Raw genomic sequence first — 144,179 nt, 5'->3', positions numbered from 1 at the left:
TACTATTGCTTCTTCTTTCCTTTTCTCCTATCCTCTCTATTCTATTTTTGGCATTAAAAAGTGTGGAAATTTTCACGTTCATCAAAATTCTCATCTGTGACCTCGAGTAAGTTGCAACAGGAAGGACATGGGTGTGCCCGTGGGCTATTGGCCTGGCCAATTGTGGAGGTCACGGTGGTTCGGCACTACCCCAGTATGTGGACCTTTGCAGGGACAGATCTCTGCAGAGGCGGAACTGCCGCCAAGCAGCAGCTTTCGGTTCCGGGGGTGCTGTTGCTTGGCTGTGGGACTCTCGGCCAATAGCCGGTGGCCCAGCATTGTGCTGGAAGACTTGGTCCTCCCGCACAGTGTTGCTATCCCTTGTACGGTAGGGTAGGGAGTGCATACTAGGAGACTGACCTCTACTTGGGTCGTTGGCTGGACCTGTGGACTCCACGTTCCGCCCAAATAGTCCTTTCTTTTTCAACAGTCACGATGAGTTTTCCTGTCTCCTTAGAAAATTATGGATAGTGTTATAGATTCCCCCTCCCCCGGTTCTGCCGATTGTTTGACCCCAACGACGACCCCGGCCTCTCTTCCTGGACTGGGTACTGTTACCTTTTCTCACCCCATTATGGTGACGACTCAGAGCTCCCTTTTGACTGTGGCCTCGACTTCTTCCCCTTCTCCTACACGTTCAAGCATACTAAATACTTCGTCCTCTTCGCCTACTGTGTCTTCCACTCCTCCAGCTCCTGCTTCTTGTACGTCAGTCAGCCCTTCTACTATCGTCACACTTCACCCTTACCTCCCTTCTTTATCTCCTGCTTCTAATCCTTCAGTATCCTCTGTTTCCCTCTCCCGACCTCGTCCTTCTTCCTATGTTGCTGCTCCTTCCCTCACCTCCTCAATTTTCGGTGCACAGACGTGGTCAAAATTTTTTAACATACAGGACACAACCGACGACCTCTCACTCCACCTCAGCCTCCTTCGACAAGTAGGCAGGGATGTCACCTTCTCGGCCCGTCCGAATGGTTCCTGCCTCCTTGTTGTTAACAGTGCTGCCCAAGCCGAGAAGGTTACATCCCTAGTTAGTAATACAGGACAACCCATCTCCGTGTCCCCAGACACCCAACTCAATTCTACCACTGGTACTGTACGTCTACTGTACCATCCTCGATGTCCTTCGGCCAGAGGGCTTTCCCAGACTGCGCCAATGATATTAAACTAATTCTGTCAGAACAACATCACCCAATACATTCAGTTCAATGTTACACGGTTCCTCCTCGTGGACGACGCCAAGAACCTGCAAATATTGTAAAAATTATTTTTGCCTCTCGCGATCTGCCCCCCACAGTCATCATTGGAGGCACTATTCTCCAAGTGCGAGAATACATTCCATCTCCTCACCAGTGCACATCTTGCTGGCGCTTTGGCCATCCAGCCAAGTACTGCAGATCATCTGCAGTCTGTGCCAACTGTGCACTGGCCAGTCATGCCACCTCAGACTGCACTTCCACCATCCGATATTGCCCTAACTGTCAGGGCGGCCATTCTGCCACCTACCGACAATGCCCAGTTTACCTCTTCGAGGCAGAAGTGTCCTCCGCCCACTAGAAAACTGGCCTCTCCCTTCATGAGGCTCGTCGTAAAGTTCGCGGTCTCGGTCATCACCCGAACGACACTTATGTACGTGTAGCTCGTCCTCCTCCCATAGTAACTTTGAATAACACAACTATTTCTTCATCCCCTTCTGTACCTGTCTGTGTATCAGCTGTCCCCTCTTCATTGCCTCTCTCCTCCTGTCTTCCCCCCACTTACTCTATCCCTACTCCTGTACCTGATGTCTCCTCTTCCCTTTCCCCTAGTACTTCCACCCCTCCCTCTTCTCTACCAAACCCTCCCTCTACCTCAACCCCCCCGTTACAGTCTCCTCTTGTTCCTGTCTCTAATTCTTTCTCTGTTTTAGATTCCTCTACCCCTACCTCCTCATCATCCTCTTCCTTACCTATTCCCTCTCCTCGTCCTTCCCCCCATTCCCAACCTCGTCCCTCCTCTCACCCCAGTTCTGTCTCTTCTACCAGCCGTTTGGCGCCTCTGGCCCAACGTACCATCCGACCCCCAGCCTCCTCTAATAGTAAACGCAGACTACCCACTGTGTCAGACTCTAAGTCCTCTCCCGCCCATCATCCTACTTCTCCAGCTCGTAAAGTTCGAGCGACGAATGCTCGTCCCTCTCAATCGATACACTCTGCCACATCTCAGTAGTCTTCTCAGTCACATCCCCGGACTACTCCACAGCCGGCTAATTGTAACAAAAAACCCTCCGGTGATGACGACAGTGAAACAATTCCTAAGATAATGGACTACATTTTAACTTCTTCGCCAGATCCAGTAAACAATGCTGCACCCTCTCTTTCCACCCACTCTGTTGAAGTTCACTCTGTGCCACTTGATCTCCCTCCTACTCCTCTCCCTCCTTCATCCCCCCCTCCACCTTCCATCTCCTCCTCCTCTTTACCCCCCTCCTCTTCCATCTCTTCCAGTACTCTATCCCCTCTATCACTCCCCATGCCTCCAGGCTATGGTGACCATCCTGCACGTCCACCAGTTTAACCTTCTACCCCTATTCCTACCATCGTAACCATTCGATAATGCATGTTATTATTTTGTAATATTTCCAGTTTAACATATTTTACTTCCTTTGTATATTTTATCATTAATGTCTTTTTATCTTTCCTAGACTCTGTTTTTCTGTTAGGTCTTATTTTTTATTTTTGGTTTTTTAAAGTTTTAATGTCTATTTTACAATGGAACATATGCAGTTTTACGGCCCATTGCAACGACCTTCGCTATCTTCTTTCAGTTTACTCTCCATCCTTAGTTTGTCTACAAGAACCCCGTTTGCCTTCCCCTCCGGTACCTATACCTGGCTATGGTTTCTTGTTCTCCCCTGCTTCTCTTTCTGCATCAGCTATCCTAGTCCATCATACTGTTCCTTTCGAACATCTGTCCATTAATACCACCATTCCATGCCATTTTATTCTGGTTTTTCTCAAACATTGGATTACAGTGGTTTCTGTTTATTTCTCTCCATCCCAGCCTATCGATTTCTCTGCCTTATCTCTTTTACTATCCCAATTACCCACTCCAGTTTTATTGTTGGGAGATTTTAACTGTCGTCATGCCTTATGGGGCGACACCATTACTAATTCGCGTGGCCGCCAACTTGAATCTTTTATTTTTAATAATAATTTATCCTTATTTAATACAGGAATGTCAACGCACATTGACGATAAAACTCATACTTTCTCCTGTCTGGATCTCTCCCTGTGCTCCTCTTCTGTTTCTCTAGATTTCCATTGGTCTGTCCTTTCGGACGCCGTATATAGTGATCACGTTCCTATAAGGCTTACTTTCACTACATATTGTCCCATACTCAGGTCCCCTCGATGGAGTTTTCCAAAAGCTGACTGGCCAACATTTACTTCTTTAACCGTTCCTTCTATACACTCTTCTTCCTTCGCTACTGTTTTAGATATGCTTACATATTTTAATGTATTAGTTCTGAGTGCAGCTTTGACAGCGATTCCTAGGTCGTCCCGTCCTTTTACTTCGAAGTGCGTACCTTGGTGGGATTCGGACTGTACTGTGGCACTCCGGGTTAAACGTGCACGTTGGAAGAGTTTCCTGCGCAAACGCAGCACCCCGGATGAACAGAGTGCATTCCTACTGTTTAAAAAGGCTCGAGCTGTTCTTCGTAAGACTGTTAAATGGGCTAAACGCCGTAGCTGGAGATTGTACGTTTCCACCATTACTACCAATACACCCATTGCATCCGCCTGGAAACGTATACGCAAAATAGTGGGTAAACATCTTCCCATGCCCTCCCCTGTCCTACATTTGGATGGGGAGTCAGTTGCAGATGCTCATCTAGTTGCTAATGGCTTAGGTCTTCATTTTAGTAATGTTAGTAGCGGCTCTCATCTCTCACCAGACTTCCATACCCTTAAAGCTGGTACTGAATGTACGCCAGTTGTCTTCAAGCTGTCGTCTAGTCAGTCATATAATGCGCCATTCACGCTCCATGAATTGTCGTCTGCCCTTCGCCTTTGTAAGAACACTTGCCAGGGCCCTGATGGCATACACTATAATATGCTCCGTCACCTTTCCCCCCAGGCCATGGCCTTATTATTAACTATTTATAATCGTATCTGGACAAAGGGTATTTTTCCTCCCTCTTTTCGTAGTGCCATCATTCTCCCATTTCTTAAACCAGGAAAGCAAGGCCATGACCCTCAAGATTATCGCCCCATTGCTCTTACTAGCTGTCTTTGCAAATTGCTCGAGCGTATGATAAATCATCGTCTTATGTGGCACCTAGAATCCAAGCAACTTTTGTCCTCTTCACAGTTTGGTTTTCGAAAAGCTCGCGGCACCTTAACTCCCCTCCTAAATCTAGAGACTTATATCCGTTCATCCTTTGCCATTCGACAATCTGTTATCGCGGTGTTTTTTGACCTTGAGAAAGCTTATGACACAACCTGGCGCTATCATATTTACGCACAGTTCGTTCTTGTTGTATTGATGGTAACCTTGGTGTTTTCTTAAAGAATTTTCTATCAGCTCGCTTCTTTAGAGTCTGTGTCCAGCATACTTATTCAGATCCATTTCCACAATACGAAGGTGTTCCCCAAGGCAGTGTTCTTAGCACTTCTCTGTTTTTATTGGCAATTAATGGGATTGTTTCTTGTCTCCCAGTTGGTGTCCGCTCTTCTTTATATGTAGATGATTTTGCAATATATGCCTCAAATTCTGACATCTCTGCCCTTAGTGCTCTTATTCAACGTGCAGTTTCCGCTGCCTCAGAATGGGCCACTTCTCATGGCTTTCGGTTCTCTCTTCTTAAGTCTCATGCTATTACTTTTACTCGTCTCATCATATTTCTCAACCACCTCTTTTTCTTTATGGTACTCCTCTCCCATACAAAACCTCTGCTGCCTTTCTTGGCCTTCTTTTTGACTCTCGTCTTACTTGGAAAGATCATATTACCTCCTTGAAAACCTCAGCCTTGCAACGCCTCCATCTCTTACAAACTTTGTCTCATGTGTCGTGGGGTGCTGATCGGACTACTCTTCTTCACCTCCATATTGTTCTCTTTCTCTCCAAACTTGATTATGGTTGCCAAGTTTATTCTTCTGCTTCAGACACCGTCCTCCAACAGCTCGATTCTGTACATCATCACAGTTTACGTCTGGCTCTTGGTGCCTTTAAGTCCTCCCCAGTTGAGAGTCTGTATGCTGAATCAGGAGTTCCATCACTCTTCCGCCGTCGCGCTCTACTTTCTCTTCGTGCCTATGCTAAGTTGCACTGTTTTCCTTGTACCCCTTCTCTCCTTCCCCCCGGTCTTCACTTAGACAAGTTTTCTTCTCCTAGGACCAAGCCACCTTTTGCAGTTCGAGCTCGTACTCTCCTCTCACACTCCTCCCTTACAATTTGTAATGTTTTCTCTTTCCGCACATGTCTTTTTCCTCCGTGGCTACTTCCGCGACCCCATGTTTGCCCTTCCATTTTCCCTTATTCCAAGTCCAATTCTCCTTCCTTCATTCTCCGTTCCCGGTTTTCTGATCATCTCTCCCACCATTCCTCTGCAATACCTATATACACTGATGGTTCAAAAACCCCTGCAGGTGTTGGATTTGCGATTCTCTTTCCTAACACTTCTTATCATTTTAGCCTTCCTGCTTATACAAGTGTTCTAACAGCAGAGTTATATGCCCTTTTGTTTGCATTACGGTATATTTACCGTGCATCCTCTTCCTCATTTGTGATATTCTCTGATTCATATAGTGCTCTATCCCTTCTCCAGTCACCTTCTGCCTCTCATCCATTAGTCCTTCGTATCTTGGAATGGTTGTTCCGTATCTCCTCTCGTCGTAAAACAGTCCAGTTCTGTTGGGTCCCAGGACATGTGGGTATCGCGGGCAATGAACATGCTGATCAGTTGGCTCGCATGGCAGTTAGCAGGGATGTCTCTCCTTCCTTCCTCATTCCAGTTTCTGATCTTCTTCCTGCTCTATCTTCCTTCCTTCAACACCGGTGGCAGTCTTGTTGGGACTCTATCACTAATAATAAACTGCGTGTTGTTAAACCTTCTGTCTACCCCTGGTCGACCCCCTGCCACCGTAACAAGAGGTGGGAGACCGCTTTAGCTCGTCTCAGAATCGGCCATACTAGACTTACCCACTCTTACTTGATGTCTGGTGGTCGCTCTCCCCTTTGTACTCGGTGCAATACCATTCTCTCCATACGGCATATTTTCCTTGATTGTCCTCTTTACACAATACAGTGACGTGTTGTATTTCCTTTTTTGTCTCGCATCCAATGTACCCCTCTTCTTACAGACTTTCTCCGAGAATCTCCATATTATTCCTTCCGTAATATCATGTCCTTCCTTACCTCTATTGGTCTTCTTTCTGACATCTAATTCTATTCCTTACCTCAGTAGTCCCATGTGTGATATGGTATACTTCTTCCATTGACCCATTTCCTACATGACACCGTGTCTGTGTTCCTGACCCACCCAATGTACACAACTTGTAGCCAATGATCCGGCTTTGTGATGGATTTTGGCACTAGGTTCCTATTGTTCTTCTTCTCCGCATCACACAGGCACTGTTCCTGGTTCATGCGTGGTCAAATGCACACTCGTCAGCCATAGTTTCTCTGTACTCTTATTATCATCCCAGATGTAGTAGGAAATCGTAGCTACTGCTTTATGTTAAAGAAAAACCTGTTGTTGGCACCGTGAAGCTTTTCTAGGGTGGACGAGTAGTGTCATTGCAAACGATTCTTCTTGCATGCTAACAAAGGTTCATAGTAAACACTGGAAAACAAGCCATCGTTCGGTGTGAACTATTGATTGTCTCCTTCCAGTCAGAGTACGATAGATGGTGGGCAAAAACTGTAACTCCTTAGTGTACCAGTCACTGTACTCGAGGACGTATTCTAGATGGCATTGGAGACTTCGTAGTACCTCGTCCTGAGCGATATATACTGCTTATGCTCTACCTTAACAAATTTTTGTATGTAGTTTGCATCTCTTTAATACTGACCCAGTCTGCATCAGTAACATACAGGAGGATACCGGGGTGCTGCGTGAAGGATACATCGTCAAAAGAAGGTATTTGACAGCCTCTACAAGTCGGTAAGGACACAACCCTCAGAACTACATCAAGAACACTCATTCACAGTTAGGAAAAGTACAGCGTGGAATTCCGGCCGGGAAATAAAGGGTTAGGATCACTGTACATTATTGTGATCCCGGTGTGAGCGCCAGGCCTGTAGTCTCGTAGGCTTAGGAGATCCCCTGGTACATTTTTCTTACCGGTTTATTTCTAGGTGTAACGCGGTAATATTCTCTTGTATGTTGTGTGCAAACTATATCGGATGTTATGTATGTGCTGTGGCGGTGGGCTTGCACACGCCTGACACGCTCTGCTGTGCACATATGAACGGTATTTTATGGGTCCTGAAGGGCAAATGATCGGTAGGGCTGATATGTGACCCGCCCTCACCCAATGTACCACACATGAGCACAAGGTACAAGGGTGGAACAATTTTGGAGTGAGGGGTGCATGTGGAAATTATGTTGGAGAGGTGGTGTGCAAGTCGAAAGAGTGTTGTAATGGTGATGTGCTTGTGGATAATATGCTGGAATAGTGATGTGCATGTAAAAATTATGCTGGAGTAGTGATGTGCATGTGGAAAGTATGCTGGAGGGGTTGTGCATGTGGAAATTATGTTGGAGGGGTGGTGTGCATGTGGAAATTATGTTGGAGTGAAGGTATGCATGTGGAAATTATGTTGGAGTGGTGGTATGTATGTGGAAATTATGTTGGAGTGGTGGTATGCATGTGGAAATTGTTGGTGTTGTGGTATGCATGTGGAAATTGTTGGAGTGGTGGTATGCATGTGGAAATTGTTGGAGTGGTGGTATGCATGTGGAAATTGTTGGAGTGGTGGTATGCATGTGGAAATTGTTGGAGTGGTGGTATGCATGTGGAAATTGTTGGAGTGGTGGTATGCATGTGGAAATTATGTTGGAGTGGTTGTGCTTGTGATGAGAGAACCTAATGTAAATAACATACAGGAGAAAGTTAACGTGTAGGATGGCAAATAAATCGCCAAGGAAGAGGTGCTACGAAACTTCATAAAAGGAGGAGAACACGATCCTCAAACGCCAGATGGCAGGGCAGGGCGAGGCGGAAGGACACGTCTTGGTAGGGCATCAGGGGTCACGGTGGAGAAGACACTTTGCACTATATACATCCTCAGACTCTATACACTAACGGCCCTATTAGCAAAACATCTGAGTCATCCGAGGTGAAAGGGGCAACCCCCTTATTTTTAACGGTGGTTGGAACACCTGTGATGGTTTGGACGGACTTTCATGCATGGTTGTGGGGAGTGCAGATGTGTTTTCCTGGCTCTCCTCTAGCTTTGTAGGGCTGCCCCACCAGCAATAGTTTTTTTGACAGCGACAATAAAGTTAGGTTGGCTAGTTCTACTCTCCTCCCAGGCCCATTAGAAATATAGTAGGTGTCTATATCTACTTACTGAGATTGCCTTTGCTTACTCGCCTCTGGAGAGTACTCCCCACTGATCGCTCTAGGGTGTGAGATACACACAGGCGCGTCCTCCCGAGAGTGGTTTGAGAGGATAATCTCAGACTAGGTGTGTTTTCCCAGGGTACTTTGTCCCTTGCTGGTTTTTCTCTTTCTTCCCACTTCCCCCTCACGGGGGAAGTGGTTACTATGGCGCACGCCCCTGCTGCCTCCTCTCCCTTCAGGAGGGGAGGTAGTTCTGACCGACCCCCAACTGATCAACGGACGGACTGTCCCCCGACTGAACAACCCCAGTCACGATCTCTAGAGATCAATGTAAATAATGCATCATTTGTTTTGATCCATGGGGTTGGTTCTACTCCCCTGTCCAGCCTCAATCCCTTCACCATCAAGAAGGTGATTGGTGGGTGTGCAGATGAGGTAGAACAAGTGAAAAAACTTGCAAGTGGAAATCTCTTGGTAAAGACGATAAATTCTGCCCAGGTAAAGGATTTGCTAAAACTGAGCATGTTCCACTGTTATGATGTCCAGACCACGATCCTGCACGCCAAGAATTCCTGCAGGGGTGTTATCACCTGCAGGGATCTTGTGCTGATGAAGGAGGAAGAAATTGTACAGGAACTTGCTCAGCAAGATGTCATAGAGGCGAGATTTATTACTAGATTTTAGAAAGGCAGGAGAACGATGACTGAAACCGTTCTCTTGACTTTTGGTAAAGTATCTCTTCCAGCTAACGTGAAAGTTGGATACAAAATTGTCAATGTCAAACCATACATCCTAAATCCCCTTCGTTATGCAAAATGTCAGATCTATGGACATCATGAAAAGACTTGTCAAGCTTAGAACGTAGTATGTGGTAAGTGCAAGGCTGTAGGACATTCTGTTGACCACTGTACATCAGAGACTGAATGTTGCTTTCACTGCCAGGGTGCTCACTCCGCTTCCTCTCGGCTTTGTCTCAAGTAGAAGGAGGAGAAGGAGGTCTGCACAGTGACAGCGACTGAGAGCATATCCTTTTACGATGCTAGGAAGAAGGTGAAGGAGTTGCATGCAACTCCCAAACCTAACGTCACCTATGCATCGGCGGTTGTGTCCCGTCCCGTGATGTGCACCGTGGAGAAACAGACTGACCTTACCTTTGCTCCCCATGCCACTCGCCCTACCTCTCAGTCTTGCCCCTCTGCACGTTCCAACTCTCTTACAGACATCCCTGTCGCTGCTCCCTACTCTCAGGCTACCGCTGCTCCTTCGCAGTCAGTGCGGCCAAAACCGAAGTCCGACAAGTCTGATAAGATAAATTTGACCACCCTCACAAAACCGTCAAGTCCTCATGACCATCCTGCTCCTGGTCCAGCAAGGGAGAGAAAGAATAGCTCTTCCTCGGTGGAATCTGGGAGCCCAGTTATTGACGAAAATATGAAGGTTTCCGTCAGCAAGCACCGGGAAAGGTCCCACAGTAGCCACTCACCTGGTCAGGGGGGGGCATAAAAAAAATAAGCATATTGGCCACCCTCGTAGATCTTAAACCGCCGCATTCACAATATTACAGTGGAATTGTAGAGGTATTGGGAATAAATTACAAAATATAGCAATCTTGCTTTCCCTACGCAGGCCAGACATTGTTTGTTTACAAGAGATGCACCTGGAGGATCATCCTGATCCTCCACAGTTCAAACACTACCACTCGTATAGAAGATATGAAGGTCACGGAGTTGCCAAATACACAAAATCACACCCGGAAAAGGAAGTGATTCTAAATTCTACTCTGGAAGCTGTCTCATGCAGAGTAAAATTTAATAACACGTATCTGCCTATTTGCTCACTGTACTGTCCTCCACATGGCCTCATTGATAGTGGTGCTTTAAATTCACTAGCTGAACATCTTCCTGGGAAAAAGTTAGTGCCGGGCGACTTCAACGTCCATCACTATCAGTGGGGTAGCTTGAGGATTGATGGTCTTGGGGAGCAAATAGCCGACCTAATACTAGAGTCTAACCTATGTCTTCTGAACAATGGTAGAGTGACTCGTGTAAATGATCGTAGTGGTAACTTTTCGACCATTGACTTATCTTTGGCCTCCACTGGTTTACATCAAGATTTCTCGTGTGACCCATATGACTACTCCTTGGGAAGTGATCATTTACCCATCTGTCTTTCTTATACACACGACATTGTTTTGGACCCTCCGCCTCCAAAATTTAACTATAAGAAAGCAGATTGGGGATCCTTCTCAAGGATCGCCACTTTAGATATATCTGGGGAGACCATGGATGTTAAGGTAAAAAATTTAACCAAATCCATATTACACGCAGCTGAGGCTGCTATTCCCAAGACTTCTACAGTTCATGTGAAGCATAAAGCACATTGGTGGACGCCGGATTGCCGACAAGCATTAAGGAAACAGAATAGGAGATACAGGATTTTTGATAGTCAGCCCATTGAGGAAAATTTTATTGCATATAAACAGGCACGGGCTGAGGCAAGGAGAATCGTAAGAAGGGCCAAACGTGACTCCTGGCGGTCCTTTGTGTCCACAGTGACTCGTACTACACCATTAAGTAAAGTCTGGTCCACTATAAGAATATTGAATACTAAAGGTCCATACTTCCCTGTCACCACCCTGCAGGTGAACAACACCATCTATGACGAGCCTGTGGACGTTGCTAACATCCTCGCCAGGAGTTTCTGTCATGTAAGTAGCTCAGCCAATTATGACCAGCGTTTCCAACATCATAAATGCATGGCTAAGCTACAGTTAATTGACTTTGCCACAGAAGACGTAGACTCTCCGTACAACCAATAGTTTAAGCTAGATGAACTGCTCTTTGTCCTTAACCCGCCCCGTCCCGTCGACATATGGGTACGTTGCAACGATTTGCATTTGCCAGTCCCAGCTACGTACCAGTACGTCGTGCAATTGCAATTTGCATAATTTCGACAATTTTCAAATTTCGCACTTGATTTGCGGTACGTACTCTCGCATGACCTTCCCCTACCTGCCACCAGGCGGGGACACTCGGTGACCCCATGCGACCCGCGCTAGCCCACCACTCGTCCACTCACCTGGTAGCCACGGTCCTGCTCAGACATGGCTAAGAGAGGTCTCTCAGACAGCAAAATTCAAGTCGCCCTGTACACCTTTACAGGCGACAGTGATTCCCCACTGGACGACGAGGATATGGACAAGGATTATGTGCAGCCAGAGGAGGAAGAAACCACCAGCAGTGACGAGGAAGTTCCGTCTCCCAGGAAGCGGCAGTACATGACTTACCGTGCTGCTAGAGAGGGGCAGGAGGCAAAGAAGGCACATGCTATATCCTATCCCTATCCCCAGCGTGATTTGGAACCAGAATTCGAGGACGAGGACGAGGACGAGGACGGAGCCGTGGGACGTGCTGCCACGTGGTATGGACGGGAGGTGATTACACATCCTGGCCCAGAGCGCACACCACGTCGTATGAGCAGGTATGGGCCTAGCGTTCTGTTTGGGGAGCTAGGAAGTGAAGTGGAGGGAGTGGGAAGTGAAAGGGAAAGTCCAGGGGGGATTAGGGAAAGTGAGAGTGACGTGAGTGAGTCATTGCTCTCCCTACGTAATGTGAGGCGGCGGAGTGGATCACGTGGGCCAGTGCGGGTGCGTTCCTTATCACGTGGGGTTGTGAGGGAGGGGGAAGGTGGGGAGGAACCACTCCAAAGCACGTCTTATGCTCCCCAATATCCCCTAACACGTGGTCGAGCTAGGTTGTGTGAGAGAGCACGTGGTGTTGTAATGGAGGGGGAAGGTGGGGAGGAACCACTCCCCAGCACGTCTTATGCTCCCCAATATCCCCTAACACGTGGTCGAGCTAGGGTGCGTGAGAAAGCACGTGGTGTTGTAATGGAGGGGGAAGGTGGGGAGGAACCACTCCCCAGCACGTCTTCTGCTCCCCAATATTCCCCTATTTCATCCCCACAGCCCCCTAATGTTCCTCAAGGCCGTAAGGGTAAGGGAAAGGGAAAGGGTAAAGGCAGAGGGAAGAGGAGTGACAGTGGGGAAGCCCTCCGCACTCCTTCTCCCCCACCTCCCCAACCAGGATCTCCTCCCCACCCAGACGAAGGCGGTGATGGGGCTGATGGGGACGAGGGATTTGTGTCGTGGGATTGGGAGGATGGGAGTGATTTTTCTCCCCTCATTCACCCCTTCACTGAGCAGGGGCGATCTGGCTGCATTGCACCAGGAATTCAACGTAATTCCACCAGGTTGGATTTTTTCCACCTGTTTTTCAGTGAGGCATTTGTTGATCAGATTGTATACCAAACAAACCTGTTTGCAAGCGCCCAGCGCCTAGAGAGTGAAAGATTGGGAACAAGGAGTAGGCATTCTATGATCTATGATTACCCTGTCTCCCTTCCAGAAATGTTCTTATTTTTTGCCCTGGTCCTTTTGATGGGTATTATAAAAAAGAATAGAATTCCTGCTTACTGGACTAGGGACCCTGTTATGTTTACCCCCATATTTGGTCAAGTGATGAGCCGTAATCGGTTTCAACAAATTCTAAGTCGCCTCCATTTCTATGATGCTCATGACCCTGCAAATGCAAACAACACTGATAAAATGAGGCGAATTCGGTTGGTCTTTGATCACCTCAGGCAAACCTTTCGTTCCTCATTCTATCCCTATAGAGACCTCGTCATAGACGAGAGTCTCGTGTTGTGGAGAGGCAATATTTCATTCAGACAGTATATACCCAGCAAAAGGCACCGTTTTGGGTTCAAGATCTTTGTTATGTGTTACTGTAGGACTGGATACGTGCAAGACATAGTCTTGTACACCGGTGCACAGACAGACATAATAGAAGATTGAAGTATTGGACTGTCGGGAGCAGTGGTAAAGACGATGATAGAAGACTACCTTCATCGTGGACATGTTCTCTACCTCGACAATTGGTACACTAGCCCTCTTCTCGCTCGTTATCTTCACACACATGAAACGGGAGTCTGTGGAACCGTAAAGGTGAACCGGCGTCACATGGCCAAGGTAGGGCGGAAACTTGGAAGGAATGAGGTTGTCTTCTTCAAAGCCAACAACATCCTTGCAACAATGTGGAACCACAACAGAGAAGTAAGCCTCTTGTCCACGGTTCAACGCCCCTTGATGCACCGTACTGATTCAGTAGATTACCGTAGCGAGAGCAGGCGTCGTGTTTGGAAACCTGAGTGTGTTATGGATTACAATATAAACAGACTCCATGATATCGACGGTAGAGTGTGCCAGGACCACGATGAAGTGGTATAAAAAACTGTTCTTTCACTTGCTAGATATCACTGCTCTGAATTGCCACCACCTTCACGCCATGAAAACAGGAGTTCAGGAAACATTTGAAGGGTTTGTGAGAGAGCTCACAAGAGAAATCTTTGCAAAGTATGCTGTTGAAAGGCCCCAACATCGCACCCGCACTGCCCATATTGCCCAAACTCCCCAGAGAATATCCGGCCGCCATTTCCCCACTCCTATCCCTCCCCAGCCAAACAGACCTAGGCCCCAACGCAGGTGTCACGTGTGCAGTACTTCCCAGGTGAGACTCACGACACAGAGGAAGGACACCCGCTATGAGTGCGTGCAATGTGACGTGGGTCTCTGTATTCACCCATGTTTTAGTGAATATCACACGTTGATGCAATTTTAGTATGGTGTGAATGCGAAAGGACGCTGAAATTATGAGGTAAATGCGACAGACAGACGCTCAGTGAAATTATCAGTCATGTTGATCTCCAAATATTAGTATAAAGTGCATACGGGTAGAACATAAGTGAAAACATTGTATATAAGTATATAAATCTGCCCTAAGTTGAAACTTACATAGCGAGGGTTTTATGATGCGATATTCTGTCGCTCAGTGCAATAAATACAGCCCGTAATTATATAATTATTATTATGGGAAATTCTTACGGGTATAATATAAGTTCAAATTATTGTATGTGATGATATATACTCTAAGTCAAATATTCATAGCGTGTGTATAGAGATGCGATTTCCTGACGCTCAGTTGAATGAATAAGGCACGTATTAGTCAAAATAAAAGTCAGCAAGTGATAAAGTGAATAATTAGTATATAAATGTGTGAGTGAATTAGTATATAAGTGTGTGAGTATTATGTTTGTCGAAACATTCCTTGCGAGGGTATTTTCAGGCGATATTCTCACGCTCACTTGAATAAATAATGGCAGTAAGTATGTACAGTGCATTATAGGGGTGTAAACGTGTGTAATGTAAGTGGGAAATTATTAGTGGAGTGAATAAATAAAGTAGATGATGAAACACGAGTGTTTGAGATCGTGGTTGCTACGTGAATATGCGCTAGCATATCGCTAAATGCTCTCATAATGAATGAAAATAATTGAAAACCTTTACAGTGGTGGAGGAAAGGTTCTATGTAAAGGGGAAAATAATTGGAAAGTGATAAAACAATTTGGTATGTTGAAATACGAGTCATAGCGAGTGCTCTTACTAAGCTGATGTGCGCTATACTTATGCTGCATGTCATCATAATGAATGAAAACATCTGAAAACACTTACAAACAGTTGTAATTGGTAAAATGTCATTGAAACAGAAGTATACAAGTAGAAAAAATGATAGGTTGACTCATACCAGACACTTAGCATATAGCATGTTACGACTCGGACCAAACTCGCTATGCTCGCGCGATGGTACAATGCTTATTTTTCATATATATATGTCTGAAATCCATTATATTGTTACTGTTATTGTTTATTAGTTCAAATTCAATAAATATAGAGGTGTTGTGTGTTGTTTCTCCCATTATTCCTTACCATAGAAAACGTAAACGCATATCCAGCCCATTAGAGAACACCATACCTGCGGGGGGGAACCGCACCTGTACGGACCACTTATAGACCGCAAGAACCACTCTCTTTGTGATTTTCCTTCGTTTCTCGACCTAAGCGGAAGTTTTAGCAAAAAAAAAATTTTTTCCAAAAAGGCTCGGGACTGGGGGATGTCATAGGTGCGGAAAACCTCGGGACGTGACGGGTTAAATCCTATAAAGACACCAGCCCTGGACTAGAAACCATCACGTACAGTATGATCCAGCATCTTAATCAGGACAACGTGATTAAGATGTTAGCACTGTACAATGAGATTTGGGTGTCTTGAACGTTCCCAAACTCATGGCACTTTGCGCACATCATTCATACCGATACCCAAAGAGGCTGGTCGTCTTATGAATCCCACTTCATTTCGACCTATTGTGTTGACTTCTTGTCTATGTAAAGTTATGAAACGAATGGTTAATAATAGACTTATTTTTGTTTTAGAGTCGAAGAATTTGTTAAATGATCAACAATGTGGCTTCCATAAATACAGAAGTTCACTAGATCATTTAATGAATTTGGAGCATTGTATTGCAGAGGTGTTTGCAATAAGGAATTCATGATTGGGGTGTTCTTGGACATCCATAAAGCCTATGAGATGACATGGCAACACAGTATACTGATGAAGCTCTATGCTTATGGTTTAAGAGGACATTTGCCTATTTTTATTTCAAATTTCTTAAGGGACAGGACTTTCTCTGTCAAATTGCCCCATAACGTAACATCGGATATATTTATCCAGGAAAACGGGGTGCAGCAGGGAAGTGTGCTTAGTCCCAGTTTATTTAGTATTATGATCAATGATAGTCTGTCATCAGCTCCCATCCCAAGGAATCTTAAATACTCACTCTATGCTGACGATTGTGCAATATGGCACTCTTCCCATTAAGCACAATTTTTGGCTGGGCGGATTCAAGCAGCCCTTGACTCCATCCACAAATGGGCCTTGCAGTGAGGATTTAAGTTTTCCGTCCCTAAGTGTGCCTCTGTAGTCTTCACTAATCGTAACGTACTTAATTTGTGCTTAACTTTGGATAATCAGGCAATACCTTTTCAAAATTCTTTAAAGTTTTGGGGAATACATTTTGATCGTCGTCTGAACTTCAAAATTCATGTTAATAATTTGCTTGCTCGTTGTGATAAACCAGTAAATGTCCTCGAGTACCTAGTGGGTACTACATGGGATGCCGACATAAAATCTTTACTAATGGTGTATAAGTCCCTTATTCGATCGAAGCTAGACTATGGCGCACAGGTGTATGGCTCGGGATCCGATGCCACGCTGAAAGGATTGGATGTGTTGCAGAATAAATGTTTGCGAATGTGTCTTGGAGCCGTCCGCTGTACCCGTGTACCTCATATGGAAGTGGAGGCGAATGTGCCTCTCCTCTGTATTCGCCATGACCACCTGGGAATATCTTATGGGTTCAGGACATCAAGGAAAATTAATATCGGCAATGTGGCCTGTACCCCCTTGCGTCAATACCACCATCTTATGCAGAGGATGCGTCGGCCACTTGCCGTTCACTTACTAACTCAGGAGCTTGGTGTGGTCCTCAGTGACTGTGACAAGTTGGTGTTTAAAAATATAGTGCCTTGGGAGCCAACCGGCTTTACTGTTGATGTATCATGGCTCCCAGCACCAAAGACCAAGGCGCCGGAGGTGGAGGTCCACCCAGTTCCGAAGAAAGAAAGTTCGTCTGACCCCTCCAATTACAGACCAACAGCTGTCACATCTTCTCTTGGTAAGGTATTTGAAACTTTAATTAATAAGCATATTGTTAAACATCTTGAATCCAACAACTTAATTAGTGATAGACAATACGGTTTTCGCCACGAAAGATCCACCATTGACATACTCTATCTCTTAACTCATACCATCCATCAATCAATTGATCTTTTTGGAGAAACTCATGCAGTAGCTCTTGATATCTCTAAAGCTTTCGACAGAGTATGGCACCGTTCCCTGCTGTCCAAACTCCCTTGCTATGGACTAACGTCTTTTGTTCCTTTGATTTCTTCTTATCTTAGTGACAGGAAAATAAGAGTAAAAGTAGATGATGTATATTCGAATTTCCACTCAATTAACGCCGGCGTGCCGCAGGGATCAGTTCTGGCGCCAACCCTATTTCTGGTTCATATTAATGATCTCTTATCTATCACTCACAATCCCATTCACTCATATGCAGATGACTCAACACTACATAGTTCATTCACACTCAGACATCCATTTACAAAGTCTAATATCTCTACCTCTCAACTCAGTACAGCCATCTCCATAAATCAAGATCTATCTACAATCAGTGAATGGGGACAAAACAACCTTGTCTCTTTTAATGCTAGTAAAACTAAATATATACAGTTTACTAATAGACAGATATTACCAGATTCGTACATTACCTTCAGTGCTACTAATATTCCCATCTCCAAAAATATTGAAATTCTTGGTGTCTCACTTAACAGTGCCCTCAGCTGGACCTCTCATGTCAGATCACTTGCTAAAACCGCCTCAAAGAAACTTGGATTATTGTACAGAGTCCGTAACTTCTTCACCGATGAGCAGTTAGCTATAATTTATAAGAGTCATGTGCACTCTCAGCTTGAATATTGCTCACCCTTGTGGAATGGTTGTGGAGAGGTTGCATTAAGACAACTAGACAAAATTCAGAATAAAGCTGTTAGAATCATTAACAACCCTGCCATTACATATAAACTACCTCCCCTGCAAGTAAGAAGGAATGTTGCCTCCCTTGCATTATTTTACAGATATTTTTTTGGCAAATGCTCAGACGAAGTTGCGTCCATGGTGTCACATCTCCATGCCTTCCCTCGTGCTACACGGGCATCTGGTAGCGCTCATGACTGGAATGTCACTCAACCATATTGCAGAACTTCTGCCTATCAGAATTCTTTCATTCCCCGAACTGCATCTCTCTGGAACTCGCTTCCCCAGAGTTGTTTTCCTCCTAATTTCAGCTCACAACTGTTCAAGTCTAACTGTTACAGATATTTTATGAACAGAGGACACCAGTAATCTGGTGTATGGATTATTTTTTTTTCCCCATTTGTTTTTCCTTCCTCCGTTCTGTTATTTAAAAAAAAAAAAATTGTTTTGTAATATCATCGTTCGTCACTTGGGGTCCCACCAACTGTACACCGACGGCTCCAAGTCGAGTGATTGTGTGGGTGCTAGTGTGTGGTCGACTGAATGTGCCCTCAGGTATCGGTTGCCGACTCATACATCTGTGTTTACCTCCGAACTTTTTGCTATTGACAAAGCCATAGACTATGCTCTCACTTCTTGGCATGAATCATTTGTCATATTTTCGGATTCAAAATCAGCCCTTCAGGCAATTGCGTCTTGTACTACTGACTCTAATGAGATCCAGGGCCACATTATTAATAAACTGCATTCGTGCGAGAGGTCCTTCACACTGATGTGGGTGCCTGGCCGTTGCCATATTTACGGCAATGAGCAGGCTGACTTACTTCTAAAGTCGGCTGTAGAGCTCGAGGAGACTTGGGACTGTCCTGGTGATCTACGGTCGAGTCTCTCTCTTGTAAAAAAATCAATAAATCTTCTGTGGAGAGGTCAGTGGACCAGACGTAATACTCCAACGTGTAAGCCGTACCTGGGCGACTGGGACACTGCCAACTGTCCCAGTCGCCTGGAAGAAAAAGTGTTGGCTCGCTTACGGCTTAATGCCACCATATTAACATATGTGAAACCTTATATGGAAAAACGATTCCCACCGCACTGTGACATCTTTGACGCGGTGTTATCTATCAGTCATATCATCCTGCGCTGTCGGCGATTTATTCGTGAACGTGCTCCACTTATAAATTACTGCGGCGCAGCAGACGTCCCCCTCACCCTTTCCACCATCCTGGGTGATGGGGACATTGTTATGACTGATAAATTGATGGTTTTCTTGGGAGAAACCGGACTGATCAGATTGATGTGACTTTTTTACTGTATGGTTATGGTTTCTATCAACTGTAAATATGTATATATTGTACCATTAATTAGGGTTGACAGTTGACGTATTTGAAATAGTTCCTCCTCCCACTGATCTATTTCTAATATTGATGTCCCCTACATTAAACCCCGTTCCTTGACTGACAGTCACCAGCTGATGAGTGCAAGTGTGCGATATAGAAAGGTATTGGGCACTTGCAGTCGATGGTGGTCTGTTGGGCGAGTTTCTTCACTTTTTGTACAAATTATGTAAATATATTACATCTTGATTAAGTTATTCTAATTAGGGCCGACAGCTGACGTATATGGAAATGTTCCTGACTCGTCTAGCTCTTTCATATATATTGATGTCCCCTATATTAGGTTGTGCCTTGACTGAGTCACCAGGTGATGAGTATGTTATGTAGAAAGGCATTACTTATCTGCAGTCGATGGTGTTCTTTTGGTCGAGGTATTTTCATTTTTTCTCATTACTGTAGGTTTAGCTATTTGTCCTTTTAGGATTTAGTATAGGTTAGCGATTTGTCTGTTAGGTTATTAGTTTTAGGGACATTAGGTTGTAGACAATTTTTTTTCGTATTAGATAACGTAAGGTTTAAAAAACTTAAAAAATAAAAAAAATAAAAATACAAAAATTACAAAAAAATAAATACAATAAAAAATATCATATATATATGTACGTGTGTGAGTGTATGAACGTGTGTATGTATATATGCATTGATGCGTGTGTATGAATGTATGTATGTATATATATATGTTTGTATATATATGTCTATATTTGCCAAGGTATGTACAGCCGACAGCAGAAGTTCGTCCCTCTCAGCGTGCGTGATACGAGCCTGTTGATCTGGTAACACTATATGAGATAGAGTTGACAGGTACGCTTTAAATGGCTAATATTAAAGAAATGTGTTCGGAGATAAGAACACATTCCCTAACGATAATATTAATTTGTAGCAGGTGGGATAATGTTATTGTGAAATGTTTGACACTGGTGTATGAAGATTCTTCGTTACGGACACAGACGCCTAGGATTACTTGGACTGGACTGATGTTGCCAGCAAGTATTATATGAAATATTATAGAACGATTGCAGTCCTAAAGGTGAGGTTGCAAGAAAACACTAATTACGATGTCAGTTACACACTAAACAAACACAGAAACTGACAGTTCGTGTTTCGCCAGTATGCGGTTTAGTTTTACAAGTTAAATCACTTCCTTTTCCGACCTCTTTCCCCACCCGTCTCTTCTCTTCCTAGTCATGCTCTGCCATCATCCACGTTTTATCGTTAATGCTGAGTACCGTATGTCTGTAGATAAACTGTGGGAAACAATATAAAAGTGTCAAATGAGCTTCATTTCCTCCTCCATCGCTTGAAATGTTATCCATGACTTGAATATAAATGTTAGTAACATGAATAAATCGTCACTGTGGTGGTTAGGAGACATTACTCGTCACATTATATAACATTTATATAACCATCGTTAATACAGTGCTCCAAATACACTCCCTCTCCACGCCCTCGCCGTCTCCTCCCCTCCCCCTTCCACTGTCTCCATCACTTCTCCCCCCTCCCTTCTCCCCCCCTCTACCAGTACCCCTTGGTTCTCTCCCTCAACACCCCCAACCCTTCCCAACGATTTCATTTAACTGACTCTGCTTCTGTTTACCTCCCTAACTAGATCGGTTCTTCATAATTTGAATACAGTTATTACCATTTACAGGACTTTGAGTCTTAATTGTAATGACATTATAAACACAATACTCGTGCATGTTATATTGCCAGCTGTATTACACACAAGTAACCAAATTACTTACATAACAATATGTCCATCGTAACTATCAGTGTTCAATACCATCCCCCCCTTGTGGATTCCTTCCCTCCTCGCCTCCTTCCCGCTTTCTGTATCCCTCACTCCTCCCTTCACGTTATAACATATTTATCTGTGTCCCAGCTTGTAATATATGTAATCCCTTCCCTCACCCAAAGTATTCCTGCTTCCATAATCCCCTCCCCCCCCCACACATTGTGTTCCGCACTAAAGTGAGACCTATGAGATACGTCTACTTATATATAATTTAAAACAATATGCCATCGACATACTTTGATCTGAACTCCCTCAACGCATGATCTTACAAGGTCAGAGAATGCAGTCAGCAAGATTACCCCTATCATTCCATTCCTATAGCTGCATTGCATGGTAGAACAAAAGGTAACGGCATGGCTGTCCGTCAGCGCCCTGAACATCTGTTCTGCAACTGCCGATATTATCGATACAGGAGTGACAAGGACTCGGATGGATAGGAAGCGAACCTTTACCATAATTAACCCTTACACCGCGACAATCTCATACTTCCACTTACATCTGCCTGCTGTCCGGGCTCGTGACAAGCATATTCCGATAAGGGCTTAATCTACTCATCCAGAGGGGTATAATCCCCCTTCATCGTATATTACGATGATTATGGTAGCCAAATGTATGAGGATACAGCATTTGTGACTATCATCTATTTTGCTATATTTAATCGTAACTGAAGATCTACAAATTATCACCAAGAATATTGACAGTACTTTTAAGAAAATATTTTCTGGATGCGTGTAGATCATACAACATCTATCTATCTATATATATATATAGCCCGACGCCCTAATCCCGAAAGGGTTGTCGCAGACAAAACGCCTCCAAGTCGCTCTGTCACCCACCATTTGACTCCCCTCCCCCCAACTCAACTCCCCCTCCCCCATATATTCCTCTCAACTCTATCCCTCCACCTCATCCTCGGTCTACCCCTCCCTCTCCCTCCCTCCACCTCACCTACATACACCCTCTTAGTCAGTCTTTCATTCTCCATTCTCTCCACATGTCCAAACCACCTCAGTCATACAACATACGCAATGATTATTTTTCATTTTATACTTTCTTTGGTGAAAAGAAGGACGTTTGTGCTTCATATTTTCTGTATGTTGGGATTTATAAAATAAGTGTAAGCAAGATATTAATGGCTAGAGGAGGAGAAATAAAATGATCATTAAACTGAGGCACTGAATGCCGTCCTTTGAACAGTTAATGCCTCTTGACCGCCATTGTCACGGTCATTATAATATTACACATTATTAAAGGATACTATACAAAAACATGACCCAAACATCGTTATGTTGTTCGATTCCCGAGACAAAAATGAAAAAGGGAGAGAACTTGGGCAGGGTCAATACAATACAATAATACGGTGGGGAGGGATTCGGAGTGTTGCAGGCTAGAAACAAAGGTTACTGGAAATGGGGGCGGAGGGAGGGGGGAGAAGTGATGGAAACAGTGGAAGGGGGAGGGGAGGAGACGGCGAGGGGGTGGAGAGGGAGTGTATTTTGGGCACTGTAAGAACGATAGTTAGGTAAGTGTTACATAAATGATGACGAGAAATGTCTCCTAACCACCACAGTGACTATTTATTCATGTTACTAACATTTATATTCAAGTCATTGATAACACTTCAAGCGATGGAGGAAAAGAAGCTCATTGACACTTTTATATTATTTCCCACAGTTTACCTACAGAGATACGATTTTCAACATTAACGATAAAACGTGGATGATGGCAGAGCATGACTTGGAAGAGGAGAGACGGGTGGGGAGAGAGGTCGGAAAGGGAAGTGACTTAACTTATAAAACAAAATCGCATACTGGCGAAACACGAACTGGCAGTTTCTGTGTTTGTTTAGTGTGTAACTGACATCGTAATTAGTGTTTTCTTGCAACCTCACCTTTAAGACTGCAATCGTTCTATAATATTTCATATAATACTTGCTGGCAACATCAGTCCAGTCCAAGTAATCCTAGGCGTCTGTGTCCGTAACGAAGAATCTTCATACACCAATGTCAAACATTTCACAATAACTTTATTATCCCACCTGCTGCAAATTAATATTATCATTAGAGAATGTGTTCTTATCTCCGAACACATTTCTTTAATATTAGCCATTTAAAGCGTACCTGTCAACTCTATCTCATACAGTGTTACCAGATCAACAGGCTCGTATCACGCACGCTAAGAGGGACGAACTTCTGCTGTCGGCTGTACATATATATATCATTGCCTTAATGACCAGGGGGCCTCGGCCTCAATGGTCGATAGGAAAAAAAAAAAAAAAAAAAACTGTAATGGTTAGGTGTGACCAAACACTATCCCACATAACATTAGTCAGAGGCGATGCATAAAGTCAGGCATGCTCTATCATCATCACGTTTCAAAAAATGTCGTTAAAAATTGTCAGTCTGTCCAAACTTTCGCGCTCTCAGTTTTAACATATCAGTCCGATGACGTACATCCTGCTACCTTTAAACAATTCAAGTCAGCTTACGGCAAGAAATCAGCTTGTGGAAAGGTTAATCAAGACCGTTTCTAATCTCGTCACTAAAAATGTAATGATCTCGGAGCTTAACAGTATCGTCCGGAGGTAACAAGAAATAAAGATTAAGTCCTCGGGCTGAATGGGTCAGTAATACGGCCCTAAACCCTTAACCTGTCACGTCCCGTGGTTTTCTGCACCTCCGACATCCCCCAGTCCCGAGGTATTTTCGAAAAATATTTTTTTGGCTAAAACCTTCGCTTTTGGTGAGAAACATCAAAAATTCATAGAGAAATAGCTCACCTGAGGTTTAAAACACTCAATCCAGGTAGGAGTTCCTCCTTACCTGACTGGGTTTTCTAACATGCTGGCACCAAAGAAAACGAGTTCTATGGGAGGGTAACTATTTTATCCACTCATAAACGGTATTTATTTATTTACTTGGTACGAATTTATATGTAGTATGAGAGCATATTGGTTTTCAAGTATTGGTTTTCAAGTAGGAATATAGGCATTATAAGCATGGTTTCACTCACTAACTAATCACCATTCATGACCTTTTTTTTCCCACATTACCTGATCATCATTTCTGACTGTTTCTTCCTCTAATGCTATGTAAACCTTGTCCTCCACATTGTCATCGACTGGGGAATCACTCTGGCCCTGAATGTCTTTATTGACCAGGTCACTGGTAACAGGTGAATTGCAGAGACAATGGCGTGAGGGGAGGAGGGAGGAGGTTATGCGGTGTAAGGCATTGTCCCTGCTTGGCATTTTGTAGACGAATAGAGGAAGGTGTCCCGTGTATACATACAAAAAATCACACGCGAAAATTGAAAATTGTGCAAATTAGGGACCTTGCAATTGCACGACGTACCGGTACGTCGCCGGGACTGGCAAATGCAAATCGTTGCAACGTACCCATACGTCGACGGGACAGGGCGGGTTAAACCAAATGACTAGACATTGCACTCATCCGACCCTGTCACCGCCGCCCTCACACCCTGCCAACACCCTGCCAAGACAAGGTTCGGACAGAGACACCAGGAAGGGGCGAGTGGCATTGTCATAAAACCCTGGGCGATCCACGGGGACGGCTGGGGGCCAACGAAACGATAATAAAGTTCACTGTATATATAAAAACTGAGGTTCCTTGAACGTTATTTAAGAGACTTCGCGACTCACCATCAGTTGCGACACATTTCACTTACACTTCACTTCATTTTACTTCACTTCACACACACGGCTAGAGCCAGTAACTTCCACATCATAAGTTCACCGTTGCTGCTTCCTTAACCTCGCGTCGTCACCTCGAAGAATTTCCTCTCAAAATTTTATACATTGCATGAAGAAATATCTCTATGGGAAGCAAGAGACCAGAAAACGACAAAACACTCACTCCCGACATACCAGATGCGACCACCGACCACCAGACACAGGGTAGCCTACGATACAAACACATGCGTGGGGTTATGATGGTCACTACAATCGCACACACGCTTGCTTAAAAGACAACTTGGATTTCAATATACAGCAAGAACACTGCTTCCTTTGCATAACCTATTTACGTCGCCGCGCATGACCACGAAGTTTCCAAGCATCGCCTCCGTCAGGTAGGTAAAGTTGGCCAAATAAGCTGTTTGACTTTTATCTTTGCCTACCGAGGAGTCCTAGAGTTAGACAGTGGCGAAACTCACAAGCATGTATCTCCTACATCTTTCGTATGTTGCTGTGATGCGTAACTGCGGCTTAATCCAACACCGCCACCAGTATTGTTTATCGTCAAACAAATTAACAAAAACACACAATTATAATAATAATCTATAGAGCTAGAAATTAGTTTTTTACACCATCAGCGGCAAAATATTATGATGTGAGCACGTGCACACTGTTGATTTGTTGCGGATTTCAGAGTCTGTGTGGCGTTGAGGGGTGCGTGATGTGATGTGGCTCGCACTGGGACACCGTAACTCTTGGCTCGTTAGCCTGGGACAACTTTATTTATTCATTTACTTGTCTTGCTAATCCAGACGAAGAAAATTTTGGCCGTATTATCTCTGGTTAGGGAGGGGTCCCTAGCATCTTTTTCCCAGCGATCTTATTTGCTCACTAAACTTTGCTATCATCTAGTATGTCATTTGCAACTTATGAAAATAGGTGAAATAAATATCAACAGAATATTAACATGCCATATACAGAAACGGCCTGGTAAGGAAGAGATATTAAGTAGCCTCCATAAAGAAGGTTCGTAGTACTTTTCCCTTCCCTGTTTATCCCTTACATACGTCGCTAATATTCTCTTGTGTGCATTCATGCAGTCTATATTGATGTCCAAGAAATGACACAAGAAGTTTCCAAGGCGTACTAAGCAAAATAAATCGCCTTGGAAAATGTGTTTGTGAGTCATCTTAACTTACGAGACCTAGGCCATTTATAACAAGCCCCTGTGAGGCCTGTGTTCGGTGCTCGAGCTCAATCGCCGAGCTCCAAATTGGCCCCGTTTTAATAGTGTTCTGCCACACACGACCGTCGCGTCTGTGGGTGGCCTTAGGAAGAGGCAGAAAGTTATCTTCTAACATTTCACCATGATGACGGCGAGATAACAGAAGAGTAAGGGTATGATAGACTAATTTTCTAACATTTCACCATGATGCCAGCGAGTTAGAAGAGGAATACATCATGATAGGTTAATTTTCTAACATTTCACCATGATGATAGCGAGTTAGGGAACGAGCAGGGTATAATGGACTCATTTTCTAATATCTCACAATGATGAAAGCGAGTTAGAAGACGAGTATAGTATCAGTGTAGGAAATACGGCGAGAGTATGTCAAATAACAACCCATTAATGATTACATGTTTCCAGGTTACAAGTGGTAAGAGAGATAAAAGGGAATGATGCAGCATTTCCGACAATGATGAGATTCTGGTCTTCAGAGCAATAAAGAGGAGACGATGGCATAAGGAATGGGATCGCACACTGGAACATGAAAAACCCAACTTCATACTGTCTTACAGCGTAAATGAGAGATGATAAGGAGAATGGAGAAGAGAGGATGTGGAAGAATTGGGGTATGCGACAATTGAGAAGTTAGCTCTTTGACGGTAATGTTGAGAACACCAAGAAAAATTAAGAAATGCATAACAGGGAGTATGTGATGGAACTGGGCTATGAACAATACACAGAAGAATAAAATAAGAGAGTAAGATGGGTGGAGACAAGAACTGGTAGGGGATGGAGTGTGGTGGTCTGAACCAATCACGTTACATTGAGACGTATTTTAGGTGGTTTAGAAGACGTCGTAGCACATCTTCCTTGACGATTAATTTTGCATATTATACCTTAACATTTTCTTGTATGTTACGGTATTTATGTCATTTTAATATAGACATAGTTTGTAACAATAACACACGGGATGATGCTGAGGGGTAATGTGTGGAATAAATCACTACAGAAGAGGTATTTCGAAATCCGCGAAGCCACTGAAAATATAATTCCTTGACTACTGGACAGAGCCGCAATACTTTAACTTGTCATGAGCAACTTTTGAACATCTAGCCATTTTCGTTATTGAATACTTTTATAAAGTTATACATGCTACATCAGTATTCGGTACCGGCTAATTACCAATGAATGAGCCATAACAGACTTGTTTACACTGGGTGGTTATACAGGAGGGAAGCATCCACTGGTTAAGAGAAGAAATGAGCAAGGAATGTTTTATGCACGCGTTTCAATCTACTTTTAAACAACTACAACATTACATCTTTATCGTACTATGGGTCACGCATTTAATAAAGTTTCCCTGCAGTGAGTCACGGGCCTGAAAATGTCTGAAATTCTTTCCCTGCCCCATTTCGTGTAGGTGAGTCAGGTTACTTATCATGGTAAGGGACCCATGAATCAGGTTGCCCTGCACGATGACGAACTCAGGATTCTTCTGCAGGTGGCAGAATTTCCATCGGTGTGGATGCCTCCTTAGTTTCTAGACTTTTCATCATGGCCCATGTTCTGCACAATTTGGCGAGACAGCAGCTACAAGGAACTGTTCCACTGTGGTATGAGGTGACGCGGTAGAGGCTCGAGCAGCTGCAGGCGCCGCTCAGCACACCGACACACGACACTACAAGGAAGTTTGCCGCACCTTATACTTCGACACCAGAGCCGGAGGGACGCGGTCCTGTGCTTTTAAGTGTCTTCAAATGACTTGGCCTTTGGTACGACATAACAATACGGAGTTAGGCACTACAATAAATCGTGTACTTGTCCACATTAATCTTATTATTATGTAATATTTCAGTCATTATTACACTGTTCTTTTTAATTATCGTATGCACCGATAATCGTAACTTTTAACTACCAGTGAATATCATACACTGGTTGAATATGGCTAACTCAGCTGACCATGACTCATAAGACATCGTCGCTGTAGCAGCAGTAGTATACCAAACAGACACTATGCAAAGGCAGAATCATTCGCTAGCTACGACACTGGGACCCTGTATATCAGTGAGGGGGTGACATGTTGGGTGAGTGGAGGAAACATGGCCTTGGTTACGACGAATCATCACTGCTAGACTCGTTGTTTTGTTGCTGTTGGTGCTCCTGTTGCTTGCGCGCTGCCTCCTCCATCGCCAGCGTCTTGGAATCCCTCATGGTGGCAGCCACGTAGTCAGCTGGACCAGTATCTGACGAAAAACTCCATCTCCATACGGTACTCATGACGGGCTAGATATCTGACGTATTTCTCAGGCGGATCCTCATTTGTTACTGATACAGATCGCATGGCACAGTGGCTGACGGTCGTGGCCGGCATTGTGAACTCCAGGTGGCGACTCTGGCATCTGATCGTACGCCGTCAGGTTCATCCAGCAGCTGAAGGTGTGGTTCGTGTAGGCGCCCTGGCCCTCCATCGGTAGTCATGACATCCTGCACACAATGGAACGGTGTTGGTGGTCGTACTTGATCTGGCCCTATGTCACTTCTGTAAGAGCTGCTTGGGCCGTCTCCATTGTCCCCATAAGCCGCTCGATGCCTTTCACTTTGCTGGTTCTGTCAAGGGAGATTGGTTGTGTCATAGGGATCTAGGCCAAACAACTATAAATTATGCTAAAAATAATGACATGAGTAGCATACACAATCCTGAATTATGTGCTTATATCTTTCTTTTCAGCCACAGAAATCCTACCTAAACAGGTTTTAGATATATACAATGCAAATTTGGGAAAGATATAATGCTTACACATACCTGTATGTATTCTTATGAAATACATGTTTAAATTTTACTTTGACAAAGTTGCATCATGTCAAAATGTAAAAAAAAAAAGTATTTTTCTCTTCTTTAATTTTTCAAATCTTAGAATGATATTATGAGAAGCAGAACATACAGGAGGGGGGGGGGAGATCATGGATGAGGTGAATGTACGAGGTGGAAAGGCATATAAATAAGGGTGGTGTGAGTTGGAGGGAGGGTAGATTGATGACCGAGGGTAGAGTGACAAGGAGGCGATTTGCTCGTGGCCACCCTCTCTAGAATTAAAGCGTCTGGCAATAAATGGATAAGCAGATAGAACTTTCAGGGAGTAATGGTGAATAAGAATCAGCACGCACCTCCTGTGAGCAGACTTGACGGATCCATATCTGAAGTGCTTCTCGACTCTGAACATGTAGATCCAACACTCAGGCAGGGGGAACCTCACCACCACGTCCTCACACGGGACCTGACAAAGCGAGGCCATCACCAGTTTAAGGTACTATTCTCGTTCGCACAGAAGCTTTCCGGTCAACTCCTCCCCAGTGATTTATTTCGCTTGGTTCACTTTAATATTCTCTTGCCTTTGATTAATGCATAATATATCAATGTTAGTCAAATATTATCACACAAGATCATATTATGGTGTAACATGCACTTTATTATTCTCTTGCCTTTGATTAATGCATAATATATCAGTGTTAGTCAAATATTATCACACAAAGATCATATTATGGTGTAACAAGCAAATTAATTCGCTAGGGAGAAGTGTTACGAGTTTCCCATGGAAACAAAAATACGGGTTATAATCTCTGCACTCGCGTTATCACACTGAAGGATTCTCTCTCTCTCTCTCTCTCTCTCTGCTTACCTGCCCAAGTTTCCTGCCAGAGAAGCCAGGTACGAGGATGTCACAGAAGATACCGACCCTCCTTCCCTGTATGGTCACCTTCGTCTTCACCTGCAAGGGCAATTCACGGTTCTTGGGGGGCCGGACCCTAAACCTCATGAGTTCGATGTAGCATGCGTCAGGAGGCTTGAACCTGTGGGGAAATTAATGGAGTACTAAATTGGGGAAATTAATGGAGTACTAAATTACTAGATTCAGGACGGTACTGGGTTCAAAATTAAGCTCAAAATAGTAGCAAGGATCGTTTAATTACTGAGTGAGAGATAAACCCCTCCAATCCAACGGCGTATTTTTTATTTTACTCTGCCCACAGTAAGACGATTTTGTTCAAATCAGGATGGAATTTGTTGGCAAAGATGTTGATGAAGGCAATATTTACGCCGCCTCTTCAAAGGTGAATGGAACCGTCTAGAGACCGCCATTATAAATGAGAAGACGTCAGGAGATTGAAAGGGTTAGACTCACAATATTCCCAAGGATCATTAGCTATAGAGTGTATTATGATATAGAGTGTATTAAAATATTCACAAGGATAAACGCTAAAATTGTGGTAGATGGGAGCGCTCACTATCCACTCACTCAATGTAGTGCTGCTCTCGGGTGTCTGCCCTGTCCTCTCCTCCATCCTTCTTTCCCTCCATCTTCTTCTTTCTTTCCTCGTCCTTCTGCCTACGGGTGACTTTACACTCCCTCTTCTGTCTTTCATTCCCTCATTCTTTCCTCTTTCTTCTGCCTATGGGTGACTCTACACTGAGTGAGAAGACAAATGGTTTCCTGTACACCAGGAAACTATTTACTACGCTGGGTGGTAACCATATAACCAAATTTTGGCGCCTGGTGGTTTAGTGGGTAATTACTGTGCTCCAATCGGATTGAGCTGGTGAAGGTTTATATCCAAGGGATGGTTGGGGTTTATTGCTCACGTAATGCCACTCAGGGATAAGTGAGGCTGGTCACTCTCATCTTAAATGTCAGGACTAACTGCCTAGCCCCGGGCTCCTATGCTCCTCATGGGGCAACGTAGGATTGGATCATGGATAAACTCTAAATACAATACGAAATACAAAATAATATTAAGGACCAATTCCGAGTACAGTTCGAAGTTCACTATATTCTCAAGGATCCGTTTTATATACAATACGAAATGCTATAATGTCCTAAAGATCAAGTCTATGTATAATATTTATATAAAATATCACAAACTTAAAGAGTATATATGTGGAGTTGTGAATGCAATCATAGCCTCCAAATATTGCCAAGGATCTGTTCTGAATACTGTACAACATAAGAGTCAGCATTTTTCCAGGGAGTACAATATCAAGCTAAAATACATCCAAGAAATGTTTTTCACAGGGAGCTGAAAATTTCTCAAGGATAATGCTGGAAATATACCAAAGTTCAGTTCTGAATACAAATATACCTAAAAAGGAGTTCTGAATGAAGATATTCCCAAAGATGAATTCTCACTTCAATTTGAGAGCTAAAATATACCTTAAGATCAGTTCTGAATATATTGTAAAGGTCCAGATATCCTCTAGAGATCGTTTTGAGTCTTTTTATTCCCTCAAATTAGCCTGAGTTAGTCGTATCATTCTCACTTTATATGCTGTGTCTTCTCAAACTCCTCGCCGTCGACGCAGCGATGGAACTCGACCGCCTCCAGCCTGATCCACTCCTCTGTGATGACGGGGATGATGTCGTGGCGGCCCACCACCTCGCGACCCTGCTTCCTCATGTCGCTGATGCCAAGGTCCACGTCCGGCATGCCTGACGGTGTAGTTGTCACATATGTCACGCAGCCACACCTTTGCATTACATTATTATTTCTTATTGCTGAGCAACTAGACGCATTTATTTCTAGGAAGCATTTAAAACACTGCTGCATTCATATAATATGACCTGTGGAATCTCTACTCACACACACACACACACACACACACACACACACACACACACACACACACACACACACACACACACACACACACACACACACACAGTGTGTGTGTGTGTGTGTGTGTGTGTGTGTGTGTGTGTGTGTGTGTGTGTGTGTGTGTGTGTGTGTATGTGTTTGTGTTTTAATCTGTACCGCTCATCTGACACCTGGAAAGTAGGCAGGCAGCAAACATCCTAGATAGTCTACTGTGCATTGCTTAAAACTTTTTTTTTTTTAAGTAATTCATCCAAGTGAGAATCCCAACCCACCAGAGCGGAAGCCAAGGAAGAAGATCCTGACTCTGGCTATCATGCAGTGGACGACGCCCTTCATGTCCTGCTTCACGTAGATCTCACCCACCGCCGTCAGCTGCACCTCCTCGAACTTGTAGTTGAGGCCGCGGTCTCGGTGCACCGTCAGGGAAAACAGCTGCTCCTCTATTAGCGACGAGAACAGCTGCCAGAACACGAGTTAATTAATTTCTTAACATGGGAATAGATATGGATTTTGATACATAATTAGTCTGGATTGTTTGGCAATGTTTATCCTTTTATTTTCTTCAGGACATTGCTGATTGATCCACTCTCTACGATGTTAAAAATTTTAGGCACTTCTTTGTATCTCCAGACAAATAAATTCAGATCAAGAAAGACTTATCGAACTAGAGTGGTTAAATACAATCCTCATTACTCCCTTCACTATTAAGGCACCCTTCTGTGTTGAATAAAGAATCCGGTACTGTAGTAAGATGAATGAAATACAAACCTCTGTTATGTTTCCAGGTTAATATGCTTTCTTATCTTCATCACCTATGTTATAGAAATTTAACTGTACACTTCTATTAATTTGTCTTACTGCCCAGATTATTGAAAAGCTAGTGGGAAAAATGTGATGAAAATATGTGAGGCAACTGCTACAGGGTAACGAACGAGGTATTTAAAGTCTGGTACGATTTCGTAAGAATAAACAACACAGTAGTGTTTCCAATAATGAGTTCAGGATCCAAGAATTCGACGTGAGGAATATCAAGATTGGTCATCGAAGAGGACAAAGTAGATCTGAGATACGAGCTGCCCCTGTAACCAGCTGGCTGCCATTTTTGTTGTCACTGTTTGCCTGTGGTACTTAAAAGGTTTTCTTATGTACTGCATTTGAAATAAAAAGTCATCATTATTTATCAATCTGCCTTTTTATTGCCTGATCTATCTTCGCTGATTTTTTTTTTTTTTTTTTTTTTTTTATATTGACTTTAGGTAAAGATTAGATTCGTTGCTCCCTGAGGTCCAGCCGTCCTTCTACACCCACCAATTTGCGCTACACACAATCACATGTCTTGCTTGGGCGCTAGTAACCGCACTGTCCATACTGTACACACGATGCAGCTGTCATATTCAGGACTGGCGTGATGACATACGTATTTTTATGACGTAGGTGGATCATGTGGAGGATCAGTTAAGACTCCAGACTGAATACAATATAATGACCCCTGCCCCATACAGGATCGAGGTCTCCGTTAGAAGTCCACTCCTGTACGATTTAACCATAACCTCCCTGTCATTTCCTGCCAATCCCTGCTCTCCCTCTTCTTCCCTTTGTCTTCCCTGCGTTCATTGTCCTTCCCTGTCTCTCTTTGCCCTTCCCAGCCTATTCCTGCTCCTCTCCCTACTTCTTTCTCTTCCTGCTTTTCCATTCCTCTACCTCGTTCCACCTACCTCACCCTGACATTCCCTTCCTTTACTGTCTCTCCTTGCCGTTCCTTGCCTCCCTCTGTCCCCTCCTGCCTTTCCTTCCCATCCCTTTTCTGCCTCACTCAACCTCTTCCTGCCTCTCCCCTCCTCTCGCAAGCCCACACCCACCTTCAGATCCTCATAGTTCTGCGTGCCAAGCTTAAGCAACTGCGATATCTTCGGGGCTTGCTCGACCGGCATACCCAGCTTCCGCACGTCGCTGGCACACTCCTTCACGTGCTCGTAGTCCCCGGCCATGCCATGCTGGGCGAACTTGGAGATCTTGGTAGTGAGTCGTTCTACCTTGGACACCTGGCCTGGTCGTACTCCCGGTCGTTCCTTGTAGAATATGTACTGGACTTTGACCGTGAAGACCTTGCCGAACTGGTCGAACTGTTGCGCTCCTGCGACGGGGAGAAAGAAAAATGTTCAAAGGAAAGCAAATATATTACAGAAGTTTAGTTTGTTGTAAAGGCTGAGTACAAAAAATCTGAACTTCATATACAAGCTGAAAAATCGAGAAGAAACAGAGAGAGAGAGAGAGAGAGAGAGAGAGAGAGAGAGAGAGAGAGAGAGAGAGAGAGAGAGAGAGAGAGAGAGAGAGAGAGAGAGAGAGAGAGAGAGAGAGAGAGAGAGAGAGAGAGAGAGAGAGAGAGAGAGAGAGATACCAATCGTCTTTGGTCGATCGTCAGTGAATTATTATTTCTGTCAACCAGAGTGGCTTGTCAAAGAGTTAATGAAAGGTGAGTCTCCTTGGTTACTAGCAAAATCGACCGTCCAAACTAACCGAGCTCATAGGGGTAAGGAATTTTTGTCAGGGCAACGGAGTAGTATCAGTGGTTGCAACCCCTGGCTCATCTGACTGTGAATGCAGTGGACCGCTGCTGAAGTTACCCTTGTCCTGCGGTCCACCGTCCTCCTTTTGGGGGATAGAGAGGGAAATGAAAGGTGTTTGTATTACCAGGTAGTGGAACCACACTGTCATACGGGTGCCACCACGAGAAGGCTTTCCTCTCCAGGTCAGAGTGAATGCGGACTATACAACTAACATCCAGACCCATTTTACTCCTATCAGCTGTAGGTGCCGAGGCAAGATAATCTTTTTTTGTTTATCTCTAGTGGCATCATATTATCAGGGAAGAAAAACCTCGGAAATAACAGAAGTGAAGGCAAGCAGTAGGTGGGGAAATCTGGGACAGCATTAAAAGTAAAGTACGCGATCGAGGCCTAACACCCTCAGCCCGAGGACGTATTCTGTATTTTTATTCTTGCCACCTCCAGACGATGTTGTTAAGTTGTGAGAGACCATTAGTAGTGACGGGGTATGAGACAGCTCCATTAATTTCTCCAGAACATTATTTCTCTTCCTCGTCTAAACAGAGTCGTCTCAAAGTAGTAAGAACAAAACAGAAAGTACGTCATTAGGTTTAAACGACTATTCATGATGCTGAATCATGGTAACGGAAGATAGCTAAAATAAATAAATAAATAAATAAATAACCACATCTCCAGATGTTTAGGACGTCATTTTTTTCGTATTTTATCTCTTTAGCATTCATTAATTTAATTGAAAAATTGTTCGGTAGCAATAAGAATGAGGAAAAACGCATACTCAAACAGTCTTACACACAACTTAAGCTCAAGAGAGTTTATAAATATAGTCCCAGATCGTGTGGAGAGGCAAACCAAACCGCCATCTCAGCTCGAACAACGATCGAGCAAAGAGGCAACCCGAATCACCGCCTTTGTTCGACCCGGAGAGAAGAATGTTAGTATTTGCTGCTGTTATTTGCCCAAGGGACGCTCTTCATCACCGTCTTGGGAAGTAATCGTGTGCATCAGCCTCAGTGAAATTAAGGGCAAGTTTGTGCTGGTAGAGTGGCTGCAGAGGTGGTGTTTGTAGTGGAAAATATAAGTAGTTAAGAAGAACAGAAGCAATATTGTAAGAGACGTGCTGCAGGTGAAATTCAGGGATTTATTTTGAGTGTGTGTCATTGTAACACATCTTTCTTAGCGAATTATGTTTTATTCCACCCAAACATTCTCTTGTATGTTATGTACTGTATATCGTAGTAACACCAATATAGTTTACGTTAATTGCATGCAACAGGATGTGGAGGAGCAATAGTCTTATTAATCGGTAAGGAAGAAGTGCTACGATATCTCCTATGCCACTTAGACGATCCGTGTGAAAGAACTCCCGTGGACATACAGGGAAACTGATGCTGTTGGATGTGGATGATCTTAGAGCAAGTTAAGTGTGGAGTGTAATAAAGGATTCTGTAACAGTGCATTTCTGTTTTCGAGACATGATAATTAAGAAGGAAATATTTTTGCACATTCATGGAAAGTAAACTAAATAAGGAGGGAAGTGGTGATAAGCAGTGAACCAGAAAGCAAAAAAAGTGACAGCCAACCAATAGTGAATGAGTTAACAGCCAGTATGTCAGGATAACTGTGGAGTTCTAAGGGGAGGACAGTGTTAGTAATATTTTATCTTGTCACGACGAGGACAAAGATGAAATGTAGAAAGTGAGTACGAAAGGTTAAAGATGTGTGAAAATGTAAGTCTTGTGAGATATTTCGAGAAGTGGATTGAGAAAGAATAGTGATATCTGAAGGGGGATAAGCGAAAGAACAAAGATATATGAAGAAAGATATCTGGAAAACACGAAGAAAAAAAAAAAGGTAAACATTATGGACGATGAATGAAAATTTAAAAATGATAAAAGATTACTGGAATTTAAAAAAAAAGGAACAGAAAAAGATTGAGATGGAAATAAATATCGAAAGAAGGCAGCGCTATTGGAGACAGAGTTTGATGGATCAATATTTAACAACTAATGAAAAAAAATTACAGAAAAAAAAAAAAAAGCTTAGAAACGAGCCAATGCCCGCGACAATAAAAATATAATAACTTAAGAAAGATAGGTGGGGGGGGGGAATTTGCAAAATGGACAGCAAAACACAGAACTAGTAAAAAAAAGTCTGAAGCAAAAAAAAAAAAAAAATGATTGGCAGGTAAGTGAAAAACAAAATAAAACTCGCAAAATGAGTAAGAAAAAATGGCTAGAAGAAATGACTAGAAAATATACTCATCGGAGACAGAGTAGCAAGCCTGAAGTGGAAGCCCCTGGAACGTATCCTTGTCGTCATTGTTGTTGAACAGTTGAAGTGCAGACCGTCAGGCGCACGAACACCTTCTTCCAGAAGGTCTGGGCGAGACGGGACAGTGCGTGAAGGTAGGTGCATGTCTTTGAGGACCTATGCGTTAAAAGGCTTCCTTGCACCTCTTCCTTAGCGATTTATTTTGCATACTACACCTTTCCTTTCCACTCTCATGTATGTAGCTTGTTTCCTTGATACCAGCACAGACTGCGTAAATAAAACAGAAGTGAATATGAACGTGCTGTATACAGCAAAAAACTGTGTAGAAAGAGGTGACAGGAATCGAGATTACACTCTCAGTCAGTGTAAGCAGTGTGTGTACAGAGGTAGGTGAGTGTGGGTGGTGTGGGGGCATGGGGTCGTGGGTGTGTCTGGTATGTGTAGGGGTACCTAGGTAGCGTAGTTGGTGCGTGGCCAGTGGATGCTGATGGTATTTGTACAAGGGTAGGTGGGTGAATGTGGTACGCAGGCACTGAGTCGTGAGCGTGATTGCTGGATATTTTTTCAGAGTTTCCTTATAATCACAAACCATCTTTCTTAATCATCAGATCGAACTGGGAAGGTGTCCTGTATATTGTATAATTTTCTTCACAAATACTTCGTTTCTTCTTTAGAGTATTGCACCCTGGCATGGGAGGTGGATTTGTTTGCCGGTCGGTCAGTATTAACTACAGCCATGCTGGGGATCCTGGTGGTAATGTGTGGACACAAACTGGTGTAATCTGAGACCATCTGGCTTGTCCATTTGTCCCAGATGCTACCTTACCCAGCACGCCACCAGCATAATGCGACACGTGAACACACACCAGTGGGGCTAGATACTCGCGTCTTACCAGCTCAGGCACATAATGGAAGGGGTGTGACAGGGTGGAGTTGGCTAGTGAGTGCAGACGAGGAGGCAACAACGGGTGAAGTGAGGGAGGGAGGTGGGAGTAACTTGTGAGATGGTGTGGGTGAGACGGGGTCCAGTTGGTGCCTTGTTACATCGGCATTATGCAGTCTGAGTGCTTCACTTCCACTCCAATTTACGATGGTCGGCTTTGCTTTCAAGAGATGGTTGGTGACCGAGAAAATACAGCGAGTGGACTACATGCAAAAATGATCATGATTTCATACGTGGGTCATTGCAAAGAATTATAAAAAAGTCTTCCATAAATCCCACTTATACGTCATAAGAACACCACCACCAGTACCTTCACACCAGTTCTATATCAGATAGTCCAAAACAGTGAAAGTTAATATGCAACAGCAGCGTCCAAGTGGTGACGCGAGGCCTATAAGGAGCCGAGTTTTGTGTGTGAAGGAACATCGACTCCGAGTACAACACACTGCTTATAGCCCTACAGTCTATGTCTACAACCGAAATGATGAAACACACACACACACACACACGCACACACACACACACACACACACACACACACACACACACACACACACTGTTATAGAGAAACACACTAAGAATGCACTAAACCCCCAACCCCCTCCCCCTCCAACCACCACACTTCTGAACACACACCCTCGCACTCTCCCAAACCAAGCAACAACATACACCACCGATATAGTTAGACAAGACCTCTCCACTTATACCAGGGTTCTGACATCACCACCACCACCAGCATCAACCACTGAGAAAACCACCAGACTCTATCAGCGCTAGGCGATAGACGAGGAAAAATAAATGCACAATCTATCTGGACGAAGAGGTCTGATATGTAATTAGCTTTTGCATGATATGAAGATGGGAGGAACAGATAGAAGTGACAGGGTTGGAGGTGTTTGTTGGTTATGGTTGTTTCGTTCTCTTGTGGATCTGCCCCGGTATTTATCCATCCGCAGACACTGGCTTGGTGGAGGGTTCCTGAGGGTCACTGATCCACCCAGACGCCAACGCAGGACACCAAACTGCCTTATCCGTCGCCACTGGCACTACTACCTGCCGTCTGTTTGTAAAGAATGAAGACTAGATTGATGATGTTCATATCAACTGTTCCTTAAATTATCGTGGGCTTCAAGTTCCCAAGCTTGCGATCTGCTGTCAGTACTTAAGCCAAAGCTGAGACTTCTGTGTTTGTTTTCTCGGTGCTTGTCTATTTTCTGATAGTCCGCTTAATTTTATTCGCACTGTCATTTACGATCAGTTTTAATCATGTGTCTGGTTCACACATCTCGGTGCTGATATTCAGTATATAATATTTTTTGTCCGTCTGCAGCTTCTGGAACTTAATCTGGGTCTGTAATTTTGTTGTTTGCATTGGCTGGACTGTTTAATTTTATGGTGTTCTTTACGTTCCTCTCCTATAACACTTATTAAAGGACCAAAACCAAAGAAGCCTTTAACTATTATGAAAACATCAGAAACCATGCCAAAATTATAATCAATCTTTCTAAATCAAACTTTCTACATAGACAAACTAACAAACTACTAAACAATCCAAATGATAACAAAATATTCTGGTCAACCCTTAATTCATTCAAAACTAACATCACTACCACCTCTTCCATTCCACCGTTACAATCCCCGAATGGAAATCTAGTAAGTGACTCACGTGGAAAAGCCAACCTTCTTGTTGACATTTTTTCAACAAACTCAACCCTACATACAGAAAATCACAATATTCCTGTACTTTATTTTGATTTCCCTCAAATATCTCCTTCCATGATTCACACCGGATACGTACAAGCTGTATTACAGAATCTCTCAGCAGACAAAGCCACTGGTCCAAATGAAAATCCTTCAGTAGTAGTTGATAATTGCTCCTCAGTGTTGGTTCCTGTATTAGCAAAATTTTTCCTCTGATGAGTTCGTACCAGCCTCTTGGAAAGATGCAAATATCCATCCTGTTCCTAAAAAGGGGGCAACTTCTGATCCATCAGACTATAGGCCAATTGCAATAACTTGTGTTCTCGGTAAAGTTTTTGAGACACTAATTAACAAACACATAGTCAAGCATCTAGAAATCATTAATTTAATCAATGATCAGAAGTATGGATTTGGACAAGAACGTTCGACTGTAGATATTCTTTGCCTACTTACCCATCAACTTAACAAAACAATATACCAACATGGTGAGACACACACAGTAGCACTTGATATTTCAAAAGCATTTGACAGAGTATGGCACCGGGCCTTAATGTCTAAGATGTCACACTATGGCCTTGCATCACTGGTTCCTCTAATTTCTTCTTACCTTCATAATAGAAAAATACGGGTCATGGTAGATGGAATCTATTCTCAGTTTCATTCCATAAATGCTGGCGTACCTCAGGGATCAGTTTTGGCGCCAAACCTCTTTCTCATTCATATTAATGACCTCCTATCTGTCACGCACAACCCAATACACTCTTATGCTGATGACTCGACCCTTCATAGTTCTTTCACATCTATACCCGTCACGTTGGCCAGCTTCTCTCATGCCCCGCCCCCTTGGCCACGCCCACTCACCCATCGGCCCGAGTAGGAGTTCTGAGACAGTCTTTGTCGTGCCAATGTTGGGTGAACATGTCAGGCGCTCTCGCTAATCGAAGCAACAAAACTTTTACGTAACCTTTTAACTGGAATGATATCACTTTTCCATTTAACTAGGAAACGTTTTGTAGTAAAGGATGTTGGAAAAAAGTACCAAGGAACGTCATCGGCCTGAAAAGTTTGTAAAGTAATGAAAGTTCCCTCTATGAAAATAAAAAGGTACACATTCTACAAAGAACTTAGTGTTTTGACATTTTTCCTTAAAAATGGTATTCACACACACACACACAAAACCCTTTTCCCTCTATAAGATTTCACTGACTTCACGTAAATAGAATGAGATTTCTCATTTCAAAGCGAAGCCAGTGACATTTCGTTTTCCTACTTCTATATTCAAACCTCTGATATTACGGAAATAAATAGGGAAACTTACAATATGGTTATGATACTGTGGTAACTTACCAGCCATGACAAATAGATGACTTAATAATTATGTTTAACAGTAATAGCGGCACAGCTGCGATGTGTTCTTGCCAAGCTCCGAACTTTCTTGGCGGCAAAACTCAGCTGCAGTCGCGGTAGGAGGCAGAGTGGTTCTTTTCAAACTGATTTTGATTCAGTTAGCAAATTTTAGTGCTTCCTTTGTCATAAAGAAATGAATTCAAAGTAAAAGTAAATAATACGATACTATTTCGTGGTAAGGCTCATTATTCTGTCAGTAAGAAGAATAATTATCTCAGCCAATCAGCAACGAGTAGAGCTGGAAGAGGGCGGGGCATCAGTAGGGGGAGGGACACAAGAGAAACTGGCCAACGCGACCAGTATAGTACCTCCTTTACGTTATTTGATATTATAAATTCCCAAATAAACACAGCAATTTCTCTGAACCAGGACCTTTATAAAATTAATCAATGGGGACAAAAAAATATGGTCTCATTTAATGCTCAGAAAACTAAATACATTAATTTCTTCAACAGAAAGGCTCCCTCAGACTCTCATATAATTTTAAATGATGTCAGTATCCCCATATCCACTACAATTGACATCCTAGGTGTTACTCTAAACCCCAACCTAAGCTGGACAGCTTCTGTTAAATCCCTTGTTAAAAATGCTTCTATAAAACTGGGACTTATGTAGAGAGTTCGTGAGTTCTTCATTGACAAGCAGATGACCACAATATACAAAAGTCATGTGCGTTCTCAGATCGAATCCTGTTCACCACTGTGGAGTGGATGTGGAGCGGTTGCATTGAGGCAGTTGGACAAAATTCAAAATAAAACCATTAGATTAATCAATAATCCTGCCATAACGCAGGACCTTCCTCCATTATCAGTACAGTACATAGAGATGTTGCTTGTTTAGCAGTATTTTATCGATATTTTTACCGTAAGTGCTCTGACGAACTGGCTTCACTTGTGCCTCCCCTTCACATTTTCTTCCGAAATACACGGGCAGCTGGGAGCGCCCATGAACTCACACTCTCTCCCACATACATTTAATCCTCCTTAATTTAAATCCAATTGTTATAAGTATTTTATGAATGGAGGATGTCTTTAGGCACATGGACTTATTTTTTTTCCTTTGTTTTTCCTTCCTCCATTCATTATAAAAAAAAAAAAAGAAAAAAAAACTTCTGCCCGTTACTCTTCATTTCCAAAGTTCACTTTACTTTTGCGCATTCGGTTCTCTGCCGGTACTCTCACACATTCACCTAATTTTTACAAGAAACTTATTGCAAAAGTCTTTTTCCTGTTACTCACCCAGTCACCTCCATTCTATTACTCACACCAACCACTGCCCACCTGTTATTCATTCCCAGATACCATGTCACACATTCAAGTCATCCTCTTTTACACTTTCACTCACTTCTACCCGACTCTCCTCTATGTGGCTCTTTCTTGTTATTTACACAGTCGCTTCCATTCTGTTATCTCACTCCGACCACTGCTCACCTGTTACTCATTCCCAGACACCCTGGTATACATTCATCTTATCTACTTTGTCACTCACGCCATTCACCCTGTTACTTACTCCTACCTGATTTACAGGTGTGTTGTTCTTTCATTCACCCAGTCACTTCCTTTCTGTTACTCATTCCAACCGCTGCCCACATGTTGTTCATTCCCAGATACCCCGTTACACATTCCAATCATCTACCGTCTTTTTACACAATCCAGTCACCCTGCTCTTCACTGCCAGTCACTTTCATCCATTCTCACTCTCCCTGCCACTATCTAATGTACACAACTTTATGCTTCCTCTTCCTAAACTACTAAATCAATACTGATCACCGTGCAGCTGACAGTTACGTACCTGATAGAAACTTAACTCCTTCAGTCCGATGACTTTTTTTCATTTAATGCTTGCCAGCAACAGACGATATCAAGCAATTTTAGCAGGACCTCGTGCTGTGCAGAGGTTAATGAAAGTTGCATATAAGTCCTTCAGAACTAAAAGTAAGCTGAAAAACATCGTCTTAATGATAATAAAATAAAAAAGTACGTTATTGCTGTGTAATGATTAATCTCTTTAGTATGATTAACCCATTCTTATGATTTTGTTCTTTCCAAACTATGTTATTCCGGATAGAAGAAATTTTTCGAGCTGGAGGGGTGAGGTATAACTTAAACTCTCCAAAGCTGAAAAGCAAAGTCTGAATGTTCCAGGAATGAAAAATGTCATCACAATGAAGTGGCTAACCCCTTTCTTATACTTCTGTTCTCAAATCTAATTCAGACTTGGAGAGATTTTTCAAACTGGTGGGGTCAGATATGGCCTTCACTTCTTCGCTAGTAAAGGTGATTCCCGAGTACCATAAAATCGTCTGGTGACATTAAAACACAGCATAAGGAAAAGGCATAACTGGACTGAAGTGGGTAACCAAAAACTAAAACATGCCAACTTCTTCCCAACAGTTCCTACACACAACAACAACAACAACAACAACAACAACAACAACAACAACAACAAATGTGCAATAAGCCTTGCATATTGCACCTTATCTCAATTTAGACATGTAAAAAAGACTTTGCTTCTTGTCGGAGTTCTCTGCCCAATTTAAGACTGTGGACATAGCCAGCAAATTTGTCGTTAACCTACTAATAATTCTAATGGTAGTATCTGCCAGGGTTGATGGCAGTCACCCACTTATATATATACAAGATTCTCACACACACTTTCCTTCTCACTCTGTCCAATCTGACGGAACTAACCATCATCTCAGTTCATAACCTGCCAGTTATGGAATTTATATTACATGAAGTAACCCTGGTAGTGGATATTTATGGTCATATCGAATCCTAAATAATTAAAGGAGCTAGAGAATCTAATACATCCGAGCAACAAGGCAATTTCCACCTCATTTATTCCAGTTTTAGAAGTGAAATTCCTATACAACTTCAACATCACATCAGCCGCCATCACTACCAGATACGAGAGGAACTGTGGGAGTCAGGTTGGGATAATAATGGATTCTGCATCAATTAGGCTACTGTGCTGGTGTGGGATGGAGTGAAGGACTGCAGTTAGAGGAGATGATGAGAGGAAGGATGAATGGATGGATGGATGAAGAATGAAAGAGAGAGAGAGAGAGAGAGAGAGAGAGAGAGAGAGAGAGAGAGAGAGAGAGAGAGAGAGAGAGAGAGAGAGAGAGAGAGAGAGAGAGAGAGAGAGAGAGAGAGAGAATCCAAGCGCCTCCATCTCTCAGCCTCACCAACACATCCCCTTCTAACTACCATCACAATCTGGTGTAAGTGTTCCCTAACTGAATAACTATACCGAGTTAACACTGTCACGGTATCTATGCATATTTCACTGCACTATCACGATGGGAGATAAGCGAGGGAGAGGAATATGGAGAAAGTTTTAAAGAAGAGAAAAGAGGGAGAAAATGAGAGGAAGGAGGGAGATAGGGAGAGAATAGAAGCGGAGTTAGAAAGGTAGAGTGGAAAGGAGAAGGGGAAGAGAGAACGGAAGAAGGGGAAGAGAGAACGGAAGAAGGAAACAGTGGGAAGGAAAGTTGAGGGGGTGGGATATGGATACGAAGGAAGAGTTAATGTGATAGGGAAGGAGGAAGGGAAAGTGGTGAGGTAAAATGTATGGACAGTGAAAAAGTTAGGAAGGAAGAGCTAAACAGGTGTGGCAGGAAGAGGGGAGAGTGACTGACCAAGGAAAGAGGCACAGTGGAAAGATGAGAAGGAGTCAAGAAAGGTAAGTGGGGTGTGGAAAGAGGAAGGGAAGAATGAGTGGAATGTAGAAGGAGGAAGAGTGAGTAGGAGAGACAGAGGGAGAGAGGGTGTGTAAAGGAGGAAGAAAGGGAGAGTGGGTGGGGTGCTGGAGGAAGTAAGAGTGGGAGGGGAGGGAGGGAGGGAGAGTGAATGGGGAAGGAGGGAGAATGGAGAGTGACTGGGGAAGAAGGAGGAAATGGAGAGTAGGTGGGGAAGCAGGATGAAAGAGACAGTGGGTGGGGAAGGAGGGAGAGATGGAGAGTGGGTGGGGAAAGAGAAAGAAAGGAAGAGTGGGTGGGGACTGAGGAAGAAATGAAAAGTAGGTAGAGAAGGAGAGAGAAAGAGAGAGTGGGTGAGTGTAGAGGGAGTAGGAAAATAGGAAGAACATGAGTGGGGTGTGTTGGGAGGTTGAGTTAGTGAGATGGAGGATGGAAGGAAGACAGAGTGGGGTTTGGAGAAAGGGAGTGTGGAAGCCTGAGGTGGAGGAGGGTGGAAGCTTACAGGAAGTGAGAAATGGAGGGGCAGGACATTGCTGGATGATGACAGATTCTTATCTTAATCTTGATCTCGTCTCCAGTCTGTCATGGAGGTGAGACGGGAACTCCCAGATTATACTTTTGCTATCACTCTCTCTCTCTCTCTCTCTCTCTCTCTCTCTCTCTCTCTCTCCATGGTGGAATTAATCCTTTCCCATGTTGGCCAAGTATGAATTGTGGGGGGTGTATGCAATGAAAGAACAGGGTAAAAATTGAAACGGTTCAGTGTGTGTGTGTGTGTGTGTGTGTGTGTGTGTGTGTGTGTGTGTGTGTGTGTGTGTGTGTGTGTGTGTGTGTGTGTGTGTGTGTGTGTGTGTGTGTGTGTGTGTGTGTGTGTGTGTGTGTGTGTGTGTGGGTGGGTGGGTGGGTGGGTGGGTGGGTGGGTGGGTGGGTGGGTGGGTGGGTGGGTGGGTGGGTGGGTGGGTGGGTGGGTGGGTGGGTGGGTGGGTGGGTGAGTGGGTGGGTGGGTGGGTGGGTGGGTGGGTGGGTGGGTGGGTGGGGGGGTGGGTGGGTGGGTGGGTGGGGGGGGGGTTTGTTGGTTGGGGGGGGGGGTGGGTGTTGGGGTGGGTGGGTGGGTGAGTTGGTGGGTGGGTGGGTGGGTGGGTGGGTGGGTGGGTGGGTGGGTGGGTGGGTGGGTGGGTGGGTGGGTGGGTGGGTGGGTGGGTGGGTGGGTGGGTGGGTGGGTGGGTGGGTGGGTGGGTGGGTGGGTGGGTGGGTGGGTGGGTGGGTGGGTGTGGGTGTGGGTGTGGGTGTGGGTGTGGGTGTGGGTGTGGGTGTGGGTGTGGGTGTGGGTGTGGGTGTGTAGTTAATATTCACATGAACACATCCTACCCATCTATCACAATATCTTCTTTCTGTGTATAGAAATTGCAAAGAGTCAGTCCGTTGAATATTAAAAGAAAATGAGGTGCCTTGTCAAGTGCTCTTCCATAGGTAATCCATTCAGTCAACTCTGTTCTCTTTCAGTTCCTTGTTCTTATCATCTTCAATACCTCGTTTTCATGCACACTCATTTATTCTATCCATCCATCTTTTTGGCCTACCGCGTCCCTTCCCAGCCTTGTCACCACCCCATTTACACCCATTCTCCATATGTTCACAGTATCTAAGCACTCTACGTTCTCATCTCACATTCACTCGTTAAGGGCACAAATACATTTACGCAGTTATCCTGAAGTCTCCAAACTTAGACTTGTTTAGTTTAAGGCCTTTATCCTATTTACGGCGTAGCTTTCGTACGTGATATCTACTTTCTTGTTCATGTTAAGAATTTCTAGACTGCAAAATTTTTCAGCCCAAAAAATTAACAAAATTTGTCAGCAATGCTTAACGACAAAAAGAACATCACTGAACACTGTGACCCGCGTAGGAAGTCTGCGTATTTCAAGCAGCTCCGAGACCAGTAGGGAAGCATCAGTGCCTCGGAGGCCCGACACCGTCCCAAGAAAGTAGTCCAACCAGATGATGAAGCCATTGACCAGCTCGCCCAGGGGCTGGCGCAGCTAGCCCCCTGTATACGGGAGGCGGTGAGGGTGACGATCACGGGCAGAGGGCAGCACAAAGCCATGTGCGTTAACTTTAAACCAAATTATTAATATTAATTTGGTTAACACCACCTCGCTCTGCACCTCTACCCACCTCCCTACTCCAACCCCCTCCCTCTCATCCCATATATATATATATATATATATATATATATATATATATATATATATATATATATATATATATATATATATATATATATATATATATATATATATATAATCATAATTTAAAGGAATGTTTTAAGATTAGGTAAGATTGTATTTTTGCCACAACTACGTATTGTAGTACCTAAGCAACATATGAGTAGCAGTTCTATCTATCTATTGCCAGACGCCTCAATCCCGTTCGGGGTGGCCACAAACAAGTCGCCTCCACGTTGCCCTGTCCCCCGCCATTTCACTGGCCCGCTCCCAACTCACACCCCCCTCTCTCATATACAGTACCTCTCCACTCCATCCCTCCATCTCATCCTCGGCCTCCCCCTCCCTCTTCCCCCCTCCACCTCACTCACATACACTCTCTTCGTCAGTCTTTCGCCCTCCATTAATAATAATAATAATAATAATAATAATAATAATAATAATAATAATAATAAACTAGCAATAATGATAAAAGAAAAAAAAAGTCATGTTAGTAATGAGGTTGCAAGACAGTTTAGCAGACATAATACTGCACATTGTTTATGAAGGAAGAAATAAACAAAGCTATTCTCCACGTGACCATAAATACATCCACATGCTTACCCATCCCACAGTAGCTCGTCCGCTTGCTTCATTTCCGTTGTGGTCACGTCCACCCATTTGTTTACTTAAACTACAACATTAGGGAACAAGGACGAATTTTACATCTAAATCCCTGCCATTTTCCGCATCATACATTTAATTCACCACCTTATATCTTAATGCCACGATAACCCAAAACTCATTGACGTATAAGAAAGACAGATGGGTAAATTATCACTTCCCAGGGAGTCGCCACATGGGTCCCACGAGAAATCTTGATGTATACCAGTGGAGGCCAAAGATAAGTCAATGGCCGAAAAGTTACCACTACGATCATCTACACCAGTCGCTCTACCATCGTTCACAAGACAGAGGTTGGACTGTAGCATTAAGTCGGCTATTTGCTCCCCACGACCATCAATCCTCAAGCTACCCCACTGATAGTGATGGGCGTTGAAGTCGTCCGGCACTAACTTTTTCCCAGGAAGATGTTCAACTAGTGAATTTGAAGCACCACGATCAATGAGGCCATATGGAGGACAGTAGAGAGAGCAAATAGACAGATACGTGTTATTAGATTTTGCTCTGCACGTGACAGCTTCCAGAGTAGAATTTAGAATCACTTCAGTTTGCGGGTGTGATTTGTGTGTGTATATGGCAACTCCGTGACCTTCATATCTTCTATACGAGTGGTAGTGTTTGAACTGTGGAGGATCAGGATGATCCTCCAGGTGCGTCTCCTGTAAACAAACAACATCTGGCCTGTGTAGGGAAAGCAAGATTGCTATATTTTGTAATTTATTCCCAATACCTCTACAATTCCATTGTAATATTGTGAATGTGGAGGTTTAAGATTTACCAGGGTGGCCAGTATGCTTAGTTTTTTTATGCCCCCCCTGACCAGGCGAGTGGCTACTGGGGGATCTTTCCCGGTGCTTGCTAACGGAAACCTCGATATTTTCGTCAATAACTGGGCTCCCAGATTCCACCGAGGAAGAGCTATTCTTTCTCTCCCTTGCTGGACCAGGAGCAGCAAGGTCATGAGGACGTGATGGTTTTGTGAGGGTGGTCAAATCTATCTTATCAGACTTGTCGGACTTCGGTTTTGGACGCACTGACTGCGAAGGAGCAGCGGTAGCCTGAGAGTAGGAAGCAGCGACAGGGATGTCTGTAAGAGAGTTGGAACGTGCAGGGGGGCGAGACTGAGAGGTAGGGCGAGTGGCATGGGGAGCGAAGGTAAGGTCAGTCTGTTTCTCCACGGTGCACATCATGGGACGGGACACAACCGCCGATGCATGGGAGACATTAGGTTTGGGAGTTGCATGCAACTCCTTCACCTTCTTCCTAGCATCGTAAAAGGATATACCCTCAGTCGCATTCACTGTGCAGACCTCTTTCTCCTCCTTCCACTTGGGACAAAGCCAAGAGGAAGTGGAGTGATCACCCTGGCAGTGGAAACAACATTCAGTCTCTGATGTACAGTGGTCAGCAGAATGTCCTACAGCCTCGCACTTGCCACATACTACGTTCTAAGCTTGACAAGTCTTTTCATGATGTCCATAGATCTGACATTTTGCATAACGAAGGGGATTTAGGATGTATGGTCTGACATTGACAATTTTGTATCCAACTTTCACGTTAGCTGGAAGAGATACTTTACCAAAAGTCAAGAGAACGGTTGCAGCCTTCGTCCTCCTGCCTTCCTAAAATCTAGTAATAAATCTCGCCTCTATGACATCTTGCTGAGCAAGTTCCTGTACAATTTCTTCCTCCTCCATCAGCACAAGATCCCTTCAGGTGATAACACCCCTGCAGGAATTCTTGGCGTGCGGGATCGTGGTCTGGACATCGTAACAGTGGAACTTGCTCAGTTTTAGCAAATCCTTTACCTGGGCAGAATTTATCGTCTTTACCAAGAGATTTCCACTTGCAAGTTTTTGCACTTGTTCTAATTCATCTGCACACCCATCAATCACCTTCTTGATGGTGAAGGGATTGAGGCTGGACAGGGGAGTAGAAACAACCGCATGGATCAAAACAAACGATGCATTATTTACATTGATCTCTAGAGATCGTGTCTGGGACTGTTCAGTCGGGGATCAGTCCGTCCGTTGATCAGCTGGGGGTCGGTCAGAACTTCCTCTCCTCCTTAAGAGAGAGGAGGCAGCAGGGGCGTCCGCCATAGTAACCACTTCCCCCGTGAGGGGGAAGTGGGAAGAAAGAGAAAAACGAGCAAGGGACAAAGTACCCTGGGAAAACACACCTAGTATGAGATTATCCTCTCAAACCACTCTCGGGAGGACGCGCCTGTGTGTATCTCACACCCCAGAGCGATCAGTGGGGGGTACTCTCCAGAGGCGAGTAAGCAAAGGCAATCTCAGTAAGTAGATATAGACACCTACTATATCTCTAATGGGCCTGGGAGGAAGATTAGAACTAGCCAACCTAACTTTATTGTCGCTGTCAAAAAAACTATTGCCAGTGGGGCAGCCCTACAAAGCTAGAGGAGAGCCAGGAAAACACATCTGCACTCCCCACAACCATGCATGAAAGTTCGTCCAAACCATCAAAGGTGTTCCAACCACCGTTAAAAATAAGGGGGTTGCCCCTTTCACCTCGGCTGACTCAGTTGTTTTGCGAATAGGGCCGTTAGTGTATAGAGTCTGTGGATGTATATAGTGCAAAGTGTCTTCTCCACCATAACCCCTGATGCCCTACCAAGACGTGTCCTTCCGCCTCGCCCTGCCCTGCCATCTGGCGTTTGAAGATCGTGTTCTCCTCAGTTTATGAAGTTTCGTAGCACCTCTTCCTTGGCGATTTATTTGCCATCCTACACGTTAATTTTCTCCTGTATGTTATTTACATTAGGTTCTCGCATCACAAGCACAACCACTCCAACATAATTTCCACATGCATACCACCACTCCAACATAATTTCCACATGCATACCACCACTCCAACAATTTCCACATGCATACCACCACACCAATATAATTTCCACATGCATACCACCACACCAATATAATTTCCACATGCATACCACCACTCCAACATAATTTCCACATGCATACCACCACTCCAACATAATTTCCACATGCATACCACCACTCCAACAATTTCCACATGCATACCACCACTCCAACAATTTCCACATGCATACCACCACTCCAACAATTTCCACATGCATACCACCACACCAATATAATTTCCACATGCATACCACCACTCCAACATAATTTCCACATACATACCACCACTCCAACAATTTCCACATGCATACCTTCACTCCAACATACAGTAAATTCCACATGCACGCCACCCCTCCAACATAATTTCCACATGCACAACCCCTCCAGCATACTTTCCACATGCACACCACCACTCCAGCATACTTTTTACATGCACATCATCATTCCAGCATATTATCCACATGCACATCACCACTACAACACTTTCGACATGCACACCACCTCTCCAAAATAATTTTCACATGCACCCCTCACTCCAAAATTGTTCCACCCTTGTACCTTGTGCCCATGTGTGGTACATTGGGTGAGGGTGGGTCACATCTCAGCCCTACCGATCATTTGCCCTTCAGGACCCATAAAATACCGTTCATATGTGCACAGCAGAGCGTGTCAGGCGTATGCAAGCCCACCGCCACAGCACATACATAACATCCGATATAATTTCCACACAACATACAAGAGAATATTACCGCGTTACACCAAGGAATAAACCGGTAAGAAAAATGTACCAGGGGATCTCCTAAGCCTACGAGACTACAGGCCTGGCTCTCACACCGGGATCACAATAATGTACAGTGATCCTAACCCTTTATTTCCCGACCTGAATTCCACGCTGTACTTTTCCTAACTGTGAATGAGTGTTCTTGATGTAGTTCTGAGGGTTGTGTCCTTACCGACTTGTAGAGGCTGTCAAATACCTTCTTTTGACGATGTATCCTTCACGCAGCACCCCAATATCCTCCTGTATGTTACTGATGCAGACTGAGTCAGTATTAAAGAGATGCAAACTACAGTACATACAAAAATTTGTTAAGGTAGAGCATAAGCAGTATAAATCGCTCAGGACGAGGGACTTCGAAGTCTCCAGTGCCATCTAGAATACGTCCTCGAGTACAGTGACTGGTACGGTGTAGTGTACACTAAGGAGTTATAGTTTTTGCCCACCATCCATTGTACTCTGACTGGAAAGAGACAATCAATAGTTCACACCGAACGATGGCATGTTTTCCAGTGTTTACTATGAACCTTTGTTAGCATGCAAGGAGAATCGTTTGCAGTGACACTACTCGTCCAGCCTAGAAAAGCTTCACGGTGCCAACAACAGGTTTTTCTTTAACATTATGCCCTAGCTACAATTTCTACTACATCTGGGATGAGAATAAGAGTGCAGAGAAACTATGGCTGACGAGTGTGCTTTTGACCACGCATGAACCAGGAACAGTGCCTGTGTGATGCGGAGTCTAGCTGCAGCTTCCGACGTTGATGCATCATAGTTACGAGGTCACTTAATGTAATGGCTAACAGTCCTATTCATTCATGTCAATGTACAAGCAAGAGAATACAAGGTTATAAAGTAGAGCAAATAGTAGACCTCTGCCACACACTGATGCTGTCTCAGGTTCTTATACAGCCAGCAGAACTTGGATATAATAGATACCTGATACTGTGATATGAATCTTTTATAAAGAACAAACACTTACTCGTGACTAGGAAAAGTACAGCATCAAATCTGGTCAAGAAATAGTGAGTTTAGATCACTGTCGCAGCATCAGGAGTCACGTAAAAAAAAAAAAAAAACTCTTGAACGTTACCAGTCTTTTGTCAAAATGATATTGCGAGTGACTGTCACACAGATTCTCATGGAGTACACTACATAAGGATTCATGTACTTTTAAAGGTCATATAATAATTACCGATGAATATATGTATAAAAAATAATTATCTTCCATTGTTATCTGTATCTCTGACAAAAATAGACATTAATCATTATGAACAAGTTAAGAATTTCACATAGTTTACCTAATCCAGGGCACACACTTGTACCCTGCCAACCTACCCTACCCCTCTTCCCTCCTTCCCGCTCCCTATTTTCTCCCCCCTCTCCCCTACCCTCTCCCTTGACCCCACACCAAGGACATAAGGAGGGAAGGGGTAAGGGGTGAGGTGGGGTAGAGGGGCCAGCGGGGGGGTGAAGGAGTAGTGGGGGTGGCGTAGTGCAGACTGACTCCCTCTGTGTGTTGTAGTCTTGTCCTGAGCGTGTGTGTACTGTATGTAGAAAAAATAAACAAGGCAAAAAAAAAAAAAAAAATGAAATGTTGAACAATCTTTATTTCTCTACATACCTTTGCCAATAAAGTAATATGCATTTCTAGGCTACTACTGTACTAGCATCCCCAAACATGACTATAATTTGTTTGTGGACACCTCTTCAGGGATTAGGGCGCATGCCTGTAGGTACAAAGAAATTAAGATAGAGAGATCGACAGTGAGAGAGAGAGAGAGAGAGAGAGAGAGAGAGAGAGAGAGAGAGAGAGAGAGAGAGAGAGAGAGAGAGGGAGATTGTAGACAGATAAACAGATAGATAAAAAGATAGACAATAGAAGTTGCAGCTGCCACCCCAGGCTTATCTGAACGTGAGACAAGTGGAGTGCAGGCTGAAGTTGTCCTCCACTCACAGCTCACGATCCTCCTTACAGGGGATTGGGAGGGGAATGAAAGACTTTTGTACAACTGGACTGCACCACCTGGCCATATTGGTGTCACCACGTGAATGAAGTCTTCCCCCTCCAACACAAGCCTGATAGATAGATAGATGGATAGATAGACTGTAGAGAGATAGATAAGAGGACTTCGACACGGTAAGACTCATCGATGCGTTTTTCTTCTTCTTAATCCTCAATGCACAGGAGCTGATGAGTTGACAGGAGTGATCTCAGAAAGTCTCGCACCTGTATAGAGAAGAAAATGAATCATGACATCAATAGCAATAATCATAATAATAATAATCATCATCATCATATTAATAATAATAATAATAATAATAATAATAATGATAACCTGGAGCGGTGGCGTCTTCGTCGTAGGTCTACCCCCCAGAGGCTGTCGAAGAGAAGAGGAGGACAGCATGGGGGCCAAACCACCACAAACCCCCCGGCCCCTCACGGGGATCGAGAACCTGGGAGTGGCTTCGGTCGCCCGGGCAAGTACCACATCTCCCAACACAACACACACAACAACACCGTTTTTTCTACACCAAGAAATGACTCCCCGGCTGTCATTTCTCGACGACTTCTTCTGGCCGGGGATATTGAGAGCAATCCAGGACCCACGAACAAATACATATGTCCAACATGCTCAAAACCTATCACGTCGAGCCGACAAACAAAGGGTTCTGTTCATTGCAATTCCTGCAAGAACTGGACCCATTACACCTGCACAACACTTGCATCCAGAAAACATTACACAAACACCTGGACCTGCTCCCTATGCTCCTTCCCCTCACTCATCAACCCCCCTTCCAATCCTACTCCTACTTCCTTCACACCTCCACAGCCAAACCCACCGACCCTTCCCGCACCATCCATTCCCCCAACTCCTCCCATTCCAACCCATCCTAATCCACCTCAACCCATACCTCCATCATAACCTCCTCCTACCCCTTCCCCTCCACCCACACCACCTCCCCCCGTGCTGCAGCAGCCAACACACATCGCACACACAACATAAACATCCTTCAATTAAACATAGATGGCATAAACACCAAAATACATGAACTCATACAATTCATCAAACAACAGAACATACACATTGCCATCTTACAAGAAACAAAACTACACAGAGCACAGAAAACACCGACATTTCATAACTTCACCACCATTCGACAAGACCGGGCCAACGGCGGTGGCGGAGGACTCATCACCCTGGTACACAAATCCATCAACTTTGCAGATACCAGTGCACACACAAAGTCACTTCTCCCCCCACATGACACCACAACAGAAATACAATCAATTAAAATACGCACTGGTAACAAATCACGCAACAATCGCTAACACATACATTCCCTCCCAATCGTCCCCCACAGTAACACACAATTACTCTCCACAGATACACCACGTCACTAACTTACCCAACATCATCCTGGGTGGTGATTTCAACGCCAAGTCGTCGGCCTGGCAAGTGAACAACCCTGACACAGACAGAGGGCTGGTACTACAATCCCAGACAGATCATCTCTTCATACTAAACAGTCTAGACCAACATACCCATATCCCACACCAAGCCCTCTTCCTCCCATCATCTCCAGACATCACCTTCTGCTCCCCAAACCTCGCCCCCACTACATCATGGAGAGTGGTCAAAATCCTAGGTTCTGATCACCTCCCAATCATCATCACTACCAAAACCACAATCACCCCAGCTGGCCACAAACACACATACACTAATTATAAGAGAGCCAACTGGAAGGCCTTTGTAACTGAAAAAGAACAACATTTCGAAACACTGAACAGTACACCCATCACAAACATCAACACCGCTGTGCACACTTTCAATACAATCATACAAAACGCAGACAAAAGACACATCCCAAGAGGCAACAGAAAGAAAAACAACCCCAACTTCACACCAGAAATTCAAGGCCTCATCAGACAACGCGACACACTGCGACACTCCCCAACACCCCATACACAAGACACCATACAACAAATACAAGAACTCAACACTCAGAAAAACAATAAAATATCAGAACAGCAAACACTAAACTGGAAAAATTACCTCCAAATACTTGACCACAAAACAAACATCAGTAAACTCTACAAAACACTAAACAGCATCACACTTTCCAACAGCAACACCACACAATCACACGCTGCCATCACAACAACAGACACCATACCCTCAAACAAACAACAAGCAAACACTCTCATCAATCACTTTTCACAAGTCAGCCATCTAAACCCCCATCACGAAGACCGACGTATCATCCGACGTAAGAGACAGTTCCCCACAGACCCAGACTACGCACCTTTCACTTACAACCAGACGAAGCACGTCATTAACAACCTCAAGCACTCATCTGCCTGTGGACCAGATAACATAAGCAACATTCACCTTAAACACCTTGGACCACAAGGCATACAAGCACTCACCAACATATCAAACTACAGCTACTCACACAACATAATACCCAACATCTGGAAGCATGGCAATATCATCATTATCCCTAAACACAACAAAGACCCCACGTTACCCTCCTCACATCGCCCCATCACACTCTTCTGCACCCCCTCTAAAGTCGCTGAATGATTGGTACTACAACTAGTCACACCTCACATTCCGTTAGCCCAGTCACAACATGGCTTTAGGCCACTACACTCCACAAACACCCTTCTTACAGACCTTACACAGAGAGTTTTTGATGGCATGAATTCAGCTAGGCCACCACACAGAACGCTCCTAGTCACACTAGACATTAGCAGAGCTTTTGATGCCATCCCCCGCCACAACCTCACAAACAAAATACTCAACACAAACATGCACAATAACACAAAAAGATGGCTGGCAAACTACTTAGCAGGTAGATGTGCACATGTAACATTTGCTGGTCAGTCTTCTAACATCAGAAACTTCACAAACGGCGTCCCCCAAGGATCTGTTTTGTCCCCTACACTCTTTAACCTATACATGCACGACATACCCACACCCCACACACCACAGATACACATAGCTTCCTATGCAAATGATATAACACTTACATGTACGCACCAAAACGCAAAAACAGCTGCACACATCATTCAAACTTACCTCAACACACCACACGAATGGTTCACGCAAACAGGCTCAAAATAGCCCCAGCCAAATCTACAATGACTCTTCTCACAAACTGAACAGCAGAACTCAGTCACATCCCACACCTCACCATAAACAACACCCCCCTACCACACACACACACACACGCACACGCACACGCGCACGCGCACACGCGCACGCGCACACGCGCACACGCACACGCGCACACGCACACGCACACGCACACGCACACACACACACATACACACACACACAAAATCCTTGGTGTAACATACAATACATCAATGTCATTTAAACAACACATCAGAAACATTAAAAATAAAATAACACCAAGACTCAACGCTCTGAGGTCACTTGCCCATACAACATTCGGACACAACAATGAAACCACCACCACAGTATACAAACAATAGATACGTTCACTGATGAATTATGCAAGCCCTGCCTGGGCTTCTAACCTCACCAAAACACACTACAACACCCTACAGACCATACAGAACAAGGCCTTAAAAATAATCACAGGCTGCACAGCTACTACACCCACAGACCACCTACATCAAGAAACAAAAGTCCTCAAAGTCAAGGACCACCTAGACATGAGAGGCACCCAGTTTCTTGCTGCAGCCTCCACAAACCCACAACATCCACTACAGTACATGTCAGCACATCCACCCACACCAAGGAACATCAAAACAACACCCAGCACACGATACCATACACAAATACTGTCATCTCTCCCCCCTCGCCCATCTCAGACCAGCTTCCAGAAGCATATCCACACTCAGATCACTCGCTGCTCCATTCAGTCACTTAAAGACAACACACAGCTGCATGCACGGCCTCCTGACATCCACCCTTCTGGATCCTATCTTCCTGGTGAGGACAGGGTCCACCTGGCCAGGCTGAGATGTGGGCACCATCTAGCCCTCTTGAGCTACCAGAAGAGGCTGGATGACTCCGTTGCTGATGCCTGTCCAGGATGCAACACAGCACCCCATACTATTAAGCACATTATGGAAGACTGCATTGCACACAACCACCTACGCCAACAACACAACATACACGCTTTGAGAGCTCTGTGGGAAAGCCCGGTCTCGGCCATGGCCATCCTAAGGGACTCGGGGCTGTTCGGCCAGACAGCCTAAGGAACAACTACTACTATTACTACAATATTAAAATAACAGTATCAGTAATAATAATAATAATAATAATAATAAATAATAATAATAATAATAATAATAATAAATAATAATAATAATAATAATAATATCAAAACAATAACAGTAACAATAATAATAACAATAACAATAATAACGATAATACTAATTCTAATAATAATATTATTATTAATAAATAATAATAATAATAATAATAATAATAATAATTAGTAATAATAATAATAATAATAATTAGTAATAATAATAATAATAATAGTAATAATAATAATAATAATAATAATAGTATATTAAAATAATAATAATAATAGTAATAATAATAATAATAATAGTAATAATAATAATAATAATAATAATAGTATAATAATAATAATAATATCATTATTTATTATTATTATTATTATTGTCAGGCAGTAACAATAATAATCAATAATAACTCTATCATCAGCAATGCTCTGTTTTCTCACATCATATTTCTCTGTAGGTCTGTAGGTCTCTGTCTCTGTCTGTCTGTCTCTCTCTCTCTCTCTCTCCCTCTCTCTCTCACCTGTCTTCGCGTGTCATTTCTCATAACCGGCTGCAGCTGAATGTCTAGGTGGGGAAGGCCCGTCCCCTCACCCACCGCCTCCCACTCGAAGCCAAAGGAACCATTGGGGGTCGGGTTTCTGGGGGCAGGGAAGGCATGTTTGAGATTAAGTATGAGAGAAACAGGGGCAGAAGAGAGTAATAAAACGATTAAGTTAATAATAATAATAATAATAATAATAATAATAATTGTAATGCTGGGTTGAATTAGGCTCGACTTCTCGTACCTATTTTACCCAACGTGGAGCGGGGTCCTCTTTCGAGACCGGAGCTAGTGCAATAAAGAGAGGTAGGACATAAAAACCTTCGGCAACACCATACACGTATATTACCACAGTCAGACACAGGACACTTCAGCAGACATTACAACACAATATAGAGCAATACAAAAACCTTATCTAAAATATTGTGTATCTCGCAGGATACTAGCTTTCTAGATACTAATGACAATACAACAAATCTTAGTACTAGGAGTGCAGTAAATACAGGTGCGCGCGGAGCGAGTGAGGAGGGGGGGGGGAGTTTGTGATCCGCCAGGAGGAGGTAGGGGAGACACGGAGAGTGACTTAAAACGGCGAGGAGACAGTTATGGTAATATTGAAGGATGCCCGATATTAGCAAGGGAGTTTAGGTGTTTTCTGTTGGCGAAGATTCTTTGACAAATAACTCTGATTCTTACTTTGGCTTTAAGAGCGGGAGCGAGGAATGGAGAGAGTTTTTAGGAATAGCGTGCGGAGGAGGGGAATATCGTTAATACTCGCCTTCCTTGATATTTTGGTGGAAATAGGTTTCTGTAGGCACAACTTATTCATTACACATTTTCTAGGTATGATATGTAGTCTCTCGCTTCACAACGCGTAACAAAATCGGAATACCCGTAAATACTATTCCACCATATTACTTAGAGACTAGCCAATAGAACTCCAATAATATTCTAGTCTTTCTTCGGGTTCTAGAGATATGTCTTTAGAAAGATTCGGGGTGACACTCGCACGTATTTTCACTTTAGGTCTCAACCCACATTCTCGTCCTTCAACTGGATATTGTGTTCTGATTTACCCCAGTGGAGATTACATAAAGTCACTGCACAATACTTATTCTAAGAGAAAGGGAGTCACACTTAACCTACTTCACGATTGTTACAGGGTCACTCGTATTTCCTCATGGAGAGAAACAAGGACACGTCATCGGCGATCCGGTCGGACTGAGGGCGTCGTCAGGGCGGGGCGAGCCGGGAGGGCATGGGGCGGCTCGCGAGGGCGTCCTCTCGCGTCTGGGGGTTTCCGGACTGGGCTCCGGCGTAAGGCCTGTAGGACTGGGGCCGAAGAGGTCTAGGAACCGCTGGGTCAGGTCCCGGCGTCGCAGGGGCGTGGTGAGGTCTCGCCCGGGTGTCCTAGGGCGGGCTGGAAGAGGCGACAGACTGCGGTCTCCCATGACCAGGGGCACCATCAGGGGAGGGCTGCGGCAGCGGCTGTCACGGAGGCCCGACAGGTGTGTCTGCTCGAAGGCCACGCGTAGGGAACAGAGGCCGGGGGAAACAGGGAGGTCTCTCCGGGATATTCTGGAGCGAGACCCTTGAAGTTCAGCCTCCGGTTGTGGAGACGTCCCTCTCCTCACTACACCCTGGGAGCGACCATCGATCGTCTCTACCTGGACACTGGGGGAGCGACCATTGATCGTCTCTACCCGAATATTGTGGGAGCGACCATTGATCGTCTCGACCGGAGTGCTGAGGGAGCGACCGTTGATCGTCTCTACCTGAGCTTTGGGGGAGCGACCATTGATCGTCTCTACCCGAGCACTGTGGGAGCGACCATTGATCGTCTCAACCGGAGGGCCAAGGGAGTGACCATTGATCGTCTCTACCTGGGTTTTGGGGGAGCGACCATTGATCGTCTCTACCTGAGCTTTGGGGGAGCGACCATTGATCGTCTCGACCGGAGGGCTAAGGGAGCGACCATTGATCGTCTCTACCTGAGCTTTGGGGGAGCGACCATTGATTGTCTCTACCTGGATTTTGGGGGAGCGACCATTGATCATCTCTACCCGAGCACTGTGGGAGCGACCGTTGATCGTCTCAACCGGAGGGCCAAGGGAGCGACCATTGATCGTCTCTACCTGGATGTTGTGGGAGCGACCATTGATCGTCTCTACCGGGGTTTTAAGGGAGCGACCATTGATCGTCTCTACCTGGATGTTGTGGGAGCGACCATAGATCGTCTCTACCAATTCACTTTGGGAGCGACCATAGATCGTCTCTACCAATTCACTGTGGGAGCGACCATAGATCGTCTCTACCAGAGGGGCGCTGCCTGAAGTGTTGTTTCTGACTCCACCCCTAGCTAACTCAGTGATTCCGCCACGCGAAGGTAGTGTCTTTCGCTTACGGTGGCGGCGGCGTGGTGGTTGAATGTCACAGGGGCGCATGGCCCGGGCTGACATGCATCGTTGTTGCCCGGAGTGGTGGCTACCCCGTGGGGTCCGAGTGGGGGTGTCGGCATTCTCGTGGGCGAACTCCGTTGTTTCTGGTTCGCCCTGTTGTCGGGGATACTATGGTATTCTCCGGGAGTTTCTTCGGGAGTACCGTATATGCGTCTATTAAAGCCACGCATTTCAATAATAATAATAATAATAATAATAATTGCAATAATATTAATAATAACAATAATAATAATAATAATAATAATAATAACAACAATAATAATAGTAGTACTAATACTAATAAAAATTAAAATAATATAAATAATAATAATAATAAAAATAATAATAATAATAATAATAATAATAATAATAATGACAAATTATGATGATAAAAGCAAGAGAATACTAGAATTGCCTTAAGACTGAGAGGAGGGACTAATTGAAAACGAGAAGTGAAAAATAAATGATAAGAGGTGAAAAGGAGTGAAAAGACGAGTAACTGAGGAAGAGGAGGAGGAGGAGGAGGAGGAGGAGGAGGAGGAGGAGGAGAAGGAGGAGAAGAAGAAGAAGAAGACGAAGAAGAAGAAAAAGAAGAAGAAAAAGAAGAAGAAGAAGAGGAAGAAGGGGGGGGAGGAGGAGGAGGATTACACAGAATTACACAGGAAAGCAAACAGCAACAGACCTTATGGTCCTTTCGAGGCTGCTTATTAGAGAAAGCTATGACTACAAGATCTAACTCTACATGCTGAAGGATAAGGATAGTAAAGCAAGAAGGGAGGAGGAGGAGGAGGAGGAGGAGGAGGAGGAGGAGGAGGAGGAAGAGGAGGAGGAGGAGAAGAAGAAGAAGAAGAGGAGGAGGAGACGAAGACGAAGAATCTAGCTTGCCTCTTAGGATGGTATTCCAACTGGCTATAGAGACTTCTTAACACCTCTTCCTTAGTGATTTGTTCTACACACTTCATCTCAGTATCCTCGTGCATGTTACTGAAATAAATATGCAGATACTGAAATAGTATGAATAACAGGCAAGACAATATAAGCTAAACTACAAAAATAAATCACTTAGTAAGAGTTGTACAGAGCCGTGTATAACAAATAAAATGATAGAGACGCAGCAAGAGTATACAATACGCAAAATAAATCGGTAAGAAAGATGTGTTAAGAAGCCTTCTATGCCACCTAGACTCAGGCCCTTATCCTTACCCTGTGGCGGCGAAGTTGACCCAGAGCTGCGTCATGATGGCCCTAACCTTGAGGTCGTCGGGGCGGGTGAGGTTGAAGAGGGAATAGAAAGGCCCACCGGAGAACAGGTACAGAAATTCGTCACCGTCAGTCACCCCTGCAAGGAAATTACACGAACTGAACGCAGAGCAAACAATAGCAAACTATGCAAACAAAATGTGGAACATACTACAAACTAAAGCAAAGCACGAAGAAATGCAACTACGTATTGGGCAAACAAACAGTAATGATTATGTATTGGGTAAAGCAAACTACAGTATCTGGGAATAGGGAAAATAAACTATTGTGACAGTATAAGAAAAAAAAAATAGTAACAGAGTAAAGAGCAAACACTACCAAACCACAGTAACTGAGTATAGGGTAAATTAACTATAACTAGGTACAGGCCAAACAACCTAACCATGCAGCAGTAACCAAGTATACTACACAGTGAGTATTCTGAGTGAAATAAATTATACTTATTAAAAGGAAAGCAAAATAGAGTAAACGAGGACAGGCAAACAAACTGAAGCAAGTATGTAGGGCAAAAAAATCTGTTGCCACATTTAACCCTTTCAGTTCAAAAAGTTTCCCCTAATCCGAGAGAGAGAGAGAGAGAGAGAGAGAGAGAGAGAGAGAGAGAGAGAGAGAGAGAGAGAGAAAACGTCTGAGGATATCATGAATGAAATCTGAAATACGTCATCGGATTGAAATGGTTAAGTAGAAGGAAAACAGACTCACAGTGCTTGCCAACTGTGGGATTCATCAGGTCTGCCACGGAATGCTGACCCCTGTACGTGAACTCAAAAGCGTACACCTTCCTATTCGTGTTTCGTGTGTGGAGCTGGGCTATGAGGTCGTTTGGAACACCTAAGTTGTAGTCAGTGAACAGCTGTGGGAGTAGACGCGATGGCAGTGAGAGGACCTACTGTAACAGCTGAGAGAATCTGAGACACGGGTAGTAGTATGCAATGAAAGAGCTGGAGAAGATTATATAATGTAACAAACATAACAGGAAAGGAAAAGGTGCGTAGATTGTGAGAAATACGAAAGCCAGGAAGGTAGTAAAAAAGTGCGTAGATTGTCAGAAATGCAAAAGCTTGGAAGGTAAACTGAGATTATGGACAGCGTGACATCTAGGACGAGTGTACAGTCCAACTTAATGTTTCCTTTGTAATACTGTGATGCCAAACTAACACCACATTTCATTACTGTTATCTAGCTTTGAGACTGCTTAAAGGCTTTACTAATCTCAGGCGCTAAAGAGGAGCCCACAAGTTCTGGCGCAGTGTCCTTGAATAACGAAGCTGCGGAGTCCACTCGAAAGCCAAACTTCCCTATATTTTCTTGGTGATGTGCTGTCTACCACAAAGAGGCGCCGGACCCAACACAGTGTATGTATTGTGCTGTACCTGTGGGACGGCCCCGCGGAAGCAGTTGCTTGTCTGTGGTCGAGGGGTCTGCTTGGTCAGGCAGACCGAGGTTAAGCACAACCACAAGAACAACAACAACTGACAACAGCAGTGTATAATACAGCTAAATATTATAAGATATTAGAATGCGAGATAAAGAGAGTGAGAAGTGCAAAGATTTACTAGTAGATTATTAACCCCTTAACCGCGGGGCGTCACTTTCGTGACGCTTGGGCGCAATGGATCATACCACGGGGCGTCACTTTTGTGATTCTGTGTTATTTTGAATTATCCCGGGCTTTCAAGTGGTGGCTTGTATCATCTATCAGTACTGCCAATGTCCAACACTAGTCAGCACTCCAAATCTCATCTGTACTCCCATCCATTGTTGACATTTTAGTGATTTTCCACCCTTCCTGACTCCCCTCCCTACCTGCCCTCCATTACCCTGTCCTCTCACTTCCCAGGCTGCGCAGCACTAAGCAAATCTCCCCCGGATTTTTCCACAGATTTCATTCATTGAAATAAGCCCTATGCCCTATACTTATACAAAATAATATATACCAAAAAAAAAAATAAAGTAAGTGATAGTGTTATACACCAGGAATTGGCTAATTATCACCTGACAACACCTCACGTGCATTCATTCAAATTTCCCCTTTGAATTATGCCTTGTAATCTATGTCTGTAATAAAAATATATATCAGAAAGGAAGGGAGAAGCCTAAGTGACATTTACATTCTCCTGGAACTACCTATTTCTTTATGTATTGCCGAGATTTTCTACCAATAATTTATTAGCATGTAAGTTAACAGATGTCAGCCTCAGTGTCATTGTCAGCCCTTGCCTTCTCAGAGAAGCCGCGGCATTTAGTTCCTTGTCCTCCGCTGTGGTCAAACCATGTCGCACTCACGCCCCGCCATCTCTGCCGCTTCTGCGCCCATTGCAAAGGGCCCCGTGACCTCAACACCCATAAAAAGTCGTGAGGGAAGCAGGAAAGGACTTAGTGACTCTGCAGTGGCACGTGAACTAGTAGAATTGTCAATGGTGATGATGGATAGCTATTTTGACGATTCGGGTGAATCGTGTGATGAGCCGGGTGAGGTAATCGTGCCAGAAAGTGCTAGTACGAGTGCTTCAGTGTCGGAAGTTATCCCTAGTTCCAAGGGAAAGGAGACATTAGTGAAGCAAGGAAAGGAATTTGGGAAGGGAGTGAAAAGGCGGTGTGTTAGCCCCAGAACAATGGCCCTGCGTGACCCAGCCCGCCATGAGTCCCGAGTTGATTCACCTCTCTGTTCCCCAAGCCCTACTTCACTCATTTCTTCCTCTTCATCTGCTGAGTTATCTCCGGAGTCTTCGTCGTCGGAGTCACCACCAGCATCAACAGTGAAGGCAGGCCGTAGAGGAAGAGGTAAATCCCGGACACGTAAAAGTAGAGTTGGTAGTAGAGTAAGGGCTGCTAGTGCTGTATGGCAACCCAGGGTCAGTGCGAGTGACCCCGAACGGGGTAAATCTGCCTCACAGCCACCCACTACCACCACTCACCCTACACCGCCACGACAGGGAATCCTGGACGCCTTCACGTGGACGGAAGGGTCCAATTTTGTGCCAGAATATTTAGTTTTTGATGAGAGCTCCTCAGGAGTACAGCCTGCCTTCACTCTTGACGATAATGCTGAGTGTGTGGACTACCTTTTGGCCTTCCTAGATGATGAAGTCATGCAGCACATACGCGATGAGACCAACAGGTATGAATCACAACGTGCTGCAAGTGGTACAGGTGCAGCCAAGATGCAACAGTGGTCCATGCTGGGAGTGCAGGAGCTGTATGTGTTCTTTGCCCTCATGCTTCTCATGCCACACTCCAAGAAGCATGAGTTGGAAGAATACTGGTCCATGGACCCCTTACTACCCTCACCCACCTTCAATAAGTACATGGCCAGAGATCACTTCCGGAACATCATGGGAAACCTGCACTTTGCCGACAACGATGTACCTTCCCAAACCGACCCACTCTGGAAGATCCGGGAGATTCTGTGCAGAATGAAGGATAAGTTTATGTCATTCTTCCACCCCTTTCAGAAGGTTGTCATTGACGAATCCTTGGTTTTGTTCAGAGGACGTCTTCGGTTTGTACAGTACATTCCAAGCAAACGCCATCGCTTTGGAATTATGTTCTTTGTACTGTGCAACTGTAAGACAGGGTACATCCTTGACTTCGTCATTTATTCAGCCAGCACTGTCGATCTGGATAAAACACACCCCCTTGGCTTCTCAGGCTGTGTAGTGAAAGTGCTCCTTGAAAAGTATTTTGGTGGGAATCATGTGCTGTATACAGACAACTATTATACAGCACCGAAACTTGCCAAATACCTTTCACAGCACGGCATTGGCTCCTGCGGCACTGTCAAAAGTAATCGTGCCCACTTCCCTAAATTCACAGAGGCAGGAACCTCGCAGCGAGGAGATGTGCACCTGCGCAAGTCTGAGATGCTGGCAATACGGTGGCATGACAAGAGGGTCGTGCACATGCTCACCACCATACATAAGGGGGAATTGACAGACAGTGGGAAGGTCGACCGTAGGACAGGCGAACCTGTGATGAAACCTGATGCTGTGTTAGACTACAATATCAACATGCGGCTGGTGGACAAGTCCGACATGATGATTGGTGAGATCGACTGCCTCAGGAAGAATACTAGGTGGTACAGGAAAGTTTTTCTGCATCTCATAGATATGACGATGCTGAACGCCTTCATCCTGTACAAGATGAAGGTCAAGCCACCCAAGTCCTTCTCCCTGAGGTTGTTCGCCAGGACTTGTGTCCAGCAGCTGCTGGAAAGATATGGTAGGGTGACAGCAGCAACTCCAAGGCGCCATCCAGTAACACTTCCCGACCGACTTGAGCAGAGGGCGTACATGGCTCGGCACAGACTGGAGCTAATGCCTGCCACAGGTAAAAGGAAGGCTGCGATCCGCAGGTGTCAGGTGTGTGCACATACCACCCGCCGCACACCTGAGCACAAACGCACCTCTTGGCAGTGCGCTGAGTGCCAGGTTCCCCTCTGTGTTACCTGCTTCTTTGATTACCACAGCCAGAAGCAGTTCTAAAAGTACAAGTGGGAACGGAGAGTAATGTGGAAATAATGTGTAAATAATGTGTAAATTATGTGTGAATAGCAAGTGATAGCAATGGATGTTCAGTACATATGATTGAACAGTGTATTATAGTTTTATCTTACTGAAAGTGACAGTGAGTAACATAGTGTAAGTGAAATAGAAGGGTAAATATTGAAAATACAATAGAAAATGTAAATAGTAATGTAAGTAATTAGTAATATAAGAATATGAGTACAAATACTTTATGTTATAACAGTGAAAGTGAATCCGTGGCTCTCTACGTATTTTACTGAATGAAAAATTGAATGACTTCAGTGACAATAAACTAATACTACTGAAGGAAACTTATGGAGAAAAACTCCAGATATATATAATGTGATATAGTAATAGAAATATAAAGTGTGAGAGGTTTTATGAATAATAAATGACGGAGTACCAAGAGCGAACTAGTGCAAGTGCGACGGTCAGACGCGTTTGTAATTTTCATTGCTTTCACAGTGTTTTTTTTTTTTGGAGTATGGATCCCAAACTACTTGAAAATCATAGAGTAGTGTTTATAGTGTTAATATCTGGCTGTGGTAATCATATTACGGGTTGTCGGGAAGTGTAAAGTGCAGACTTCGTTATCCAACTTCAGAGGTCTCCACAAGTCCTATGGTAACGGACGAAGGCTCAACAAACATTCCAGGAGAAAGCTGAAGGTATGTGCCATAAGCATATGTAATTTTAATATTCTAGGACTAATAACTGATTTTTGGGAAATATTTTTTGAGAGTCTGTTGGAGCCCGAATAACCCCGCGGGACACGCAAAACATTGGTAAACATGCCCGCGGTGTAGGGGTTAAATATAACAAGTATGTAAGGCGAGACATATAAATGAGTGGATTGGAATGAGATTGTAGCGAAAAGCATATGAAATGCCCTTTATATAGACGGGATCATGGGTGGAACACTGGCAAAAAAATTCCCTTCCTAAGAGACTCAAAATCATAATTAAGAGGAAGAAATGTAGAGTGAAGAGTCATATTACAGAAAGCGTTTTATAAGTTAAAAGTGAAATATATTTGGCCTTTCCTGAGTTACAAACCATTAGGCATGATTTTTTTCTTTGTCATATCTTACTAGTCATAAACGAGAACGTGACGAAAATTAATGTCAAATTCTGCTTTATTTTACTACCTGCGTTACTTTTTCGCTGTTCGTCTCGTCCACATTCACACCATCAAGATAGTAGTTGAAGATCGCTGTGGCAATGGCAAGGTTGGTGGAGGCGTTGATGGCAGAGTTGGTGGTGGTAGAGTTGGTTGTGGTGGCACAGTCGGTGGTGGTAGAATTGGTTGTGGTAGGAGGATTAGTATTATGCAGCAGGAGGATGAGGGGGCCGATCTCCTCGAAATTATTAACCAGTTCTGCTCTCAGCTCCTCATTCGTGTACAGCACTGTTAGATGAGGATAAGGAGACTAAACACTTATAAACCCTTTAAATCCAACGACATGTTTTTCATCCTTTTCTCGCTATTTCAAGACAGTTTTGTTCTGCTTTGGAAAGACTTCAAACAGGGGAGACTAAATATTTCATCTATTTTCCTCTTTAAAACAAAAAGTCTCTAGAAAGATGAAAGTAATCGACTGAAGGTAGCAAGAATACAGCAATAAAACACGTCACCGTACTGAAGGAGATAAACAAACAGCACAGCTTCTCTCATTACTTTGCGTCTGTCACCCGCCAAGCGAGCCAGACCCAGAGCCACAGAGAGAGAGAGAGAGAGAATGTTATATTATGCTATATTATTACAGTTATTGTCTGACGAGTTAATTCAGCTTATGGGAGAATTTTGATAGTGAAGTAGTAGAATTACATTCAACTTAAATTCTCTCTAAGAATCATCCTCATCATCATATTGATAATCATCATCTTTATCATCTTTATCATCATCATCATCATCATCATCATCATGCTGGTAGTCCTATGCCCCGTCCCCTTAGGTTAACATGATAATAAGCAAATAAGTATATGGGTGAAGACCAATAAATGAAGTTTGCTGTAACAAATGTGATACAGTAAGCGACAGACCAACAATGATTACGAGACCAGACATGGAAAAACGAGGCACCAGTCATGAGTAAATGAGGAATCAGTTATAAGTGAGGGACTAACCCCGAGTAAATGAGGCAGCAATCATCAGTGAGGCAGGAACCAGTTATCAGTAAGAAAGGGTCCGACTACTGGTAAATAAGGAAACAACAAATGAGGGAGAGTAAGTGAGAGACCAACCATGAGTAAGTGAGACCAACCATGAGTAAGTGAGACCAACCATGAGTAAGTGAGAGACCAACCATGAGTAAGTGAAAGACCAACCATGAGTAAGTGAGAGACCAACCATGAGTAAGTGAGAGACCAACCATGAGTAAGTGAAAGACCAACCATGAGTAAGTGAAAGACCAACCATGAGTAAGTGAGAGACCAACCATGAGTAAGTGAGAGACCAACCATGAGTGAGACCAACCATGAGTAAGTGAAAGACCAACCATGAGTGAGAGACCAACCATGAGTGAGACCAACCATGAGTGAGAGACCAACCATGAGTACGTGAGAGACCAACCATGAGTAAGTGAGAGACCAACCATGAGTAAGTGAGAGACCAACCATGAGTAAGTGAGAGCAACCATGAGTAAGTGAGAGACCAACCATGAGTAAGTGAGACCAACCATGAGTAAGTGAGACCAACCATGAGTAAGTGAGAGACCAACCATGAGTAAGTAAGACCAACCATGAGTAAGTGAGACCAACCATGAGTAAGTGAGAGACCAACCATGAATAAGTGAGAGACCAACCATGAATAAGTGAGAGACCAACGATGAGGAAGTGAGAAACCAACCATCTGTGAGGAACCAACCATGAGTATGTGAGGGTCCAACCATGAGCAACTGAAGAAACATCCATGAGTAAATGAGAACCAAACATGAGTAAGTGAGAACCAACCATGAGTAAGTGAGAAACCAACCATGAGTAAGTGAGAACCAACCATGAGTGAGAAACCAACCATGAGTAAGTGAGAAACCAACCATGAGTAAGTGAAAGAACCAACCATGAGTAAGTGAAGAACTAACCATATGTGAGGAACCAACCATGAGTATGTGGGAGACCAACCATGAGTAAGTGAAGAACTATCCATGATTAAATGAGGAACCAACTATTGGTAAGTGAAGAACCAACCATGAGTGAGGAACTAACCACGTGTAAGTGAAGAACCATCCATGATTAAGTGATGATTCAGCCATGAGTTAGTGAAGAGCCAATCATGAGTAGGTGAAGAACCAATCATGTGAGAATGAGGATCCATCATGAGTAAGTGAAGAGGCAAGCATGAGTAAGTGAAGAACCAACCATGAATAAGTGAATAATGAACAATGATTAAGTGCAGAAACAAGCATGAATAAGTTAAGAACCAACCATGACTAATGAAGGCCCCGTCATGAGTGGTGATCCCTGTCATGAGGTCCACGCTGTTGTGTCTGGCATCACGCAGCATCAAGTGAGGGGCGGCGGGAAGAAAGTCTCCATCGACGAGGGGCGCCAGAAAAGTTGGATGTATGAGCCATCTCTGCCAGTAAAGTCAACCGTAACCATTCCTCTCGATACGTTGCTTTTTTCCCGAAATTAATTTAGTAAACAAGCCCAAAATAATCAGTGAAAAGAATTTCAAAGTAACAAGTAAAAAGCTGAATTCATCTTAATCATCATCATCATCATACTTCTGTTCTCCGCCTAAAGCTGGGAAGAGGTAGGATCCAGAAACAAGGGATGAGAAAGTACAAAGTTGGAGAACTATCAACAGCATGCCCGAGGAAACGGGTGGCACAATCATTTGTACATAGTTAAACTCGAATTCAAAGCAGCCAATAAAATCTTAATAATGACTACTAAAAAGCCCAGAATAATCAGTATCAACACAAATTTCAGCAAGGACGAGAGCTACGACATTCTACAGACAATCTATGACCTGGGTAGAGTGGGAGGTATCAAAGTACTGTACCATTAAGAAGTTTAAAATAGCAGTAACAAGTTTAGAATAAATAGTAAAAAGCTCAACATATCGAATACTATAACCTAACGATAACCATTATAAAGATGTTAAAAAATAGGACCAGCATAACTAGCGATGACGAGGGCCAGGATGTGAGTTGGGGAGTTATGCTGATGCACTTAAAGCCGGGGTTTCAATATCATAGCAAAGAGGAAAAAAGTTTGAAATAACTAATAAAAAGCTTAGCCTAATTATTACTCGAGACGATACCCTTAGAGTGAACCTGTTCCCTATGCACCATGACCCAGGTGTTGAACTACTGCACTAATAAGCTCATAGTACTCAGTTAGATAGAATAAATAAAGAAGAAATTTTTACAATAATTAGCATGAAACCTAAATTATTCTGTTAAAACCCAAAAACAGTTACGAGAAATCGGAACGCAATTATCAGAGGCTAAGATAAAGAGTACCAACGTAATATTTAGCAGGGATGACAGCCAATTCGTGAACCGGGGCCTTCTGCAGACATTCTATAATTCTTGCTGAGTCTGAGGTGTTGGGGCAGGCCAGGGCAAGGGCAGTCTCCAGCGCCACCTCCCTGTGTCTCGCACCCATGGCAAAGGGACTCAGGGCCGAGCCGGAATGTAGAATGGCTCGCGAGAAGAGGCCTGAAACGGAATTATCACCATAGTTCGAACACGCAGTTTTTGCTTCGTGGTTAGCACCTTCAATAACCCCTTCACAACCTGATTTCTCTAAGCTGATTAAAATCACCTGGAATAGCAAGAACAATAGTATATCAATCTATCTATAGCCAGATGGCTCAATCCCGGAAAGGGTGGCCACAAACGAATGGCCTCCATATCACCCTGCCCTCCGCCATCCACCTGACCTCTATCCAACTCACAATCTCCTCTTGCATATGCCTCTCCACCCCGTTAAAAATCCGTAATCGAACTGAAAATCCTAATAATATTCCCATAAATCTGCAAACCTGCGGATTTGGGCGAGAGCATGTGAAAGTGTGTGGATACAGCCCCAGTACCGTGGCTGAACAGCGTGACGCGGGTGGGGTCACCGCCAAAGCGCCGTATGTTGTTCTGCACCCACTTCAGTGCTTGGGTCTGGTCCTTTAGCCCCACGTTACCTGGAGCGGCTGCGTCTTCAGTGGATAGGAAACCTGGGAGTGAAAATAATGTTAACAGACAAAATCCAGTTTACTCCCTTCGAGATGTTTGACTCCAATGTTAGGCGACAGTTGACTTATCCCTTTATAGGTACTGTCTCTCTATAACCAGACGCTTAAATCCCTAAAAGGGTGGTCACAAACAAATCACCTCAATGTTACCCAGTTCTCCTCTATCAAGCTGCCCTCTCTCTCTAGGTAACTTCCCCATCCTTCATACACCTCTCCTCTCCATTCCTCCATCTCATTTCGGTGTTTTGCACTCCATACCGCCAAACAGTTCTGTACAGTGGAAGGGAAACCTCTCCCTATCTATGTTTTAAGAAAGAAGGATTCTGCTTTTAAACTTATATACAACATGGTCTCATTTCATCCTCATCATCATCATCCTAATCCCATTTCATCATTATTATATTCATTATCATTATCATGGCTTCTTGTTCGTATTTTTAGATTGTTGTTTTCCGGGGAGGGGCACCAACCCTCCGCCAACCCTCTTGTTGTCACGCAGGGAACATGTGTTGGTTGGTTATAAGGTTACCACCCAGCGTTGTAAATGCTTTCCTGGTTTACAGGAACTCATTTGGCTTGCCGCTCATGGTAGAGCTACCTTAAAAACAGAGATCAGATATTCATTCTTAGATCTTTAGTGGAAAAGTTTCTAGAGAAGGAAAAGAAGTTGTATGCGGTCTTCGTGGATTTGGAGAAAGCATATGACAAGGTGGATAGACAAGGACTGTGGAAAGTATTAAGAGTATGTGGAACAGATGGAAAGTTGTTGAATGCCGTATGAAGAGTATGTATGAGGATGCTAAGGCTGCTGTTCGTGTAGATAGTGAACTGAGTGAATTTTTCTATTTGAAGGTTGGATTGAAACAGGGATGTGTCATGTCTCCATGGTTGTTCAATCCGTATATGGATGGGGTTATAAAAGAGATACAAGGTAGGGCAGTGGATGTTGGCGCGGACCTAATGAGAGGGGGCAATGTTTGGAAACTCCATATACTGTCGTTTGCAGATGATACTGTGTTGTTAAGTGAAGACAAAGGGGAGCTGCTAGGCTTGGTGGATAAGTTTGAGAGAGTGTTTAAGAAACAGAATCTAAAAGTGAATGTAGAGAAGAGGAAAGTTATGGCTTTCGAGAGAAGTGAAGTCAGTGAATGTACAAAGAGGTTGGATGAGGAGGAAATGGAAAATGTGAGTGCGTTTAAGTACTTGGGTAGTGTGATGAGTAAAGATGGAAGTTTAGAGGGTGAAGTGCTTGAAAGGGTACGACATGGAAGAAAGTTGCTGGTTCCTTGAAAGCAGTAATCGGAAACAGGGAAGTGAGCTTGAAAGTGAAAAAGTTACTACTTGACAGTATTGTGATACCATCTCTGACGTATAGAAATGAAGCTTGGACCTTGTTGGAGGGACAGAAGTCATGAGTGAGAGCAGTGGAAATGAGTAATTTGAAAGGAGGTGTGGAGTCACATGGAGAGAGAGATTGACAAATGAGGAAGTGAACGAGCGTTGTGGTGCGGATATGGATGTGATAGAAAGCGTTAGGAAAAACACATTGAGGTGGTTTGGCCATGTGGAGAGGATGGAGAGTGAGAAACTGACGAGGAGAGTGTATATGAGTGAGGTGGAGGGTGGGAGAGGGAGAGGGAGGCCAAGGATGAGATGGAGGCATGGCGCGGAGAGGTATATGAGAAAAGGGGGGTGTGAACTGGGAGCAGGGCAGTGAAATGGCGGGGGACAGGGTGGCATGGAGGCGATTTGTTTGTGGCCACCCCTTACGGAATTAAGGCGTTTGGCAATAGATAGATAGATTATCAAGCTAAGCTTACTATATCATCGTAATTCTGTTTCATCACCATACTCATCGTTATCCGTTTTGTTTCATTATTGTTACAAACGGCGGTAGGTGGGGGCATCGGCCATCCGCTTACTTCATGTAGTGCTGTCTTCAGGTGACTCTCAAATGAATGACAAACCAAATGGTTTTCTGCAACCTATGTTCCATTTAATATGGTGGGTGGTAACCACAGAATCAAATGACGCCTAATGGTCTAATGTAGTGGTTCTTAACCTTTTTTGAGTTATGGACCCCTTCGCGAATCTAGTGAAAGCCATGAACCCCTTCCGTACAAAAATGCACATAAGCACAAACACAGCATTTTGCATGCAATGAAGGTACTTTATTTTATTGAAAACTACCTCAGGCTGTGTATGACATACGGAAAGTATAAAACTATCTTTACAAAGAATTGTTTCCCACTCTTTCATGGAAAAGCTAATGGCCACTCTATCAAAACATGAAATACATCCAACTTGTGCAAATTAAACAAAAGAAAACTTTAATTCTGCTCAAACGTTCATTTCAGTGACAGGGTTGTTGTTTGGCTTGAATAAGAAGATGAATTTGTGGAGTGGTCTTTGACAAGGAAACACGCATGTCATCGTTGACATCCAGTTGATTTCGACTTTTTGTTTTGATAGAAACAAGCGCTGAAAACCCTGACTCACAAAGGTATGTAGTAGCAAACGGAATCAGAGCACCCATAGTTTGCTTTGCCAGATGGGGAAAGAGTTGTGTCAATGCAAACCAGAATTCTTCAAGACTTCTCGATTTTTTTTTTTTTTTTTTTTTTTTTTGTCAGTTAATGATGCTAAACGGCAACAAGAAATTGTTCTCAATTATTCTGACCTTCACGGACCCCAGGTTAAGAACCCCTGGTCTAATGAAATAAGGCATTCCAAACGGACGATACCCGCAAGTGTTTACACACGAAGGGTGGTAGCGATTTGTTGCTTATGTAATACCACTTAGAGGCCAGTGTGGCTGGTCATCCTCGTCTTCTGTGTCAAGACTGGTTTGGACTGGCCAGAATCCCTACGCACCTGATGGGGCAGGAAAGGACTGGATGATGGATGGGTAGTTACAAACCGGCGATTTCACTCAACTTACGAAGAGTCTCTCGTGAAGAAAGGGTTAATTACCTATCATCTTTAATCCTTCACTACACGTGGTCTCTCCTAAGATGAATAAAATCGTCAGGTATAACAATAATAGAATTTAAAAGACGCCATCTTAATATGATGGTTACCCTTAACAGTATTGTCAGCAAAGTATATTATAAGTTACTGCTGCATCGCTTATCTCGGTATGATCAGTCTCTCAGTTCAGTTGCCAAGATAACTTTTTTATTATTAACTTCCTCCTTTTTAGTAATCAATTTCCTTGTTCGATTTTATCTTCCACTGTAAAAACAAGTGGTTCCAGGCACAACAAACCTCGCCCGACAGCAGTTATTTTATTATTGTTAAATACTAAACCGGTACTGATATTTAGTGTCAGTAAACAATTTAAGTCAAAGGTAACGGCGCAAAAGAAACGGAACTTGTTATCTGTCATTACTAATTATTTGTAAAATATGCCATAAAGAGTTCCAGTGTTGATGATAGTAAATACCTTCCTAACTTCAACTTCTTCTAGCCCTGTGAAACTCCTTGACCTTGAGATTCACCTTTTAGTCTGGACGACATTTAGATATAATAAAGGCGTTCAATTATATTATGCGTAGAGTTATAGCCTACTTATAGCCCATATGTGACTTCCTATATCTCGATAATAGTAAACATAGCTGTCTTCAACCAGTTTCGAGTTATAGCCTCCTGAATATCCGTGACCTTCATTTTGACCTTTCACGGTCACTCACAGTCAAAGGTCTTGGTGTCAGATGAAAGCCCATATGGGAGTTCCTGTATGTCGATAATAGGAAATATCTCTATCTTCAAGCGGTTTCAAGTTAAAGCCCTCTGAAAGTCCGTGACCTTGATTTTGACCTCTCAAGGTCACTCAGTTACCTCCAAAATTTAATCACTTCCTTTTCACCAGTGCCTATACTTCTTGAAAGTTCCATGTAATTTCATTCAGCCGTTTTTCCGCGATGTTGCTAACAAACAAAGACACAAAGATAGTAGACCAAAAATATTACCTCGCCGGACTCCGTCCTGGGTGAGGGAATTAGACAGACAGACAGACAGACAGACAAAGAAAATTAGCTGCTGCTGGAGGACACTATACCTGTCAAGTGAACAAAAATATAAAAATCTCTCTGAGTTAAGCTTTCTGAAATGCATAAGTGCACAAACGACAGCAAGTCTCTAGTAACTGACCGAAAGTGCCAATTCTGAACTGCGGAACTACAAAGACGACGGGGTGATTCAGAAAAACGTATGGAGGGAATTTCTTTGAGGAACCACTCACGTACGCGCCCCCATGGAGGAACACAAGCACAGGCAGCCTTCCTCTGCACACCTGTTTGGATGATTAGATGGGATTAGACAAGAGTTAGATGGTGTTAAATGGTACTAAATGAAATGGTTGAGGAGGACATGTGAGGGGAACATGCTAGTGGAATCTCACACATACCTACCACCATGAAGGAACACCAGCACAAGCATATCTCCTTTGTATTTTTGCTGGGATGGGGGCATGGTTAGATGAGGCTAGACAAGGTGTAAATGGAATTACATGGTGTTACATGAGATAGTTGACGAGGATATGTGGGGGGAACATGTTAGCGGAACCTTCCACATACCCATTGCCATGTCGGAATATTAGTACAGTCGTATCTCTGTGTACCTGTTGGTGGTGCCGGAGAGTGGCAGGTTCATGTGGTAGCAATGATATAACCGGGTGGTCGCACTGCCCGATTATACTGGTCTCTCATTCTCTCCTGTTCCCCACAAGGAGATTGGTGTGCTGCAGAAGGGTAACTTCACCTTGCAGTCTACTGAATTCACATTCCAGATTAACCTGGGACTACAACTACTACTATTAGGACCCCTGTTGGGATGAGGGCATGGTTAGAGGGGTAGATTTAACTCCTTGGCTTTATCTGCCTACTTCTCTCGTTATTCCAATGATACCATTCTACCTAACAGTGTCCACCACTGTCTTTATTACTGTCATTTTACCTAGACATGTACCCGTATGATGCGCAGTTAACCCCATCAGTCCCATGACGTATCTTCTTTTATTTTTTTCAGACAATTTTATTAAACGTACAATGGTTGTAGAGTAGCAAAGAAGGTAAATAATGGCTATATGTAACCCATCCAGTTCGAAAACTCTCTCCAAGGTTTCTCTGAAAACAGCAAGAATGCAAATAGTAACACGTCATCGGACTGAAGACTGAACTGTGTGGTCCATTTCACTAGCTATACCGTCTGATAATTCACGTGCTATTGTGCCTTATCTTCTTTTGTTTCTACATCCTGCTTCACTTCTTGTTTTAATTATTTCGCTCAGACGTCGAATTGTTTAGGAAAATTCTTGCTAACCGAGGCCTACTTCCAGATTATTATCATTTTTTTTTTTTTTACCGAAAGGAAAATTGTCAAACTTTTCAAAATTCTATAGCCCCTTTACAAACAGAAATAATTAAAAATCACCAAAAGTTGCGACGTATCGTGGTACTGTGGCAAGAGTAAACTACTGTACTCTCTCCACCTTAACTTGGCCCAGATTTTCGTCCTTTTGGAGCTTATATTAACCCAGTGGCAGAAGAAAACAAAACTATGGGCTCTTTCCTTAGCATTTCCTCGTGACTAGCACCATATTTTAGTGTTGAGTTACTGATACCTTCCTACATTCAAAATGGAGATATGGCAATTTTAGGCCAAGTTAAAGCGATAGAATATACTGTAATATTCCGGCCTGAAGGGGTTAAGTGGGAATCGAGTTGGGCTGATGGTAAACATCATAACTCATGTCCCTTCATATCAGCTTCGACTAAATTGACACCTCTCCAGCTTGAATGCTTGTTCTGTTGCCAATATTGTTTCCCATGACGAGTTGTAGTTTCACACTGTTGTTACATATTACATATAAAGTTGTTTATTCATAATTAACAATGTGCAATATAGTGTGAATGATAAGCAATCAAACACCATTTCACTGTAAAGTGTGGCATGGGAAGGATGAGCGATCAGGACTTGCAGAGCCCAGCATTTTCTATCATAAACACTAGAGTAAAGGGAAGGCGATAGAGAAATGTAAATTGTATATATGTTTAAAGTCTTGGGGGAAATATTTACCATGTTGGTATACTTTAATGTAATCAGTGCTACTTTACTGAGGTGTATAATGTACGTGGTAAAGTTGTGATGCTTCTATTCATGTATAAATCCCAGTTGTCTGTGGGGTTTGGCACCTCTGAATATGCTGACCTCAGCGCCACACCCAGAGGGGACGCCGGCCTGCTAACAGCAGAACACGCTTATCATTCAAAAGAGAGGGACGTATAAACTCTGAGCTCTCTCAGTGTCGCAGTCGTATCTTTCAGTGGCCAATAAAGAGAGATTTGATCTGCTGAGTTTCAGTTCACCTGCACACGCTACTTCTAATTTCCTTCAACAAGATTCTACACCGATTCCAACCATCTCCAGTGTGTGAGAAGACGTTTTGGTGGAGTGTGTCAGCCGGAAGTGACTTCGACCAGGCTCAACGTTATAACCTTGCTTGGAATTGAGAGGTCACGTCTAAGCTGATGTATAAATTGGTGATCAGCTGTGGGGTTCCAAGCTGATATAGCAGTGACCAGTTGAGAAATCCACACAGGTGAAATATTTTGGTGGCAGTGGTGGGATGACACACATAACATTGGTGTTCAGTGCTGGGATACGACAAGGTACTAAAGGGATTGTGCAGTGAAAACCCTTGCAACCGCTCGTGATCCTGCAGGTGAAACAGAAAATCCTACTCTCCTGTTGCAAAGGGACTAATTGCAGAACGAGTAAGTGGACCAGATATCAGGGTAATCTCGTTCTCTCCATCTCTGCCTGGCGAGATATCTCTACCTTCAAGCACGAACTGGCAGTTATCTTGTTCTTGTGGCAAGGCCAGTGTGGTGAAGGGTGGCATCGTCTAGACACATCTGGCAACTCTGGATGTGGAGGCTGGAGTGAGGCAGGGTGAGCGTGCGCTGTGTGTGGCTGTGCGCGATACGGTATCTCGTCTCGCAAGACTGACAGTCACCTGAGGACCAGCGTGGGGAGAGGATCGTCGTGTGGTTGGAGGAGAAACCTGGCGAAATGTGTGGACTTGCAGTACGAATCAACCGGGATCTTCAGCATCATATGACACCTAGGTAGTGTACATGCACAGTGAACCTTCAAACACACTTTTTAAGTGTGTACATGCACAGTGAATCTTTAAACACATTTTTTAAGCAGCACATGTTAGTTAGATAATGTGTTTAAAAAAATATAGGTTTCTTAGTTTATTCTAAATAGATACATTTGCTGTACGTCTTGTCTGTGTCCAATTCTCTATTGCTAAGAGCCATAACTAATCTATTTGTGTCAGTTTAATTTTTCCTGTGACTGGGAAGGGAATAATTTCTGACAAGGTTAGATGGATACAGTGAAGAAGTGGGGACAAAAATTAAGGGGAGATTCAGACAAACCAACCATGACGGAAAGTGAATCAGACTAAGAATTGTGTGAGTGGTTAGAAACTCTGGATAAAGGCACCCAGACTCTATAGAGTGAAGGACATCTTGGGGTTGAAAGTAGTCAGGACACTTCTGAGGAACTGGATAGTGGGAACTTGAACACTTTACACTTGCATTCTGGCCTTTCTTATTAAAGTTCCTGAAAGTTCAGTTAGGTCCAAAATGGCCACTACTCTTGCTAATAAGGGTACTCCTAGTGAAGAGACTGGATTTTGAACAGGCTACAACAGCACCCTTGGTCACTCAGGATAACCAAGGTCCAACAATCTCTGCTAGCTGTGCAACCACTCACACAGCCACTTGCACCTTAGGCATGTTCAGTACACCATTAACCTTTGGACAGCAAGGACAAGACCATTTATTTGCTAATGTTTCTTATCCTAATCTATGGGGCATGAATACTAACAGTATTGGCATGCAAACCCAGGATCCTTCTGTTAATCCATGGAACATGAATACTAACAGTATTGGCATGCAAACTCAGATGAATCTTCCTCCCTTATGGCAACTACCAAACATGGCAACCACTAATCTGGCTACTGCTAGCGTTCCTTCAACTTTACCTCCTGTAGCGCCTGTTAGACAGTCCCAAGGACAGTTTGTTACTCAGGCACCTTCGAACCCAGATTGTATGAAGGTGCTACCTACAGCCCAACCGAGTTTACAGTTTACTGGGGAAGATGACTACAACATCCACCAATTTTTACGAGACTGTGAGGCCCAGATAAATAGGCTGCAGCTTGCTAGTGACGGGGAAAAGATTTGGCATATTAAAGTAAATATTAAGCCAAATTCCCCAGTAGTGGAAATGCTAGAGGCCTCATTATTCCAAGCTGGGCCTACTGCTCGTGAATATGAAAAGTTTAAGGCAGCGCTAATTAACACTTTTGCAAGCGTACTGCTACATGTTAGATACTTGGGTGTTTAGGTTCATAGATAGAGCACAGCAGCAACAACTGTACTGAAAGTCAGGCTTTGGCGAAGGCAGGCATATGCTATGCAGAAGCTAGCAAAGCCTTGCAAGCTTCGGGCTGGGGAGACACAGCTTGGGGATTGACTTTTGAAAGGGTTGCAAGGTTACCTGAATACTTACAATTCCTGTCCTGTTTAACCCCTGCTACGCGACTTCAGGTACTTAGGCAGACCAAAAGACCTCCTGAAATAGCCTTTCCTGACATGAACTTTAAGCTAAAAACAAAGGCAGAAGGAGAGGGCGGTAGTGTCTTAGCTGTGCACACAAAGAAAAGCCCTGCTGGCAGATTCTGTACTGTGTGCAATAAAGCTGGTCACACAGATAAGAAGTGTTGGCATGTTAAAAAGGCAGCTCGTCAGGCAGCCAAGCCCAACCTTCCCACCACTTCTGGACCTAGTACTGAAAAGCACGTAGACAACAAACAACCCAGTACTAGCTCTCCCCAAAAAAAGACCAAAGCTGTAAAGCCAAAAGTGCAAAGATGGTGTGTCATCCATGGGCAGTGTCCTCATTCGTCGAACTATTGCCCAACTGTTCTTGGCAATCGGGAAAAACTAGGTAACCAAGCTAGTTCGGGGGAAGTTCAGGGTTGCACGCAGAAGTAAATAAAATCGTACAGTCCACCGATGCGTGTGTGGCAGCTATTAAAAAGGTGGATTTGCTCTCGATACCTTGGATCATAGGGAAAGGCCAGGTGTCTTTGATAGTGGACACTAGAGGATGTGCAAATCTTATTTTTAGTAAGGTGCTAGAGAGGCTGAAGTATGAAATGCCTCAAGCTAATTGGACGTTGTCAGCACCTGACATAATTTTGACAGGTGTGACAGGGAGTAAAATGAAGATCGTAAGCCAGGTACCATTGACATTGAGGGCAGATAAACGATCTCCTGTATTATGTGCTACATTTTATGTGGCTGAGGAGTTTCCTCTGCCAGCTGATGGGTTATTGGGCTTTGAATCCATGGAGGAGTATAACGTGATTATACACCCTCAGAGACATTCCATTTCCTTTAATGGAAAAGAGTTTGTAGGCCTTAGTCCCTCAGCAACACAAGCTGGAACTGGCATCCAAGCAGGAGCCGTTCAACCAGTTGTGACCCCGACAAGTGAAACGTCAAGGGTGTCACCGGATGCACACGAAACAGACGATATGGATTGGAAGCAGGTCAGGGCTATAGTGAGTGGGAATCACCACTTACCCAGTCGAACTGTCTGCAAAATTCCTGTCCGTGTACCTCATGTGTCGGAGGGAATTGATATCATATGTTTAACAGAGACCGTAAAACATAAGGCATTGTCACTAGAGTCCACCCTGAGTAGTGTCGGACCAGACCAGAAGACGCCCCTCTTCATCGCAAATATGAGTGGTGGCGCAGTTAAGCTCAGAGATGGTTGTTATATAGGCGACTTGTCCTATGGTGCCCCTGTAAAGAAAGTCAACAACGTACCAGTGATCTCTCCCGTTGTCACATCACATACAACGACTCAGTCGGAACCTACACGTCTTGGGAGAGGAAAGCTGCTAGAACAATACGTGAAGGTAACAGATAACATTGCCCATAAAACGCGGTTGCTAGCATTTCTTAAAGAATTCTCCGACGTAGTGGCACTTCCAGGAGAACTGCTGGGTAGGACAGACAAGGTGAAGCATCATATTGGGTTGTAACCCGGTACAAATCCGATATATGTGCCTGCATACTGCCTACCACACAGCCAAAGGAAAGCAGTGGAAGAGGAAGTTGAAAAGATGCTTCATGATGAAGTCATTCAGTCTTCTTCCTCACCTTGGAATGCACCACTCTTTCTAGTGCCTAAAAAGGAAGGTGGTGTGAGACCTGTTGTAGATTTTCGGCAAGTGAACAAGGTAACCATACCGGAACGTTACCCGATTCCACATCTCAGAGACTTACTGCAGTCCTTGGGTAAAGGAAATACCATGTTCACCTGCCTGGATCTAGCATCAGGGTATTGGCAGGTGGAGCTGACTGAAGAGTCGTGTCCCATCACTGCCTTTAGCACTCACCGTGGGCACTTTGAATTTCTCTGGATGCCTTTTAGACTGAGTAATGCCCCTTTGACGTTTCAGAGGATGATAAATCAGTTGTTTGGTGACATGACTGGGCAGGACGTCCTGGCATATCTAGATGACTTAATAATTGTGAGCAAGGATATACACACTCATTTTAGTAAGTTAAAAAGAGTGATGGAAATCTTAAGATTCGCGGGTCTGAAAATCAAGCTATCGAAGTGCGATTTCCTAAAGGCAAATGTTAGATTTTTGGGGCACTTAGTTGATGGTGATGGCATCAAGTCTCTACCGGATAAGGTTACGGCCATGGTAAATTTCCCTAAGCCCAAGTCCAAGGACGATGTTCGCTCATTCCTAGGGCTCACTGGTTTTTAGAGGAGCTTTGTCCACAATTATGCTGCTATTGCATCACCATTGACGACGCTACTTAAGAAGTATGCTGCATGGCAATGCGGACCATCAGAAGAGAAAAACTTCAATGACCTCAAGAAAGCCATGACAGAGATACCCGTGTTAGCGTTTCCTAATTATACTCAACCTTTTTACCTGTGCACGGACGCCTCAAATTTAGGACTGGGAGTGGTGTTACAGCAAAAGGATGAGGAAGGCAAAACACACACCATTGCGTATGCCAGTAGGGCACTAAGACCCCCGGAGAAGAATTACTTGGTAACGCATTTGGAGACATTAGCAGTCATATGGGCATTAGGACATTTTCGGGATATCATCTTCGGGTACCAGATAATTGTTTTAACGGATCATGCACCCATATGCAACTTGTTTCAGGGGATGAACTTGCACGGTAAGGTCGCACGTTGGTTCAGCAACGTAATGGAGTTTGACCCAGAGGTCAGATATTTACCAGGCCGACAAAATGTCGTTGCCGATGAGATGAGTAAAAATATTGCTGCTGCCATATCTGAGGATATCCCTCTTTCTGGGTATTCCCAGGACACGGTAAAAGCAGAACAACAAAGGGATACGATGTGGTCTCAAGTCATCGATGCCTTGGAGTCTGGCGACAAGTCATGTTTACCTGAACTTCCTGTACCGATGACTCACTTCCATCTTCAACGGGGCCTTTTATATAAACAGCCCTCCAGGAAGGACACTGTGTATCAGTTGGTTGTTCCTGCTACATTACAACAAACCGTGTTACAGTTGGTTCATGATGTACCTCCAGCGGGTCATCCTGGACGTAACAGATGCATACGTGAGGCAAGAAAGAAATACTATTGGCCGACCATGAGGAAGGACATAGAAGCCCACATTAGTCAATGTGTCAAGTGCGTGGAAATGCGAGGAATCAGGGGACCTCTGACTTCCATTTTGGAATATCCCCTACCGGAAAAACCGTGGGATACAGTCTCCATTGATCTCTTGGCATTGCCAAGGAGTCATCAAGGCTCAGGCTATGTATTGGTGGCAGTAGACCATTTTTCGCGATTCACTGTTTTAGCACCTTTACAGACGAAAACTGCAGAGGAGGTGGCGCATGCTTTGGTAACCTCAGTGATTTGTCCATAGTCAACACCTAAGGTATTGGTCAGCGATAATGGTGGTGAATTTCGTAACCAAGTGTTAGAGGAAATCTGTCGTACGTATGGGGTAAGTCTTTATTATGCCTTACAGTCCCAAGAGCAATGGCCTGGTGGAGAGGACAAACAGGAAGATACTGGAAGTCCTGAGACCAGCAATTACTGCTCAGGCAGACTGGCAAGACTGGTTGCCACATGTAGCGGCAGTCATCAACTCCTCAGAAAATTCGTCAATGGGGAAATCTCCTCATTATATCCTTTATGGAGAGAAGGTGTTACCCTACGATTTGCCCGCTGGACCTCCTACCCCAGTGTATAATCAAGAGAATTATGCCAAAGTACAGCTATCAAAGTTCCAATGCATACGTAGTGAAGTACGAAAAAATTAAAAGCCTCAAAAGCGGAGATGATGGTGAAACAACACAAAGATAGTCAAAGAAAAACGTTGGAGATAGGCCAGAAGGTTATGATCAACAACCCTGGGAGAACTTCCAAGCTCAGATCTAAGTTCCGCGGACCATATACCATTATGGAACACATGCTTGAACATACTTATCGATTAAGGAATGATGCTACTGGAACTCAGGAGGCAGTACATGCAGACAGGAACAAACCAGTAAGTCAAGAGCTAAGCCTAACTAACCAATCGTCTGATGTGTTGTCCCCCGTCTTCGTCACAGTCTACATCGTTGTGCGTACTGTCCCTAACCAAGAGTATCGCACCAAGCTACAATCCCACAGTAAGAGCGACTAAAGGAGTATCTTCTCTTACACACATGTGGCTTGCACTTGGACTCCTCTTGCGTTGCTTGGAGTGGACCTATGGAATGACGTCGGACACGGACACGACTGCATTGATGCCAGGAGCACTGAAGAGCCCACTTGGAGAGGTAGTGATAGTAGAGGATGCAGTATGCATATACTATCCAATGGAAGGAGAGCACTGAAGAGCCCACTTGGAGAGGTAGTGATAGTAGAGGATGCAGTATGCATATACTATCCAATGGAAGGATATCTCCAAACTCCAGATATTGTTAAAGAGGTCTCTAAGGGATTGTTTCACCTCAGACAACAACTGTCGGAAGTCGGCAAGTTATTAAACTGGAACCCACAGTTGAAGACCTCAGATAATGAAGCTTTGGTACAAGCCTTGCATGGTATAAGCGAGCTTCACACTGGACATATAGTTAGGCTCACAGACAGGCTCGCTAAATTGCATGTCGCATTACCTAATGCAGATTCTGATCTTTCCAAGCATGTCCACGCACGTACTAAGAGAGGACTTGTGGATCTCCTAGGTATCCTGTCTCAAAAGCTTTTTGGTACAGCACTAGACATGGACGTCATTCAATTTGGTAGACAGATGCATGATTTGGCATTGGCGGCAAAGACGTATAACAAGCTAATCGTACACACGTATGAACAATTAGGTGAGTTCACTAACAAAGTCAACGAGATAATTAAGACTACCAACTATCTCGTAGGAGTTGTGAACAACATCCATACTAACTTACCAACCCTGGCTAACTTAGTGTTAATTGCTGAGTACTTACATGCTCTCGACAAGTCATCCACTGCTTTGGAGTCGCATGCAGCCAATATGGTGGACGGCTTAATCGATGCAAGTTTGAATAGGGTTAATGCTTTATTGCTTCCTACTCACATTTTAATCAATGTTCTTGATGTAGCTATGGTGAAGCATGGATTTACGCCACTTTTTGGTATGAGTCAACTGGAATATTTTTACCCATTGTTAGAGGCCCAGTTGACCCAAGAGGGCATCCTGATATTGGTACCTATGAGGAATGCTGTATCATACCATGCGTGGTGGTTCATTCCTTTCTTTTTTGCTACTACTAACAATACACTTGTTATTCTGAATGAAGGACCAGAGGTGCTAGTTGTGTCGGATGACCAAGGGTATATAGCTGAAACGACTGTGGATGAATCTGAGAAGTGTAGGGCCTCATTTCTTGATCTCCATGTATGTCCTGCTTTCCATTTTGACTTCATTCCGCCAGAGACAAAGAAATGTAAGATGACCCTGTTGGACACAAACACTTCCTCTGCACTGCAACATTGCACTTTCCAACCCATTCAACTGAAATCAGTTTTCCATGCTCATGTACATGCGAAACAATACTTCTTTCCTGAGACAGAGGACGTGACACTCACATGTGCCTCACAAAACCAGTTCCTTACGGTAAAGGGTTACTATGTTGCACCCGAGTATTGTGAATTACACAGTAAAGAGATAGCAGTTCTGCCTAACAAGCACCATCTAGCCTTGTCGGTGAACTTCTCGTCCCAGTTACGACCCTTTTTACCTTCATTCAATGTTTCTACCTTGAATGTGAATAGGCTGTCTCATGTGCTCAAAGAGATACAGTTCCTCACCCACCTGAACAACACTGATTTAGAACCATATGTACTCTCCTATCTCCCTTCATACCTTTCTCCTTCCTATTTTGGTCCTGGCGTTGGTCTTCTACTTGTAGTGGTCTTGTCCTATGTTTGTGTTTGGGGTTACTATCTACGAGGCCGAATGAGAAACCCACTAAAACCACGGGTCCGTTCTCGCGGACTGCAAGTGGACGTGGCTAAATAGTTAGCTACCCTACACACTGGTTAGGCTACACAGTAGTTAGGACAACAATGTCGACGGGGACGTCGAAAGGTGTGGCCGAGCAATGTTCTGGTGCCAATATTGTTTCCCATGACGAGTTGTAGTTTCACACTATTGTTACATATTACATACGAAGTTATTTATTCATATTTAACAATGTACAATATAGTGTGAATGATAAGCAACCAAACACCATTTCACTGCAAAGTGTGGCATAGGAAGGATGAGCGATTAGGACTTGCAGAGCCCAGCATTTTCTATCATAAACACTACAGTAAAGGCAAGGCGATAGAGAAATATAAATTGTATATATGTTTAAAGTCTTGGGGGAAATATTTACCTTGTTGGTATACTTTAATGTAATCAATACTACTTTACTGAGGTGTATAATGTACGTGGTAAAGTTATAATGCTTCTATTCAAGTATAAATCCCAGTTGTCTGTGAGGTTTGGCACCTCTGAATATGCTGACCTCAGCGCCACACCCAGGGGGGACGCCGGCCAGCTAACAGCAGAACGCACTTATCATTCAAAAGAGAGGGACGTATAAACTCTGAGCTCTCTCAGTGTCGCAGGTGTATCTTTCTGTGGCCAATAAAAAGATATTTAATCTGCTGAGTTTCAGTTCACCTGCACACGCTACCTCTAAATTCCTTCAACAGGATTCTACACCGATTCCCACCATCTCCAGTGTGTGAGAAGACGTTTTGGTGGAGTGTGTCAGCCGGAAGTGACTTCGACCAGGCGCAACGTTATAACCTTGCTTGGAATAGAGAGGTCACGTCTAAGCTGATGTATAAATTGGTGATCAGCTGTTGGGTTCCAAGCTGATATAATAATGAGCAGTTGAGGAATCCATACAGCCGAAACATGCTGATCTGTTATGAGAGACTAACGTAAGAACATTGCGCAGGTCACAAGGAAGTACTGTGGATAGGACGTAGAGCTCTAACCTTACTGTATTCTGCCACTGAAGTATGTGAAATTCGCCGAAAAAAAACGACGAAAATCTCCCCAGGATGAGGTAAAAGAACCATCGCAGATAATTTTGGATTATACATGAATAATTTCCCAGGTTCTTGTAACTGTAAAGGTGCAAACGTCTCTCGAGCGCTGCTAAATGTATTATTATTATTATGATGATGATGATGATGATGATGATTATTATATGGTAGGTGGGGGCTCTCACCATCCACTCACTCAGTGTAGTGCCGCTCTCGGATGTCTGCCCTTTCCTCTCCTCCATCCTTCTTTTCTTCCATCCTCTTTTGTCTTTCTTTCCTTCTTTCTTTCCTCTTCATTCTGTCTGTGGGTAGCTCTACACTGAGTGACAAGCCAAATAGTTTCCTGTACACCAGGAAACCATTTACTACGCTGAGTGGTAACCATGTAACTAAATTTTGGCGCCTGGTGGGTTAGTGGGTAATTATGGAGCTCCAATCAGACTGAGCCAGTGAAGGTTTATATCAAAGGGGTAGTTGGGATTTATTGCTCACGTAATGCCATTCAGGGATGAGTGAGGCTGGTCACTATCATCCTAAATGTCAGGACCAACTTGCCTAGCCCTGGGCTCCTACGCTCCTCATGGGGCAACGTAGGATTGGATTATTATTATTATTATTATTATTATTACCCGTGGAGTGAAGACATTGAGGTAGAGACAATCCTCAGAGCCCAACACGTCCTCCTTGTCGAGCGTATCGTTGGCCTTGGTCACCGAGAAGGCTAATTGGATACAAGAATCAGGCTGCCAGCTCCCGTCCCTCACACCCACCCACGGTCTGGCTTCTACTGGGTCCTAGAAGAGAATGAATATGAATAGTATGCAAGGACAACTAAAAAAGAAAAAAAAAAAAAAGGATAAGGAAACGAAAGTAAATGAGACGAGAAAGAAGAAATATAAAAGAATATAAAAAGAAAAGAGAAGGGGTAGGAGTAGTAACAGCAACCCCAGTCTCATCTGGACGTGAATGCAATGGACTGCAGGCTGAAGTTGCCTGTCTTCTGTAGTCCACCATCCTTCTTTTGGAGGATAAGGAGGAAAGTGAGGAACGTCTGTACAACCCAGCAGCTCCACCACCCAGCAACATTGGCGCCACCACCTAAAGGCATCCCTCTCTAACACCAAACGAAGATGAACAGCTCCACACGGGAATCCGACGAAGACAGAATATGAGAAAACTAAAGAGCTGACTAAGGCAAGAAATCGTCTGACGAAGGAAACAAGGCACTGAAACAACCCTACTCCACTCACTCACCTGAAAGCGCAGTTTCCCCAAGGGCGGCTCAGCGTAAGGGATGCCGTAGAAGGCGAAGAAGGGGACACCCTTCTCCGAGTACTCCCTCACGCCCCTCACCACACCCTGCCTCGTCAATACCACGGGGGCGACTTTCCTTGCTTCTACATGTGTGTTGTGAAAGCTGGTGGCTAGAGCCAGGCCAGCCATCACCACTAACACCGCTACTGCCATTACGAGCCTGAAGAAGAACATGGTGCGTTTTTTCTTAAGTTTATGTAATTGTTTTAGGATTTTGATATCCAGATAGATAGATAGATTGACTGAGAAAGGAAGACAGGCAGATACATAAATAGCTTGAAACAGATACAAATACATTTATGGACAGAGACCGACCGACAGACAGACAAGCAGATCCAATATAAAATAGGTGCTAGCCAGGGAGAGATCGATGATGAGGATGTGCCTTTTATGCGTTACTGTGAATGTGACACTTGCTTTGATATCCTTTAATACACATACTTCACTGACATACACACTCACACACACACACACACACACACACACACACACACACACACACACAGCAACTGTTATATGAGATAAAAGAAAATTCAATAATATCAGACTTCACAATCACGTATAAAACTGAGGAACACACTAAGTAGTTGAGAGGCTGAGACACTCTTCATCAGAACTATAACAGCAATTAGAAACAACCATATAATGGCACAGCAAATTTACAAAAAGTCTGGAACACCAACAAAACGCTTAGATTCCCAGAATCACACGAAGAAGAAACCATCTAAGTAAAGAATACTAATGTTATGCAAAGAAAAAGAAACCTAACAGGGAGATATGGACTAATAAGCCAAACTAATTAGATATCAATCATCCAAATGCAGGAGAATACCTATATATATACCTGTATCAATATCTTTATGTGCACTTATGTAGAACAAGAATTTAACGTAATGTACTAGCTCACTAATATCAACAGTACATTCCTGTTTGTAAAGAATAAAAATATACCCTTTAACTTGACAGCACTTCTTACTCCAAGTCAACTACTTTTCCTTCTTACCTTTCAAAACATTCTATTACAGTGTCCACATCTCTATTCAGGCAACAAACTTTTGAAAATAAATTTAGTATTCCCATTTTAAATTACTAAATGTATTATAAAAATGGTGATACTTAGCAACATCCCATCCATATACCAAGGTTACCTGTCCTTACCAAGGTCAGGAGGAGATGCGATCAGGGACGAGCGGACGAGAGCCAGGAGAGGAAGCGGCAGTCCTTCCTCCCAGCCACCTCTCTTTCCGCGTTAATTTTTCCCATTCTCTCTCCATGACCGCAATGGGATTAGGGATTACTTAAAACTTCACTCCTGTATTTGCATTTTGGAACTTAACTTCATTTAGGCCCTGGTGATTTTAATTACGAAAAAAAAAAAAATCCATGCAGTTACCTTTGCATTCACTGTGGAGGGAAAAATTGCATTTTATTCTGCTTTACTCCTGTTGAATATTATTCAATAGAAAGAATTTTTACACGGTTAAAAGGTTGAACTTATAAGCAGAGAGAGAGAGAGAGAGAGAGAGAGTGTGTGTGTGTGTGTGTGTGTGTGTGTGTGTGTGTGTGTGTGTGAGCGAGTGAGCGAGTGAGCGAGTGAGTGAGTGTGTGCGTGTGTGCGTGTGAGGAGAGGCCAGGCTTATACTAGCATTCTAAGACCAGGCTTTTGTTGTTCGTAATCTTCCTCCATCTCTTTTCTTATTCCTTTCTGTCCTGTCACCCTTCATATACTCATTTCTCCTCTCACCCGTTAGATCCTTCTCTCTCTCCTTCGCCTCTCAGATTCCTTCTCACCTCTCCTTCTTCCATCCCTACATTTTCCCCCTCTCATATGACACTTACTGCCCCTTCCTCTTTCCTCCATCCCTCCCTGTTCATCTCCATTCCCTCACCTTTTCTCTTTTTCCCTTCATTACCCTTCCTCTCCCTCACAGTCCCACCTTTTCTCCCTTCCCCCACACCCTTATACTTCCCCTCTCTCCCCTCCCCTCCTCCCCTCCGCCTTTCTTCCTTACCTACACCCCTCGTCTTTCTCGCCTCATCCCTTCTTCTACCTTCCCTCCCATCTCTTCATCCCCTTTCCCCTTACATCCTTACCTACGAGTTATTCCTCACTCTTTCTTTTTATCTCCTCTCACACAATCTCCCTCATACCTACCTCCTGTCTTATTCTCTTCCCTCTCCTAATCCCTTTCTTTCCTTTCCCCAATTCCTGTCTTCAACGTCCCTTACTTTTCCCCATTCCCATTCCTACCACACACTTCCTTTCGTCTTCTGTCTTCCTCCTCTCTCCTATCTCTTTCTTGCCCTTTCTACCTCCTCGTTTATTTTCTCCTTCCCTCACTCCCATCTCGTGACCACCCCCTTACCCTCCCACTTCCCCCTCCTCTCACTCCCTCCTTAAGCTCTCCCCTCAGCTCTCCCTCATTCTTTACACTCTACCTTTTTCTCGCACCCCACATTTTTATAGTTACCCCTCTTTATGGTCTAATAAATACTCTCGTTTTCTTTTTTTTTCTTTTTTTTTTTTTTTACGTGTCCGACTCTGGGCAAAGGCTTCAAGGCTTATTCCCAAGTACCAGTAGTCATCCTTGGGGCCCAGTAGTCCTCCTACATCACCACATGTCACCACTTCGGCGCTAACATCCACGATCAATATTGAATATATGCTAGGGCTGTCTCATACGGGACTGGTGTACTGGTATTAACGGGGGTACTTTTATGACATGTCGGCGGATGATCTGGTAGATCAGAAAAGTCTGCTTTTTAAGAAATTCATATCCTTAAACTGTTCCCTGCCCCATCCGGGATTCGAACCTGGGTCCATTAGGACTGCAGACGCCTTTCTACTGATTCTGCCACCGCCTACCCCTATATCTACCTCACTGCTCACCTTAATTCATATTTTTACTGGATCACATTCCTATATTTACCAATCTCTCTCTCTCTCTCTCTCTCTCTCTCTCTCTCTCTCTCTCTCTCTCTCTCTCTCTCTCTCTCTCTCTCTCTCATTTTTAGTCTCTAACACATAAAATCACTGTCAAACGCACACAGACACATCCTAGCATCCACTAATTTACAAACACACACTCACACACCATTAAACACATTCAGAGTCAGTCATTGTCTGCAGAGTTTTTACACATTAATTGTCTCATGATCTTGCAATCTTGCATTTGTCATTTTACTAATCCATTAAATATGAGGATGTCATTTTAAGCTTTTCTTTTAAAAACCACACGAACATGACTACAAATACGAAGCCGACAAACCACAGGCAAAAAGGTAAAAAAAAAAAAAAGTGAAAAAGGACTTTAAATACAAAAGAATTACATGTTTTCAGATTCTCATCATTGACGGTTTTCTGCTTCAGACCACCAGCGATTTTTCCTTTTTTTTTTTTTTTAACTACGGTGATACGTGTGGTAACGAAGGGGATGAGAGAGAGAGAGAGAGAGAGAGAGAGAGAGAGAGAGAGAGAGAGAGAGAGAGAGAGAAAGAGAAGGGGGGGGAGAAGGAAAGGAGAAAATAAGAAGGGAAGGATAGGAGAAGGAAACGGAAGGGAAAGAGAAATAAAAAGGAAGGAAGAGGTAGTGAAAAGGAGACGAGGGGGGAAGGAAGAATACGGGGAAAGGGGAAGTGAAGTAGAGAAGAAAGAAAGGAAAGGGAGGGAGAAAGAAAGTGGGAAAAGGAAAGAAGAAAGTAGAGGGCAAGAGACTGAGGAAGACAGAAGAACGGAGAGAGAGAGAAAGGGAAAGGATGAGGGAGTGAGAGGAGTTAAAAGGAGGCTGTCAACACAAGGAGAGGTCTAGAACTATAGACAGACCTAACTGAGAGGGAGGTGGAGGAGTGGGGTATGGGAGAAAAAACAAGAGAGAGGCAGGGAGAAACAAAACAAAAACAAAAACGAGAAAAAAGGAGAGAGAGAGAGAGAGAGAGAGAGAGAGAGAGAGAGAGAGAGAGAGAGAGAGAGAAAGGGACAGAGAAAGGAAGAGAGAAAGAGAGAGAGAAGGAAGGAAGGGTAAAAGGTAAAGGGAAAAGTGGAAGAAGAGAGAGAAAGGGATAGAGGAAGTGAGAAAAAAAAAAAAGGAAGAAGAAAGAGAGGAGCTGAGGAAAGATGAGAGTGAAAGAAAGCGGAGAGGGAGGGAGGGCACAGAGAAAGGGAGAATGGGGAGATGGAGGGAGGGCAAAGAGAAAGGGAGAGGGAGGGGGTGAGAGGATTATTAGACGACTGAGCACAATGAGAGACCAAGAACTATAGCCTCGACTGACCCGGGAGACCATGGAGGGTCGGGATGCTAGGGACGACCAACACCATCCTAGCTATGATCAAGACAGCATCCCTTTCACGGCAGCGGCAGCGGCGGCTAGACATCTTATTCGTGAGATATCGCTTTAAATTTTTGAGTTGTCTGAAATGTAATGAGAAAACTGGGAGGAAGTACGTAACGATCACCGTGTTACAAAGGATATGAAATGTGATGACAAATCTAAAAAAAAAAAAAAAAAATGCATGTAGGGTTCTTTTGTGGATTTGCCTCCGGTTGACGAAAGAACGGACAAATGCAACTCATATATAAGAAGCCGAATTCTATTTTTTTTTTTTTTAAGTCAGTGCCCATCAATGAAAAGCCGAATCGTAAATTTTTGCCAACTAATCTCCATTTTAAGGGACAAGACGTGTGATTATTAATGTGTACCTCATAACGCTGATGGTGTAGATTTTTGTAACTTTATAAAATTTTATATGTGAACTGAAAGGTGCTGCGTACCAACAGAGCAGTAGATTCATATTAATGTAACTAAATGGGAGTGTTACATGAGAACTGATAGTGTTGCGTAACTAAGGAAAAGTAACTGTTAGGTAAATACTCGTAAAATTAGAGGGGAAAAATATCATAGCTACACAGCCTTTGAGAGGTGACGGTAAGTCTTGCCTTGCCGTTACAACAGTGATATTTAATTGGTGGCATTTCTAAGCATCATAGTGTGCATTGGTGAGATACCGTAACATTAGATGTGGTGACGTCAAACAATCATGAACGTTTAACACATATAAATTTTAGGGAAGATCTCTTTTAGCCAAGGGAGTAAGAAGAGGCCTATATATCAGTTTTATCACACACACACACACACACACACACACACACACACAGTTATAAAATAGTACTGACGAAACAGCGATCTGAGATAACAAAGGTGAACAAACCACAAATAAATGAGAGTGGCAAACAGTATAATATTAGGCAAGAGACGACAGGGAACATCAGAGAAACTGCATGTACTAAAAACAATAGACTGGGCAGGTACGGTACTGGGGTGAACGTACTGGCTGGGGCGCTGGGGAGGTGTGTCGTGTTGCTTCGACCACGCAAGGACGCAGCGACGCACGAACCTATGGCCGTCTTATTACTTAGAAAGGTGCAATACAGGTGTGCTATATACTGTACTACTGCCGAGGGAGGCTGGCTAAGAGGATTACGGGTATAGCATTATTACGAGCGAGAGAGAGAGAGAGAGAGAGAGAGAGAGAGAGAGAGAGAGAGGCGAACAAATAGTGGGAGAGAAGTGTCTGAGTGGAATACAAATCCGTATGAGAAAAAAGTGAAATACAATATTACTGAAAGTTCTGCGTCTGTGAATGTGGTGTTCACTGGAAATGTTTGAGAATAAAAGGAATAAAGAATGTGAGATATTAGAAAAAAGGGAATAACTGAGGTGTAAGAGCAAAGCATAAATCTTGAAATGTTGGGGAGTTGCTTGAAACAGATGGCCTTCCCAGCCATCTTGTTAATAACCCTGGTATAAGCTGCTTTGGTGCTTTGATCTGATAAAGTACCGTGCGAGAAGTGAGCATAAAGTAAGTAAAGTGTGACAACAAACTGCAAGTGATATCTTGATGTGCAGGGAGTAGAGTTATGCATTGTGTAACTTAGTTTCTGAGATGTTTCTACTAAGCTGCATAAACTTGTCGCTTGTCTGGTGTTTGCAAAAATAACGTTAAAAACACAGTCTTTTTATTAGGGGATTCATGGAGATTGTTCCAAAATTTTTCCGTTCCAAGGGTGTGTCACTGAATGAACAGCATCTTCTGGTGACCATAACCATCAAATAAAAGTAACTGAACTGAAGGGATTTAGTGTGAATAAATAACAAATGAGAAAGCAATGAGTACATGTGAATGATGCACAGTGTGAGAAGTGCATATGCAATGAGTAAAATGTGAAAAGAAAGTATGAGTGCATAGTGAAGGTTTTGTTTAAAAAAATGTAAGGGTGATGTGAGTGTACTAGTACAAATATGTCCTTGGATGAATGTAACAGAATAAGTAAAGCTGTGAGTCGAGAGAGTTATAGTACCGGTATGTGACGTGAGCTTAATTATGCGTTAGTACCTGTGATTGAGTAGTAAGAATAGAATGAGTAATGTGTGAGTAGGATGTTAGCTCACGTTATTTGAGTTCAAGAATGAATATCAGCCTCTGTTTCAGTGTAAGTGATAGGTTGGGCAATGGCGTGAATGTTGGGTGTGTGAGGTTAGCTGTTGTGGCAGAGTCGAGAGAAGTAACCTAAGTTCTCTTTCTCTTCCAGGGTATTTTCTTCATTCATCTCACATTTATGGTAGGTGTGTCTTGATACACTTTCTTCTTTGATACTCTTGTTTTCTCTCGTCTTTTCTCATTTGCCTTCTTTGTCCTTAAGCACTTTCCAGTCTTTACTTTTGGATTATTCCTGTCTCGTCTGTTATGACTCTATGCTATAATTCTTTAGTGTTGATTTTTTTGTCACTTCTTCCATTTATATTTGATTTTTTTTTTTTTTTCGTGAGGAAGAAGGAACCAAAGGCAACGAGCCCGCAGAACTGTTCCTTCCAAGAAAAACGAAATACAAGAGAGAGCCAAATTCAAGATCCATTCATTTCGAGATGCCTGGACACACTGCGTTTGAAATGCTGGAGATCATAGGAACCAGGAAATACAGACAGAGGGAGACAGTTCCAGAGTTGACCTGTTGCATAAATGAAGGACTGGGAGTAACGGTTAACTCTTGCATCAGAGAGCTGGATAGAAAAGGGGTGAGAGTTCGCTGCTAGACGGGTGCTACGCACCCGTCGTAGAAGTGGAGGAATGCATGCAGAAGTTCAGAGGAAGAGTGACCATTGAAGTAGCGATAGAAAAGAGATAAAAATGCAACAGTGCGGCGAAGAGACAGTGGTTGAAGGGAGTCAGTAAGAGGGGGAGGGTTAATGAAACGAAAAGCCTTTGACTCCACCCTATTGAGAAGAGCTGTATGCGGGGAACCTCCCCACACATGACAGTTGTACTCCACCCAGGGGCGAATAAACCCCTTTATAGAGTCAACAATTGTGCAGGGGTAAAGAAGGAACGGAGTCGGCTTAGCACACCCAATCTCTTGGAAGCAGATTTTACAAGAGATGCAATATGAACTTTCCAAGATAAGTGCCGAGTAAATGAAACCCCAAGCATGTTCAACGATGATGCAGGATTAAGCTAAATATTATTAAATATTAGTGTGTATACCTGTGGATGATCCTGTCGGGTTGATAGGTGGAAAAACTGAGTCTTTGATGCATTAAAAACAACCAGATTATTTTCACCCCAGTCAGAGACACGAGCCAAGTCAAACATTAGATGTGGCACAGCCTCAACCCTTGTTTGTTGAAGTAACTGCTGAGATGGACGTTGTGGGAATCGAATGGAAAGGTGAAGGGTGGAGTCATCAGCTTATGAGTGGATAGGGTTAGATGTACAGCTTAGAAGGTCATTGATGAATATAAGGAAGAGAGTTGGTGAGAGGACAGAGCCCTGAGGAACACTACTGTAACCGCCCCGCTTCCCCCACCAACGGACCCCAAGTATGACTGTAACCGCCTGCACTCTCGGAGGGAGAAACGGGTAATGAAACCTGCCCAGCTGGACTCGACTATTTATTCGGTCATACCTGGAATTGCAATTTTACTATCTCAGTATGTTATAATGGCATCACGCATTGTTATAACACTTGGTCATACACATAATTACAATTTACCAAAGTTTACCTCGTATACACATATCGCTTTAATTCTTGTCCTTACTTTCCTACATTTATAATCGGATTATGTCGTGACATCAACCACGTGCAGATCAATAAGCATTCTTAAAGTATGCAAGGGCAACTCACTCGTGGCGGGTCCAATTCTCATCTTACAGTATCAGTGTGTGGGTAGGGGTTTGAAGTACACAACACTAGTCCCTCACAGGCGTAATATTCATAGTAACACTTCCACGGGATGGACGTGGAGTCGCACATCGCTTGACCTCCCCCCTTTTGCAGTCTCTGTCTAGTAAATCCAAGGATCGACATCACTTCGTCCCTCACTCATCCCTGACTACCCACACACTGCCCCCACACTCGCCCATAGCATCTATTCTAAGGCCTGGTGTTCATTATAGCTAGACTAATGGATGTTATGCTGACACGACCGTACATACATATAAACACCATCCTTGTGCCTCTCTCTCTCTCTCCTACACTCTCTCTCTCTCTGTCTCTCTCTCTCTCCCTTTCTCTCTCTCTCTCTCTCTCTCTCTCTCTCTCTCTCTCTTTACTGCATTAGATGCAGTAAGACTCCCCCCGTTGGTCGGTTACGACTAATACTATATACACTTTCACTCGCACCTCCCTTCCAGCAGACACAGCTTGTTTGCTGGGCGTGTTAGGGTTTTGCGTGTGGACGTCCTGACCTTGACATGCCTCACCACACCATCGTCACCGGGATTCGCCTCTACCAGTCTTTCCAGAACCCAGTGATTATGGGGTACATTCCAATCCGTCACCAATACCAGGTCTCCCACTTGGAAATTACACAACCGCTTGAAATGCTTCTGGTATTGTCGTAAGGATGGTAAGTACACCTTCAACCATCGCTTCCAGAACTGGTCCGCTAGGAACTTTGCATGCTTCCAACTCTTCCGGTAGATGTCCCCTACAGGTTCTTCGGCCTTACCTCCTAATGGGGAGTGAGGTACAGTCTTAGGGCACATAATATGCATTGGAGTAAGTGCTTCGAGGTCGCTGACGTGATTGGAGGTCGGGGCGATGGGCCTTCCGTTGACTATCTCCTCCACTTTGCAAAAGAATGTGTGGAGTTACTCATCGTCCACAACTTGCACGCCTACTACCGCTTGCAAGACCTTCCTGACTGTCTGGATCTGTCGCTCCCATACACCGCCCATGTGCGATGCATGCGGTGGGTTGAACCCCCACTCAATTCCCTTCCTCAACAGTGAATTGAAGATCTTGTCATGCTTCTCCCAGCTGAGAGCTGTGGCCCAGAGCTCCTTATTTGCTCTAATCATGTTTGTTCCATTGTCGGAATGAATGCGCTCCGGTACACCCCTCCTTGCCGAGAAGTGCGTTATTGCATTGAGGAATGAATCAGCGTCTAGTCCATCAAGAATGTCCAGGTGTATGGCTCTTGTGTTCAGGTAAGTGAACAGACAACCCCACCACTTCACCCATTTCCTACCCTGCTTTGCGATGAATGGTCTAAAGCAGTCCACACCAGTGTGTGTGAATGGTGCCTTCACCATGCATACCCTGTCGGCAGGGAGGTTAGCTTGTCTTTGCAGTGACTCCTTCCAATTGACTCGGCGACAAATGAGACACCGTTTTAGCACACAGTCAATCAGCCTTGGTCCCTTGGGCACCCAGAACTCCTGGCGCATTACTGCTAGTATATGTTCTCTTCCTGAGTGTCCAGCCTTGTTCTTATGGGTTTCTCTTACTATTAGCTCTGTGACATGGTGGTCCCGTGGCACCAGCATGGGGTATTTGCTGTCCGTCATCAAGGGGGCTTTCTCCAACTGTCCTCCAGCACGGAGGAGTCCGTCCTCCCCCAGGTGCGGCTCCACCGGGAACAGTGGGCTCGTTTTCCTAAGTTTTCCTTCAGGTCCTTTATCTCGGGATCATAATATTCCCATTGTACACAACCCAACACTGCCGCTCGAGACGCTCGGAGCTCACTCACCCTCAGTCTTGATTTGTCAACTTGCCTTGGTCCTCACATTTGCCTCCAATACAAAAACCTTCTAATCCATAAAACTCCCCACAGCAGCTTGTGCCAGGACGAGTATCTGGACCACAATCTCGCCAGCGGGTCTTCTCCATGCTTAGCCCCCATTGCCATAGATGTAGCATCCCCCTTTACTTCTGGGTCCGTCCCCAGGTCGAGTATAAGTCGGGGCTCTTGCGGCTAGTGATTTTTCTCTTGCCGGAGAAAGTTGGGCCCTTCAAACCATCTACACCCTCCGTTCAGTTCGTAGCAACTCAGTCCTCATGTCGCGTCATCTGCTGGGTTCAGTATTGAACCCACGTGCCTCCATTGGGTCACTTCTGATTGTTTGTGTATGGCCGCAACTCGACTGGCTACGAAGGTGTGAAACCACCTCTCTGTGTTACGTATATACTGTAGTACTATCACACTGTCTGTCCAGAAGATGGACCCTCCCACGTCGGCCGATAGCTCGTGCCTTAATGGCTTGTCAACCTTGACAGCCAATGCGGCAGCACATAACTCCAGACGGGGTATAGTCAGCTGTTTTAGCGAGGCCAGTTTGGCCTTTCCGTAGACAAAGGCACAACGAACGTCTCTGGTCCCATCAGAGATCCTCAGGTATGATACTACTCCATACGCCACTTGCGAAGGATCACAGAAGTGATGTAGTTGAAATGACATTCCCTTTCCACTTCTTGGGTCATAGCACCGTGGTATCCTGAAATCTGTGAGGTGAGTTAATTCTACCAGCCACTGTCGCCACTGCACCTCACTGCTGTCAGATATAGCCTCGTCCCACCCTTTCTTCCTCTTGCATTCCTCTTGAAAGATGACCTTGGAGCGAATGAGGAATGGTGCAAGGAATTCGAGCGGATCATATACTGATCTGATTACACGCAAGAGATCCTTCCTTGTAACTGACCCCCCTTGCTCAAAGAGTTTGATGACCACTGCCATTTGGTCCTTCTCCAGGTCCCACCTTACTCCAAGTGCTCGTTCCGCAGGAAGAGGCTTGCGTTCTATGTCGATCTCCTTTACTTCCTTATGCCTCTCTGATTCGGGAATGGATTCGAGTACAGTACTTCCTTACTGTTGCTCGCCCACTTGGTGAGTCTGAAGCCACCCAGCGAGGTGACGTGTCGCAGTTGTTCTGCCAACCTTACTCCTTCGTCAGCAGATTGCATTGAGATAAGCAGGTCGTCCACATAAAAATTCCACTGGGCATCCACCATGTTGTCAGGACATACATCTCTGTGATCTAGAAAGGTTTGTTTTAAAGCATACGAGGCACATGACGGACTCCAGACCCCACCGAAAAGGTGCACCGTCATCCAGTATGTTAGGGGACTCCGCTGTACATCCCCTTCTAGCCACCAAAGAAATCGTAGGGCGTCCCTGTGTTCCGGAGCTACCTTGATCTGGTGAAACATAGCCTTTATGTCCGCCATGAGGGCCACTGACCCTTGGCGAAACCGGAGGAATACCCACAGCAGTTTGTTATTTAGATGAGGCCCTTGTAGCACCTGGCTGTTTAAAGACACCGACCCACATTCTGCTGCACAGTCGAATACAATGTGCACCTTTCCGGGATGTTTGGGTTTAACATCGGATGGTGTGGCAGATACCAGGACACGTAAGGCCTTGCGTGAAGTTCGTTATGAGGCACCGATTCGGCATAGCCTTTATCTAGTAGCAGCTCCATCTCTTCTGCATAGCGCTGGCATAAGGGCGGGTTTCTGAGCAGCCTCTTCTTCAGGCTCTCTAACCTCCTCAATGCCATTAACTTGTTCTCTGGGAGCTTGGGTGAATTTCGTCTGAATGGTATAGGGAGCTGGTAGTGCCCCATCACCTTTGTCGCCATGCTTGACCACAATTTTATCACCCTATTGTCTTTAATGGACAGGCCATCTCCCTTCTTCAAGTAACTTGCATCTAGTTCCAAAACTGTCGCACTTGCTCCTCCAATCGTGTTTCCTGGGAATTGTTGTCCACTACAGCCACACATCCTACCCCCTCTGGTCTGTCTTCTACCTCAGCACAAGGTTGTACAGGTCCGCTGACGGTCCATCCCAGCGATGTCCTTATCGCAAAGGGTTCTCCACTGCTCCCTGCCCTGACCTCCAAGGGTGTCAATGCTTGCGGAGCATCAAGACCAATCAATAATTGCATCTCACCTTCATACGTGTTCAGTGGCTCTATTCCCTCCAAATGACTCCATCGTGCTGTGTCCTGTACAGTGGCTACTAAATCCTTCAGGGAGTCACTGAGTGACAATCACCCCATGCAGCGATGTCTTCCGGTTTGGTTTACGGGAATGCCCGCTGCTAACTACTAAGTCTTATCTCCTCAGTTCGCTGCACCGTCACCTGAGTTATAGTGTCTTTTGTTACCCATACGGTTCTCCGTGGTGCCTCCAGCCTCCTTGCCAACTGGGACGTACAGAAGGTTCGGTTGCTGCCAAAGTCTAAAAGTGCTCTCGTCTGGACTACGGCATCCAAGCCTTTACTAGCCGCCTTCACTTCAATAATGGGCAACACCACCTTGCACAGCTGCCCATGTATCCGCGTTGTTCTTGCCGTTGCGGTGAGTCATTCGTTCCCGCCTTTTGCCCCTTTCAAGCTTGGGCCTCTTAAGTGTTCCCTCCTTTCTTCAACTCCCATGGCACGGAATTTCTTGCAACCCACCAGGGTGTGCAGCCCCCCGCACAGCTGACACAAGTCTCTCTCATTTGCAGGTTCGTCATCACCAGTGGTGGCCAAGCCGATCACACGCCCATCTGGATTCCTTCTAACACCAACCTCGGTGGATTGCTTGGTGGTTGCTCCCCTTTCCTTGGTTCTCCTCCTCACACACACTCTGTTCGCTTCCTCCAGGATAAAGGTTTTCAACCATTTAACACCGGGATATTACCCGTATCGTTTGTTGTGGGCATAAGTTTCATCCTCATACCGCATAAGTGCCCTTTCAGGCAACCGACGCGACAGCACGTCCACTGAGCGAACGGTGTTCAACTCCTGCAATCTGCCGATTGTCTCCAGACTCAGAATACAAGACCCCAACTTGTTGACGAATTTTTTAAGGCCACCCTCATCCTCACCTTTGATCAAGGACCCTTCAAGTATTCCTTCCACAATCTCTCGGACGAACTGATGTCTGTCTCCATATCTGTTCTCCAAGATGGCCATCGCCTTCTCATAACCCTCTCTTGGGTCCAAATAGTTGCATGTTTGTAGCGTGTTCCTGACAGGCATTGCACATGCTTGCATGAGCGTCTGCAGCTTATATTCCTCTGGGACTGCGGCCATCCTTATGTGTTGTTCGAATGCACGAATGAACTCCCAATACTCCCTCCGGCTATTCCCTTCGAAGATTGGTAGTTGGGTCTGTGGCAACCTCATGGCTGCAATCATTTCCTTCAAGCCAGAAGCTATCACCTCCATGCCCATAGGGGCAGCGCATGTCAGCTCTTCCGTTCCTGATCTAGTCAGTTTCGGGTTCCCTGACCTCTACCACCCTGGCCCTGGTTTGCTAACTGTTGACTCTTCTTGATGTAGAGTCGCGGCCTCTTGCATCTGTTCCTGCTCCCCCCACTGGGTTCCCCTAGTCTCCCACATTTGTTTGTCTTCCGTGCAATAACCATGTCTTGGCCTCTTTGCCGATCCTTCGTGTACTGCTATAGTCTCTGGCTGCACCTGTGGCCTCAAGCTCGTCTCGTTCCTCCCTTCCATTCCCATCAAGTTCTCCAACTGTGTCAAGCAATCATGGATCGCTTTGTTCTGTTCGTGCAGGGTTTGCAGAGTCGGCAGGAGGGCTCTCATGCACGCTCACGTGCCTCAGCCAGTCTGCCTTCAACTGCCAGCCACTTCTCTAAGCATTCTTGCAGCCCAGATTCAGCCCTCTCCTCCTCTCTTTGTTCCATCATCGTCCCCGCAGCCTCCGTCTCGTACTCCTCTCCCCCCGTTGCTTCCCTTGCCTTCTCGACTATCCTTTGAGCCGTTCCATGGGTTACGTTCTGCCCGTCATGTTCCGCACGTTCCTTTCCTTCTGGGTTGTCCATGCCGATATGTTCCGCCTGGTATGTTCCGCCCAGTATGTTAGGTTGGGTTCTGCCCGGTATGTTAGGTTGGGTTCTGCCCGGTATGTTAGGTTGGGTTCTGCCCGGTATGTTAGGTTGGGTTCTGCCCGGTATGTTAGGTTGGGTTCTGCCCGGTATGTTAGGTTGGATTCCGCCCGGTATGTTGGGTTGGGTTCTGCCCAGTATGTTAGGTCGGGTTCCGCCCGGTATGTTGAGTTGGGTTCCGCCCGGTATGTTTGGTTCCGCCCTCTTTTCCCTCTTTTTTTTTTTTTTTTTTTTTAACTCTCTTAGTCACACTCTCGTTCATGCAGCGTTTATCCCATCACACTCCAAAGAGCCAGACAGCGAGCACTAAGCTTTGCCTTTCAAGTATAGTGGCACACCAGAACCTTCTCTATGACAGCCTAGTATCAATCACAACTCTTAATATCCAAGGTGCACCAATTAGTTTTAATTCACAACCTTATAGCACATAATCGACGTTACGATATCAATACCGACCTCCTGAATATTACACTCACATTTCTCACATTTAATGTGTCACGATTATTTAACATCGTCTGGGACACGGGCGATAAATTCCTACCCAGTACGTAAACTAACGTATTTTTCTTCACAATGCACCAGACGTAACGTATCAACTCCCGGCTTTCAATCGCCTGAGTAAAGTTGCTTATCAACACTCGCGGTCCTGTGGAGTCTTCCCGCTCACAACCCAAGATGTCCTGAGTGGCGGTGTCACCGATCGTAGGTAGGCCGCCTCCGTAGACTTTAACACCCCCAGCGCTGTCGTAGGTCGTGGTCGGGCCCGCTTCCCTCACCAATGGACTCCAAGTATGACTGTAACCGCCTGCACTCTCGGAGGGGGAAACGGGTAATGAAACCCGCCCAGCTGGACTCGACTATTTATTCGGTCATACCTGGAATTGCAATTTTACTATCTCAGTATGTTATAATGGCATCACGCATTGTTATAACACTTGGTCATACACATGATTACAATTTACCAAAGTTTACCTCGTATACACATATCGCTTTAATTCTCGTCCTTACTTTCCTACATTTATAATCGGATTATGTCGTGACATCAACAACGTGCAGATCAATAAGCATTCTTAAAGTAAGCAAGGGCAACTCACTTGTGGCGGGTCCAATTCTCGTCTTACAGTATCAGTGTGTGGGTAGAGGTGTGAAGTACGCAACACTAGTCCCACACGGGCGTAATATTCGTAGTAACACATTCACGGGAAGGACATGGAGTCGCACATCGCTTCAACTCCCTCCTTTTGGAGTCTCCGTCTAGTAAATCCAAGGATCGACGTCACTTCGTCCCTTACTCGTCCCTGACTATCCACACACTGCCCCCACACTCGCCCATAGCGTCTATTCTAAGGCCTGGTGTTCATTATAGCTAGACTCATGGATGTTATGCTGACACGACCGTACATACATATAAACACAGTGTCAGCATCCTTGTGCCTCTCTCTCTCTCTCTCTCTCTCTCTCTCTCCCTCTCTCTCTCTCTCTCCCACTCTCTCTCTCTCTCTCTCTCTCTCTCTTTACTGCATTAGATGCGGTAAGAACCACTGTTGATAGATCTAGGAAAAGAACGATGGCCGTCTACAACAGCGGCTATAGAACGACCAGAAAGAGAGCTAGAGATGAAGGCACAGATAGAAGGATAGAAACCGTAAGAGGGCAGTTTGGAAATTAAAGATTTATGCCAGACTCGATCGAAAGCCTTTGAGATGTCAAGTGCAATGGCAAAACTTTCGCCAAAGTCCCGAAAGGAGGATGACCAGGAGTCTGAAAGGTAGGTGAGAAGATCGCCAGTGGAGCGTCCGTGATGGAACCCATACTGACGATCAGAAAAAAGGTTGTGATAGGAAAGATGCTACGTTATGTTTTTCTTTTTTTTCTTTTTTTTATAACTTACATAACTCTGGTGAAATGCCCGTGTTGCTGAGTTTGTCTGAAGTTGTGTGTGCTGTGATAACTTACTTAATATTGTTTCAGAGTGACCCAAATGTTTTACAATTACTGAATGCAGAGTTATTGTATTCAGTGTTCTATGTTATAGTGTTCCTTAAGTTATGCATACAGAGTTGTGTTGAAGTGATCTATACTATGATACTGAGGCTATGCACTGAGTTTTGGGTGTTGTGTTGTTCAAGTGATCCATGCAGTGATGTGTTGGCGAGGTAAATTGTACAGTATTTTTAAAAATATGGATAAAGGGGCGTGTTGTATGTTGAATTGACCTACAGTGTTCTGTGGTGTGCTTCAGGAGCAGCCTATGCGGGTGTCTGCTACAGAGCTTCCTCCTGGCCATGGTTTGGAGTCTACACCACCGCGAGTCTGAGGAGCCACCCTTCATGGTGAAATTGATGGATGAATGAATGATAGATGGATAAATAAATGGACTGATGGATGCATAGATGGATGGATAGAAAGCTGGACAGATTGGGAGATAGATAAATAGATAGATCGAAAACAGACTGGAAGGCAGAAACAACTTACAGATAAATGATGGCAGGTAGACACTTGACAGGTATATGGCAGGCAGGAGACTGAGGGCATCAGACCGAAAACAGACAAGCACGGCTGATAAGATGTTACATATACTAGTACACCTAAGGGCAGTACATAACATCCACGCCCCCCAACAAACTCACGCACGCACACACACACACACGCACGTACGCATACGTGTGAGCACACACACACACACACACACACACACACACACACAACGTGAGCACTATACATTAATTTGTTGCCAGTATATATACGTAGGCTACAAAGTAAACAGGGATACGGTAGACAGCTCACAGTGAAGGGAGATGATATTAAGAAGATAAGAATGATGAAAGCCAACACAATGCAAATTCAAGTAATGCAGAAGTGTGAGGACTTTCAGCTAGAAAGTATATGAGCAAAAAGGTATAAGGAAAGCAACCAGCAGATTTAGGTAGGTAGAGGACAGGCAGAGAGGAATATACAGGCAAGTGAACAGGACAGGTGGGGACGGGTAGGCAAGCAAGCAGGTGGACGATAGGTGGGGAAGGGTAGGAGGGGAAGAAGACAGAGGACTGGTAGGAAGGGGTAGATGGGCTTGCAGGTAGATGGTAGGTAGGAAGGGGTAAGCAAGCATGAATACAGAGGACTGGCAGCGAAGAGAAGGCAGGGAAAATGGTAGGCACAGAAAGTGACTGGAGGGCAAAAAGTGAGATATGAGGTGCTTGGAGTGATGCGGCACGTGTGAGGCATCTGTGATTGTCATATGGGCCTCATTTTGTCTTTTTGTGTGCAAGTCTGTGTGTGTCTGTTATTCACGCAAACCTTCCACTGTAACACTTAAAGTTGAAAATAAACTGTAATTCTATCGCATGTGTCAAAATCGCACAACACTGGATGCTCCACTTTTCTTTTTTCTCTCAGTGAATCCTCCGAAATATCGGAATGAAACCGCTGGGATTTTGTAAAGCATCACTGCTTCAACAGAAACAACAGCAGCGATTAGTAGCTGCCTAAAGATAAGATGTAGAGAAAGAACCTATGCAACTGTTATATCAGACACCCATAAAGACGGCACTGTTAGATTCATGATCCGTCAGAAGCGGACAGAAGTAGAAGACACAGTCACCACAATTAAAAACAAATGAACACTGGTCAGTAGCTTCTTTGCAATATATAACAGCTGGACGAAAAGGATAAGGGAGTGGCAACACAGATTAAGAATGTTCAGGCAGAAAACGAACAAGGAGATATGCAGTTCTCTGCTGCTCTTGATGGTGATAGAGAGGATGATGGTGGTAAAACTTAAAAAGTGTATATTAAAACTGTTTATACAAGAACTGTGATCCTCTCTTTTTCTTTCAGGCGATGTGCACTGATTTGCTGTCCATTATGTTCGACGTAGTGAACCTTTGCATCTTCTGGCCGCTGCGTTCGAGTAAATTCGTATGTGATATTAGTAGTCCCATTCTTCTCGTTAGCTTTGGAGACCTTCTAGCATCTCTACCTTGTCCATTTATTTCTTCATATAGCGCTTGAGGACGCAGCCACGGACACAGACACGCACACATACATTCGACCACTCGCGCGCGCGCGCACACACACACACACACACACACACACACACACACACACACACACACACACACCACTAAAAATCCTACTCTTCCTCCACACCACAAACATCAACGAACCCCATCTTTCCCTTTCCCCAGCGGGCAGTATGCGCTTCGGTGCTGCTGCTGCTACTGGTGTTGCCAACCTCGCCCTGCGCCCCGTGTCGGCCTTCCTGCTGTACCGGGTCGTGCAGGACAGGACCAGGGGTGAACCGGGAGGAAGGAGACCGAAAACACCCAATCTACCCCCAGGCTTTGGTGGACTTGTGGCCAGTTCGTTAAGGCCACTTTATTTACCATTTACTACAAAGGTCTTTCTGTTCTGATTCTTGCGGGACAGAGACAGGGAGGGGGGAGATACAAAAGAAACAAATACTAATTTACTTATTCTGTCTGCACACTTAGGGACCTATGCGCAGTAAATTAAGCCTTTGCTCACCACTGGCTACTTGGAAATTAAATTCTTGATCGCTGACATTTCCATTTTTATACAGCTAGATAATCACTGCCACTCAAGAAGGTAACCCCTTGAATATGATGGCATTTTAAACAATATCCTGACAACTTTAGACAATATTACGGATCTTACAAATGACATTCAAGATTTAAGTAATTAAGAGAAGCGGCACACACAGACGCAGGTGCAGCCAGTCGCGTCACCTACGAGAAAATTGACAGACCGCCCCCAAGCCATAGAACCCGAGACCGGCTCCACACCCACGTCCTCGCCACCACCACGCCCGCCACCACCATCAAGCACCACCACCCTCGGCAAGAACAAGCCCGCGTTAATATTAAAAAGATACTGTTTGTGGTAGTCCCTCTAATTTAATAATATCTACGGGGCCTCCAAGCATAATGACTAGTTAGCAACAGTTGACACACAAAAATAATGAAGTGATTAAGTGATTCACTGAATCTGTGGCAAAGTCCTGAGTCTTCAGCAAAATCAAGAGTTAGTCATAAATTTCGTTTTTTATAGTGATGTTTCCATAGGGAAGGTAGGTTCAGAGCTACCTTATGGGTAAAGTTATATGTAAGGGAACATCCTTGGCTATTGACCACCGGGAGAAATATCGTAACTGAGGAGTATGTCATGCACTGCAGTCCAATAAAGCAACCTATTCTCTGTTTAGTTTTTGTTACTTTCAGACGGTTTTATTCGGTTTAGTTGAGGCTTTTTAACTCCAAATCGATGGCTTTTCCCTACTGTATTCTTAATCGATTCAAATTTGGGGGAGACCTTATGTATCTAAGAGATAGAATATACTATAACTATGAATAACCCCTCCATTATTACAAGCCCTTTGCATGTTGAATAAAATCGTCTGAAAACAGAGTAAATAAAAAACATGTCATCGGATTGAAAGGGTTAAACAAGGTGTGAGCTATAGCTTCACTAACCCTTTCACCACACAAGGTACCCAACTAAGGTTAATAAAATCACCTGGAAGTAGCAAGTCAAAACCAACAGGGTATGTCACCTGGTTCAAGGGGTTAAAGATATCATTGGGTTCTTTAAGATTTCTCATCGCTATTCGTCGTCTGAATGAAGGTAAATAAAGACAAAACTTGAGTGAATGTTAGCGAGGTTGGTAAATGGTGTAGATTCTGATAAAAGCGATATAAAAGACTTTTCGTCACGATAATGTTACAGTAGCAGCCAAAATACATTCTGCTAGGAAAACTTTTTGAACTGGTAAGATACAGCCCTCATTAATAATATCACTCTCCTAAGCTTTTTTAAATCATCGGGTAGTAACTAGAATTGATTCACACTTGGTGTCTCAGGACTTGACGTCCTACCTTCAGGAAGTGACTTTTAGGGCTGATTTTAAGTAAAAAATGCAACATCAACATGGGTCTAAATCTCAGCCGTTACAGAACTACAATTACTGATGCCCCTACGGTTTAAAATGGGCTCTTTCATAATGCATCCATAAGGTTATCAGCAATTTTGGCTCTGTCACTGTTCAGACTCGGACTCGTGGTAACACTGCAATTCATTTACAAAAATCACCTCAAGAATTACTTCTAAAGATAGCATCTCAAGTCTTGGGACACCCTGTGTATGAAGTACTTGGACTGAATGGATTAAGCCATGCATGACATACACTACACCAGTACCGAATACTGCCTGATTACTTATGCATTGTGACAGTCATTTGGGAAAGTATGATGAATCATAATCTACTGTTCAGCTAATGCGTTACTGTTTGAAAATGAGGCACGAATAAATAGTTGTTGTACATTGGGTCACTAAAGTATCGGTGCGCAGGGGGTCCGATGCCTCCCGAAAACATTCAATCAGCTGCTGATGTTTACCAACGTGTCATTGTGTATGAACACTGTTTATATAAACATTACATCTGCTGTACGTTTGCAAGAGGATATTGCTATAAAAAAAATAGTTGGCGATATATAACACCTCCCGACATAAGGGCTACCAACGTGTGGTAGGTCGGATACTAATATTTCAGTGACCTTCGTTCTGTGTTCCAAAATGTTTCACGCATATTGTGCACCAATACTTTTGTGACCCATTGTATACATTATACTGTAGATTTTACTTACAGGAAGACCCTACTGGCTTATGGCTTTGGTTTGAAATAAGTTGGCCGATAATACATGCCGTCTTTGTTGCCATTTTCATATGCTTACCTTCAGAACTGAAAATGGAGTAGGCTGTGTTTTCCCCCGTCTGTCTGTCTGTGAGTCTGCCTGTCTGTGAGTCAGTGTCTGTCTAAGTGTGCTTATCTGCTGTGAGTCTGCCTGTCTGTCTGTCTGGCTGGCTGGCTGGCTGTCAGTCTCTTTCCACTGGATTACGAATGAACTACCGGGAATGGGTGAATTATGATGAAAAATTGTGGGAAGTTTCTATTGGTTGGGAAAGAACTGACGTATAGTAGATTAATCTCTCATTGTCGGACAACTCGAAGATTCTAATCCAGATAAAGCAAGACGATTTTACTGAAAGTGGTTCATAGGAGACCGAGTTCCAGCTGTCATCAATAGCACATCCACTATCGAAAAACTCCAGTATTTTGGTCCACTTGCAAACCTACTCCATTCCCCTCCCATTTGATAAACTACTCCATTCCTCTCCCATTTGTAAACCTACTACACTCTGCTCCCATTTCCAAACATGTCTCCATTCTCTCTCACTGCTAAACCAACTTCATTCCCCTCCCATTTTTAAGCATGGCTTCCTTCAGCTCGCATTTCTAAACCAACCTCATTCCCCTTCCACTGCTGAATTTTCTCCATTCCCATCCCATTTCACAACCAACTCCATTCCTAACCCTTTTCGAAGCCTACCTCCATATCTCTCTTTTTAATAAACTTTCCTCCGTCCCATTCTCTTATCAACTTGCTTCCATACCTCTCTCTCTTTTGTAAACCAGCGTGTGCTTATCTCTGAATGCCCTCCCTTCATACCTCTCTGCAATGAATCTACCTCAGTACCTCTTTTATAAGTATTCCTCCATGCCTTTTCCTTTTTTAACTCTGTTTCCATTTCTCTCTCTTTTCTAAAATGATCTCCATCCTTCCCTTACCACACGTCTCTGTCCTCCCTTCCCCTGCCCCATGTCCAACACCCCACTCATCTCTTCTTTGGATCCTTTGTTGATCCTCTCAGAGCCAGACCAATCTGATTTGACCCTCTTCATTAGCCCACACTCTCTTGATCATCCATGCCTCTCCTACCTCACCCCCTGCCTTCCTCACACCCTCTCTCCCCCTGCCTTTCCCCAACTCTGTCTCACCCTCACTCCTGTCTTCCCCTTACCCCTTGCCTTCCCCTAACCCCCTGCCTTCCACTAACCCCTCATTCCCCACAATCACCTAACTCCTACCTTCCTCTCACCCCTGCCTTCCCTTCATCATCACCTCCTGCCTTCCCCTCATCATCATCTCCTGCATTCCCCTCATCATCACCTTCTGCCATCACCTCATCATCACCACCTGCCTTCCCCTCATCATCATTATTTTTCCTTCAAGTCATCACCACCTCCTACCCTTCCCTCATCATTACCACATGCCTTCCCTTCGTCATCACATCCAGCCTTCCCCTCATCATGACCACCTGCTTTCCCTCACCATCACCTCCTGCATTCCCCATACCTCCTGCTTTCCCCCTCAACCGCTGCCCTCTACTTACTCCTTTACCCTTTGCCTTTCTCCTAACCCATTGCCTTCCCTACATCCCCTCACTCCTCTACCTTTCCCTCACAGCTTCCCTTTTCCCTCATCTCCTACCTTCTCTCTCTCTTCCTCTGCCTCCTGCTGCTTTTCCCTGCCTCCCCCTTCCCCCTGTCTCTCCCTTCCCTCCTGCCTCTTCGCTTCCTGCCTCCCTCCCTCTCCCTCTCTCTCTCTCTCTCCCCATCATCACTTACTGAGCCCGGGAGAGATATGTAATTTGACGACGGAAATGACATGCTTTGCTGCCCAGCCTCGGTGTGGTGGCGAGGTGGTGAGAGATGTGGTGGTGGAGAGGTGTAAGAGGAAGTGTTTGTGGCGTGGCTGTGGTAGGGGGATGTAGTGCTTGTTTTTTTGTGAGGATGAGTAGTGTGATGTGGTGGAACTGATGAGAGGGTGTTGTGGTGAAGTACGAGTATAACAGTGTGTTAGTGGTGTGACTGTGGTAAGAGGATGTGGTGGTTGTGGAGAGGTGTGGCTGTGGAGAGGTGTGGCTGTGGAGAGATGTAGTTGTGGAGAGATGTGGTGGTGTAATGGTAAGATGTGCGGTGTTTGGTGGAGAGTTGTAAGAGAATGTGAGTGGCGTGACTGGTAAGAGTGTGTGATGTCTTTGTGGCGTAGGTGAGTCGTGGTGAGTGGCTGTGGTATGATGCTGGTGAGAGGTATGGTTGTATGGCGTTGTGGTGGGGTGGTGGTTGGGTGGGCTGTGAAGTTAGAGAATGTGGTGGTGTGGAGTGGTGGTGAGATGGTGGTAGTGGTGGTGGAGTCTGGGAATTGTGATGAATTGGTGTGTTGGTGGAAGGGTGTGGGTGTACTGTGGTTGGGTGCTGGTTAGGAAATGTATGACAGTGATGGTTTTTAGTGGTCAAAGGGTGTGTTTGTGGTGTGGCGTGAGGGTAGTGTGGTATGACGTGAGGTGATGTGGTGTTAAAGTCGTTTGGCGGGATGGTGAACGGGTTTGGTGGTGTAGTGAGGGTGTTATGATGCAAGAGGGTCAGGTGTCGTGGTTAGGTGATGACAGGGTTTAGTTGTAGTGTGGCGTGGGGGTACTGTAATAGTCTGGTGGTTTGGTTGAGTGATGAAATATTAGGCTGTGGTGTGGCGTGATGGTTAGTGTTATATAAGAGGCAATGGTGCTGGAATGTAGTATGGTGCTCAGCGGTGTAAGAGATAACTGACTTGTGACTGTGATAAATATGGAGGTGTATGATGCTTAATGTTGCTGTGCCGAGGTAGTTCTGAAGTGAGACTGTAGTGATGTAGCGTAAAGATGTGCTGGATATGTGACGTTGGAAAGTGATTTTGATGTTGCCGTGTTGAGATTCTGTGGTGTGAGAGTGTGATATTGTTGCATGAAGGTCTGGACGTGAGCTGTATAAATGTGATGAATGAACAGTTATGAGTAATGAGAAGGTGTTGTGATGTGACATTCCTGTGTGGAGATTTTGTGGTATGTTGGTGTGATTATATAGTCTGAGTGTGTGGTGTGAAAATTTGGTGATGAAGGTAGTGTGTTATGATGTGGTGCAAATATGCATTTATTGTACACTATGCTGGAGCTGTGATGTTGCTGTGTGAAGATTCTGTGTCATGGCTGTAGTTTTTTAGTGTGTGTGGTGGTGAGGTGTAGAGATGTACTGAATGTATGATGGTGAGAGAGTGATGATGTGGGTGTGCGACGGTGTATATAATGGTGTGAGAGAGTGTGCATGGAAGAGTGGGTCGGGGAGAGTGGATGAAGAACACGGGGATGGGACTGCCGTTGGTGGGGAATAACAGTGGCTTGAGGAAAGAGAGTGAATGGGAGACAGACAGTGGGTGTGGGAACAGACAGTGGGTGTGGGAACAGACAGTGGGTGTGGGAACAGACAGTGGGTATGGGAACAGACAGTGGTATGGGAACAGACAGTAGGTGTGGGAACAGACAATGGTATGGGAACAGACAGTAGGTGTGGGAACTGACAGTAGCATGGGAATAGACAGTGGGTGTGGAAACAGACAGTGGGTGTGGGAACAGACAGTGGGTGTGGGAATAGACAGTGGGTGTGGGAACAGACAGTGGGTGTGGGAACAGACAGTGGGTGTGGGAACAGACAGTGGGTATGGGAACAGACAGTGGGTGTGGGAACAAACGTGGGTACGGGAACAGGCAGTGGGTGAGGCAAAGACAGTGGGTGGGGGAAAGACAGTGGGTGGGGGAGAGACAGTGGGTGGGGGAGAGACAGTGGGTGGGGGAGAGACAGTGGGTAAGGGACAGACAGTGGGTGGGAGACAGACATTGTGTGGGGGAGAGACAGTGGGTGGAGGAGAGACAGTGGGTGGAGGAGAGACAGTGGGTGGAGGAGAGAGAGTGGGTGGGGGAGAGAGTGGGTGGGGGGACACAGTGGGTGGAGGACACAGTGGGTGGGTGGAGGGGGGACTGGATCAATATAGAGATGTTAGGGCACTTAGCCAAATGAAAGTGTCTCTCAGGCAGAGTTCTTGAGCCCCTCCTTCTCCGCACTCCTGCAACTCTTTCCTCATCCTCTCCCTCTCCCTCTGTCTCCCTTTATTACATTTAGTTAGGTACTTAGTAAGTCGATTAGGTACTTGTCCTGTCTGTCCCATATTGACGGTATTCTAGTAAAAGTTGTGTTGAAAAGCAATATATAACAAAATTTTCATATAATACTCATCCATTACTGAGGTTATGTGAACTACTGTTTCTTGTTCAGTGGCCTGTCATGGCGAGGCAAAACAGAAAAATGTCATTGTCGGATCATTTTCTTAGGAACACAAAATAATAATGGTTTATGTATATCGTTTTGTTTGTAGATATATGCTTAACGCTGGAATTTGAACAATGAAGGTATTGCTACAAGTTATTAAAGGACAAGAACAGAATACTCTCGCTTGGTTCACATACATAGGCAAACTTTGGTGTATTTGGTGTGTGTGATGCTCGCTAGGAGGGAAGTGGGGCAGGAGGGGCCTTAGGGTGCGTTCACAGAGAAAGCAGGTTTAACCGCGCGGGTTACCGGCGCCGACCTGCGCCAAGAATTAAACCATACAAACAAGTGGGGGTGTTCATAGAAGAAAGGGGAACGAGCGTGTCGGAGCAGGCAGCCTGCTTCAACCCGCTTTCCGGAATCCTCGGACCATTCTTGCCTGCTCAACCCGCGCGGGTAGATGTGGGTAGAGGTGTATAGACTGGCGACGGCGCGAAATTGTGGAGATCGCGACGTGCCAGTAATATGCAGACATCATTTTTTTTTTTCACCTTTTTTATCAGAATCGGTCGTTGTGGACTCAGGATCGGTATGGAAACAAAGATAATGAAATTTAAACATTTTGTGATGGAAAGGCTATTAGTTATTCCCGCAAAAAATTGCGGGAATAACTAACATCACTCCTTTTTAATAACTCCTTTTTAAGATCACAAAAAAGATAGTGATATTCTCCAATCTGTTCTCTCTTGCAGTTTATTTCATAAGTTGCTATTTTCTTCCTTTTGATCTTTGGGTGAACACTGTCAAGCAACATGAACTCATCAGACGACGAGCTTGACATCTTCACTGTATAAACGTCCCTTTAACGTCGCGCGGGTCGGAGCTGGTTACCTGCTTCGTTTGTGAACACCAACCCGCTCAGGTAACCAGCGCGGGTCGACGCCGGAAACCACCGCGCAGGCAACCTGCTTTCTCTGTGTACGCAGCCTTAGAGGTCAACAGTGGAGAGCTGGTAATCCACAAGACCGGCACCTGTAGCTCTAGCAGATACTATTGCAATTATAATTTATAAGTAGTAGTAGTAGTAGTAGTAGTGGTAGTAGTAGTAGTAGTAGTAATAGTAGTAGTAGTAGCAGTAATGATACGGGTTTTTAAAGTGTCAATGAACAATCTCTATCATACATACTGATATCTGACATTATCATAATCCTAATGTACCCTTAAGTATCAATGTTGCTACCTTGTGGTTACTAAAATTAGTTTCCCAATTTAGAAAGTACAACGACATTCGAAAGCTTGCGGAAGTACAATAATGAAACTAAGGATAACGATTAAGAGAACAGAAGGTAAGTGCCAGTAGAATATTGCCCCTTAAGGTATAATAGGCTACATTGTGCCAGTATTTTTAAGGATGGGAAACCAAAATTTGTCCCTGGCCGCATTACATGATGAGAAAACCTTGGCAGTTTTGAATTAACCACTTGATTTCGATTATGTATAATGCATTTTCTTCAGTCCATCACAAGAAGATTTTACACAACTTAAGAGAGGCATTTTGTTGTGAAGGAATTTATGGAAGTCTTATTTAACTACTTCAGGTCGGGAAGTCTCCTCTGACCTTAATAAAAAGGCCTGGAGACAGCAAGAGCAAACTATAGGAGACGTCGTTGCACTGAAGGGATTAATCTCTTCTGTCTGATAGCGATTTTTTTTTTCATTTTTATTATTTACACACGATTTTATTCCGCTTAGAGGAGAAGCCTTATACTGAAGGGGTTAATGGAGGCTATAAATAATCCCTCCAGATCAAGAAATTTATACATCATCATCATCATCACCACCATCATCCAGACCTCCTTTCCCACCCAAGGGCAGGGTGAGGAGTAGCAATGTCCAGAAAGCCCAAATCTGCCCAATCCAATGGGCCACGCCTCCATTCACTCATCATTCAAGCCCCCGGAATCCTGGCTCTACCGGATACGCCAAAAACATTCACCACGTTCTGTAGCGTCACATAAAGGTATCCGATTGAATCAATCGGGACGCTGCCACGTTTTTAAAAAAGGGGTGCCAAAATCCCTGATCATGTACTTCTCCTCACAACATTCATCCAGCTAGCTCGATCTCTTGTCAGTTCCCTTGCCTCTCCGACTTCCAAATCGCTCTTCCTCAAAGACTCATCCACCATATCTCTCCACCTCCTTGGCCTACCTCGCCTCCTCCCTCCTGCAAATTCACTCAGATATACCTTTTTCACCACTCTATTGTTATCCATTGTCTCCACATGACCATACCATCCCAGTACACTCTCTTCGATTCTGGTGTCCACCGACTTCCTCACTCCACAGAAGCACGTAAAGAGACTAGTGAAGAGGAAAAAGGAGGTAAATGATGATCTAGGAAGAAAAATGAATGTGAACTACTCTGAAAATAGGAAGTTATTCTGGAAAGAGGTGCGGAAATGTAGAAGTGAAAGCGGAAAGAAATGTGATGGTGTGAAGGATGTAGGTGGTAGATTATTAACCCATGGAGATGAAGGATGGACCAGATGGAAAGAATATTTTGAAAGTCTGATGAATGGGAATAGAGAGAGCAGAGCGACTGGTTCTGGGGATGTGCAGAGAAGAAATGCAGTGCCAGGAGACGCGACACTCGCACAGGTGAAGAGTGCTGTGAAGCGGCTAAAAAATGGGAAAGCAGCTGGGGTTGATGAGGTGTATACAGAAATTCATGTAATGGAAAGAGTGAAATGAAGTACTTGTAGGAGATATGTAAGAAGGCATGGATGAATGATACTGTGCCTGCAGAGTGGAAAAAGGCTGTGATTGTATCCCTGTACAAAAATAAAGGTGAGCGAAGTGAGTGCATGAATTATCGTGGCATAAGTTTATTGAGTATGGTAGGGAAGGTATATTGAAGAATTATTATAGAGAAAGTAAGAAAGATATCAGAAGTCCTAGTGAGTGATGAACAGGGTGGCTTTTGGAGAGGCAGATGATGTGTGGACCAAATATTTGCAGTCAGACAGATAGCAAAGAAGGTTTGTGAGAAAGACCATAAGGTGTATATGGCATTCATGGATCTGGAAAAAGCATACGGCAAAGTAGACAGATAGGGATTGTGGAAAGTTTTGCGCATGCACTCTGTAGATGGTAAGCAGCTAGGTGCTGTCAAGAGTTTTTATGATGGTAGTGAAGCATGTGTAAGGGTTAATGGGCATCTAAGTGAATGGTTCACGATCGGTGTGGGCGTGCGACAAGGTTGTGAGATGTCCCCATGGTTGTTCAATATATATATATATATATATATATATATATATAGATAGATAGATAGATAGATAGATAGATAGATAGATATATATATATATATATATATATATATAGATAGATAGAGAGATAGATATATAGATATATATATATATATATATTTATATATACAGTATATATATATATATATATATATATATATATATATATATATATATATATATATATATATATATATATATATATATATATATATATATATATATATATATATATATATATATATATATATACAGTATATATATACAGTATATATATATATATATATATATAGAGAGAGAGAGAGAGAGAGAGAGAGAGAGAGAGAGAGAGAGAGAGAGAGATCGGGTGTTGAGAGAAGTAAAAACACGAGTACTGGAGAGAAGGATGGCGTTGGTAACGAATGGTGATGGATGGAATATGTCAAATTTGTCGTATGCTAATGATGCAGTACTGCTTGCAAGTACCGGACAAGAACTTGGAAGGCTAGTGCAGGGTTTTGCTGATGTCTGTGAGCGTCGTGCCTTGAAAGTAAATGTAGAAAAGAGTTAAGTGATGGTTACTGAGAAAGAAGGTGACTCCTAGTGTGATGTTGCAGTGAATGGAGACTGGAATTGGAGAGAGAGTTCAAATACCCGGGTACACTGATAGAAAAGAGGAAAATGTACAAAAGAAGTTGAAAGTAGAGTGACACAAAGAAGAAAAGTAGCTGGTGCAATGAAGGCTCTGATAAGAAACAGAGGCGTGAGTGTTGTAGCTGCACGAGACTTACACGAGGGGGTGTTAGTGCCAATTTTAACATGTGGATGTGAGACTATGGTGTGGCATGAAAATAAAAAGTCAAGAGTAGGAGCAGTGGAGATGGGACTGCTGAGGAATGTATGTGGAGTACAGAGGGTGGATAGGAGAAATTTATACAAGGTTAAATGAAGTCTGAATGTGGCTAGAGCTAACTAAAAAAAGAGATGTCATCGTATAAAAAGTGTTAATGTACAGTAGTAGTGTAGTAGTCGTAGCAGTAGTAGTAGTAGTTTTTGTTATTGTAGCAGTAGTGGCAGTTGTATTAACTACCTCCAGTTTCATGCGAAACGTGCACCCGGTGTACTGCAGGCTGAAGCTACCCTCTTCCTGCAGCTCACCATCCTCTTTTCAGGGGATAGGTAAGTAGTTAAGGGAAGTGTGTATAACCGAACAGCTACATCACCCAGCTATATCGGTACCGTCACGTGAAGGCGCCCCTCTACAGTACAAAGAAAAGGAGATTTGTTGAAACTATACAGTAGGCTGAACTGGGTACAGACATAGTAAAGTCGTGCGCTGCTCCACAGCACTATCACTGTGACAAGATTTCAGACCACTAGACCCCCACGCTTCTTTCACCCTCTCGACCACCATGCGTCTACTGCAATACACTTTAGTTAGACGGTAATTCTTTGTACCTGCCAAACTAACACTTTACAAAGCGAGCATTATACCCTCATGATAGATTCCCTTAATTTTGCTTTAGGCACATCTAAAACATCTTCCTCCCTTCTATCTCCACGCATAATCCTATCTCTGGTACCTTTATCCTCCGAATTACCTCCCTCCCTCCTACCATTCTCTTCCAAAGCACCTCTTTGCCTCTCACCATTTTCCTCCTAAATACTTCCCTCCCCTCCTACCATTTTCCTTCACAACACCTCCTTCCCTCCTGCCATTCTTCTCCAGTACACTTCCTTCCCACTTGCCATACTTCCCCCTTATACTCCAGTAAATTTCCCTTCTATTCCTCTCTAGTACACTTCCCTCCCTCCTGCCTTTCTCTTCCACTACACCTCTCTCCTTCTTGCCATTTTCCTCGAATACACTTCCCTCTCCCACTTGCTACTCCCTCCACTCCTGGCCCTATTCTTTCTTACCTCTCTCTTCATCCCTCATCCCGTCTCCTTATTTTCATCCCTTCAGTGAGAGGAACATTATTGCTTCATTCTTACCCCTGATAGACAACTTTATTCAGACTCATAACCCTATTTGTGGTGGGATCAATGTATCTAATCCGTCTACTCCGAAAATATCTCTAAACAGAATAAAATCGTCAGTAGAAAGCAAGAATAAGATATACTGTAAATGACCACTCGGGTTGAAGGTATAGATCTCCCTTTCACTGCAGCACCCCCTATTTTTTTCCCTCACACGTTATTTACCCTCCCTTCCCTCTCCTGTACATATACTCCTTCCCTCTCCCACCTTCCCCTCTCCCGAACATATGCTCCTTCCCTCTCCCATCTTCCCCTCTCCTGAACATATGCTGCCTTCCTCTCCCACCTCTTCCTCAACTCTCCACACAAGGCCAGCTCCTCCTCCATACTTCCCTCCTTCTCTGTATTTTTTTTTAAATGTCATTCATCTACCCGTCCATGCCTCTCTCTTCCCCATGCATCCTCTCACCTTCCTCATTATTCACCTCACCTCCTACCTATTCCTCTTCCTCTTCCTGCTCCTCGTCTCTCCTTCACGTGTCCTCACCTTCCTCTACTCTCACCTCACCTCCTGCCGTTTCTCTAAATACATCTTCGTCTTACTACATTTCTTCCCATATGTTTTGTACACTTCCTACCGCAATTTTATTCATGCCCTTCTCTCCCTCATCACACTTCCTTATTTCACCTTCCTATCTCCATCTATTCTTTTTCCCCCGTTTCCTTACACCATCTCTTATTCTCTTTCTACTCATTTCCTTCTTCACCTTTTCGTCTCTCCTTCATTTCCCTCTTCACATTTTCCTCTCTTCTTCCTCATTTCTCTCTACCCTTTTTTCTCTCTCTCTCCCTCCTCATTTAAAACTTCAAGTTTTCCTCTCTCTCTCTCTCTCTCTCTCTCTCTCTCTCTCTCTCTCTCCACGTTTTCCTCTCTTTCTTCATTTCCCTCTCCACCTTTCTTGCCTCTTCTCTTTTCCTTCCACCTCTGTCTTCCTCCCTCTCACCCCCTTCCTCCCACCCTCTCCTTCCCTCCTGCCTCTCCTTCCCTCCTGCCTCTCTCTCCTTCCCTCCTGTCTCTCTCTCCTTCCCTCCTGCCTCTCTCTCCTTCCCTCTATCCCACACTCTCCCGTTTCCATCACTGGAATTCACACCCACTTCTGCTTATGTTAAGGGAAAACTCGCACCCTCGCCCCGGGCCAAGAAGAGGCTATCCCGAGAGAGAGAGAGAGAGAGAGAGAGAGAGAGAGAGAGAGAGAGAGAGAGAGAGAGAGAGACATACATACATACATACATACACATGTACACACAAATACATACACACACATGCACACGCACACACAACGAGAGAGAGAGAGAGAGAGAGAGAGAGAGACTAAAACCTCCTCCTGACTGGTGCCACTAGGGTGAGATTTCGGCAATTTCGGTGACGCCTGGAGCCGAATTATTAAGGCCAGACGTATCGACCCGGAGATGGAGTGAGGAAGGCTAATATACGCATCGACCTTATTTTTCTTCCTTATTTTTCTTGTGGATTTTATTTCCTTCCGTATCTTTTTCTGGGATATTTTTTGTACTTTTCTTCTGGGATAATCCTGCTTATATTTGCCATACCATTTGCTTCCGTATTTCTCTACTTTTTTTTTTTTTCTTGCTTTTCATCTGGACTATTTTTCTTCCACATCTTATTTTTGGCCTTTATTTTTCTTCTGTATCTTTTTTCGACTATTTCCTCCGTTTTTCTCGTTTGGACTTCGTTAATACCGCATTAATTTGAATTTTTTTGGATTGTGTCCTTTTCGCAAATTCATTTTGATTTTTTTCTTCAGTGTCTCTCTTTTCGACTTGTTCTTCTGTATTCTGCTTTTGAACTTATTTTCTTGCGTTTCTATTTGATTTTTCTTCCGTACTTTCTCATAAGTACAGTGTGTGGTGAAATGCTGAAGCATGGGAGACAGAGAGTAGTAGAATGGATATGGAAAATGAGCAATTGGCCTGGGAGGAAGGTAGAGTCCCGAAGGATTGGAAGTCATGTATACTTATTCCCCTGTATAAATGAAAACAGAAAAAAGAAGTGCGTGGTAATAATAGGTTCACTTGTCTTCCTAGTGTAATAGGAAAAGTATATGGTAGGGTACTTATTGATCGAGTTAGGGAAATAAAAGAGGAGGCCGTAGCACTGGCCGAACAGGGTGGTACTCCCGAGGGGAATGGGAATGCTGGTGATAGGGAGAGCTGGAGCTCCTGTTTCACAAGCTATCTAACCATCCCCCTTTGCTGACCTTTTCAGTGTGACAGTAACTATCCTATGCTCTACACCACATGCACTTTACATTTCACACAACGTATCACACTATTTTAGAGGGGTTGGCGCCAGCAAGGGCATGCGGCCAGAAAACTTTGTCGCCGCTACCTAGTGGTGGACTTCTGGGGGGAGGCGTGGCGGGGGTTCCGCCAGCATAGATCGTGGGCCCAGGGCGAGATGGGGCTCAGGCCTGTGCTAGAGGGTACAGGGCATTGTGGTTCCCAGGCTGCCGCTTCCGCCCAATAGAGAGGGCCCCGAACCTGGGAGTAGTACCCCAGGAGGCTGCCCTATCAGTGGGTGTATAATGGCAGGATAGTTGAAGTGCTAAGGCACACTTGGAGGATGTCCCTGCAGCTGTCCTGGCAGGGTGCCCTGAGGCCAGTACCACAGTCACTAGTAAGCTGGTGGGCTAGGGGTCCCAGATCCATTGCCTGGACCTGGGACTGTGCAGCGAGTGGGGCTTGTGGTATGTCTATCCCCCTTTATTAATACTGAATATGACAAAACACAAGAAAAAGTTTCAAAACAAGCCTGAGGACAGCAAATCACCCAGGGGGATGAGGGTGGGTTCATGGAATATGGGAAGAGTGAGGGGAAGAGCAGGGGAAGTCGTTGAGGCATTCAGTAGGAGGTGGGTGGATGTGGCGTGTTTGCAGGAAGTCCGGTACAGGGGTGGATCAGCCAGAAAGATTGTTGGGAAGGACTGTTGCTATAAGGTGTTTTGGCAGGGGGGGACAGACGGATATGGAGGTGTTGGTGTGATGGTTCCGGAGAAATGGGTGGAATATGTAATGAATGTAATGAGAGTAAGCAATAGGATATTGGTAGTGAAAATTCTGTTTGGTAGAAGGATAGCTGCGATTATATTGGCATATGCTGCACAGGCAGGATTGGATGAAGCAGAGAAAGATAGATTTTAGGATGATTTAATACATGTAGTGGGTGGTATGTGGGATGATGAGATAGTGGTTTTGGGAGGGGACTTAAATGGTCATGTAGGTGAAGCAGCACAAGGTTATGAAGGAGTGCATGGGGGATGTGCGTATGGTATAAGGAATGCAGAAGGGGAAAGGATACTCGAGTTTGGGGAGGCAACGGACATGACTGTGTGCAACACATATTTTAGGAAAAGAGACAGTAGGTTAATTTAGTATGAGTCTGGGGGACTTAAAAACCAGATAGATTATTTTCTGGTTAGGAGGGCCGATAGGAGGTTAGTTTTTTTTTTTTTTTTTTTTTTTATGCAAGGAAGAAGGAACCAAAGGCATGAGCCCGCAGTAACAGTTCCCTCCAAGAGAAAACAAAATACAATAGAGAGCCAAATTCAAGATCCGATCATTTTGAGATGCCTGGACACACTACGTTTGAAAGACTGGAGATCATAGGCAGAAGGAAATACAGACAGAGGGAGACAGTTCCAGAGCTGACCTGTTGCATAAATGAAAGACTGGGAGTAACGGTTAACTCTTGCATTAGAGAGTTGGACAGAAAAGGGATGAGAGTTTGCTGCCAGACGGGTGCTACGCGCCCGTCGTAGAGGTGGAGGAATGCAAGCAGACAGTTCAGAGGAGCAGTGACCATTAAAGTAGCGATAGAAAAGAGATAAAGATGCAACAGTGCGGCGAAGAGACAGAGGTTGAAGGGAGTCAGTAAGAGGACGAAAAGCCTTTGACTCCACCCTATTGAGAAGAGCTGTATGTGGGGAGCCTCCCCACACATGAGAGTTGTACTCCACACAGGGGCGGATAAAACCCCTGTATAGAGTCAACAATTGTGCAGGGGTAAAGAAAGAGCGGAGTCGGCTTAGCATACCCAATCTCTTGGAAGCAGATTTTACAAGAGATGTAATATGATCTTTCCAAGATAAGTCCCGAATAAATGAAACCCCAAGCATGTTCAAGGATGATGCAGGATTAATCTGAATATTATTAAACATTAGTGGGTATACCTGTGGAAGATTTTGTCGGGTTGATAGGTGCAAGAATTGAGTCTTAGATGCATTAAAGACAGCCATATTATTTTTACCCCAGTCAGAGATACGAGCCAAGTCAGACATTAGGTGTGCCATAGCCTCATCCCTTGTTTCTTGAAGTAACTGTTGAGATGGGCGTTGCGGGAACCGAATGGAAAGGTGAAGGGTGGAGTCATCAGCGTATGAGTGGATAGGGTTAGATGTACAGCTTAGAAGATCATTGATGAATAAAAGGAAGAGAGTTGGTGATAGGACAGAGCCCTGAGGAACACCACTGTTAATAGATCTAGGAGAAGAACGATGGCCGTCTACGACAGGAGCTATAGAACGACCAGAAAGGAAGCTAGCGATGAAGGCACAGATAGAAGGATAGAAACCGTAGGAGGGCAGTTTGGAAATTAAAGATTTATGCCAGACTCGATCAAAAGCCTTTGAGATGTCAAGTGCAATGGCAAAGCTTTCGCCAAAGTCCCGAAAGGAGGATGACCAGGAGTCTGAAAGGTAGGTGAGAAGATCGCCAGAGAAGCGTCCCTGACGAAACCCATACTGACGATCGGAAAGAAGGTTGTGATAGGAAAGATTCCTTAAAATTTTTCTATTAAGAATTGACTCGAAAACTTTTGAAATACAGGACGTTAAAGCAATTGGACGATAGTTGGAGGGTTGGGAGTGGTCACCCTTCTTTGGGACTGGCTGAATGAGAGCAAACTTCCAGCAAGAAGGAAAGGTACAAGTTGACAGACAAAGCCGAAATAGTTTGCCTAGGCAGGGTGTAAGCACAGAAGCACAGTTTTTGAGAACAACAGGAGGGACCCCATCAGGCCCATATGCCTTGTTAGTACTGAGGCCAGTAATGGCAGAAAATACATCAACTGAAGAAATTTTAATGTCAGCCATGAGGAAGTCAGAGGGGGGAAGTGATGGAGGAACAGCACCGGAATCGTCTAAGGTGGAATTGGAGGAGAAAGTCTGTGCGAAGAGATCTGCTTTATCAGGAGAAGAAATAGCTACAGAACCATCAGAGTAGAAAAGAGGAGGGAAGGATGATGAGGTAAAGTTGTTAGAAAGATTTTTGGCAAGGTGCCAGAAGGAGCGGGAAGAATTCGAGTTGGAGAGTTGAGAGCATTTAGTATGGATGAAATTATTTTTAGTAGAGCGAAGAACAGACTTAGCACGATTCCGGGCAGAAACGTAAAGATTATGTGATTCAGGGGTGGGTTGGCTCCGGTACCTTTTGTAGGCCTTCTCCTTGTTGCGGACAGCATTAGAACAAGCTTGATTAAACCAAGGCTTTCTTGCGTTAGTCAAAGGATATGAGAAAGGAATGTATGCTTCCATGCCCGAGAGAATAACCTCCGTAATGCGCAAGGCACACTCAGATGGCTCACGGCCATGGAAGCAATAATCATTCCAGGGAAAATCAAAGAAGTACTGCCTGAGGGCCTCCCAGTCCGCGGCTCCAAAATGCCAGAGACGACGTTTCCCTGGAGGGTCCGCAGGCCGTACTGGAGCGATAGGACAGGTTAAGGTAATAAGGTTGTGATCGGAGGAGCCCAACGGAGAGAAAAGATTAACAGAGTAAGCAGAAGGATTAGTTGTGAGGAAGAGGTCAAGTATGTTGGAGCTCTCTCCAAGGCGGTCAGGGATACGGGTAGGGTGCTGTACAAGCTGCTCTAGGTCATTAAGGATAGAAAAGATGTAGGCTTGTTCACCAGGTGGATCCGTGAAAGGAGAGGAGAGCCAAAGGTGGTGGTGAACATTGAAATCTCCAAGAATGGAGATTTCAGAGAAAGGAGAAATGGACAGAATGTGTTCCATCGTAGAAGTAAGATAGTCGAAGAATTTTTGATAGTCAGTAGAATTAGGGGATAAGTAAACAGCACAGATATATTTAGTCAGAGAATGACAGGAAAGCCGAAGCCAGAGAGTGGAGAATTCAGAAGAATCAAGTTCAGGAACACGAGAGCAAGATAAGTCGTTGCGTATGTATACACAACAGCCACCTTTGGCTTTGAAATGAGTATAGAGAAAGTAGGAGGATACAGAAAAGGGTTTGCTGTCAGTTGCCTCAGACAGCTGAGTCTCCGTTAGAAAAAGAAGGTGAGGTTTAGAGGAGGAGAGGTGGTGCTCAACAGAGCGAAAGTTAGATGAAAGGCCGCGAATGTTGCAGAAATGAAGAAGAAGAGAGTCAGACAGTGGTTCCAGGCACCTCGAGTCGTCACCGGGAGAGGGGCAGATGGCGGGATGTTAAAGCTCTAGGAAGTGAGGAGTGTGTGCAGCAGCACAAACTACTGATTTGTGATATGGTGCTTAAAGAACGACTGGTGAAAAACAGAACTTATGTACCTAGGAGGAAAATATGGAAGCTGAAAAACCAAGTAGTAAGGGATGGCTTCTATAGCGAGTTGAGGAGAGTGGTGGCTGAACAGGGAGCTGTAGACAGAGGCGTTAATGAACAGTACAGAGCCCTCAAGAACAATCTCTTGAGAGTTACTGATGTAACATGCGGTTGGACAAGAGGACCACCAAGACATAAAGTAACTTGGTGGTGGGATGAGGGTGTAGAAGCTGCAGTTAAGGAGAAAAGAAGGCTTTTCCGGGAATGGAAGAAGGGTGGTAGCAAAGAGGATTATCTGGCTGCCAAGCGTAGGGCTAGAAGAGAGGTTTCAGGGCAAAGTCTGAGTCACAGAGACTTTTACTTGATAACCTAAATCATGGGGAAAGGTAAAATATGATATTTAGGGTGGCAGGTCAGGTGAAGAGGGATAATCGGGATATTATTGGTGAGCAGTGTGTGAAGAATAATGAAGGAAGGGTAGTGGTGAACAGTGAGGCTATTAAAGATGCATGGAGAGAGCATTATAACCGGTTGTTGAATGAGGAGTTTGACTGGGACAGAGATGGTTTGGAGCCAGCAGATCCAGTGTCTGGCCCTTGGCCTTTGATTGATGCTGCTACTGTGAGTGAGACAATAGGCAGGATGAAGGTGGGGAAGGCAGCAGGTGTGTCTGGGTTAACGGCCGAAATGTTGAAGGCCTCAGGCGATATAGGGGTGAAGTTAGTCACTGACCTGATAAATAGGATTATTTATGAGTGTGTTGTCCCAGATGGTTGGCTGAAGAGTGTAATTGTAAATGTGTATAAAGGGAAGGGTGATGCCCTGGAAAGAGGAAATTATAGAGGTATAAAGCTTTTAGATCAGATAATGAAGGTAATGGAGAGAGTTTTAGAAGGTATGATTAGAGAAAGGGTGAATATTGATGAGATGCAGTTTGGGTTTATGCCAGGTAGGGGGACCACTGATGCCATATTCATTGTTTGACAGCTTCAGGAAAAATATATTGGTAGGGGAAGGGATTTTTATTTTGTTTTTGTTGATTTGGAAAAGGCCTTTGATAGAGTCCCTAGAGAGGTGGTGAAGTGGGCAATGAGAAAGCTTGGCTTGGAGGAGTGGCTGGTTAGGGTGGTTATGGCTATGTATGTGGGTGCTCACACCCAGGTAAGAGTGAATGGAGATTTGAGTGATGGGTTTTCCGTGAATATTGGTGTGCATCAGGGGTCGGTTTTGAGTCCCATGTTGTTTATCATGGTACTTGAAGCCCTTTCACGCGACTTTAGAAACGGACTCCCGTGGGAGTTGTTGTATGCTGATGATTTGGTGTTGATCGCAGAGAATGAAAGGGAGGCGGAGGAAAGGTTTAGGAAGTGGAGAGATGGTATGGGGCACAAGGGCTTAAGGGTAAATGCAGATAAAACAAAAGTGATGATATCTAGGGTTGATGGCGGTACTGTCAAAGACGAGGGAGAGTGGCCATGCGCAGTTTGCCACAAGGGCGTGGGAAGTAATTTCATCTTGTGCGGTGTTTGTGATAAATGGGTGCATAAGAGATGTAGTGGTATCAAAGGTAGACTGCGAGATAATGCTGATTCTATGTGTGCAGCGTGTCGGGGAGAGCAGGTGGAGACTGTTAGACGTGAAAGAATTGAACTTGCCGGTGAATCTCTTGAGTGTGTGGAAGAGTTTTGTTATTTGGAAGACATGTTGTTTGCTGGAGGTGGGGCTGGAGCTAGCTCTGTGGCTAGGGTGAGAAGTGGTTGGAAGAAGTTCAGGGAGCTCTTGCCTCTTCTGACATTGAGAGGACTCTCCCTACGTGCTAAGGGGTCTTTGTATGCAGCGTGTGTTAGGAGTGTAATGCTGTATGGTAGACCTGGGCACTAAAGGAGGAGGATATTCGCCGGTTCAGACGTACAGAAATGACAATGATTAGGTGGATGTGTAGTGCGTCCCTGCGTCCAAAGTCTGGAGGAGCTGGGTTCATGATGGAAGAGTTGAGAGGTAGGATGGGACTGGAGTGTATTGGTGTTGTGATGAGGAGAAGTAGATTGAGATGGTTTGGACATGTGGAGAGGATGGGGGATGATAATTGGGTGAGTAAGGTGTGAAGTGTTAATATTGGGAGTGGGGTCACAAGGGGTAGACCGAGAAAGCCATGGGACGAGGTCATTAAGTGTGACCTCAGGGTTAAGAGACTGAACAGGGAGGCTGCAACGGATCGTGCAGCATGGAGAGCCGCCATTAGGTGTCCAAGGCCGACGCATGCAAGCATGTTGGAGCCTTTAAAACAGAAAACGAAAACGAATTAGTTGGAGAAGAACTGAGGTTTTAGGAAGGGAAGAGGTTGTGTAGATCAGCTATACATTTTTAGATCTTTCGTGGAAAAGTTTATGGAGAAGTGAAAGAAGTTGTATGCGGCCTTCATGGATTTGGAGAAAGCATACGACAGGGTGGATGGGCAAGGAATGTGGGAAGTATTAAGGATATATGGAGTAATTGGAAAGTTTTTGAATGCTGTGAAGAGGGTGCTAAGGCTGCAGTGCGTGTGGATAGTGAACTGAGTGAATTTTTCTATCTGCATGTTGGAATGAAACTGGGATGTGTCATGTCCCCATGGTTGTTCAGTCTGTATATGGATGGGGTTGTAAGAGAGATACAAGGTAGGGCAGTGGATGCTGGGGAGAACCTAGTAAGAGAGGGCAGTGGTTGGAATCTCCCTGTGCTGTTGTTTGCAGATGATATTGGATTGTTAAGCGAAGACAAAGGGGACCTGCAAGGCTTAGTGAATGAGTTCAGGAGTGCGTGTAAGAAACGGAATCTAAAGGAGAATGTAGGGAAGAATAAAGCTACGGTCTTCGAGAGAAGTGAAGTCACTGAATGTACAGTGAGGCTGGATGAGGGGGATATAATATAATATGTCAGTGCGTCTAAGTACTTGGGTAGTGTGATGAGTAAGGATGGAAGTTCAGAGGGTGAAGTGCTTGAAAAGGTACAATAGGGAAGAAAGGTTGCTGGTTCTATCAAAGCAGTGATAAGGAACAGGGAAGTGAGCATGGGAGTAAAAAAGTCACTGCATGACAGTATTGTGACACCAACTCAAAAGTATGAGAGCGAGGCTTGGACCATGTTGGAACGACACAAGAGTGAGAGCAGTGGAAATGAGTTATTTGAGAGGAGCATATTGAGTTACATGGAGAGACAGACAAATGAGGAAGTGAAGGAGCGCTGTGATGTGGATGTGGATGTGGCAAAAATCGTCAGGAGAAATACACTGAGGTGGTTTGGCCATGTGGAGTGGATGGAGAACGAGAGTCTAACGAGGAGAGTCTATGAGAGTGAGGTGGAGGGGGAAAGAGGAAGGGGGAGGAAGAGGATGAGATGGAGGGATGGAGTGGAGAGGTATATGACAGAGGGGTGTGTGACCGGGAGCAAGGCAGTGAAGTGGCATTGAACATGGCGACATGGAGACGATTTGTCTGTGGCCACCCCTTACGGGATTGCAGCGTCTGGCAATAGACTGACAGATAGACTTTCAAAAATTTTCTTTCAGACTATAATTTTTGTAATTTTCTTATGCACTTTATTTTTCTTCCTTATTATTGCTCTGTTTTGGACCGAGCTGACTGAAGGAAATGGATTCTTCCCGTGATGACACCGATATAACTGGGTGGCTCAGCTGCCCGGTTAAACAAACGTCCCTCAGCTCTCTCCCTAGTCGTGGAAAAAGGAGGGTGGACTGCAGGACAAGATGAATTTCAGCCTGCAGTCCAGCGGGTTCACATCCAGATAAGCCTTGAACCATGATAAGGGCCAGTCATTCTTTGCTAGTGATCTCAAGAAAAGTCATCTGGTTTAACAATGACTATCAAAAGCAATTCTGAGTCAAAACTACTGAGGTACAGACAGGGAAATAAGTATCTTCCCAAGTCTGACGAAAACATAGTGGAAAAGTCGAACCATCTGAAACACACAATAATTGAGAATGGGTTTTCATTGTATTTCTCATATTGTAAATTTTCTTCAAACGACACTGTACCATGACACAGGCTGTTGTTGTTATCAGTCACGAGTCGCCACTGTATATGTGGGCTATGTCCCATCACGCTGCAGGCTCCTGAGAACAATATTTTCAGGGACTTATTTTCCTTACTGCGCTTTAATATCCTCTTGTATGTTACTAAAGCAAACTATGCCGTTGTTATTAAAATTATTATCAGTATTATTACTATTATTATTATCATTAGCAGTTGTAGTAGTAGTTGCAATCCCAAGCTTAACAATGTGAGCCCAGTGAAATGCAGGATGAAGTTGCCCTCCTGCTGCAGTTCACCATTCTCAATAGGGAGTGAATTGGGGGACAAGTCTATCTATCTATCTATCTATAAAATCCCCTATACCAGCAAGAACACTGATGCTTTCACAATACGCTGACACTCTAGCATAATGATAATGAAGTTAGGGGTTATAGAGTGTAAGCATCGCTTCACCCCCGCTGTATACATGCCCCAAAAGGTATCTGAAAACAGGTAAGTGAAGGCTGAATAAGTTCTGTTTCTGTGCACATTTTTTCCCAAGTGCATTTTATAATTTATGCTGTTTCACGACCCTCCTTAACCCATTCATTCCGATGACGTAGTTTTTATCTTAATCTTGCAGCTTTCAGACGATAATATTTAGCTGAGGGGAGACTATTCGAATTTAAACATAGTTTTCAATAACCCCTTTCAATAAGCCCATTCACAATTTCAGGTTCATCCTAAGTTGAATACAATCGTCTGGAGGTTGCAAGAATAACACAAAATCTACATAGCAGTAAAGTTGTTATAATGTACTGATAAAAAAAGGATGCAAGCATTTTCATTAAGCATTACTGCAGGTTGCTTTCACACGCTTCCTACAATGTTTACTTTTATTTAGTTTTGGGATGACCAGTTTCACTCATTGCATGCCTCCCGGCAGCAACTTCCCCCCCACCCCCCACCCCAAGTTATCTCCCGACAGGGACGACAGACTTGCTCCAGCCTTGAGTTTTACGGCCTTCCCCTTGGTCTCCACCCACGGTTGACTTTCACATACCACCCTATGAGCAGGATCATCCCCAGGGAAACGCGCCACGTGCCCATATATCTAGTGTTGGCGTTCTCGTATGTAGGTAATAGGTCTCGAGTCAGTTTCACTCAGTAGTCGTCCATTATGCTCGTATGTTACATGAATATACTTAAAGAAAATGGCATACACTTATAGGCTTCTGTGTGACTGCATACATATATGAACAAAACGTACAAAACGTAATCAAGTATGTACAGTAAACTTACTTGTGGTGGGTGGTAACTGTCCTGTGGTCGGCAGCAACCTGCAGACTGAGCGTCTCACTCTGGGCAAAACAGATGCTTCAGCTCACCTGTATTAATAAGTAACACTCACTCCCCATTAAACACCCACTCCGATTCATTAACACTCCTTGGTGCCTATCCCTCCTTTGTTCTTTTCAACCTTTCCAATCCGATGACGCATTTTACATTTTATTCTCATTATCTTTAGACGATTTTACGCAGTACAGGGAAGACTTTTCGAAATATAAGGGCCAGATCTTAGTCTTCATTAACCCTTTCGCTGCAAGAAACTTCCTTAATGCTAAAGAGTCTTGTCTTTAACAAGATTAAATTGTAAACAGAAGACACCGTACTGAAGAGGTTAATTTCTCTCTCTCTCTCTCTCTCTCTCTCTCTCTCTCCATTAATAACTCATCCTGACTAATTAACACTCAGTAATTGACTCTTCCTCCTTCGTAGCACGCTAACACTCACACGCACACCCAGAAGACGAAGGGGCGTGGTATACCCTTTCAGTCCAAGTACTCGATTTTTTTCCTCTCGTCAGGCGTTTTCATTCAGCTTAGGGAAATCTCTTATAAAGGAGGGTTTATATAGAACCTTCAGGTAACCTTTTCACGTCTAGAAATCCCTCCTACACTTGAATAAATTCGTCTGTCGTTGCTTGATAAAAGTAAAAAATAAGTGTTCTTAAGAATGACCGTCATTAACTTCATACCCGTGTTTTACAAATATTAATTTATTGTTAATAACTCAGGATTATCTTAAACAAGGAGTTCTGTAAATATCACTGGAAAATCATCTGGCGATATCTTCTGCGTTGCAGGGATGACTCAGTCTGCTGATGTGGGCGTGGGTGTGGCGGTCTAAGTAAGAAATGAATAAATGATGCGGGGAAAATTAAAAACACTGACAGATCTGTTCCCGCAACGCACGAGAAATCGCCTGGCGCAGTGAAAGAGGAGCGTTATATAGGAACCACCTTGTACTTACGAGATACCTCTTGTAGTGAAAAGATTAATGAATACTATATCTAACATCTATAGTTAAAAAAAAAACTCTAACGTTGAATTAAATAGTCTGACGGAATCAAGAACAAAAAACAAGGTCACCTTGATGAAGGGGTTAATTGTGGCCTGCCTACGCTTTCGCGCATTTGATTTTAATTATACCTGACACTGGCTTATAATTTTTCCCTAAGTGGTAGTCTTATGCTGAAGGAATGGGCTGGTAAATGTGTGGTGTGTGTGTGTGTGTGTGTGTGTGTGTGTGTGTGTGTGTGTGTGTGTGTGTGTGTGTGTGTGTGTGTGTGTGTGTGTGTGTGTGTGTGTGTGTGTGTGTGGGTGGGTGGGTGTGTGTGTGTTTAAGTTAGGTTCATGATTGTGGGGAGTTGTTCACATGCTTGGTGTGTGTGTGTGTGTGTGTATGTGTACAATTGTGTGCATGCAAGTGTGTCTGTATGCTTGTGTATCTGCGTGTTCTTACCTACCTAATTGTTCTTACCTAATTGTATCTTTACAGGAATGAGTCAAGCTCGTACTGTCCCGTGTCTTAAACCATATTTATCGTACATATCCTTAAATTTGTGAATTGTTTTGGCACACACTATTTCATTCGGTAGTGCATTCCATTGATCAGTTGCTCTGTTTGGGAAACTGAATTTCCTTACGTCTTTATCACCTCTCTTCTTATGCAGTTTTTTGCAGTGTCCTCTTGCTGATGCTTCCCCATGTGTTAAGTAATCATTTATGTCTATTTTCTCCTTCCCTGATATGCATTTATATAGCATTATCATGTCACCTCTTTTCTTTCTCTCCTGTAGTGTTGGTAGATTCAGTTTATTTAGTCTTTCTTCGTAGCTTAGATCCCTTAAGCTTGGTATCCATCTTGTAGCGGCCCTTTGAACTTTTTTTTTGTCTGTGTCTTTTGAGATGACAGGTGTGTGTGGGCAACCATGCGAGAGACAGAAGGTGGCGGTGGTGGTGGTGGTGGTGCAGCTGTGCGCAAAACACAATAAATATATCAAACATTACCTCAGTGTTCGTGTTTTCCATTAGGCTGGATATCATATTTTCTGAAGTAATCCAAATTTCCTCCCAGCGTTCCAGCGACCAGTGAACTGTAAGAGAATCCACTACAGATGGCTGTCTTTAAAAACGTATACATTTTCCCAGAGAGAGAGATAGATAGATAGAGAGAGAGAGAGAGAGAGAGGGAGGGAGACAGACAGACAGACAGACAGACAGAGACAGAGACAGACAGACAGACAGCTAGCTGGATAAAAGAACTGAGAAAAGTAGAGAATATAATTACTACAATAAAAACTAGAATAGGATATGGACAGGTGACATCCTTCATAGAACGGATAACAGATAGACAGCCAAGACATCGCTAAGGCAACCTAGTGATGGAGTGAGAGAAAGAGGCAGACAGCAAGATGACAAGCTGATATTCTGAGTCATTGGGATTGGATGGAACAGTCTAAACGCAAACAGACCAGAGCAGAAAAAGATGGTAGAGGTTTTAGTCCTGCAGTGGGTGATTTAAGCTGATGATGATGATGATTAAGACAGCAGGATATATAAAAAAGGATTCCACACATGTAGTTTGCAGACAATAGTATACTAATTACAACTTCATATGTATCCCATTCGATTCATCATCTTCCATTCCATCCCATTCATCACTCGTCTTACCATTCCATCTAATATCCTACGTAACCTAATGTAGATTATCTGCTGTCTTTCATTCCATCCCTCTTAAATTAAAGCTTCGCCCAAGAACAACACGAGCAAGGTAAAAAAAAACAAAAAAACTAAGCATGTGACATCCTCACATGCGTTGCACCTCATGACGCAGGTAGAAGGACGTTACTAAGTTGATGGTATATTAATATGGTGACTCAGGTATCCGTCTTGCCTGAATTTGCCTTGGGATAAAAAGTTAGAATGCGTTTGGAGCACATAACATATCAGAAACTGGAACACTGATTTTAAATGGGAGAAATGGAGTTCCCCCGAGCTAAGCCCTGTATTGTACTATATAGCCCCGCTAGGGTTACAGGAGCGAGCTACCACTCCCAGCACGGCAGCCCGGGCGAGGCTCGAACTCGCAATCCCCCGATTACGAGTCCAGCGCGCTACCACTGTGCTACCGCGCCCCCCCACACTGATATTAAAACAATAGCTAAACTGTTTATAATTGACTTCTATGTATGTCTGCATCAATGTGTCTAATTTCTGTTTTATCTACCTCTCTGGTATATATATATATATATATATATATATTTTGTCACTGGTGTGCACGTATACAATAATTATATTTCTCTCTCTCTCTCTCTCTCTCTCCCAATAATGATACCCATGAAAAAATATTACGGCTCAGACGGGTGGTTTACTCCTGCTTAGATAATACTACTTATATATAAAACAGGGTAACTACAATGTTTCTATTCATGGCTGGCCATAAAGCTCAAACAATGTTTTCGAAGAGTCTATATGCTTAAATGGGACCAAAAAGCAGCTATTTACACCATAATAACACATTTTATTTATGCATCGCGCCAGTGACGTAACTTCTTTGCTAACACTGACGCCACCTTTCAGATAACTGCGTCATCACTGCACCAGGCGATGAGCGCCTGGAACCCTCGTAAGCATAATGCATTTCTTTATCACCTACAGTATATCAAAATACTTGTTATATTCTATTTGATGAAACAAGAGCACCAAATTCAGCACATTGCCAAACCTTCACTCGGGCCAGGTTTCAGGCAGGGTATCGGCCAAAACAGTTATATAAGACCATGGTATTTTTTTTTTTTTTTAATCTGGGAACGTGAAACTTCTTCACTGCATGGTAAGCCTTCAGTTAGGCAGGTTTTAGGCAGGGTGGGACCCCTAACGACCTCGGGATCCCCTAGGGGTCCTCCCACGGGAGGTAGAAGTGAAGTGAGGACGGGAACTGCTCCCAGAGGTCCCAGCAAAAGCAATTATGCAAAACCATAAGTTTTAACTAAAAGCACGAAAATTTACACACTGGTAGACGTTCACCCCAACGGCGTTTAAGGCAGGGTGGGGCGCCTGAGGGCCATCCCCCACCTGGAGGGGCAAGGGGAGACAACACCTTAGTTTTTTACCGAGGAGCGCGAAATTTTGCACAGTTGTAAATCTTCACCCGGTCCAGAGTTTAGCCAGTGTTGGACACCGAGGGTCGCACCTCACCCATAAGATGTTATTTCCGGCCGCTTACGGTATTATAAGGGTGGGTGTGACTATCAGAGGTGCCCTTTATCTCCCTATCTCTCTGGTGTCTATGTATGCTTGCTTCTGTCCGTTTGTTTGTCTCGATCTGTAAACACTTGTGTTTCTCTGTCTGTCTCTCGTGTTTCTCTGTTTATCTCTCTTGTCTCTATGTATTTTTATTATCTATTTATCTGTCTCCTACAGCAGCCTCGAAAGAGCCACTAGGCCTGTTCACGTTTACTATTCTTTGTACTCCCTTGTCGCCCATTAATATTACTGACAGTATATTAGCTGGAAGTAAAGTTAGGGTGACGGTAATGGTGGCGTAATGGTGGTGGTGAACACTACAAATCGGCCAGAGGGTAAAACAGAGACCCAGCTTCAAGTGTCGCTGGACTACTGAGAACTGACCTCAACTAGCGCGAGCGATCGTAAACTATCACACGCGAACTCATTAATTCTGACTATTTTTGGCTCATGATTGTCTCTGTGAAATAACTTGAATACCACAGCAAGTCGCTATTGCCTGAATGTCGATGAGCTCTTTCATGTGGCAGGAAGAAGTCTCTTTGCTAACGACAACTAGTTCCCCTCAACTTAGCGCAGATTTTCGTCCTTTTTGCCGTTTGTTTCACGTAGCCCAGTGGCAGAAAAAGACAACTCAGCTTCTTTTCCAAAGCATTTCTTCGTTACTACCATCATATTCTAGTGTTAATCGATTGCTATATCTCAATATTCACGATGGAGAGAGGGAAATTTTAGGCCAAATTAAAGTGAAATGGGCATAGCCAAATCGCTGGTCCAGCCCAGCTACAAGTGGCTATTAACTGAGCTGAAGAGGGTTGCGGATATTCGTTAGGTTAGAAGAAACACGCTAAAGCTTAGACAGAAATGAGAACAAAGAACAAGCTGAAGGCTGGCGGAGATGTTAACCAAACTGCTATATTCTTGCTTCCTCCAGAGTTATATTCAGATTAGGAGACACCAGCTCGGAGTGAAACAAATATTCCCCATAGAGTCCTTCCTTTCAAGACGTTTCCTTAAAGGTGAGTAAAATCATCTGGTGGTGGCAAGAACGGAGTACAAGATATGTCATCGGACTGAAACGGTTAAAGTATGGAGACGAGTTTTTCCTATAAATTGGTTAGGATCCTTTATAAATACTTTCCCTGTTCGTGAAATAGTAATTCCACAACGTAGGTAACCTCTTATTTTATTTCATTTGCTATAGGGACTACAGAAGACAACAAAATTGCCTACGAAAGTTCTGTTTATACCCATACTACTGATTTGCGTGTTACCCCTTTGACAGTACCAATTGCGAGGGGGAAAATAAGTTGAGATATTCACTGACATAAGTAGGACAATACAGACGGACGGATATATATATATATATATATATATATATATATATATATATATATATATATATATATATATATATATATATATATATATCAGATTTGCCTATTAGAGTTCCATTTATATTTATGCAGGTGATTTGTTAGTTTCCTCTTTTGTAATAGCAAGAGAGAGAGAGAGAGAGAGAGAGAGAGAAAGGTCGTAATAATTTGTAAGACACTGACTGCAAATTAGGATTGATTATACTAAAGACGGAAGAAGATGGCCGGAAATCGGATGAAGTAGAGTTTCAGAATATCGCTGATGGACCGAAAACTTGATGGCATGGAGGACTCTGCAGCGTTCCTCCAGCAATTTATTTTCTACACTTTTTCTTTTTATGTAGAGAGAAAAGAAAGAACGTTTGAGAAAGACAAAGACAAAAACAAACAAGGGAGCAAATTCAACATCCTCTTTAATATTTCAAAAGTAAAGGATGTCGGTATTTATAAAGATATAGCTAGCATGCAAAACGAAATTAAGGTGAGATATGTAGAGAATATGGCAAAAGAAGGAGTGGTGTGAAATCTCCTATGGCAGAGAGAATACGATGAAGTCAATAAACATAGGAAACGTTTTCTATGTTCATTGGGTAAGTTGTGAGCTGTAGATGTGAGGGTAAAAGATACGGGGGGGGGGGAAAGAGGTGAACGAAAGGAAGGAGGGAGAGAAGATAGGGAAAGAAGGCGAGAGGAAGTAACAGAAAAGGAAAAACAGGAGAAGAGTGGACCCAGGAAAAATAGAGGAAAGCAAGAGGGGAGAAAGGCAAGGAGGATAGCAAAAAATGTGTGTGTGTGTGTGTGTGTGTGTGTGTGTGTGTCAGCCTACGAAAAAATAACTTGAATACTGAACACCCGCTCAAACACCCATCCGTTTTTAACTAGAAAACTAACGCAACTGGACCAACCTGTAAAAAGCAAGAGTAGCCAATACTAGCGCATTTAATCTGACGAAAATTCCCAACCTTTCTCAAATTGGAAGGTTGATTTCACAGTACCCAAGGAGAGTAGTTTTTACTTTATAACTCTGTAATCACACCTGGCTCCTCATGTTGTTCTACTCAAAAACAATGTCGTGATGAACACAGAGGTACGGCCTGCCTTAGTAACTTAGCAAGGGCTCACAAAATCTCCACATAGTGCAGTATTTCAAGTCACCTAAGAAGCTTCGTGGGACCTCTTCCTTGACAATTTATTTTGAGTGTTACACCTTAACATTCTCTTGTATATTATATATATCGCGTTAGTATCGACATAGTTGCGTCTGTAACATACCATCGACAGTGTGGTGCAAGTAACCGACGCCGAAGAAGTTAAGAACTGCAACGGAGTCTCCTGCTGTACCTAATGACTGAGTCCCGGGTCTCAGTAGAAGCTGTACCGACGCACAGGCTGGCCAACCTACCAGAAACACTCAGTGAACCGGACTACTTCACGTCTGTATTCCTAAGTAGGCATTTATTTGCCTTCAATAAACAACAGTTAAATAAGTGTAATAATTAACGCATGGAATCATGAAATAAATGGTTAAAGAAGAAGTGCTGAAGCCTCCCAGCACCACCAGAGAATAACTTTAAGTCATCAGTGTGTGTGGTATGCCTGCGCCAACTGCCCCTGCGTTGACCTTAAAAACACCAGTAAACTAAGAATATCCCTGCACGAACATAGGCTTCCGTTACTTAAGATGCCAAGAAAATGTACAAAGATCGAAATAGTGAGTTACGTGATGAATGGTGATTAATCAAAAGTTTATTATTGGTCTGGTTCGTCATTGTGCTTCGAACCTTTAAAGTCCGAGCTCCCTTCTCCCTGTTATATTGTCAGTGCACCAGCGGCAGTCAGAGAGGATGGGTGTGCGTATCATAATTGTAGTTAATTATATCGTAGTCGTAACCGAGCTGTCTAACATTACGTTGATTTGTAGGACAAATTTTGGTTATACTTGTCGATGACAGGAGAAAGATAAAGATGAGTCTGGGGTTTGATTGTAGTTTATTTTCTTGAAAGGGAATATCTCAAGAGTAATATAGTCTCGCAGAGCGTAATGAGATGAGAGTTACTGGCTAACCCGCTCGCCTGCATTCTTCCCTCTCCGTGCCCCTCTCTTTCTTCTAGACCCCCCTTCTCGCTCTCTATCTTAACTCCTGCCTGCTCCTTCTCTCCCGTAAATGACAAAATGACAGACTGTGTCACGTGTAAGGCACTGTTGAGTGGAATTTTCCCGATCCTGGTGACTTTCTGATCAGGCGTCACATCTGCTGTCTATGGCATTCATGAGGAGGCGGAGGAGCAGGTGAAGGAGGAGGAGGAAGAAGAAGAACAGGAAGTGGAGAGAGAGAGAGAGAGAGAGAGAGAGAGAGAGAGAGAGAGAGAGAGAGCACGTACTGATTGATATTTATGAGGGAGTGTGAGGTGACGATGCATGAATAAAACATAGACCTGAGTGAGACGTTGTAATAGATAAATATAGTGAATAAATGGACGGAGGGGAATGACTTATGAAATCCTGCCCTGTCCATCTCTCGTTCACTAAAGTTTCTTCGGGCAGGAGATGCTTCCCTCCCTAAGACATTAGTAATGCCTAACTCCTTTGATCTCGCATCTCTGTAATATAATATCTATCTATCTATCTACTACCTATCTATCTATCTATCTATATCTATATCTGTCTATCTATCTATATTATGTTAGGTGTTTTCAGGGCGACTCCTCGTCCTAGAAACACCAGCGAAAGAGCCGGGGTCCTCCTTCGACACCGGAGCTAGAACACACAACGAGAAAAGTAGGGCATAAAAACCTTACACGTGTATTATCTGAATTACAACCTTCGTACAATAGATGGGAGTTGTGCACGGTACACTGTTTACTATCTACTGTGCTGGACAGGCTAGAGGATCCCGACTGGTTTGCAGGATAATAGCCAGTCAGAAGGATGCTGGACGGACACTGCACAATAAAGGATATTAGATTCCACACCGTTTGTTACTTGGGCTCTGATATCAATCTCAATATGAGTGTCTCACCATATATCACAGTGGTAAAGCACTAGTACAACACAGTATACACACATAGACACATATGCATACTACATAGTCACTAGGGCACTAGTTCGACACTGTACATATATCACAAGCACTATAGTCACTATAGGTCTGGGCAGTCACTATTACACTGGGCAGGCTGAGGGACTCCGGCTAGGCTGCAGGGGCCAGGTGGTCTCCAGGTGTCAGCCAGGTGTTGAAGGGATCCCATCTGGAGTCCCTTCTCTCAAAGGCCATGGGTTGATCCTCAAAGGTGACATCGTCTGCTGGGAGCTGCGGTCAGGCGTGGTGGGAGGCCCTCTGTTCGTGGGACCTGGCGGGGTAGTCTGGTCCTTGGGGCTCTGGGCCAAACAGCACAAGTAGGCTTGTCTGCACCTACCTGTGAGAGAAGAGCGCCATTGTCTGGGGCTGAGGAGGTCGCGCCCTGTGGTTGTAGGGGCGCCACAGTGAGGCCGGCGTCTGCAGTCTCCCTTTTGTTGGGCCGCCGTCAGGGTCGCACTGCGGCATCACCTTCGGCAGGAGTCCGTCAGTTGGTCATCTCCCACAGGTACCGGCTAGATGGCACATACTCCCCAAGGCAGCACAGGACCTCACCACACTTCTTCCAGGCAGGAAGGTTCCTCCTGGGGGCTGCCTGGCAGAGAGGGATGGAGGAACATCCCTCTCAGCTACAGGAGGAGCGAGCTGAGCAGAGGTCGTCCTTCGCCAGGGAAGTCTAAGGGGGTGAGAGGCTTTGGTGGTGATGCCTCTCCTTGCAGGGGGAGTGACGTGCAGTTGAGGTGGAGGAGGAGGCCGTCACCTGCCGGCTTGTGCGGTTGGAGGCTGTCACCGGTGTTGTACTCTCACAGAGAGCTGCAGAAGGAGAGGGGGCATGCCGAGCTCTCCCCAAGCGCTGCTGGAGGCCGTTGCTGGTTTCTGCAGGAGAGGGGGGGGTCGAGCAGCACCTGAGTGGCTGGAGGCCATCTCTAAAGTGGTGCGGCTAGAGGCCATCACGTTTGGTGTGCGGCTGGAGGCCATCACTAATTTGGAGTGGCTAGAAGCCAACTCCTTGGTTGTGCAGCTACAGGCTGTCACAGGGGTTCTGCTCGAGACTGCCTTTTCAGCCCCACCCTGAACCTATCGACGCCTAGTCTGGTCGGAGGGTAATACACATGGACTGCGGCACTCCCGGTGGGTCTGTTCTGGGAAATAAAGGCACAAAATAGTTGGGGACATACAGTACATCCATACTGCCCTGACATAGCGCATGCCCTCAGAGCCCCTCCATGGTCACCTCCTGGAGGGGGTGTAGCTCTGTCCTGGTGGTGCTCAGTTGCCACAGTTGATATTTCACCACTATCTGAGGGGAAGAAGTCGTGTCCCCGTGGCTGGAGGTAGTAGGTCTCGGTGGTGGTGGTGCTGTAGGCAGGTGTCAAGTGCTGGAGGAGGGTGGTCCAATGTGACGTGAGTTTTTCGGGTCCTGGTGTAGGGAATAGGTGACGTAGAGGGTGGAGGCTTGATGCATTGTGTGGAGGAGTCGCAGAAGATGATGGGGCACACGGACACGTTGCTTCCTTCTGTAGGTTCGGACCCAGGTGACACGCCATATCTTCATGGTCGGTGGTGGCTGGTGTTCGGCATACCTTAGCTGAATGTTGGCAATCGTTGAGGTGGTGGTGGTTTTATTCAGTTGCTGAGGGTAGGTGTGGCTGTTTTCCCTGAGGATAGGGGTGGGTGGAGATATCCATTGGACTTGGTGCAGCATGGGTGTTATTGGGGAGGTGTTGCAGGTGTGAGGGGTTGGGGTGATTAGATCTGGTGGTGGGGGCAAGGTGGGGGAAGTAGGGGAAGGTGTGGTGGAGTATCTGGCTGGTGGGAATGAAAGGCGGCCAGAGCGGGTGATGGTGGTTTTGAGGGTGGGTGTGGTTGGTGAGGCGGGAGTACGGCCTCGTGGTACCGGGGTTGGGCGTGCTATTCGAGTGTGAGGTGAGGGTGTAGGTGATGAGGTGGAAGTGTGGCCACGCGGTGTCGGGGGTGATGTTTCTGGGTGTTTGGTGACGGGGTGGTGTGGATGGTAGTGGTGGGCGGTGTTCAAGAGGGATGGGTTATGGGTGGTGAGCGAGGAGTGGCGGGTGGGATGTGATGGTGCAGAGGTGGAGGCAGTGATGGGTGACAGGTAGGGTTGTGGGTGCGCTATGTAAGGCGGTGGATTTAGGGTTCCTGGGTCGGGTGGGCGGATTTGCAGCAATGGTGAGTTGGCGGCCGAGGAGGTGTGAGGTGTAGCAGGGGAGTGGGCCAGCGGGGAATGAGTGGGGGATGAGGGCAGGGATATACTAGTACGTTCTGTGATCCAGAATCTTGAGTGGTCAAAAGGGACAAAAATCAAGTTACTGGTGATGACCACTGCATGCCGGAATGGTCGGGAACTCAGACTGACGGATACTTTATCCCAATAGTGGCATCTTCGGTTGCATTTGTTACTTTTCAAGTGGCCAAGTTAAAAGTGGTAGTATGCCAAAACGACAGGGTCAGTCTCCAACTTGGCCAGCCCAAGCCCAACCTTTGCAATTTCCCAAAATGCTCCTGGGTTATAAATTAACAAGCTAATAGGTCAACTCTTTACCACCATTTCTCAAGGATTATAAAAACAATAAAGTTCAAGCGGGAGGAAATGTGTATTAACAAGACCAAAATAAAGGTCTCGTCATAGTCTAAATGTGAGGCCTTTCCCCTTGCAATTGATTATCCGAAAATAAATGACATTCCCTAGTTACAATAATCACTCTCCACAACCTCTCTCAATACACTTGCATAATAAAAAAAAACACTAAAAATCATCGTGCCCTACATCCCATTGTGCATGCGTACATTATGCTGGACTACATGACCTTAGGCACATATTCCTACCTGCTCAAGATTTTAATATTATTGTGGTGTTGTTGTGGTGTGGATGTGGATGTGATAGGAAGCGTTATGAGGAACACACTGAGGTGGTTTGGCCATGTGGAGAGGATGGAGGGCGAAAGACTGACGAAGAGAGTGTATGTGAGTGAGGTGGAGGGGGGAAGAGGGAGGGGGAGGCCGAGGATGAGATGGAGGGATGGGGTGGAGAGGTATATGAGAGAGGGGGGTGTGAGTTGGGAGCAGGGCAGTGAAATGGCGGGGGACAGGGCGACTTGGAGGCGATTTGTTTGTGGCCACCCCAAACGGGATTGAGGCGTCTGGCAATAGATAGATAGATAGATAGATAGTTATGCGGGGTGTTTTTAGTTCGACCTCTCGTCCTAAAAACGCCAGCGACTGAGCGGGGTCCTCTTTCCGGACCAGAAGTAAAGCACCCACAAAGAAACGGCATAAAAACTTGGCAGTATACCTTAACACATCTATTGTCTTAGCTCAACACACCTTACAATATAAGAACAAAGAGACACTGGGTATGGAATAGACAGGATAACAGAGTTGGCTTCCCAATACAAAACGTACACAGATACACAAGGGTTTCAAGGGCAGAGCATGGTGATATTCAGATATACACAGATTGCTACTCACTAGAGCACAACACAAGTATTATAGTTAGGGCATAATTGTCATTTATTATTCTGGACCGGATGTACACTGGGCGGATGGAATAAGGGGTCAGGTTGGTTAATATTACTCTTCATTTGTTATGGCGTGAGTCATGGCATCCGGAATTGTCACATAGCTGCGGCGACACTATTTCACTGGTTTTGTTTCCTCTCGACGCGCCACTGGTATAGACACAATGTTTCCCTACATCCGATCGTCTTAATGTCCGCACTTACTAACCCATACTTTCTGCCTGGGCATTCACGTATTTGTGTGTCACTTTATACTATTGTCCTCACTGTTCCATCGTCACTTTCGCTCCTGTCTCTGTGGCTTAGACTTAGGTGCAACATAGGAGATACGTTGAAGTCGCCACTATGCCCTTGGTTCCTGGGCTAACAGAGATGGCACCTGGGCATGGGAGGGGGCCCTACTGGGGAGCCCTCCTGCATTAGGCAATGGACCACCCGCAGGGGCGTCGTCACCCGGGCCTGCTTTGACAGGGGGGTGCAGGGAGGCCCTCCCGTCTGGGGGCCTTGACCTGATAGGTGGCCCTCGTGCTGGGACCTCGTTGGTGGGGTGCAGGGAGGCCCTTCTGTCTGGGGGCCTCGACCTGATAGGTGGCCCTCAGGGCTGGGGACAAACAGCTTCAGGAGGCGAACAGCTTCAGGAGGCGGGCCTGCCGCCTCTTACTCCGGGTGGAGGGCCGTGGGAGAGTGGGGCCCAAGCGACCCTGCTCTGGGGCCTGCTGGCTGGCCCTGGGGATCCAGGTGCTGCGGCCGCCTACAAAGTGGGGCGCCGTCAGGAGTGAACTGCGGCACCTCTTCTGCCGGGCGTCCGTCAGGGGCCGGGGCTGTCCAGGGGTAGGTTGCAGGACCGGGACAGAACCACGCCTCCACTCTTGGAATGGCCTCACCTCCGGGGAACTACACCTGGAGGGAGAGAGAGACGGGTGTCCCACGCAGCTGAGAGATGGAGAGCCGGCCGTGCAAGGAACCTTCTCCCCCGGGAGAACCCCAGGAACCACGGATGAAGGGCGTACAGTGGCCGCTCCTTACCCCACACGTACAGTGGCCATTGTGGCGGTTCCACAGTTCCTAAGGGTAGCAGCTGAAGGGCGTACAGTTGCCGCTCCTTCCCCCACACGTACAATGGCCATTGTGGCGGTGCTGCTCCCGAAGGAGGAAGAGGCAGATGAGGGGCATTCAGTGGCTGCTCCCTCCACGGTATGTACAGTGGCCGTTACCGCTGCTCTGCCTGCCCAACGGGAAGTAACTGAAGGGCGTACAGTGACTG

The 144,179-nt window shown here is 44.4% G+C and overlaps 5 protein-coding genes and 1 pseudogene across 5 annotated transcripts; all 6 read right to left on the bottom strand.

Annotated features, from left to right (window-relative positions):
- Window positions 1–28,353: 28,353 nt before the first annotated feature.
- LOC145399085 (protein stoned-B-like) lies at window positions 28,354–37,523 on the bottom strand (annotated as a pseudogene).
- Window positions 37,524–52,631: 15,108 nt separating this feature from the next.
- LOC145399084 (carboxylic ester hydrolase-like) lies at window positions 52,632–88,449 on the bottom strand. The gene is made up of 11 exons (XM_080271837.1): window positions 88,216–88,449; window positions 87,591–87,755; window positions 75,448–75,589; window positions 71,092–71,277; window positions 70,572–70,765; window positions 69,522–69,672; window positions 67,247–67,506; window positions 62,276–62,426; window positions 61,517–61,652; window positions 57,855–57,972; window positions 52,632–53,269 (listed from the first exon to the last, which is right to left on the bottom strand). Exons 1-11 carry the CDS (start codon window positions 88,447–88,449, stop codon window positions 53,210–53,212), a joined length of 1,797 nt encoding a protein of 598 aa, XP_080127963.1. The 3' UTR covers window positions 52,632–53,209.
- An 8,971-nt stretch (window positions 88,450–97,420) lies between these two features.
- LOC145399082 (uncharacterized) lies at window positions 97,421–98,441 on the bottom strand. The gene is made up of 2 exons (XM_080271836.1): window positions 98,327–98,441; window positions 97,421–98,232 (listed from the first exon to the last, which is right to left on the bottom strand). The coding sequence occupies exons 1-2, from the start codon at window positions 98,439–98,441 to the stop codon at window positions 97,421–97,423; spliced, it is 927 nt and encodes a 308-aa protein (XP_080127962.1).
- A 166-nt stretch (window positions 98,442–98,607) lies between these two features.
- On the bottom strand, window positions 98,608–99,285 carry LOC145399081 (uncharacterized). The gene has a single exon (XM_080271835.1). It carries the CDS (start codon window positions 99,283–99,285, stop codon window positions 98,608–98,610), a length of 678 nt encoding a protein of 225 aa, XP_080127961.1.
- A 77-nt stretch (window positions 99,286–99,362) lies between these two features.
- On the bottom strand, window positions 99,363–99,776 carry LOC145399080 (uncharacterized). Its single transcript, XM_080271834.1, has one exon. The coding sequence runs from the start codon at window positions 99,774–99,776 to the stop codon at window positions 99,363–99,365; it is 414 nt and encodes a 137-aa protein (XP_080127960.1).
- Window positions 99,777–101,234: 1,458 nt separating this feature from the next.
- Window positions 101,235–101,774, bottom strand: LOC145399079 (uncharacterized). The gene has a single exon (XM_080271833.1). The coding sequence runs from the start codon at window positions 101,772–101,774 to the stop codon at window positions 101,235–101,237; it is 540 nt and encodes a 179-aa protein (XP_080127959.1).
- Between the last annotated feature and the right edge of the window lie 42,405 nt (window positions 101,775–144,179).

This window comes from Coenobita brevimanus, chromosome 47 (genome assembly GCF_032717465.1).
Source record: "Coenobita brevimanus isolate Jiangsu-jjx chromosome 47, ASM3271746v2, whole genome shotgun sequence".
In the NCBI taxonomy this organism is placed as follows: domain Eukaryota; kingdom Metazoa; phylum Arthropoda; class Malacostraca; order Decapoda; family Coenobitidae; genus Coenobita; species Coenobita brevimanus.
Note: the sequence above shows the minus strand (reverse complement) of the source record. Positions and strands in the feature narration are given on the sequence as shown.

Coding starts and splice junctions, on each gene's coding strand:
- LOC145399084 (XM_080271837.1), bottom strand. CDS start 88,449: ATGTTCTTCTTCAGGCTCGTAATGGCAGTAGCGGTGTTAGTGGTGATG. Junction 69,673..70,571: donor TCATCCCTGCTAAATATTAC/GTTGGTACTCTT, acceptor CTTTACTGGCAG/AGATGGCTCATACATCCAAC. Junction 67,507..69,521: donor CGGGGCCTTCATTAGTCATG/GTTGGTTCTTAA, acceptor CTCATCTAACAG/TGCTGTACACGAATGAGGAG.
- LOC145399082 (XM_080271836.1), bottom strand. CDS start 98,441: ATGGAGAAGACCCGCTGGCGAGATTGTGGTCCAGATACTCGTCCTGGC. Junction 98,233..98,326: donor AGGCAAATGTGAGGACCAAG/GCAAGTTGACAA, acceptor TATGATCCCGAG/ATAAAGGACCTGAAGGAAAA.
- LOC145399081 (XM_080271835.1), bottom strand. CDS start 99,285: ATGGCAGTGGTCATCAAACTCTTTGAGCAAGGGGGGTCAGTTACAAGG.
- LOC145399080 (XM_080271834.1), bottom strand. CDS start 99,776: ATGGCGGACATAAAGGCTATGTTTCACCAGATCAAGGTAGCTCCGGAA.
- LOC145399079 (XM_080271833.1), bottom strand. CDS start 101,774: ATGGGCATGGAGGTGATAGCTTCTGGCTTGAAGGAAATGATTGCAGCC.